General features: G+C 36.3%; 10 protein-coding genes and 2 long non-coding RNA genes across 21 annotated transcripts in view; 6 read left to right on the top strand and 6 right to left on the bottom strand.

The window, feature by feature from the left end:
• Positions 1–276, top strand: part of LOC123869949 (A-kinase anchor protein 200) — a 40,232-nt gene extending 39,956 nt beyond the window's left edge. Inside the window, exon 7 of the mRNA XM_045913065.1 lies at positions 1–276. This exon is cut by the window's left edge and continues 1,453 nt beyond it. The gene's annotated coding sequence lies outside the window, so the exon portion shown is untranslated.
• A 1,411-nt stretch (positions 277–1,687) lies between these two features.
• On the bottom strand, positions 1,688–3,235 carry LOC123869962 (COMM domain-containing protein 8-like). 2 transcript variants are annotated; one of them, XM_045913091.1, is made up of 3 exons: positions 3,063–3,235; positions 2,905–2,983; positions 1,688–2,807 (listed from the first exon to the last, which is right to left on the bottom strand). In XM_045913091.1, the coding sequence occupies exons 2-3, from the start codon at positions 2,947–2,949 to the stop codon at positions 2,349–2,351; spliced, it is 504 nt and encodes a 167-aa protein (XP_045769047.1). In that variant the 5' UTR covers positions 2,950–2,983; positions 3,063–3,235; the 3' UTR covers positions 1,688–2,348. The 2 variants fall into 2 exon arrangements, with proteins under 2 accessions (XP_045769047.1, XP_045769046.1); XM_045913090.1 differs by having other exon boundaries at positions 2,905–3,235.
• On the top strand, positions 2,420–22,189 carry LOC123869963. The gene is made up of 3 exons (XR_006796981.1): positions 2,420–2,430; positions 7,710–11,173; positions 22,177–22,189. It is a non-coding gene; the product is annotated as an uncharacterized LOC123869963 (long non-coding RNA).
• LOC123869961 (multidrug resistance-associated protein 1) lies at positions 9,736–52,190 on the bottom strand. Of its 5 annotated transcripts, XM_045913085.1 has the most exons (27): positions 51,734–52,190; positions 49,869–50,174; positions 41,359–41,625; positions 41,085–41,278; positions 38,763–38,948; positions 36,727–36,981; positions 35,875–36,115; positions 32,516–32,653; positions 28,629–28,778; positions 25,406–25,490; positions 24,913–25,107; positions 24,288–24,464; positions 23,395–23,528; positions 22,555–22,765; positions 21,887–22,003; positions 21,210–21,316; positions 20,866–21,009; positions 20,184–20,259; positions 17,079–17,302; positions 14,810–15,027; positions 13,927–14,125; positions 13,178–13,276; positions 12,646–12,848; positions 12,166–12,380; positions 11,539–11,705; positions 11,020–11,245; positions 9,736–10,888 (listed from the first exon to the last, which is right to left on the bottom strand). In XM_045913085.1, the coding sequence occupies exons 1-26, from the start codon at positions 51,779–51,781 to the stop codon at positions 11,051–11,053; spliced, it is 4,551 nt and encodes a 1,516-aa protein (XP_045769041.1). In that variant the 5' UTR covers positions 51,782–52,190; the 3' UTR covers positions 9,736–10,888; positions 11,020–11,050. The 5 variants fall into 5 exon arrangements, with proteins under 5 accessions (XP_045769041.1, XP_045769040.1, XP_045769043.1 ...); XM_045913084.1 differs by having other exon boundaries at positions 9,736–11,245; positions 51,734–52,189; XM_045913087.1 differs by lacking the exons at positions 17,079–17,302; positions 28,629–28,778 and adding exons at positions 15,804–16,024; positions 27,149–27,295 and having other exon boundaries at positions 9,736–11,245; positions 51,734–52,189.
• Positions 52,191–55,345: 3,155 nt separating this feature from the next.
• Positions 55,346–61,320, top strand: LOC123869644 (splicing factor U2af 38 kDa subunit). The gene is made up of 6 exons (XM_045912627.1): positions 55,346–55,604; positions 56,349–56,503; positions 56,806–56,963; positions 57,436–57,635; positions 58,553–59,793; positions 60,192–61,320. The coding sequence occupies exons 1-5, from the start codon at positions 55,561–55,563 to the stop codon at positions 58,680–58,682; spliced, it is 687 nt and encodes a 228-aa protein (XP_045768583.1). The 5' UTR covers positions 55,346–55,560; the 3' UTR covers positions 58,683–59,793; positions 60,192–61,320.
• Positions 61,321–62,497: 1,177 nt separating this feature from the next.
• On the bottom strand, positions 62,498–75,608 carry LOC123869637 (juvenile hormone esterase-like). 3 transcript variants are annotated; one of them, XM_045912621.1, is made up of 4 exons: positions 75,565–75,608; positions 65,135–65,273; positions 63,208–64,502; positions 62,498–62,786 (listed from the first exon to the last, which is right to left on the bottom strand). In XM_045912621.1, the coding sequence occupies exons 2-4, from the start codon at positions 65,258–65,260 to the stop codon at positions 62,639–62,641; spliced, it is 1,569 nt and encodes a 522-aa protein (XP_045768577.1). In that variant the 5' UTR covers positions 65,261–65,273; positions 75,565–75,608; the 3' UTR covers positions 62,498–62,638. The 3 variants fall into 3 exon arrangements, with proteins under 3 accessions (XP_045768577.1, XP_045768576.1, XP_045768575.1); XM_045912620.1 differs by lacking the exon at positions 75,565–75,608 and adding an exon at positions 66,173–66,418; XM_045912619.1 differs by lacking the exon at positions 75,565–75,608 and having other exon boundaries at positions 65,135–65,447.
• Positions 75,094–117,738, top strand: LOC123869628 (hemicentin-2-like). Of its 2 annotated transcripts, XR_006796932.1 has the most exons (13): positions 75,094–75,524; positions 89,526–89,712; positions 90,630–90,890; positions 91,283–91,479; positions 96,410–97,564; positions 97,694–98,259; positions 98,809–99,009; positions 99,902–100,082; positions 100,626–101,009; positions 101,548–101,704; positions 102,172–102,365; positions 103,120–108,713; positions 117,728–117,738. XR_006796932.1 is itself a non-coding variant. In XM_045912610.1 (12 exons), exons 1-12 carry the CDS (start codon positions 75,473–75,475, stop codon positions 103,287–103,289), a joined length of 3,705 nt encoding a protein of 1,234 aa, XP_045768566.1. In that variant the 5' UTR covers positions 75,094–75,472; the 3' UTR covers positions 103,290–110,090. The 2 variants fall into 2 exon arrangements, 1 of the variants encoding a protein (XP_045768566.1); XM_045912610.1 differs by lacking the exon at positions 117,728–117,738 and having other exon boundaries at positions 103,120–110,090.
• Positions 106,220–123,522, bottom strand: LOC123869647. The gene is made up of 3 exons (XR_006796933.1): positions 123,438–123,522; positions 112,079–112,081; positions 106,220–106,229 (listed from the first exon to the last, which is right to left on the bottom strand). It is a non-coding gene; the product is annotated as an uncharacterized LOC123869647 (long non-coding RNA).
• Positions 111,206–123,958, top strand: LOC123869627 (formin-2). 2 transcript variants are annotated; one of them, XM_045912608.1, is made up of 10 exons: positions 111,206–112,196; positions 114,060–114,224; positions 117,552–117,727; positions 118,287–120,267; positions 120,344–120,735; positions 120,965–121,174; positions 121,912–122,052; positions 122,338–122,521; positions 123,027–123,360; positions 123,747–123,958. In XM_045912608.1, the coding sequence occupies exons 1-10, from the start codon at positions 111,338–111,340 to the stop codon at positions 123,853–123,855; spliced, it is 4,551 nt and encodes a 1,516-aa protein (XP_045768564.1). In that variant the 5' UTR covers positions 111,206–111,337; the 3' UTR covers positions 123,856–123,958. The 2 variants fall into 2 exon arrangements, with proteins under 2 accessions (XP_045768564.1, XP_045768565.1); XM_045912609.1 differs by lacking the exons at positions 111,206–112,196; positions 114,060–114,224 and adding an exon at positions 115,692–116,242.
• Positions 123,959–124,577: 619 nt separating this feature from the next.
• On the bottom strand, positions 124,578–126,181 carry LOC123869639. Its single transcript, XM_045912623.1, has 2 exons — positions 125,979–126,181; positions 124,578–125,903 (listed from the first exon to the last, which is right to left on the bottom strand). Exons 1-2 carry the CDS (start codon positions 126,049–126,051, stop codon positions 124,771–124,773), a joined length of 1,206 nt encoding a protein of 401 aa, XP_045768579.1. The 5' UTR covers positions 126,052–126,181; the 3' UTR covers positions 124,578–124,770.
• Positions 126,182–126,585: 404 nt separating this feature from the next.
• Positions 126,586–128,643, bottom strand: LOC123869646 (thyrostimulin beta-5 subunit). Its single transcript, XM_045912628.1, has 3 exons — positions 128,358–128,643; positions 128,033–128,191; positions 126,586–126,836 (listed from the first exon to the last, which is right to left on the bottom strand). The coding sequence occupies exons 1-3, from the start codon at positions 128,562–128,564 to the stop codon at positions 126,741–126,743; spliced, it is 462 nt and encodes a 153-aa protein (XP_045768584.1). The 5' UTR covers positions 128,565–128,643; the 3' UTR covers positions 126,586–126,740.
• A 1,115-nt stretch (positions 128,644–129,758) lies between these two features.
• On the top strand, positions 129,759–139,350 carry LOC123869635 (leucine-rich repeat-containing protein 40-like). The gene is made up of 11 exons (XM_045912618.1): positions 129,759–130,145; positions 130,471–130,655; positions 131,160–131,363; positions 131,774–131,897; positions 132,638–132,807; positions 133,254–133,396; positions 133,893–134,075; positions 134,488–134,631; positions 135,217–135,405; positions 135,689–135,880; positions 136,383–139,350. Exons 1-11 carry the CDS (start codon positions 129,983–129,985, stop codon positions 136,486–136,488), a joined length of 1,803 nt encoding a protein of 600 aa, XP_045768574.1. The 5' UTR covers positions 129,759–129,982; the 3' UTR covers positions 136,489–139,350.
• The last annotated feature ends 4,829 nt before the right edge of the window (positions 139,351–144,179 follow it).

The raw sequence follows: 144,179 nt of genomic DNA, 5'->3' as shown, positions 1-144,179 counted from the left end.
TTAATGAAATTTGAAGTGACGCATCTGTATGGACGGCGAGAATATCTCCCCAGTATATCAGCGCTAAATACGAGTGAGACATTCCATATCAAATGCCTGCAAGTCTGATATAAGATATTCCAAATAGGTACCTCTAAAGTATTTTACTGGTGATAATATTTCCACAGTCTCGAATGTATTATAATTTGAATATAAAGACCTTTTAGGGTTTAGCATTAGTTTTAGCCACATAATTATCCAAAATGTACCTACTAATTAATAAAAATATTTCGTTGGCGACTTAGTTTACTCTTACACAGAACTTGAAATAGTATTGGGGCCATAACAACAAAGTTTGAAAGATCGCAATCACTTTCGATTGGACTTTGGTAGTAAGCCTACAATGTAGCTCATGGCGCTATGTCGTTTGGTTCCATATCTTATTCAACGTATTCTCCTCATTTATTAACCTCGGAATGTAATATGTTGCCAATGAAAGTACTGTAGAAAATCAAAGTACCTAACTAACACTCGAACCTAATTCCTAGTTTTAGGACTGACGTTGACGCTCAAAATTATTTAAATTATTTTTTAAGTACACAAATCTGCACAAATTTGATAAAACAACCATGAATAACACTATTTTTAAAATTTCTATAAAAATTGTGCAGAAGTGCCAATTCGAAATCCTTTTAAAATAAACCTATATTTGAATTATATTAATATGGATTTTGACTGCTCATGTAACTATTAATGTAATGTAATAATGAGAGTTGTTTAAATTATGTAATATGTGATTGAACATTTTTTATATATTTATTATGTTCAATTTACTGGAATTCGATGTTGATGTGTGAATGTCTCTTATCAATAAATTTTAAAGCAAAAAACTTTTTTATTTATTAAATTCTTCCTTTCTTCGCGGCTCAAAGAGAAAATAATGATACTAGCCCGGCGGCTTTACGTTTGCATAAATGCTTGAGTTTCTCTGTGATCAAATCAGAAATAAGATTGAGGACCAAAGTTGCCAACATAGCATAGCGGGTTGGGAAGCTGAAGTGGCAATGTGCAGGGCACAGTGCGGATCGACACACATTGACGTTGAGATCAAATGAGTTGCAGGGAGCCAGCTGCAAGACGTGGCTTTTAGTTTTTAGGGCTCCATATCTCCACAGGAAAAAGGAACCCTTATAGGTCACTTCAGACGTCTGTCTGTCAAGATGATCAAAACCTATAGGGTACTTCCCTTTGACCTATTTGGCAGAGCACAAATAACGGGAAAAATCCGAAAACCGATTCTCGAATTAACCTAGCTAGGAACTGAACCCAGTACCAACTAATAAGACCATTGCGCCAGTGAGGACAAAAAATTTTTTACAGGCATGAACTAAATTTCTCATTTCAGTGGATTTGGCCAACATCCTCCTATGATCTAGCTCTTAGGGCCGGCGCACATATGGCGGAGCGCCGCGCAGAGAATTTTTCAGTCAAAATATTATCGACGTTGTCTTCATTGAAATAATATTTAAAATCAATTGTGCGTCCGTGCGGATACTCGCGCAGTCCCGCGCATACTCGCGCATTCTCTGGTAGAAATTCGCGTAATGTCTCACGCGATTAGAAAACTTCGCGGGCATGCTCTGCGCTGCGCTCCGCCATATGTGCGCCGGACATATGTAATATATGATATAAAACTGCAGTTATGATGAACCATCATTTATTAAAGTGAATTGATACAGCAATTATAATATACCTACTTACAATTAATTGATTTGAACACTTACTAATAAAAAATTACTGTTTACTCAAGATTTTATACAACTGAATGACAAACGTTTTTAAAGTAGGCATTTAGCAAGCTTTAGTGCAGTTTTTATAGTAATATGGTAAAATAGTTTTTCCTTTTCTTTTCAGCAAGCACTTTCATACAGTACCAGTATGGTTGAATAATTGAACAGGTTATAGCCTAGCCAAGAATCATTTATTTATTGATTACTATCAGTAAGCACCTGTTAAATACCTCCTATTTGGGGAGTTCGATCCAGGGCATGCATTTTTAACTTTTCAGAGATGTGCAATTTCACTTTCTTTGACTGTGTAGGAAAAATTGTAAGAAAACTTGCATGCCTGAGTTTCCATAATGTTCTCAAAGGTGAAGTCTGTCAATCTGCACCTGTCCAGAGTGGTGGACTATGGCAAAACCCTTCCCATTCCAAGAAGAGACTCATGCTAAGTAGGGATCTGGTGATAGGTTGATAATGATGATCATGATTATCAGTATTAACACATATTTGCCAAGTCCCAGGTAGTAATTGATCATAAAATGTAAGCGGTTACATGGTATGGTCCCAAGTTACAAAACATTGACTTCAAGATTTTGTATCAATGCTTTCCAAAACACTAATCATATTATCCAGCATATCTTTATCAATATCATAAATTCGCTGTTGTGTATGCCCATTATTTAGTGTTGTTAATGCCAACTGCAACAAAGGGTACTTTAACTTCTTTAGTTCACTTGTGCCATAAACAAGCTTAACAGCCCAGTCAAACTTAGTTACTGTCTCTCCGTGTGCACTGTTATAGTTAAGTAAAGTTGCATACAACAATTCATTTCTCCTACTTTCTATGAGGGCTGAAAATGTTTTGCTTCTCTCCTTTTTAAAGCCTCTTGATAGTAATAATTCGTACACAGTTCCCGCAGCACAGTCTGTGTTAAAAATGATATCCTTTATTTCATCTTTAACTATTGGTATAGAACACTCATTAATTAATTTTATAGGTTTATTTTGTTCACGATATAAATTATTCAGAATTTCTTCTACTACCTGCAATAGAAGTTAAAGTGTACAAGACGTAGTAAAGATACATTGTAATTTTTTAGTAAGATAAAAGCAAGTATCATTATAACCTTTACATACTTACGTGTATAAAATCCTCTTCAGTTTCTATATTAAATACTACTTCCATGATTATATTGTTTCAGGCATCGATGGTTTCAGGGCTAAAGTATTTAAAAAGGTTACAAAATTGGTAGGTAAGTATAATAATAAATACTAGTATTCCGACTTAAAATGTACAACCATACAACTGTTGTAAGACAAACGAATAAGTCACAAATCAAACCGCCAAATTTTCGGTTTTATTTATTCTTATTTCATTGATTTTATTTGTCATCGAGAGCGGAGACAGGTTTTTGAGATTTTTCCAGATTTTTTGTTTTTTGACTTTTGTCTAGGACTTTTTTTAAACTTGTTTTACACAGACCAATAACATATAGGATATTGTTTTACGTGTCTACTGTCTAGGTACCTAGTCTTTGTTTTTGTCCACAGATCATCACATCACATCACATCACAGGTCACAGATTATAGCTAAACAAAGGCTGGCACGCGTGCGGTGCCTTTTTGGAGTGTTTTTTTTTTTGTTAAAAGTAGTTAACTGGTTTTTGTGTTTCACTGGTGTTTTTTTGGTGGTGGAACTGACTGGGAAGCGCTCTGAAGGGGTGCCGCGCGTGTGTTGTCGAGCGCCAGCACAGACGAAGTCCATACTTATAGTTTCCCTAACTTGTAAATAACTACAAACTTTACATTGGCTAATCTTTGTAAAGCCAGACGAGAGAAAAAAAATTATAGCTAACGCCAAAAAACGGAAACTTTTAAAAACTGATATTTAAAAAAAATAATGCTTGCGAGTTTAGTTAGGGCATGTCTGCCCGCGAAATTCAAATTTAATTTGGTTTTTCACAATTTGTAAACTAATACGACAACTTCGGCTTATGGTATTTTAATTGCGACAATGGCAGTATCATTCTCACAAGGTTTATATAAAAAACTTTATTTGAATGGGTCCAGCTTAAGAAATTAATTCTAGTATCGACTATTCTTACAAATTAGTCGATACTAGAATTAATTTTATATAAACCTGTGAGGATGATACTGCCATTGTCGCAATTAAAATACCATAAGCCTACGTTGTCGTATTAGTTTACAAATTGCGAAAAACCAAAATAAATTTGAATTTCGCGGGCAGGCCCGTCGCTTCAACTTTAAATGAACTATAACCGAAAATGAGTATTCAGAGTGAGTGCCTTGGTCCTATAATATGAACCTATTACCTATCATTTTTTAGAAAAGTCGAAAAGAAGAAATTTTTGAAAATCCCCGTTTTTGGCCACTCAAAAACGATTTCTTGCAGCTAACCATTTTTTACAAATAGGACGACAGTAATGTCTTTAAAGAAACGTTAGTAAATACAGCCCTATTAGGTATTTAGGTACGTCGAGGTTTGTAAAAAATAAAAAATATTTAATAAATACAAATAATTTTATTCCTGTATTGTGATCTTTTGCAATAACAAATAAGCTTATTTACTACGGATTGCATGTCACTCATTAAAATACTTACAGAATATTGATTGAAACCTAAGGCGTAACGCACACTGGTAGAGTGGAGTGAAGTCAAGAAACGGCACTTTCTTGGTATCATGTCATACTTACTAGAAATAAGATTTATTTACTCTGGCATAAAACACACGGCTGCCTTGTGCTGGTCTAGCACTACAAAAACCACCAAACGAAGAAAAGACGCGGCGTGCGGATAGCCTGCTGCTGCGTCATTTAAGTCTACTCCGTCATTCTTTTTTAGTACTTATACCGATTTCAACCGAATCTGCAAAAAGCTAAGTACTTAATTTCTAGTGGTTGTAAAAATGGTTTTAGGTTTTACTAATTGATATAGTTAGTTAGTATTGAATATAGTATAAGTACCTAGTTATTTATTTTCAATAAGAAGTTCCATCATTAAAAGTTGTTATCAAAAAGACTTGACTCTATTCCACTCTACTCTCTATTCCACTTATTCTTCTTGTGTGTATGCACTTGCCCTAAATAATACAACTTGAAAGGTGTACACCTACCTAGGTGTTTTTTGTCTTCAAAATTAATGTGGAAAACATCTTACAGTAAGATTTATCCCAAATAAGAACTTTTTATAGAAAATGTTTGAATTTCACAAATAATAATAATGATCTTCTTTAAGTTATGGTCTATTTAGGCGTTAATAGGCAGATAGATCCAAATAATAATCTATAAAAAACACAATGCCCTTTCAAAAAGTGTTTCTACTTTTTACTTTCGTAAAGTGTTTTTAATTAGTAGCTACTGTCCATTACTGATAAATTAACCTTTGAACAACACAGAACTACTAAATTATTAAATTATAAAATAATATAAGTAGGCACACGGAACGTAAAAATATATTGTGTAATATTAAACATCGACGGTAATAAACTATACAGGCAAGATTTTAAAATACCTTCATTAATTAATAATAAAAAGGCTCAACTTTTTTCATGCAAATGGCATGCTAATAATGAGTATTTTTTTAAATGGTAGGTAGTCGTAATAAATCATTGCCTGAAGTTTTATTGGAAATTATAAATACAATCTGAGCAATCTAATTAACGTTGTTTGCCAGTTTCATTGATTCATCATATTGGTGGCGGTAATAAAATATTTTAATTATCAGAAATAAAAATTAATAATTATGAGTAAATAATAATTATCATTATTACGTATGTACTCATTCTGATATATTATACAAATTAAATAAAGAGTTAAAATAAAGATTGGGTCATTTACAATGACATCAATGAAGTAGATGAAACGAATACCTAACTTTACGGCCGAAATTAATAATAATAATAATTAATTTATCTAAGTTACTAGCAACATTATTTGCCAAAAATTGTATGTTATTTTTGACAATTAGCAACATTGCTAAGTAACTTATCGACCGATTAGAGATAGTAGGTAGATTAATAATTTCAGCGTTAAACAACAACTTACACGCGAACTTAATCGAGTGTAAGTTATAATTATTGCTCAAATCAATCACTTCATATTATAAATTACTATCAAGCCCTGAATAAAGATCAAACCTAAATATAAATACAAGCATATCCTATATTTTACACTAGCAAAAATTAAATTCTTTAAGTTCAAAGATTTCACTGTGACAAAATTAAAAACAATAATTAAGTAGGTAGGTAGGTAGGTAAGTAGAGTAATTCGATAACGTAGAATAAACCACTATTCTGGTCTTAACAGTAAATAATAATAAATTGATCATCTATAACTCCTAACAATACATATGTATTTGTTCAATAAACTAATTCATATAATATAGTCAGTTGGCTAAGTTGACAAAATTCGATAAACGCTATAAAAAGTAAATCAATAAAATTAAATCCTAGTCTTGCATTTGTGGTTAATAATAATTAATTAATTAAAAATTAACAACTAAATTCGAGGTCGTAAAATGCTTATTCTTTTGTTTATTTTCGCTTTCATCAATTATGTTACTATAACAGCAAACCTTTATAGGTGTAATAAATAATAATTAGTACATATGTACGTGTACGAGTGACTTAAGTAGGTCATTAATGCAAGCGTGAGTTAGCCTGACTTAAGTCACGAGTACAGTTTTATAGCTCGTGTGACCTAAGCCACTTATCAAATGTGTAAAAATAGACTACTTAAATACTCCATTTTAACACTGCAAAAATGTTTTAGTGCATGATCAAAATGGAGTGCTTAAGTCATGGATAGCCGTTATGTAAATACGGGTTTAGGTCACGCAGTGCTATAAAATACCATATTATAATCTTATCTTACACAGCCTTTAAAAGATTAGCTAGTGCTACAGTAATAGTTTTATACTATAGTAAGTACTCAATGATTAAGTATGAAATAGATTTTAACGGACCGATTATTCTGCCTGTTGACCTAAAAGGGCAAGCTGTCAAAATCGTTAATAACTAGGCGGAGGGGTCCAGCAAAAAATCAGCCCTTAAATCTTATATGTATCTATCTATATGTAGCTACGGCCATGGTTTAGTTAGAAGTAATTTTAAGTTTGTGCTTTTGAGGAGTTTGTTATATGCTGAATTAGAAATCAGCCATACTACAAATTGGTATATGTGACATTAAACAAATTTCAAAACTAATCAAAATTATAACCCTGCATTTACATATTCTCTGCATTTACTTATAGATATGTGACAATCTCTGCATACACCCATATACCTATTGATTTGAACATGTGTCACAAGAAAATATTATATTTACTACTTAAAAAAGTAAACTTTCAAAGTTCTTTAAAATATTGCTCACAATTGCACCGGTAGACTTACAACTACAAAATATTACTAGGAATAAGTTATTGCAATCAAATGCACGACTTGGAATATTGAACACATATCGTCTATTCAGATGGACCTCACCAAGGTAGCAGAAATGTCGCCAGGTTTAGACGAAAAGTCACAAATTATTACGGATAATACGTTGGTAGTGATGTAGTTGTTCAGCAGAGTGCGGGCGATTGGTTATGTTTGAGACCGCAATGTCGTCGGCAATAATCGAACCACAAATTCGTGCTTAGCGACATTTTTGCCAGTGTGGTGTGGTTCTGGCACGTTTGAAAGGGAAGGCCCCGTATCACTTGTATGACATACAGTTTCGGCAAGTAGTTAATCTAAAGTAATTGATATACACATTGCCCGTTAGTTCACAAAATGTATTGACAATTATTGACAGGCCAATGCACGGCTCAACGTGAATCACGTCTTAATCTGTTGCCCTCATCAGACAAGTCCAGGTTATATTAAGTATCTTCTGTGTAAGGAACACATTAAAATATAATATTCTCACATATTTTTCGATTAATAAGCTGGTTCCACTGTTACGTCTTGGATTTTTTTATCCATTAAGTTATTGCCGAGTGTATAAAAAATAAATTCACAAATAAATTGTTAAAGCTACCGAAAACTTATTTTAAATCAATAAGTACGCAATTAGTTTTAAGCACACAACAATCATCTTAACAAATCAATAGTAATATTTATTATTTTTATTTCTACTTAATAATAAAATAAAGTCTTCCTTATAAAGGTTGACATTATTTCACTTTCTAAGAGATAAACAACGGTGCTAATTCGGTCGTACACAAATACTTTAACGGGTTTACAAAAAGTGCTAACCTTTATTGAATTGTGGCAACACTGTTGTACACAATCTCATAACTAGAATGGCATAACACTTCCATTGGAAAAGGATAGCAGAAGATTTAGACCTGTCAATTTAGTTTAGTTTAGAGATGTGTACAACAGAATTAACCACAATGTTCACTGTCAAAACGATGACACTACTTTGTCTATTAAGCATGTAGCTTCAGCTGCCGTTTTGTAACGATAGTCTGGTCACTATCTTCGTTGGAAGTGATGATTTTATTCCAAGATTGAATACTTTGCTTACAGTGTAACCTGCAAGTGTTTTTATATATTTTGTACAGATTCACTCTCACGCTATAGAAAATCTAGATTAAACATCCATTGCCATAAGAATCCCATTTTGATCCTATGCTAGACTTAACCATACTACAGTAGTACAAAAGTATCTGTACAGATATTTAGAACTTTTGTAAATGTTTGAATGTCAACATATATAAATCTTATGGCTAATAAATTTAGTAAAATATAAATAATTATGTATTCTAATTAAGTAAAACAATATCTATTATTATAGCTTAAACACAAAATAAGTAACGGGCGGTATGGATTGGTAACTACGTATGTACAATCATTGCCACAAAAAATAATTTTAGTTATAACAGTTATGTACTGGAGATTGATTTAAAATTCTGAAACTCTGAAAAATTTGTTTCTATGAATTTTGAATCAGTCTCCAGCATTAATTGAGGCCCTCTCAAACGGACAATGAATAATTTATCTTTAATTTGGAACATAAATGTATTGCAAGTTGTAAGGAGTGATGAGTTTTACACAAATAAATTATACATATTCCGTATGGTAATAATATTTAAGGTTATACTTGCTTACTGTCGAAATTAAAATAATCAACCTGTCTGTAATCTGTAGATAAGTGACTTAGCAACACAGTTAATTGTCAAAAAAGACCATACTATATTTGATAGATAACAATGTTACCAAGTAACCTATTGACAGATCACTGCTAGGATTGATTAGTATTATTAATATTAGTTTGCAATGTGTATTTCAGTCAGTCTGTGAGGGCTTAATTAAAGAATATAATTATAGTAAGTTACAGTAATTAACAAAGCATTTATCAGAAATTTATATTTACAATATTCGATTTGTTTACATCATAATTTATTAATAAAATAATAAATCGGCCAACACCTATATACATCGCTATTTTGTTTTTAAAACGCCTAAGCTCAGCATGTTTGAATGCAGAATGGTTTCCAATTCGGTTGTACATATTAACAAGGCAGTGCTATCTTTCTTATAAAAATGTAAGTATGCGCAAAAGGATAAACACTTATTATAGACCTTTCAATTTACTCTAGATATTTATGAATAATTGAATGGTTAATTCGGGTGTGCGAACGCCCGAAATTAATAAAGTCAATCTGTCTGTAATCTCGATAAGTTATCTTATAGTTACTTGTAAAAGAATACCACAATTTTTTTGACAAAATATAACAAAGTTGCTTATTTATCGCAAATTGCAGAGACTGATTACTAATTTTGGCCGTAAATCTCTGAGCTTAACTAAATTGACAGGTCAAATAAAGTTATGTCCTTTTAACAATGCTCTGTGTGGAGAAGAAAAAGGTAGCAGTTCTAGACCTTCAATTTAGTTTAAAAAATTCGTGTTCAACCAAATTAGCGTAATAATAATACAAGTATCTGATGTCCACATACTTTCTTTATACTTGCCCACATATCAGAATTTTTCTCATAACATTCAGCAAATATACTTATAAAAACATGTTTATGTTTACTTATTTTCGGTACAAGTACTTATTTAAAAAAGATCAGTAAACGATATAACAATGCATCTTTGTAAAAATTCTTTGTAAAAAATGTTTTAACTGACATCTTATTATGAAAATAATATCTTTCATAAACTTTTTAATGAAACAAGACTCATACTATTCCATATAATAAACTGAAAAATTACAAGCTGAAACTTTTTGCCCTGTCTACAATCTACATGTCTGTAAAAGATCCACATCTTTTAGATGTCAACAGATTACAATTTGATCACTGCTTAGCCAAAGTGTTTGATATAAAAATCACTCATTTTTATGGCTAGTTAGAGCTTTTGTTAAGAATATGTTGTTATAAAAGGCAATCAAAACTTTTAATGCAAAATATTTTATGATTTATTATTGTCTACTTATTTTAACTTGTACAACCTTTAAATGCTTGTCATCACATTTTAAACGACCAAATACTGAAAAAATATAAGAAACAATACAACACAACACTCTAAAGATGTTTTACATATTTTGTTGTATGGACAAAATGACAAAAATCAGACCATATCAATGATGTCCTTAAACTGGTTCAGTACTCGGCCGTATATAACTTAACTGGTCAGATTTCCTAATGGTCTAGTTTTATCATCAAGAGTTGAATGCTTTTATTACAGAACAAAATAATGTCAAATATAACATAATTCACTCATAACTGCTCTCAACGTCAATGTTGACAGATAGCGTGAGTGTTAGAAGTGTCAAATGATGAGACCAAATTCATTTATAGAATGGTTAAGAGGTAGGTACGTTTGTGAAAGTGATCATTTTGCATTAAAAGCGAAAACACGTTGAATGTAGACAGAGCACTTTATTCTTTTTGTTGGTAGTCTTAGGACTTAGAATGTCATAGTTATCATCATCACTGGCCTAGATCGCTACACAGATGCTACACGACACCACTCTACAAAAACTTACGACACAAGTTTAACGTGTTTACCGACTGCGCACGAATATTTTACCTGAAGAATGAATTGACGGTAACTGAACGCACTCATCATATGGCAAGTAAAACACCTTTTTCAGTATCGAGTCCACGCTCGTGGCTGCTAGTGCTGGTCGGTGCTGGCTAGTTGACGAGCACCGCCCTTGGCCATGCCGTAGAAGACAGATCCCTTGTCCTGCAGCAGCTGCTCAGGCGACGCGCACTGCATGAGCTGGTAGCGGTTGAGTCCACGTTTGTGGCGGCTAGTACTGGTCGGTGCTGGCTAGTTGACGAGGCCGGCGTCCTTGGCCATGCCGTAGAAGACGGAGTTCTTGTCCTGCAGCAGCTGGTCGGGCGGCGCGTACTCCACGAGTTGGCCGCGGTCGAGCACCATGACTCTGGTCGAGTCCATAATAGTGTTAAGTCTATGCGCGATTGTCAACACCGTGCACGATGCGAACTCCGATCTGATCGTTTTCTGTAATGAGACAATAAGCATCATGTTTATAATTTTTGAGGTTAGTAAAAGATTGAATGAGAATGTGCAATAAGTATATACTATTGTCCGTTCGTCGTAACTCGACGCGTTAGTAATATGTTGGCACCATTGTAAATCACACAATAATAATCCCCTTAGTTCTAAGGAATAAAGCAAGCAAAGTAATAGTGCCAACATATCACTCACGCGTCAAGTTACGCGTATATAGCTTTCAAGGGGAAGGGCAACGTTGGTTTTGACGAACAACCCAAAGACAGTGCAATCTTGTTTACCTGTATAAGCTCATCCGTCTCCAGGTCGACGGCCGCGGTGGCTTCATCCAGCACCAGCAGCGGCGTCTTCCGTAGCAGAGCGCGCGCCAAACAAACCAGCTGTCTCTGACCTACGGACAAATTCTCGCCTCCTTCCGATATCTCGTGCAGGAGGCCTGCTTGAAGACCTGTGACAACACAAAAATGATAACTATCAATTTACTGACAAATTCATCGGAAAGAGAGGATCACATAAAGCAGATGATTTTTGAACTGACTGTAAGTCTCTGATACTGTAAAGGTATATTAGATGGTTAGATTTAAGTTACCGGAAAAAAATGTTATGCCCACAGAGATATACCATTTGCAGCAAGAATCATTTTTGTTGCAATTAATATTAGAAGTGGTGAAAAATTTTACACAGCATGTTATTGTTCTTTCATTAGTAGCAGTAGTCCATTACTTCAATGATCAAATAAAAAGTAATAGTACGCGAACAGTCTAGTCTGAAGATGCGAAGCACTGCCTGCGCATTGTACACAAACAGATCCCAATATTGCTTGTGTATAATGCTTAGTCTATACCTGCGCAAACCGCCATATTGCAACTTCCGATTGGACTAATAATATCTTTTTGCGATAAGTGTACCTTTCACAAAAGACTTGAGATGCGCATGCTCCAAGGAGCGCCAGATTTCCTCGTCGGTGTAGACACCGAACGGGTCGAGGTTCATGCGCAGCGTGCCCGAGAACAGCACGGGGTCCTGCGGGATGATGGTGATGCGCGAGCGCAGCTGGTGTAGTCCGATCGTGGAGATGTCGATACCGTCGATCAGGATCTTGCCGCTCATCGCTTCTACTATCCTGTTCAATAAAATCACACGAATATTATAAAGACAAAAGTTTTTGTGTGTACGTGTGTTAAAAAAAATTAGATACTGTTTGTGATGAGTTTATACCCTAAAGGGACTGCCGTAGATTTAGAGACGACGATGTGACTACCGATTAGCAATGCAGCACTCGCCTTCGGCCATATTGTATGTGTTATATTGTCGCGTGTTATAGGTATATGTGCGTGAGCAACGATGTCGTAGGCGGTAGGACAGGTTTGTGTGGTCGTTGGGCGCACCTGAAGAGGCCGAGCGTGAGCGTGGACTTGCCGGCACCGGTGCGGCCCACGATGCCGAGCTTGTCGCGCGGCGCCACGGCGCACGTGAGGTCGCGCAGCGCGGGCTCGCCGGCGCGGTAGCCGAGCGACAGGCGCTCCAGCTGCAGCGCGCCCGTCTCCGGCCACGTGGAGCCGGGGCCTGAGCCCACCGTCCACGGGGCCTCCTGGGGAACGATTCAATTACATCTCACCACAACCTTAGAGCTGTAAAAAGCTGTGATAGCCGTGGTTCAAACGTCCGGCTCCAATCGGAAGTCGGGGGTTAGATCCCGGGCACACTCCTCAAACTTTTCAGTTATGTGCGTTTTAAGCATTTGCTTTAACAGTTAAGGAAAACATCGTAAGGAAATCTGCATGCCTGAGAGTTCTCCATGTACTCAATGGTGTGTGAAGTCTGCCAATCCGCATTGGGTTTTATAATTGCAATTTCTCAAAAGAAGAAAGGAACAATAAGCGTGAAGAATTTTTTACTCTTGCAAGATATTGAACAAACCTGTTTTGTTTCCGCATATTCTTTTATTCTTTCAACGGCAACTATATTGGTTTCGACTTCCGATGTCATTCGAACGAGCCAATTCAATGTTTGCGTAATCTGTAACAAAGGAAAAATATGATTTAAAAAATAAATGTTCGGGTGTGAAACTAGTCGAACAGCCATGTTTATTGACAAACATGATATTGGTACTGATTCTGTTGGCAACTAAATTTTAGAGCATTCGCATCCTCTTCTTACTAATGTAATATGAAAAGGATAGACACATCTTGACAGTTCTAAATTTAATTTAGAGCTGTCAAACGTCGTGACTTTAGCGGCCAGTCGCGAGCCTATTGTTTAAATTTATAGCGTGCACTAAAATTTAGAGTCTTTAAATGTAAAATTCATGTTCCGTCCCTTTTCAACAATATTAAAAGGAGGAGGACGCAGATACTCTAAATTTAGTTTAGAGAAAGACAACAGAATCGGTACCACTGTATATATAACCGACTTAAAAAAAAAGTTGAATCAAAAAATGTTTAATAACTTTTTCCCCCATTGATTTTAATTCAAATATATATTTATAGATACAAAAAGGTTATAATAATATCTTTGATTTAAAACTATTTTGGTTCATGTCCGCAACTTTTAGCAAAGCGGGTCCAAAATAGCCGATTACCTTTAGTTCTAAGTTTCGATAGTACTACTGAGGGCATATTGTTCTGCCGCGGAAAAACAAATACTAAAATTTCACGCTGTATGTGTACCTGTAGGGCGTAGCTGACAGAGAGGCCTACAACGCCCGCCTCGATGGTATCTCGGCCTAACACGCTGAACACCGCCGAGAAGAATATGATAAGATTTCCCATCATCTCGAGACGCACGGCCAGCCAGCGGTTGGCGATGCAGCTCGGATAGTAGCACGATTGGTTGTGGTCAACGCCGCGCTCTGACTCTTCTATGAATCTACAAGACAGTCGATGAGTTAGAAACAAGTAGTTTTTACAAAAACAATTATAATTAAATATCAGCGAAATATGTGCAAGCGAAAACAAAATAAACGATAGAATTGCATTAGTAAAACACTACATCGCAGTTCTATCGCCCATCTCTGAATCAATGAGAATGAATCCATTGTAAACTATTGAAAAAATAGAAATAGAAGAAGAAAATCAGTAGAAGATACAAGCGGGAAATGCTCGTAACTACATTTTAACCGCCTTGCAAGCGGGTTTCAAAGGCGCGATTGCATGAAAATGCTTAATATAGGAATTTGGCTACAAGTTGCAACCGCGGTACTTCCGCGCAACATAATTTGAATGCATCATTAAGTTTATCCATACTAATATTATAAATGCGAAAGTATGCCTGTATGTCAGTTGTGATAGCCCAAATAAATATAAGGAAAATTTTGTACAGAGATATCTTACATACCGGAGACGAACACAAACTATTTTATATTCCGGAAAATCAAACTTCCCACGAGATTCTTAAAAAAAATTTAGATTCACGTGGTTCATCCACGTAAATTAAAATTTTGTCACGGAGATCATAATATAGGTTTTATAAAAATTTACACAAAGACTTTATTAACACAATACTAACTCGATTGTTCAAAGAACTTCAAATAATTCAACGTTCTTCACTTACCTTTGCGTAACTCCATACGCTCGAATCGTGGTAGCCCCAGTTATACTCTCTCCGAAGTGCGAGTAAATAGGCGACCGCGAGACAGACTCGAGCCGTTTCAGTTGTCTCGATGTGGCCACATAAAACCGCTGGATTACGTAGTATACCACTCCGACGGGCAGGATCACCGCTACGAATATTGGTGTCGAGATACTGATCACGAATAGAGTCCCCAGGACCTATTAACAGAACCGATGATGTTTAAATTAAATCAGTTCTAAAACAAACTATTTAATTTTTCTCCCATTATGTTATTGTCCAATATTTACAAAATGGTTTTCATGTTGTCTAAGACAATTTGTTTTAACTTTTAAAAAATCAATGTAAATATACAGTAAACATACGCGTAAAAAGCGTTGTGGTTAACTGCGCTCTTTCGTTTTCGTTTTATAATTTTTATATTTAAGTATTTATAGTATTTGTGAATATTGTTATTTATGGTTAATTCTACGAACAAATAAATAATAAGTAAAACATTGGGATCAGTTTATTATTATTGTCACTACACTACCATGTTAAAACATAAAGTTTTCAAGTTATGAAATCATGTTAGTAGCGCCCACGTTCAACACATCGGAATCGCAAAGCGAACATGATAGTTAGGAAACAAATACAGAAGCAAAAACATTCTACCCAAAGTTAGAACAAGTTGCGCGCACACACACACACACATCCACGCACATACACAACTTCAGAAATATATTGCTTTAGCAAAGAATAAGTAATCTTACTGAATATTAGTTAAGCTTCACGTACTACACGAGTGAACTAAAATCCTAGTAAAATAAATAAATATGTGGCAGCCCAATAAAAATTATACCTAAAGTGTGCGGACTCAGATCTTGTAAGGCGTAGTGCAACCTCTATAATTAAAAATAAATAAATTAATGAAACAAAAGTTATCACCAAATCTACTCGCGTTAAAGATATACACTTATGACTATGGCCTTATTACCTCAAACGCGCAATATATGACATCGGCGAGCTCAGTAGGGAGCGACGTGTCGACAATGTCCACGTCTTTAGAAAATCTAGAGAGGATCCGGCCGAGGGGCGTCACATCGAAGAATTGTAAGGGCGTTTTTAACACATTGTCCAACAAAATTTCGTGCAGAATCCTCGCCGCCCGCCAACAAGCCAAGTATGGCATTAAATCCGCGAAAAACGACGCTATCGCTGCAAACAACGTCCACCAATTACATTAAACTATCCGACAGACTCTCACTCGTCGATTTTACATACGATATAATGAATACATTATTTACGACTGTCTTACGGTGTGCTGTTGAGTATCGGCTCTCATAACTACTGGTGATACGACGACAACAATTACTGTGCAAATTAGAACGAGATAAAGTGCGCTAAACTCGCTATAAGAAACTAACACATGCTCTACAAAATTAGAATTTTTCAAAAAAAAAGGCAAGCTGAGATCTTGTTAGTTATATTAAATGATCAAGAAAATAGTTACTAGTACAAACTCTAAACACGTTTGGTAGGGATAGTCAACTCAGGTGTAATCATAAACTGATCCCAAATACGTTATTATAAATAAAATCTATTCAAAGTTAATATATTGGACAAGGGATGCAGTACATGGGGGCGAATCGCTTTCGAATAATAACAATAAGAATAGGAACTACAAAACCGTATTTCTTTACATTCATAGCTAATGTTAGCACCTCTACAATGAACATGCTTGAATAATTTTGCTTTGTAATATTTTAGGATTTTTTTGATAAATTGCTGCGTTAATATGACTGTCATAAAATTAAATCCGTTATTTTGTTGCATTGGGATTTAAGAGACGAAAAGTACGGGGCAAGATGGCTCACTTTCAAATATTTTTGTAGGAAAATACAAAAAAATTGTGTTCTTGAGTAGGATACAACAAAAAAAAGGAATGTTTTGTATTCTTCTACATTCCCTTAATTTAGTTTTGGTAAAATACGACACTGTTCATATTTTTTAAATCTTGTCATATTTTTTCTAAAGATGTACTTTTGAGCCAGACATCTGCGGCTTCAGTGACGCCACAACAGAGTGGCTGGTAAGTGTACCATGCAAATGTAGAGAACGTCATTCGAGCTCAGCGACAGTGCGCCCGATAAAGTCCACCTTAAAGTTAATAAGCGTGCCATCTCACCCTTTTCTCTGCTTTTACATCAGAGAATGCGACAAGATAACGGGGTATATTCGTTCGCGAATCGATTGGGAGGGTACGGCGTACCGCAAAGAAGCAGGAGGTCCAGCCGCGCAGCGTCATGGGCAGCACGTTGTCGAGCACGTCCACGTCCTTGCTGAAGCGGTTGAGCACGCGGCCGACGGGCGTGCAGTCGAAGAAGCCGATGGAGGGCGCGCGCAGCACGCCCGCCAGCAGCGCCGCGTGCAGCACGCGCGCCGCCGTCAGCGTGCCCAGGTACAGCGCCAGCGACGACACCGACACCGACACCACTGACACACACACGCTCACACCATAAGCCGCCTCAACGCCAACCCACAATGTGTTGCAAGGCGGCATATATTATAACGCGTTCAAAATGAGAATAGGACTCAATGACCACCATCTGTCAACTGGTTACTTGAAAATTGGGGTTTACAAGGAAAATACTTTGCAAAAAATATCAGTATCAACATCATTATCATCTTATCTCTTGGCCAGTCTACTATACTCAAAAAAGATCTGACCAGGCCATAGTCCTCCACGCGCTCAACTGTGGATTGGCAGACTTTTTTTCCACACATCTTTGACAACAATCAGGCACGCTTTCCCCACCATGTTTTCTTTCATCGTTAAACCAAGTAATATTTTATAGCTTCCAACGCACATAGCTCCGAAAAGATATAGGTGCGTACCCGAGATCAAAACCGAGGCCGAAGTTTTAATCTATACACAAATAATAAATATCATCGCTTAAAAATGTATTGAACCAAAATATATTTCTATCTAAGTCCTAAGACGTCATTGAGAAAAGTCATTCCTATTCTTAGTTTGAACGCGTTATAAAACAGGTATGTTTTCGTCGCAAACAATCTTGGTGCAGTTCAAAGCACAATACAAATTTTTACTGGCGGGGACGCAGTACACTATTGTACTCTACACTCCAGCGATCATACACTACAGACACTGCAAAACGCCGGTCGCTCCGATATAGGGGTTAGGTAGATTGCTTTTTACCGAAAAACTATAACAGGATAGATGACGAAATTTATTGCAGTTATAGTGCGCAAAACAAGTAGTCCAATATGAACTTGAGGCGTATTGAACAAAAACAGATTTCAGTTGGACTTGCGTATTAAATCCATATATAACCGCCATGTTGCAACTTCAGATGAAACACTTGTTTTGCGCGCACTCTTTTCTGCTAGCTAAAGAGAATCTTTTTAGGCTATAGGTGTCGGCTATTTACACCATTTGTAACAGTAAACACTTGGTCTAAACATGAGCTTTTTGTTTATGACTTGGGACAGTCAAGTTGGTTATTAATAAATAATGAAGCAGAGGTCATGGCAATCGCTTCGCAAGTACAATGTATGATCGCTTTGTTGTGGGTACTTACACGATTCCCACAACCGTGCAGTCGTCTAAAACGCACTTTTTCAATAATTAATATATAATAGTTACGACGAAATCAAAATGGTTTAGTCGCATATACATTATTCGTATACGTATATCGCTGGTGTTCGTAGTTGCCTCAGTAATTTTACATTACAGAACCAATAAACTAAGCTCCTTTGAATTTGCATCCTATACATAATAATACCACATATTAAACAACATTATTTTGTGCTGTCTTAACTAAAATAAACTTTGTTGCACTATAAGATTACAAGAGTGGATCAAATAGAGGCACATGTTATTCCAGTTCATAGTAAAATATTTGTATAATAAAATAAAATAAATCTAATATTAAATATAAGAGATTTTGGAAATGTAATAGAACATGCAAATCGTTTCAATGATAAAATAATGATTAACTACCGATAACGAATAATAGAAAACCTTAAGATTAACATGCCAATATAAAGTATACCAAAATAAATAATTTGGTAAAAATTCATGCGAAAAAGGTTAGTTGCCGATCCCGTAATGAAACCATATAATAACTTAAATGGTTACAGAAAAGTAATTTAAAATTTTAATTATATACAACGTGAAATTTTAATGGTTGCTTTCCCGAAGTGAAACGACTTCGATTTCGTAGTACAATCGATTTATTAAAAAAATATTAGAATAAAAAAATATCAGATTTACATTATCGTGAAAAACAAAACTCGAAAGCAATCTCGAACTATGAATTCAGGCTAGTTTATGCCGTATACGCGCGAGACATTATCTTGCTCTAAACATTTTCACTTTGTCGGCAGCCCTTGCCATTCAAGTTGTACCTACTTATACGTGATGTCAAGTGAATAACTAAATAATAATAATAAATAATATTGCATGTCACTTTTTCGAGTTTATGGATATTTTTTTAATTATTTCACAAAAATATTTTTACTGTTTAAATTTGTTTCGATAGGTACTACTGAGGGCAAATCGTTCTGCCGCGGTAAAACAACCAATTAAATTTCACTCTGTATATAAAACGTGTAAAGAATGTATTCATTATGCTTTATATACCACATAGTAATATAAAAAATGATTTTCATCCTATTATACAGATAATATTTATTTAAAGCACGATACAAAAAGTTTAAAACCATCACAGGTCATATTTTGAAATGACATGAGCATGTAGGTAAGTCTTTAAATATAAATTAATTTTAGTATTTATATTTAGATTCCATATTATTTACTGAAGATATAGAATAAAATATAATAAACAGTAACACAGCAAACCATATGCATTACGTAATATTACCTATTATGCATGATGAAAATTTAAGTTTTTATAAGCAATTTAGACACTAATGTAAACATTCAGTAATTGGATATTCAATTAATGTAAATGTCATCCAAGTACATAATTAGACTGCTGCTGAATTAATTTAGCAGAATTAGGGTTCCATTAACCTTCAATTATTTAATCGTTATCACAATAGCTATTAACTAACCCATGTGGAAATACATATGTAATATAGGAAACCTTTATACCAGATGCTAGGATACAAATATAATGAAATACGAAAAAGCTTTAATCATATAGAGATTATTTACACTTCAGCTGACAAGAGTAGCTATTTATTTAAACGCCTTTGTGGAGTGAGCCTTCTGTACATAGAAGATACTATTAAGTATTCTACAATGTCACGTATAGATATAAGTTAGGTCCATTACATGACTGTGTTATATTATATGTGTGAGTAATGTAAGTGCTGCGCACCAACTTACCTTGTCCAATGCCGAGGCCTCCGTACACACCGAGGTAGAGATCTCGTACCCTTCGGTCGACAGTTCCATTCACTATCTACAAACAGATAATTGTGGAATTTAGACAAAAGTTGTTTATTATTTTTAAAATTTCACACGTTCACTTATCACACTAATATTATAAAGGCGAAAGTTTGTGTGTATGTGTGTGTGTGTGTGTGTTTGTTACTCCTTCACGCAAAAACTACTGGACAGATTTGGCTGAAATTTGGAATGGAGATAGATAATAGCCAGGATTAGCACATAGGCTACTTTTTATCCCGGAAAATCAGAGTTCCCACGGGATTTCGAAAAACCTAAATCCACGCGGACGAAGTCGCGGGCATCATCTAGTAATCTTATATTTCTATATAAATACTAGTTGATGCCCACGACTTCAGCTAAGTGGTTTTAAGTTTTATAAAAATCTTGTGGGGACTCTGATTTTGTGGGATAAAAAGTAGCCTATGTCTGTAAGAGAGAGAGGAGTTTACGCAATAGAATGAGTCGTTTGTTAAATATTAGACTGCAGTGCTGTGCGAGCTGAATTGCACTTTATTGCGTCGTAACAAGAGTCACGTGTTTTTAAACGTCTTTGGGGAGTGAGCCATTTGTAACTGCAAGATGCCATTAAGTATTAAGATAGTATTCACGTTATAATTACCATGGTATCTTCGACGGACCACTTGGCGAGCCAGAAGTTGGAGCCGACCTGGAAGAGCTGCAGCACGAGGTTCATCAGCACCGTCACCAACGACGCGGTCACGCCCACCGACGTCAGGTAGTGCTTGTACACGCTCCATTTCACCTGTCCGATCAAAAACATACATTATCGGGTCTAGAAACATTTTCTGCAAATGCTCACAACCGACAATCTATAGAAGCGACCTGATTTAATTACCTATTACTACTACTACCGGTGTACCAGTCTCTCCTCTCAGAGGATGAAATTTTTTCTATAGGTGCAAAAGTTGAATAAATATTCAAAAAAGGAAAATTTCAACTCACACTGCCTGTCTCCATTTTCTCAGCATCAATAAGTTTGTTTTTCTCTTTGAGCTCATTAGGAGTTGCGGCATCTGGTGTGCGTCTCTTTACGCTGCCGCTTCGATCACCTTAAAAAATAGACGTTTATGATATTTAATTTAATAAATTAGAAAATTTTATATTTTATTACCTTGATGATTATCATAATAGTTATTGACCTCATCCGCGACGCGCAGCGAGCTGAGTCCCTATGAAAAAGGGATGGATTCGAAAACTAGTCGAGCTTATATCGACTCAATACGTGAGTATTACTGTGTAACAATCTATAATTATAATTATTGATGTTGAAGTTTTTTGATGGACATTTGGGATGGCAAGAAAAAGTAGTCTATCGCCGTCTCCGAGATGCAAGCTGTCTCTGTACTTTTCGTGAAAATCGGTTGTACAGATGGCCGTGAAAGGTAGCGAAAGACAGATAGATTTTATAATATTAGCGCGGAATAGAGAGGAATGAGAGGAAGAGCATAAGGGAGGCAGGAAGAGAAGAGAGGGAAGCTTTATTAAATAAGCACAGCGCTGTGCGGCCAGAATTGCGCTTTATTATGTTGTGACAAGAGTCGCTATTTATTTAAACGTCTTGACAGACTGAGTCTTCTGTACCTGTAAGGTACTATTAGGTATCCTGTGGTTGCACTTACCGGCGGCTGGTTGCTCCGACTCCGACGCGCTTTCTGACAGCGAGCGCGCTCTCTGCAACTTGTTCTGGAACTCGGACCCCAGTTTGCTTTCCAGTTCTTGTTTTATTTCATCCAGTTCTACAAAAAATCGTATCGAGACATTTTTTCAATGTTTCAGAAAATCTTTTTTTTTTAAATAGATATTTAATTTTTTATTACAACTCTGTAATAGTAATTATTATTAAATTGACTTTTGAGAAGTGTTATATTAAATTATTATAAATTATGACCTTTTTTTCATTTTATATAAGCTAGTTGACTTAGCCCGTTTGTTTGGATGGGATTTCTAAAATTCCTTGAGTGCAAAATCTAAATTTTTAGAGCCAGTGGTTTGATCAGTACGTTGATATATCTGTCAGCCTATTTCTTCTTTTATACATATTGATCGAAAAACCAATAGATGTTGGGGTCCCAAGGTCCTAGAATGGCGGAATCACCGGCACCTAGTAGCCCTAGAGTAGCCCTATTTTTCTTTGATTTTACGTCATTATAGCTTATTATTTGACATATCGTTGATTCAGGATCCAACCGAGAGTTTCCTCACTCTAGTTCCCTCGAACGTCTATCAGTTAACAGTGATAATAATTTTTATGATGAGATACTATAGATTAGCCACAATTATTTCAAACCTTCTGGAGAAGTCCGCTCAACATCACTCAAATGGTGTATAAGGAATTCCGCGAAAGCGCCTTTCTTCTCCAAAAGCTGTTGGTAGGTGCCTGCCTCAGACACTTCTCCGTCTCGCAGCACTAATATGTGATCGGTTTGCGCCAAGTACGACACGTTGTGTGTCACCCACATGCGAGTTTTATCTTTCAATAGGCCATTTGGACCGATTACCTGTGAATAAATTCAAGTATTCAGTGATATCAGTCTTGGCGCCGCGACGAGCTGTTCAAAACTAGCCGGGCATACCCAGACTAACATGTGAAATCGGCCGTCAGATATTTATATTTATAACTAGCTGATGCCCGCGACTTCGTTCGCATGGATAAACATTAAACATTTTTTTTAAATCCCGTGGGAACTCATTGATCTTCCGGGATAAAAAGTAGCCTATGTGTATCTATCCAAGGTATCTCCATTCCCAGCCAAATCCGTCTAGTAGTTTTGCGTGAAAAAGTAACATACATACACACAAACTTTCACCGTGTTCTAAGCCGATTTTACCGATCTCCTGCTAGAAAAAAATATCCAAAGAGAATAGGCATCCATATGCATGCGTGCTCCACTTTGGATCACTCATCATTTAACTACAAGTTTTCTCAAAATAGTAGTTACTATTGTAGGTACACGCTTTGATTGTCAATTTCGTCTTTATTGTAAAAATTTAAAAAAATAATTGTTGTTATGGTGATAATAATTAACAGCAGAAACTTAAAAATAAGCTACTAGGGTTTATATAAATTACAAAAGCGGATCCTGGTTAACCAGGAAAGCACTAGGATACTAGTACTGTGTCGCTATACCTTATCGAATATGTGTTTGCCGACATGCGAGTCAACGGCGCTGAGCGGGTCGTCCAGGAAGTAATTTTCCGCGTCGAAGTACACCGCACGGGCCAGCGACACTCGCTGCTTTTGGCCACCCGACAAATTTATACCTGTAACGAGATACAATTTGAGCGATTTTGCATCAGCAAGTCACAACTTCAGAACTATAAAGAATTATCTAAAAAGCGTCGAAAAATGATTGATATGTTCATACAAAGAAGTGGGAGTTTGCCTCCATCTTACCAAAGTAAAGTCGAATAAGACGGTCACCCAAAGTTGTTTTGACCGAAAAGTCAAAACCTTAAAATTTCAAAATAGGTGTCTATAATAATAATTTATTGTATTGTATTGTTACGAAATCGGGTACTAAATAGGCTGTCCTGGTTATAGGTATTATTGTATTACACGCTGTGATGCTAAAGACAGACAAATTATCCCTCTGAGATTAAGAATCTAAATTATTTCCTATACGAGGAAACTAAAACTAGTTATGGTGCATTCCCAGTAAAGTGTAGATAATAAGGGCAGAAAGGATAAGACAAATTCGTCCCACCCTTAAAAATTTACGGCTCCCAAAGACTATTTGTCCCAGAAACCTTTAGTTCCAGGGCACAGGCTATGCCAGGACTCCGCTGAGACTCCGATGCATATTATCTGCTACTGTCCCGCTCTAACGCATAAACATAGCATCCATCTAGGAAAATAAAAATACACCCTGAAAAAGTTAGGAAAGTGCTGCTATACCTGGCGGCCACAAGTAACTACTATGGAGGAAATGTGAAATTGGCGGTGATCACAGCGGGTCGGAGACGGATTTTCACAGCCTCAAAAGTAGAAGAAATTGAAAAACGCAAATCCTCGTTCTGTACCTTTTTCTCCAATTTCAGTTTGATCTCCGCCGGGCAAAACCTCAAAGTCCGGCTTGAGCGCACACACGTTGATCACGTTGTTATACCGGCTCTGTTCCAACGGCTTGCCGAATATTATATTGTCTTGAAGTGTAGCGTTCTGGATCCACGCTTGCTGTGATACGTACGCTATACTACCTGTCAATTTCAGAAAACAAGTAAATTAACGCCTTTTTTCAAATTATTATTTATTACTCTCATCCTATTCTTTGCAGGAGGGTCGCGAGTAGGCGTGCCGTTCATGATCGTTTCCTGCTCCTTGAGGAGCTTAGAAAGGGATAGAAAAATGGTCTTCGGAAGGCGCACCATGATTGTGTTTCTGTTGAGCTTCAGAAAAAGTGTAGGGACATTGTGTTGGTTCCAGAGGCAGATCTACCTCGGCAGATGTCACTGACTTGGCTGCACGAACGAGTTCGGTCCCGTAGCCCAACCACCAGACGATGAGTAAGACAATGTGGAGTTTTAGTCAGGAAGAGTTCGACACAAGCTCTGTGCCTTCCCGAGCGCGTTGGTAATTGGTATCCATGACAGATTTTCCGACAAAAAGATCGTATGAAAGCAAAGTTAAAAATATTGAAGCTATTACCTGTTGTATTAACGCGTCCAGAGATTTTGTTCATTTCGCCTAGTAGTGCAGACAGTAGAGAACTCTTTCCAGAGCCTACCGCACCCACCACGGCCACGAGGCTTCCGCGCGGAATACGTATGTTGATGTTCTTTAGAGTGGGCTGCGACTCATCGTCCCACGTGAAGTGCCCGTTTTCAATCACCAGAGGATTCGCTAAAAACGAACAACATTACTACAATCATTGAACTAAATTTAAAATCTGTTAATGAATCGTTGACGTGTGAACAGATACTTGGGAATGCATTTGTTCTATTTAAACGCTTTTTTAACGGCCGTTAAAAAAGCTCTCGTGCGAATGAGGCCTAAATTTCGCCAAAAAAACACGTGGAATTCACAAAAACTGATGTTTAAAAAAGAATGTTACGTAGGACCAAGGTTTTTAGTTGTTCTATCGTTTAAAAACCAAAGAGCTTTCTCTAAAGCTAATAATATCCAGAAATAAAATACTTACGTTCTTTTGGATCGTGTTCTACTGATTCCACATTCAGTTCCTCACAGTTCATGAATTTGTTCAAGCGCTTTATACCCACTGCTGTCTAAAAAATAAATACTACTATATCACTGAGTTAACCTGTAAGATTGAATTAGTAAAGATAAAATACCACTGTTGTTATACGAATCGATTTACGATAATAAAACGAAAACTAAATTAATAAAGAAATAATAAATACAAATTATATTTATCTATTTTAATAACATTTTAAATAGTTTTAGTGGCATTTTATCCTATACTATTGAAACGCAATGTTTGCCATTCACCAGGCATGCATTAATTTGAATGAAGTATGGTAAATAATGAAACGAATGTATAAGTCGTGCAAAAGATCACAAGACCTGGACTTTTCAGCATAAATATTATCTAACACCCGTATTCACAAACGTTACTATGAGGTCTCATAGTGCCCTCGAACGCACAGTGTCCGTTCCACCAATCAGATGACTGTATCACGTCAATTTACAATGATCTGATTGGTGGAACCTACACTATGCGTTTCAGCGCACTGTGAGACCTCATAGTAACGTTTGTGAATACGGCCGTTATTGCCTTAATTTTAAGTAGTGCGATTGGCTGAATTTATGGTATTCTTTCTGCAACAGTGCATTTAGCCAGTGCAATAGTGTGTAGGTATAATTATTATTATTATATGTGTGTCGTATGTCTGAGTCGTAGTTTACTTATAATCTTTTTCATTCTTTTATATTTTTTACGTTCTGATCTTTGTAATTATGTATCGTATTAGATCTCCTTCACAATTGCACTAGACCTTATCACTATTAACGTATCATTTCTCTCTTCCACTTGTCTCAAAACTGCAGTTAGATTTTCTTTATCGTAAGCTGTGACTAGAAGTGGATTTTTAATTTTAGTACTGTATCTTAACAATAATTGTATCCTGTTAAAAATAGTGAGTGTCAGCTATTGCGATAGACCAAATGGCCTCCTAGCTGGCTGCAATTCACACCTCACCTTCCCGTGAGCAATGTATTGATTTATATACATTTATTGCATATTCTTATTTTCGCACTGTACAGTAAAGTCACCAGGGCAGGTCTCATGTTATCATGCACTACTTATACATGTAAATGTTATATTTAGTAGGGCTGTAACGAATGAGTGACAGGGTCATATTGCGAATTGAAATGCATTTTACCAAAACCTAAACTTCTCTTACTTAAAGTTATTTGTTGTAAAGTAATAAACTGTTAATATTAATCAATATAGTAGCTTGGAGCCATTGCGATTATTTTACTGCAACTTAAACATAGTGTGGCCGGTTCTGTCGTACACCATCTCTAATCTAAACTAAAATAAAAAGTCCAAAAGTATTGCTATCCTTTCATAAAGCTCCATACGGAAAAGGATAGCACTATATTTAGACTTGTCAATTTAATTAAGTGATTGTGTTAACAAAAGAATTGGCCGCAATGTGTGACTTACAACAGACATGGGGGATTCGCGGTTTGTCTAATTGTTTTTTTGTTAGCTTTCAGTAAAAACCGAGGACCATTAACTTTATCTATGTAACATAAATGCTTTAATAAAAATCCACGCACGAGATTTTTTTAACAAAGAAACAAAAAGGCGGAGGCATTGCGAAATTTAAAACACGTGAACATCGAAAATATGCGATTCATCCGATTTTTCGTTACAGCCCTACATTTAAAATGCAATGTTTTATCAACTGAAACTTACTTGTACTACATTCGATATAACGTTAGGCAGCATAGATAGTGGAAAACGTAGTATGTTGAAAAGAGACAACGCTACGAAGGCGCGTTTAGAGTCCAGCACTTCGTGATCATTCACCAATACAAAGCACCCAAATGACATCAGCGACACCTACGACCATTCCGAAATACAGTGTATTAAGAGAAGTTTCTCTAGCAGCGCTCTCCATCCCAAACTAGTATGGTTCTCATTTGAATACTAACCAGTTAAATTCAATGAAACTTTGTAGAAATGTTCAAGATACAAATATCTGTGCATATGGTTTGCCCGATTTCTGTAAAGTGTATTTCAAAATTACACAGGGTCAAAAAATTGCCTTGAATGTAACTTTAAATCTACACATTTTTACGGAAATCTGGTAAACCATAGACACATATATTTGTTTCTGAACATGTCTAGCAAATTTAATTGTGATTGATTGGTTAATATTCAAATGAGAGTCATATTATGTTTGTATGGAATACGCTATAAATAAACTCCTCTTAGCTGCTTATGTGAATTAATTTTAGTTGAATGAACTGCTACTATATTTTAAGATTCGTGAAACTAGTTCACATAAATACAGTGCACTACTTGGCCCCTTACATTTCTTTTCAATAAATAAATAATATTTTTTTTCAATGTTGAAGCCCCGAACTATTTTCTGCTTGATTCAGAGATTTTATTAGTATGTAAAGATCATGTTATGGTAAGTAAAAAACAACTATCCAGTGTCGGCTTTCGAAATTGTGTTAGACACAGTCACAGACAAAAATACTAGAGACCACACTACTTCAAAAAGTAACTATGAACATATTTACTACTATTACACGCTCATTACTTTTACGAGCCTTTCATTTAAAATTAAATAAACAATTGAATCGAATTTTATAAAATTTAGCAGCAGTTGTGAAATATTATATCATGAAAGTACCATTGTACAGGTGCCTCCATACAGGTTAGATATGATTTAAATTAATGTATTCTAGTGCAGACATGAGAAACAATAATGTTATATCATGTTTACGTTGTATCATCTTAAAATAAACTAGGAATCACACTATTTGGTAAACTTTTTATATTCGACATCACATACACTTATTTAGACTTATAACATGCTTAGATCACCTAAAATAAAAGTAGGTACCTATATTATTTTGGGTATAGTATACCTACCCTCCTGGTAGGTATATAAAACATTGAAACTTGTATCAAAGGACAATTTGATCGTGATACTAAAATACATGCAGAAAAAAGGACGTTTTGTCATCTGAAATAAAAGCAAGAACTCTTCTAGAGTTGTAAAAGCATAGAGTATAAAATTGTATTTTAATATTCTAAAATGAATTCGATACATCGCAAACCTCAACGGCTTATTAAATTATGATGTGTGTTAGTGTTCGCTCATACCCGAAGAAACCAAAGCCTCTTATCGATAAAGGTGTGTGCACATTGGAGGCTCTACCTCGATTATCGAGACGATGATGATGGGGAGCAGGCCTAAAGGCAAATGCATAACATAAAACAGGGACATCGATACAAATATAGTATCTGGTTTCAAGATATTGTTGTCAGGGTCGGAAATCACATAAGTGAAGAAAGTTAAGAAGGTCACCTTAAACAGAAAATACATTCAATTAGACATTTATTGCTATGTTAATATTAGACATATTAGATGTGATATTAGACATTTATTGCTATGTGAATACTTGACGACTTGAAACTTTACTAAAAGCACATATTGGCAAATATGTTACGCTAATGCTTATGTACTCGTATTTTGAAATCTTGTGTACATAAAAGGGCTTTTGATTTGAATTATTCCAATAATGCGACGAAATCAAATAACGTAAAAGCGGTCCATAGACCTCTAAATTCTAAAATACAACAAAATCATCAATGCTTACAAATGTACAAAATTATGTTCACCTTGATACAGAAACAAATAATAATTAGAAGGATTTTGATTTTTGCCTGACATATTATCAGCTTAATCAAAAAATACACTTACTTGTTGGTGATAGAAAGTTCTTGAGATCTTTGATTATCCAACTTTTACCAATATTTTTAACGTTTCATAACAATATTTACCTTATTTTTAGTAATCGTATAATAATGTGCGTTCCTATATACCTAATTACGGATAGTTCGTATAATAAGAGCTGTAAACTGATATTTAAACATACATACTTAGTATAGTGACAAGAGCTAAATCTAAAAATATATGTTACATAAGGTTTCCTAGGGGCATTCTTATGAGATAGTTGATCATAAAGTGTATTTTGCAAGTACGAATATTAATGGAACAAGAAAAATAATATGATTAAGACATAGAAAAAGTTTTTATTTGTAGAATATCTATCATAATAAAAAAAAAACTATTGTTATTTGTTCATCAATCATCTTCAATATTTATTCACAAATAACAACTATGTGTGTAAAGAAGCAATATCTATTATATTATATTATGTGTATTAAGTTAAGCATATAATTTAAACTCATTGAGAATGGCGTCCTTGATAAAGTCATTCAACAAGCCTTTACAATGAGATGTTTGAGGGATTGTTGGAAATTAAATTTGATCTTTTGTCGAACATTCTGCAATACTGAGTAAATGAAATGCTACTCTGTACAGCATTTGGTACCTTAATTTCAATATAAAAAAATAACGCATAGTGAAGAGTATAATATGAAGTAATCCCAACAAAATATACTGAGATGTATGAATCAGTATTAAATTTATAATTATTATAAGACAAAAATGTATTAGGTATATTCGAATCTCCAATCAAACAAACAATATTTGTTCTATGCACCATTCCTAATATTTATTTATTAGAAAAAACAATTAGTTTATTTCTTTTTTAATTGTCATATATTATCTTCTACAGAATCGAGAATAATTAATTTATTTGATGTAAATACTTATAAGTCATACTTTATTTAATTGGAACCATGAGGACAAAGCCGTGGGAAAATAAGTAAAAATTAAATGTAGTTTTACTTGTGTGACCTTAATTTAAAACTGAATATGAATGAAAATATTACTCATAATATCAGGCTATATTTTTAGTAAACATAAAAGTATATTTTATAGTATTTTTCAACCGTTCATGTCGAAATAAACTGACACTCTGTATTGAATTTAGTAATTTAATTTTTATAATGAGATAATTTATTCACACTTAAAATGAAAGATGGCTTTTAATTAGACTTAAAATGCTTGCTTGTTATCTACCTAAGAGTCTTTATATTTTCGGAAAATTTCTATCACGAAAAGTGATATTTCATAATAATCACTCGATCGATATGTTGTTTCAAAATTAATTGCTTATAAAATTGATATTATATAATACCATCGTAACACTTGTATATTGTTACAGCTTACAAGTCATTGTACCGTTATCGATATTATTTCTCAACTCGCTACAACGATTTATTGACATCATATTATGAAAGGATCTATTCGGATTATTTTTATCTTTATGTGTATACGACAAATACTTGAAAACAGCATTGATTTTAAAACGATAATCGTATTTAAAAATTTGATATCAGTAATAGATACTTTTTTTATTATGAACATACTTGTAGATTTTATCTAATTACTGGCTAATATTGATAATAATCTGATCCATAAAGCCGCGGCCACATCATGCGCTATCACTTATCATGCACGATAAAATTTGTATCGACATCAAAGCAGCGTCAGTGTGTACGTCTTTGTAGGCAAAGATTCTTTGGGGCATAAATATTAAAACCATATAATAACCAGCGTTCAACACACGGCATTAATTTTCATTTAGTTGTACCGATGTGATTTTATTATTATTTTCAGTCTATTGTGTCCCAACTCCCAATGTTGGGCAAAGGCTCCCCTTTCCTCCTTCCTGTCAGTCAGGAAGACCAAACCATGAGTATCGACGACGCTTTGGTCTGTCTCGATGTCTGTTTGCCTTTTGTGGCACCCAGTGTTTCGCGTTTCTTCGGCTCGCCTGTAGTTTATCGAATAAGCACATTGCACATCACATGTGAGAGTGGCTTTACATTAAAATATTACATTAGAATAAAACGTGTACCTACTCGCTTGAATTTTGAAATCCTTGACCTCAATAGCAATAAGTTTTTTCTTAGCAAGTCCCGTTGCAAGAATCAACGTGTTTGAATGACTTCTTGCATTCACTAATGGTTCAATCTATTCAATAAACACAATTCACATAGACTCGGCAAATTAAAATTTTTTAACGATTTATTAATTGTAGCCCTAGTGCTGTCAACTATAAGAACTATAACTTATTTGTACGAATATGCTGATTTAACTAGGTAAGATCTATTTGTTATAGCAGCAGATAAATTGTGTTTAATTTGCGACTAAGTATTGCTCGTATAGAACAAAGATATAGTGTTTAATTAATTTTATTTCAACGTTTACCAACTTTATCACTATGAACATAGCTTAGGTATCTACTTGTTGATTTTTATAATTATCTTTTACTAAATGATGACGCGATGAAATAAGCTATCGAAGGTTGTGAAACCTGTTTATAGAAAACTGCATCAAAATCTATTTGTAAAGTGACTTAAAAAAGTGAAGGTTTTCAATGCAATGCGTCGTACATTTTATTTAGAGTTTGTAATCAATTCTGAACAGTACCTGGAAATATTTCGACATTCATATTTGAACAATCTAGCTAAAAATATACTTATAGACTTTATTTGCAGGATATTATATACATGTGTAATTTGAGTTTAAAATTATCACATCTGAGCTAAATATTCGAACATTCTATTACAACACTAGATAAGAAATCATTCAAGCAAGATATGTAAAACATATTTTAGATATCTTACATGAAATTTTCCCCAAAGTTTTCATATCATGGCGATCTAGTAATCAGTTTTAAATGAAATACCGTTTTGTCACAGAATAACAGTAAGAAGCTGACATTTGACATCATTGTAGACATTGACTTGCAAGAAACGTTTTTTGTTTCAACGCAATGTTTCTGAAATTAACCGTTTAACAATGAAACGCCCTTCCGGCGTCTATGTTTCCTGCCACTTATAACTTCACCTTCAAGGCAAGATTAAATAGGTATCTTCTAGGCAGGCGTTCCAATCCAGATCGCAATATTGGTTTTTATCAGGCACGATTGTCATCAGGCGCACTTCCTGGATGATGGTTATGTCGCTGTAGTCGTCAACCATGTGATATCTACTGCTGGACATGGGTCTGGTATAGGCTCTTCCACACGCCATGGTCTTTAGCTGCCGGAGTCCAGCGACTTGATGCTACTCGTTTGATGTCGTCTGTCCACCTATTGGGCAATATACTTAGAAAATATAACTTACCAAGAATGGGGCGCAAGACCATATGAATGAGGTCGCAGAGTTCAGATAGGCTGTCTGTTTTAACACGTTCATCTCTTTGTTTCGTATTTTAAGTATTTGCTCCTCGAAACTCGGCTCCCAAGCATACATTTTCAAAACCTAAAACAGAAAACCATTTTAAATTATGCGCATAGACGACTTCTCTCTCTCTCTCTCTCTCTACGTCGTATGGCTCAATGCTGTGGGTCGTGATCATTTTCCATTAATCACTAACGGTAGTTTTCTTGGAATAATAATGTGATGGCTTCTCAGATCCTTTTGCGTACATGAACAGCGTAAATATCTCTAAATAGATTCAAACAGAGTTACTCTCTCCGTTTACTTGTAAATCAACCCCAAAGCGGACTTCAATGCGTTTTCAACCATTTAGACCCTGTTCCACAATCGCCAGATAAACTTTATCTAATGGATAAAGACATTTTGACAGATTCCCAATACAAAACTGTCATGACGTCAAATTTATTTGTTAGATAAAGTTTATCTGGAGATTGTAAAACAGGCTGTTAGAGTATTTCAAGAGTAAGGTTTATAAATATGTTTAAAAAATTAACATTCAACGCGGTCGAAGTCGTTGGCTCTGGTACGATGATAAAATGTATAATAATAGCCGATTTCTAGACTGCATCATAATTAATATAATATACTACTGAGTTTTATTGTTATAGATAAAAAAACTCAATAAGTTACAATAGGTTTTCTACATAATCATCTTTTTGTGTGCAGTGGTAACTACTGATTTAATTTCTAAAGAAATACCATTCTTCAGAAATTGATCATGATAGAAAAGTAAATATTGTTTGTGCCCACATTTCCTAAATGATGGGTCAAGGCTTCTATATCGATTTTTATTTGTTAGCCATGTCACAATTCCAAAACTGGGTTAAGCTGAATCGGTTCAGCGACATTATCTTATTAATTAGAAATTTTCGGTCCACAAACCGGTGTTTTATGTTAGACAGTGTTTAATTATGTTGTCACCTCATCTTATACAATATTGTAAAAGCCATAATATTATAATAGAGTGATGCAACAGATATAAACATTATCTAATATCGTGTGTAATGTATTTTATAGTAACACTAATACTGGCACTGGTAATTCCGTTATGACGTACCACAGAGGTCTAGACAGAAGCAGTTTTCATATTTGGGGAAAGACATATTAAACGGAAATGGCATTTCCTAGAGAGAAAGATCCACTTCTTCAGGTGCCTCTCAAATTAAGGTTGACCTTATCTTTCAGCTCTACAGTCGAATAGAAATCGTAATTCCTGTCTGATACTCCCTAATAAAGACTTCGTCTTGCGCCTCTTTTCTAATTTGACCATGAGTTACAAAACCGAAATCTATTGAGCCATGTAATAGGCCAAAATTAGCCACTTTTTCAAGCAAGAGAAGACATTTCATTATGACTGTAAATTCCAAAGCCCATACAGGGATAGTGGAGGTATCGGAATTCGAAATCCGCTTACGCCAAGTTTTTCAGGAAACGGATGTATAAAATCACAACACAGTTGCATTAGGCTATAGTCTATGTCCGGTGTGCCTAATTTCCTGTAGTTTGATGAGTGATTGACATTAACAATGCTGTGTCAAATCATCCTTAATATGTATCTAATTAAATTAGTCGGTAAATTTTAGATAATACGAATTAAAATCACAACCTGTTGTTTTAGTGTATTCAGCCAACCAGTTAGTGTTTTATTAAACATTAGCTTTTGGTCGCGATTTCATCCACGCGATATAATTCGTAGCCTAAGTATAGAACTCGGAGATAATGTGGCTATAGTGTAAGAACTTTGAGAATCGAATTAATTCTGGAGATTACCTCTACATCCAAACTTATAGAATTGTACCTCTTTATAATATATATAAATCATAGTAAATTTCAGTTCGCATACTTAGAAAATAATTGTAATAATTTGGGAAATAAATGGCTTATTATTATTATTATTTATTAAATTTCAGTTCGCAATTTCGGTTTTGCAAAATAATATTTAAGTCTTATAAATAAAGACACAATCTGGCTCCCGAGTACCAAATAGAACCAGATATTCAAGGTTCAGTGCGTTATCATTAGTAATCTTGTTCGTGTATTGATATCTTATCACTAAGGCATAGATAATTTAGAAGACGATCGAAATTGTACATTTATGCTAAAATACCGTTATAACGTGATCAAGTCTCCATAATAGGTAACCGAGTGGGTAGTCTAAATATGGATGGCTAGATAAACAGTGTTTTGAACCTGGTATTCTTGAATATCATCATCATCAACCCAAATCAAGTCGTAATTAAAAAAAAAATACGATTGCCCTGCCAAAAAACAAAAAAAAAAACATCATTTGAAAATGGTGTAATCATATCTATGGGTGTAATACAGCCGCCAAAAGTAGGCACTTTTTTTTTTTCAAAAAATTAAAACCAGTGTCACTGGAATGATGTAAAGATTCTAACGATTCACCATGCATCCAAATCTGTTCAGGCATTTAGAAGTTATGATGGAATAAAAAAGTCGCACACATACATACATACATAAACTCTGAAAACATTACCTATTGTTTTTTTAAGCCTTCGTGTAATAAATTCAATGACGCAAATATCGATGGTTGCTGGTATCAATGTTAGCTAAATGATTCTCCCTAATCATTCACCCATGACTAAATGTCGCGATTATGGTTCAATTGTTCTTATTGAAAATTGCACAAGGCAATTGGCAAGTCTTAAATTGAGGCCACTATGCTACAGTACTTTCGCTTTGTATCTTGAAACAGGTCCTGGTTAGTATAACTAATACATATTTTATAATACTTTTATTGTTTAATCATTAAAAAATATAATCAAACAAACTTCTTTAGCTTAAAGAGATAAAATCATCACGATTACCACCAGCCACTACAGAATTTCACGATTTATTTTCGGTTCTACCTAATTTGTTTTTATTATCTGGCGTCCTTGATAACGTAAAAATTGCTCTATTGATTAGATTAGATACTGAATCCCTGATTTATCATTCAAACAGTTACATAATCTATTAATTACATAACTGATAAAATATTATAACAAGAAAAAAATGCCTTTTCCATCTTTAAAAACCGATCAAGTGCGAGTCAGACTCACACGCGAAGGATGCCGTACTATCGTCCAAGATTCGAAATTTCGAATTTTTCCCTTTACCTCAACTCCACTCACCGCGCTCGGTCTGCACTAGCCCTTATCGTGGTAGTGACGCTAGGGGATCAGAAAAGTTGATAAATTGGAAACCAAGTAATCGATAAAAGTCATAATAAGCTTTAGGGATTAATTTATTTAAGTACTTGCCTTAATTCCATTAAGTACTTCATTCATCAGTTTGACTCGTTCATCTTTGTACTTCATCTGTCTAATTTGCAGTGTTTTCACTCTATTGGCAATAAGCCCGTTAACCGGTATAAGTACTATCATCACAGCTAAGCCCGCTAGCACGGAGGGGCCTAAAATGCCCCATAGGAAGTACAACGCCAAAGCGATTTGGAGTGGCGCTGACCATATCATGTTTAAGTACGCTGTCAACTCCACAAACCTAAAAGCAGTAAAAGTTTTAAATAACAAATGTTACATTTTACTGACAGTTTTTTCCTTCTTGGTGCAGTAGTTGAGACAAAAGTGGAAGGTCCGGGTGGGATTCCTAGTTGAGTTGATTTGGGAATTTATATGTATAATTTCTTATTTGGTTTTGGTCTGGTCTGGTGTGATGCTTGACTGCAGCAAGTTACCACCGTACCGGTACGTCAAGCGTTCCGGTACGATATGCGATATAAAAACTGATTTGGATTAAAGTAAGCCCGCTTATTACCTTAACTGCATCAGTATTATCAAGTCAAATAAAATAAAAGTCAGAAAATAGTCGTACTTTGCGTCTACGGAATATGTCATCAAATAAAATAAAAGTTTAAAAATATTCGTACCTTTGAGCATCTACGGAACATGTCATCAAATAAAATAAAAGTCAGAAAATAGTCGTACTTTGCGTCTACGGAATATGTCATCAAATAAAATAAAATTTTAAAAATATTCGTACCTTTGAGCATCTACGGAACATGTCATCAAATAAAATAAAAGTCAGAAAATAGACGTACTTTGCGTCTACGGAATATGTCATCAAATAAAATAAAAGTTTTAAAATATACGTACCTTTGAGCGTCTACAGACATCAAGTTGACAATTTCTCCCACCGTAGACTCCTTTCTCGCTGCATTCGATATACGCAGCGATTTTCTGTAGATGGCACTCGTGAGGGCGGTTCGTATCCTCATGCCCACGAGGTACATTCTCGTGAAGTAATGAGCCAGCAGCATGGTTTGAGCCGTAGCACACACTATGAGACCCACAGCGTATAGGTAGCCCTTCCATACTTCCTCCTTACTTTCGACAAATCCTATTAATAATCTAAAAAATAATAATAACAACCGTTAGATCAAATTTCGAAAATCTATTACTTATATTTTAAGTCGTCTAATAGCTCACTCAATGAAGACGAATCGAAACTTTTTGCTCTGAAAGCTCTGAAGTGGTAATGAGTAGCGCCGAATTAGCGTTAAACTGGTATCAGCAGGAGCGGGAATAGTACCCTCAGTATGAGATTTTACGTCTCACTAATTTTGATAGTATTCGAGAATCGAAACAAAATAATGTCAATGTAAAAAGGGTCTAAAATCCTTAATTTAAAGTCTAAAATTCAGTAGATAGCTTTGATTTTAATTTCGCAAAGCTTTAACGCTAGTGTTTCGATTCTCAAATACTATCAACGTTGGTGAGTTGGTGAGTAAGTATAAACCTGTGCACCGGCGAAAACAAGCACTTTAGAACATTCTAGAACTTTAGCTTTAGCTGTTCAATGTACATATCAGCAAAATATACTTGTTCTCGATATTACTGTGCAAGACGTGCATGACATGTGCATTTTCTTGCATTCTGCGACAAATTACTACAATACAGAAACCACGTCGGCTAAGCAGCAGGACTAACTTGAAAGTTGTTTATTTTCCCAAGTATAGTTTTTGCCCACAACTTTGTCATCGTGATATAATTTATAGCCTCTAGCACTTGGGAATAATGTGGCTATCTATTAGTGAAAAAAATTTCAGAATCGTATCAATAGTTCCGGAGATTACTCCCCAAATCTAAACTTACAAACTTTACCTTTTTAAAATATTTTATTACTTATTATATAATATAGAACATAAATTTTCAAAATTTTTGCCGTTTATTATCGTTTACGAATTCTTGTTTATAAGGAAAATCTGAATCGTAAAATTAGCATTTTAATAACTATAACGACGTTTTCCCTTAAATCGGTTTGATTGATGACGATTTGAATTTACTTACGGATTATAATAATAAATAATTTATAAACAAATTAACTTTATGGTCTTTTTTTTAACTCTATTGAACCAATTAAACGAATTAACAATAAATCTTTTAAACTAGTTTTCTCGTTTAGAAACTAGGGTAGGGACCTAGTGTTATTTAGATAGATAGCAGAATTCTGAAGAGTCTTAGTTTTCTCTGGACGAAGTGATGGCTAAAATTGAAGGTGACTACCGTCTCCCGGAGATACCATAAGAAAGAACCGCGACACTCTACCACATGGTGGTGTGGAAATGAGTTATTTGGTCAAAACGAGTGTTGGAGTGAGCTTTGTGGTGCTCGTACGCTAAAACTATTGAGTCCACAAAAAAATGTAGCTACATAAATTATAGGAAATTGTCTCTAGTTTAATTGTTACATAACCATTTTTATCATAAAATGATTCAGAAAAAAGTTATCGTCAAAAAACTGTTTTTAGACACAATTTTTCCAAGATAGCGGCGCGAGCGGCAAAGGCGAGGTGGTAAAATGAAAATTCGGAAAGAGCACATCGAAATCTATAAAGCCACCAATTTGCATAACTCCCGGAAAACTTTCCATCTCAAATTACCAAATGACTGGGCTATAGGTCGATTTTTTACTTCACTCATAATCGCCTATACACGATTTTTATAAATGAATTCGTTAGCGTCCTAGCATTTGACGTGTATAATGTGCTATTATGGCGTAACTCGTAACAATAAATCCAATATGACGAATAAAATATGTATATTTTTTTAAATACTTATAGTTTTTAGGTATCAAGACATTATGAAAATAATTAAAAGTACAAATTAGTAATTACTTGAGTAGGTACTTACTTAAGTAGCTGTGGCGACACAAACATAAGTACATCGTTGATAAGTTTGAGGAGGGCGCCAAAAAAAAACTGCCCACCAAAGGCAAGACACAAAGCGGGCAGGATAGATGCTGGCTTCCTTTCCTTTTCGGGTTTGAAGTTGACGCTCGCAGCGTTTTTACTGTAAGTCGCTTTAGTACCGCTGGCGCTGAAAGCATTTCTTTATTAGAATCCTTAAACTAACATTATGGATCCGAGTCATGGTCGCCCAAATCATAGCAATAAGTGTTATAGCACTATAAGCTTCATAAGAATGCTCAGCGGGCGAGCGATGGTGGGAGCTATGCTTGGAGTTTTTCTACGTGATCAAATGAGGAGATCCGTAGGAGAATCAGAGTAACCCACGTAGTTCAACGGGTTGCTAAACTGGAGTGGCTTTGGGCGCCTCACAACAGAAAGTGCAGCGATAACAGACCATCCACTAGGTGACTACGCGAACAGATGATATCAAACGAGTCACACGGGGTCGCTTACTTCAGGCTGCTCTACACCGTGGCATCTGAATGTCCCTACAAGAGTCTATCGGTTAACGACCACGACTACAACGCTAAACCCTTAAAAGCTTGGGTGTTGATAAAACGCATTAAACAACTCATACTGTAGAGCGCAAATGCCGTAGCACGACGCGTAGCTTACGTGCGTTCGTCACTCTTCATACAATACGTCTTATATTACAGCGTTGGATACTTAGCCGTGGCTTTGCGTGCCGAAAACCTTTAAGTTCTTATATTGGTCAAGTTAATTTAGGTTGTGTTATGCTCACTCTATACTCGTGGAACAAAAACCAGCGAACGCCGTGAAAAAATGGATCGTTTCGCGTCTTCGTGAGTGTTTCGCGGCATTCCCCGTCCGATGTTAATTTCATTTTCAGCCCGCGTATTAAAGCGCATTAAATCCGCCATTTTGATTATTTACATTTACGACGAATCTATAATGACGTGTCATTTATCAAAATCGGTTGAGCCGTTGAATAGTTACGAGCGGACAAAGGAACAACGTACATACATACAGATCACAAACATAACCCTCCTTTTGGGCTTCGCTGCCGTCGGGTTAATCACACTATCACACTATCACACTAATATTATAAAGGAGAAAGTTTGTATGTGTGTGTGTATGTTTGTTACTCCTTCACGCAAAAACTACTGGACAGATTGGGCTGAGAATAGAGATAGATTATACCCTGGATTAGCACATAGGCTACTTTTTATCCCGGAAAATCAAAGAGTTCCCACGGGAATTTTAAAAACCTACATCCACGCGAACGAAGTCGCGGGTATCAGCTAGTAACTTATAACACCGAAAATTACGGGTCCCATGACTTGCGTTGCGCCAAGACTTGTACATCGATTTACGACAATTATTTATTAACTTCTAAAGATTTGACCTTGACCTTTACATTGAATTCAATAATAACAAAAAATATATTTAATTATGAAGTAGAAGGTCGTTTAAGTACCTAAAAAAATTGCCTTTACTATGTTACATCATTTTATGTTGAAGATGGAATGAAATCAAAGGTATTTATTTTAGAGTCGACGCGATAGTGCGATCATTTAAATTGACTCGGCGCGGTGGCGGCTCGATTGCGGTAGAATGACAGCTGCAATGTCCCGATCGCAATCACCTCTGATTGGTTGACGCTCGCTCACTATTGGATACAATGTATTGTTGCAACAAGAATAGCCTACATTTAGCCAATAACAACAATTGCGATTGTAACAATGATTAATGCATGTTTTACGGGATCGAGGTACAGGACTAGTTTTGCTGTTTGGTGGTTGTCGGTCTGGTCTCTCTAGAGACGTTAATTTCCTCCCAGTACACCCGCACGGCTAATTAATTTAGTTCACCTATTCTATATACCGGAGTAATACAAGACAAGTGTAAATTAAGAATTTAAATCGCCCCCGACAGGTCAAGGTTATTATAATACTGCATTGTAGTACGGACTGAGTCCATAAGACAAATGCAAGTAATATAAATATCAACTAGATAATTAAAACCGCTACACCGCCTGAGAAAAAAGCTGATAACCTTCAAATGGTTGACCAAATTTTTATCAAATATAGCTAAGGAACAGCACATTTAAAAAGGCTTTCAAATAAAAATCTTGAGCGCTACGATGCCACAGACAGATATACAGGTAAACACGTTTTTATAATAGATTCTGTTTGCGTCGGGGGGTCAATAAAATAGGTGAACTAAGAAGGGCATGAATTATTGACACACAAATCGAAAACAGAATCAGATATGGTCCTTAGAGAATATAATTCTAATATACCTCTCTCTTTTCTTGAGCGTTCTCTCCCAAAACTTGTCGAACTTTGGCACAACTTCTTTCGAGGAATCTTGCGGATTGAGAGCCCAGAGATCGTTCTCCGTCAAACTTCTACGGAACCCTGTGAGAGCCAACGGATCGAACCAGCTGAATGTTAGGCGACTCGGAAACCCTGACGCACTTTCCGGGCATTGGTTCTGTTAAAATAAATTGGTGTGTGAGAATTAGGAAATCGATACGTAAAACAAAGGTCGACGTGAACATGAGCATTTGTTACCTTCTCAAATTTATACGGCGTATCTCTCGGCGGCAAGTCAGCGAAGCAATTTAATATGAACATCAATATTATCAGAGAGTAGTATATCATATAACTAACGAAGTTGTACTGCACATTCTCGTCTTCTTTCAGTGTATAATGTGCTATCACTTCAGATCTAAGTTGCGGCAGCCCCGCGAATATTAAGAGTAACCAAAAGAAAAATAGCACACCCGACGCTCTCATACCATATTTTCTATTGTAGTATAATAGAGTGGCTGATAAAATCTGAAATAAATAATTAATTTATAGGTACAATTAGGCAAAAGGTCATAATGCAAATGCACTGTGACAAATCACACGGATTGATGAATTTGATCGGTGCCACTAGGCTATCATCACTCAAATTCATAAATCCGTGTGAACCATTAGATTAAAATGGCGGCCTTTTATTGGAGGAATCGGAGGTTCGATCCCGTACACGGACCTCTAACTTTTCGAAATTATGTGCGCTTTAAGCAATTAGTTATTAAATATCACTTGCTTATACGGTAAAGGAAAACAGCGCTAGGAAACCTGCCCCCGATTGTAGAAGAAACCGTATTCATCGTTATGGTCAAGAAATTCTGCCCTTTGATTGGTTCAGTCGCTGTTTACCTTTTTTCACAGCCAATCAAAGGGCAGAATTTCTTGACGATAACGATGAACACGTTTTTCTTACACAATCGGGGGGCTGATGCCCGAGAGCTCTCCATAAAGGTGTATGAGGTTTGCCAAGCCGCACAGGGCCAGCGTGGCAGATTAAGGCCTGAACCGTTCTCATTTAGAGAGTACACCCCTGCTCAATATTGCGCCGGCGATGAGTTAATCATGGTGATGATGAATGGATTTGATAGAATACTGGATATTGTTATTGATTGGATCCCAGAAGTTTTATTTCTCAACACCTACCTGCCGGCCTTCATACGAATACCTACGTAATAAGCTTTGGTACGCCCGTCGATTACGGTATCTACGTAAACAGAATCTTTTTTACCTCAGAACAATAATTATGCGAGCGATTAAGTTTATCTACAAATCGAAAACACAATTGCAGAATAATTCAGATTCCTCGCTTTTGAGATGATCGGAAGACAAGAATGACATAAATGTTTTTACCTACAATACTCGTTTCAATTTCAAGCATTGGGTTTCCAACATCTAAGTTGGTATTAGTAGAAATCCTAAGTTACATCCGCATTAGCTAATTAGATATTGAGGACATGATAATATGCTGTATGTGAATTGTCCTCAAAATACATACATATGTAGTCAGTGTCAGTAAAATATATGTACTTAGAATAATGCTAAGTGTCCATTAGCAATAAAATTTGTAGAAGTTAGCCCTCCTGGCCGCCACTTACCCCATATATGAACATTACACGAACATTTGGACAAAAAAATTGCGGACAAAAAGTTACTTTTGTTGCAGAAATTGATACTAATTAAATGACAATGACTGCTAACTGTATTTATAATGACAGCTAACTCCTACAAGTTTTATTGCTAGTGAACACTTAGGCTTAAGGCTATCCTTGCCAACGATCCCCCGTCGATTTCCTACGTATGAGATTATTGTTCTTATCTCTATCTGCCCTGGTTCGTGCATTCTCGGTTCCTAGATCGGTACATTTGTGATAACCAAATTTCAAATTGCTGTGATTGGCTGAATTTACCATGTTCTTGCTGCGACAGTGAGTTTGAGCCACTAGCGGAACAATGTTAGCCGGTCAGAAATGATTGCAATTAGTCAACCTGTTTGACGTCCGTGTTCTGTTTTCGATTACAAAAAAGAAAAAATTGTTGTTGCAATCATCAATTTTAGCAAATAGTGAAAGAGAGTCGGCCAATCAGAGGTCACAACTACCGTCACACTTTCTGTCACACTATGGCAGTAGGCATGCCGAGTAATGAAAACAATTTTTCATTCTGTCTAGGTCGAAGTAGGGTTGCCACCTGGCTCTTTTTGATTTACAGGCTACCACCATCAAAAATACGGGGTTTAGATTTGAAGAAATTTGAAGTATTTGAAGAAATAGGCGGTGGTTCTCTCTGAAATGCATGGAAAGCCTATTTAGATATTTCAGTTTATTTGTAAGTTTTGTATTTTTTCTCTGTATGTTGCCGTGTCTTGATTGGTGAACTGTGTTTGCAATGTGGTTTTAAATAAAAGATTTATTTATTTAAATAGCTTTTAAAAACTCTTAGTGTTGTAAAGCAAAATGTTATACATTTCATGCATACAATCTTCTCATTTCAACTTAAAATTACATTTAATTTGTAATTCCACCTTCACAGTATCAATACTATGGCCGTAGCCAGGAATCGATTGCGGGAGAGGTTTTATTAGGGCCGGAACTGAATCCTGTCATGAGGAAAAAAACATTCGCTCAACTTTATGGGCTAATTACCTGGTTAGTGGAATTTCGCCTTTCAATTTGACAGTGAGATAAAATACAACAATAAAAAAGCGCGAGCGCAGTGAGCGTAAGTGTTTTTGGTTCAATACAGAAAAAATTAAAGTGAAAGGGAAACGAGTTTAGCCATAGCAAGATTTTATTTTTAAAGCTTCCTATCCATACTAATATTACGAATACGACAGTATATCTATTTGCCTATCTATTTGTTACCCTTTCACGGCCCATCTTCTTTACCAAAATTTTGGTACTTACTATTCAGAGGTAACTTGCATCCCAGACATTTTTTTAGGCGGCTTTTTAGCCCGGAAAATCCCCCACGGAATTTTTAAAAATCTAAATTCATGCAAACGAAATTGCGGGGCTTACACCAAGTAACACAAATTCAAAGCGCGAGTGAAGTGAGCGCGAAATGTTTGATATATTTCCAAAAAAAAATTGGTAAGCAAATGCAAGAAATAGTGTAAGTATTATTTTAGGCTTAGGTTTTTGACGGCTTCCCAGGCGCAGTCGCCATTTCTAAATTTCTGGTCTGGTGGGAGGCTTCGGTCATGGTTATCATGGTTATATGGTTAGTATGGCCCTAACGGCCAAGAAATTAGACTGCATCATCACTTACCACTAGAAAAGATTAAAGTCACGGGCTAGCTTGTATAAAAAAAGGCTTACATCCTCAAACCAAGCCCCGCCGCCTTGGCTACGACCATGATCAATATCGAGTGGGTTTCGGCTACGCATTGCCGCAAAAGGAAAATATTCTTTCTACTGGAAATAACGTCAGTGTTTGATTTCGCCAGCCAGCTTCTGCTGAATTTGTAAAAAACCAAGTGCGAGTCAGACCCACGCACCGAGGGTTCCGTATTCGGGTATTTTTTCCGACATTTTACTCGAGAAATCAAAAACTGTTATGCATTAAAAAAATATGCATAAAAATAAATAAAAATCTGTTTTAGAATGAACAGGTAAAGCCCTTTCATATGATAACCCACTTACTTTGAAAATTGAAAATACTAATATTTGTTCATGAACACATGACAGACGGATAGAAGGACAAATGGACAGACGGACAGACGGAAAGACTGACAGACTGACAGACAACGAAGTGATCCTATAAGAGTTCTTTTTTGCTTTTGAGTTACGGAACCCTAAAAATATTTAGTTTTATTTGCCCCGTATTTTATTTTCATAATTACAGGTTTCTGTATCCTGAAATACGGGGTAACCAGTAAAATACGGGGCCTCTGGCAACCCTATTCGGAAAACACTGTCACATTCAAGTTAATGTCAAATATTTTGTTTTCAATTACAGAAAGCTGCATCAATCATTATTACAATATTTTCTTTGTTGTGATTGGCTGAATTTTTGAGTTTCAGCCAATAAACAGACTGTTTGCCAATTAAACGTCATAACAATATAAATGCCAGAAAGTTTAACCAAATAAAACAAACTTAATGAGAACCTAGTGAGAATGCAAACGGCACACAATTTATAATACATATTATGTTAGTCGTATATAATAGATATTATAGTAGTCGTTCACTTTGGTAATAGTCAGATTGTCATCAGTAAAATTGATATTGGTCGATGTATCGTAAATTATTGTTTCGGTGACAAATATTTTTATTATCTATTTATCTTTGAACAGAATGGAATAGAATGAAATGGAATGGAATACAATGATAAATTTTTATTCCTGTAAACTTTTAGGTAAACTTCAAAGTGTTTTTGGATGGTCAGAAAAATTTACCACTGGTTCGGAATGCCGTTCCTACGTTTTCTAGGGTTTCGTACCTCAAAATGAAAAACGGAACTCTTATAAGATCACTTTGTTGTCTATCTCTCTGTCTGTCGTGTGTGTCAAGAAAACCTCTAGGGTATTTCCCGTTGACTCAAAACCATGAAATTTGGCAGGTAACCTAACTGCGTAATTTTGGGTAGTTTTTTTAATCGATAAAGAAAGTTTGCGACATTGTTCAATAAAAAATTTGGATTCCAACTCCTCAACCCTGATGTTGCAGGGGACCTGACTACTAAAGCTAATGGGATTTAAAAAGTGTCGATTATTAATTGATATTGAAGGTATCTATACCAAGTAAACACTTTGTCGTTGATCTCAACCCTGATGCTGTAAGAAATTGCATTCCTAAATCCTGGTGATCCCTCGGGATTTGAAAAGGATCATCCGTTTAAATATTCTTACGTGATACAGAAACAAGTTGCATCCCGGGGACGGGCTATTACGGAGAGGCAACTTTTGTTCTGGGAAATGAAAGGATCGGGATTTTTAAAAACCTAAATCCACGCGAGCGAAACTGCGGGCATTAGCTAGTTGTAAATATATTTAGAAGCTACTATAAGATAATAGATAAGGTACTTATTTCCTTATATTTTTATTGTATGGCAGCGCGCGGTTTTAAATTATAAATTGCACGTCCTGTCCTTTTCTGTAATACATTTTTTTCTCAATATCTACCGCTTTATCTCCTAGCAAGAGTCCGTAAGACATAATACAGTGAAAATAGGCAAAATATACAATTTTTTCAGTTTCCACGTCAGTACCTGTCGAATTTTTCTAACAGTGTAAGCAGCAGAGCTGAGTTTACCATCAAGTGTTGATATGTGGGTGTTCCATAGAAGCTTTGCATCTAACATTATACCGAGAAACACGGGGTTCTCCTTTATTTTCAACATATGATTATTTATCAATGAATTTATGTCATTTAAGGTCCTGGTATTGGGCAGTGTGAATTCAACACACTTAGATTTCTTTGCATTTGGAAGTAAATTGTTAGCAATAAATCAGAGAGTGACCTGTGATATGGCATTACATATAGTATACATTGTCAAAAATTATAATATTAAAGCTGTGCGTATTGCGTGAGGAATAGGTTGCAAGAGAGTTGCAACTTGCAGGGTTTGATGCATGCGCTATTGCCAGCAAACATGAGACATATTTTTATCTACAGGCAACGTCTGAGTAGGTAACGCATACGTCTAACGCAAGTTGAAATGTACCAGTGTATTTAGTTAGACCTATCGACAAGTTTGGAGTTGGGTGCAGTCTAAATGTGGCCCGTGTGTTTAGACTGTCAGTTTCTGTCAGTTTCACGTGTCGTCCCCCGCACTTCACCACCCCGCTTGCACAAATCGAGACAGCACGAAATTTTCAAGATTTCTGGGTGTAATTTCTGGTTTTCGTAGTTCCCACATAATTATAACAATATAAAATATATAACGATAATTTTTTTACTACATAATATTCATTAAATTTTCTAGGTCTGTGGTTTTTCCAAATTTCATTAAATTGCTTCGTTGTCTAGAAAAACGAGCACAAAGTTGGGCCTTTTTTTAAAGAAAAATACAAATCTTTGAGCCCCTGTAATTTTAAAACTACATATTTTTAGAAAAATCTAAAACACCACAGACATAGATATTAGTTTCTAGACTATGTCTGCAAAATTTCATGGACTTTGGTTGCTTAATATTCAAATGAAATGGGAACTACGATTGTATGGAGTAAGTGACGGAGACAGCCCTGTTAACTCACACCGCCGCGGAATGGAAGCGAATTTCTAAAATATTACATAGCATATTGACTTCTATCTCCACAATATAAAGCATCAATTTCTACTGAGAAAGAAAATTCCCGCGAAGTCGCGTGAATTCCCGCGCATTCCGGCGAATTTTACATTTGGGCGAGAAATTTGTGTTTTACGTGGTGGACATAGAAGCCAATATTGCTTTATAATATTTTAGAAATTCGCTTCCATTCCGCGGCGGTGTGAGTTGAGCCTTAGCTTTACTTGTCCTACCTCAACACTATCAAAGCGGTAACGAGCAATGTCTGATTAGCTACAACTGCACGTTAAAAGTGTCAAGATAATGTGAATGATCAAATTGATTACAACTTTAGACACTGGTCCTAAAGACTGTAACTTACTGTGATTGGTTCAATAAAACTAGGAATCTTAAACTTTTGACGGCCTCATAATCACATCCGTGTATCAACAAGTTTTTGAAAACAAAAAATACCGGTCAACTGCGACTCGAACTTACGCACCGAGGGCTCCGTACCTTGGAAGGATACATGTAGTTATTTTGTTGCTTAAATTTATCTTCTCTAATATAAGTTTGTGATCGCAATTTTTTATAACTACAAATTAACAATTTTTGGGATTTTTTCCTTTACTTGTGCAGTGAGACCTTGGTTTTTGCCGCATGATTCTAAGTCAAAGGTTTTGATTTGTTTGCGAGAGTCAAAATGGTATTTTTTTACAGGACCGTAGACCAAATTATTTATATAAATTTTAACTTGATACCTCCACGCGTTAATGAGAAAAAGACTATCTTGACAGACAGACAACATAGAGACCAATATTTTTCCTTTAAAGGAACTGAACCCAAAAAAGTAGCCTATGCCTGTCTCCAAATGCAAGTTATCTCTGAACCAAACGTCCAAATCCAGACATAGTTTGGCATTTATAATATTAAGTCAAACAACAAGGTCATTCCACGTTTGCTAGATGATTAATAAAAATAATAAGATCCATAATTTAGATTCACAATAATTCTATATTGAGGAAAACCTACAGTTTTATCTACCTGTCTCAGACTTCCTTGGTTATATTATAAATATAAGTAGATACTTATTAGTATAAGGTGCAGTATATTTTTTCAGAAAATATCAGGAAAACTTATTTTTATATTTCGCACGACGCGACGCGCGACACAGCAAAAATATGTATACTATTGAGTATTCTTCTTAGAAAGTACTTGGACGATTTCCTTGTCACTTCTTGATTTGCCTTTAAGTATTGAATTGTGTGATAAGTTCAAGTTAGTTTTTAGAGTTCCGTACCTCAAAAGAAAAAACGGAACAGATTGCTTTGTTGTCTGTCTGTCTGTCTATCCGTCTATTGTGTCTGTCAAGAAAACCTATACTTCCCGTTGACCTAGAATAATGAAATTTGGCGGGTAGGTAGGTCTTATATCACAAGTAAAGGAAAAAATCCGGAAACCGTGAATTTGTGGTTACATCAACAACAAAGAATTAGTATTCTCAATTTTCAAAGATAACTATACCAAATAGGGTATCATCAAGGTATCATATGAAAGGGCTTTACCTACACTACCTGATTTTATATATATGTAAAGATTTTTTTATTTTTTTTTGATTTATGGTGAAAAATTTCAGGAAAATACCCGCATACGGAACCCTAGATGCGCAAGTCGCATTTGGCCGATTTTTGTTACTTTTTTTAAATACTTAAAATAAAGATAAAAATAGAATTGTTTGTATTATATATAAACAAATAGGTAAGGCGTATAAAAGTGGCGATTTGGTAGAGACGGCGCGGTCACTATAAATTAGTGGTCTTCTCGATGACGTAAGTTACGCCGTCACTGGTGGCTACTTCCGTATAAACCACGTCTATAGCTGGAGGTAAGAACTCGAGCAAATGCGATTATTATATCTCCATCTTACATATTATAGCTTTTTGAGGATTAGATTGGGTTATGTGTACCTAAAGGTTTTGGTTTTGCTCTATTAGATCGTGGTCATACGCAAACCTGTTATGTTTAAAGAAAAACTTGAAATAAACCGGATTTTGAATTTTGTTTTCTGCTTTGGCAAGGCTTAGAGTATTGTCGTTTTGAATGAATTAACTGTTATAGGACAGTCTACTGTGTATGTATTAAGAGTTTTGTGTACAACCGTGGGATTTGTTTTACCATTTTTAGCTTGTTACATCATCATTTTTCTAACCATGTTACATGATATTTCACAATTATTATTAACTATACTAACCATAGTCATTATCTGGTAGGTATGTACCACCCAGTAGGGATGTACTTAATAACAGGATGACGTAGGCGTTTTCAGAAAGTTCAATGTTAAGATAACAAACTGTACTTACCTAACAACAGGTGAGTATGATTAAATATTACATACTTTGCAGGTTATTGTATTGGACTTAAGTATCTTCTTCACAAATTACAGATAGATTTATTTATTATTTTGCCTGTGAGACTAGCTAAGGATTGGAAAATAAGTAAGTGTTAGAGCTACTTACAAATGTAAGGATCTTCACTGTAGGGGCATAATAATCTGCATTAAAGACATCCTCTTCTTCTTTCGATGATTTGTGAACAGCTACACCCAGATCCACAAACTTCAAAAGTATCAGAAGGCATGTGACCAGTAGTTTGCTGATATTTAAAATATTCCATGGTATATTTCTCTCCTTGCTGTTTATAATGTAATAGGCATCGAGGAAGGCGGCCACCCAAAGGTACAAGCAAGGTATCCATACTAATACGGTTTTTTCTAGACAAGGTGTGAATTTAGGATTATCTGTATACCATGTTAAATTGCTGTCCTAAAAATAAAATAAAATATTAGTATATTTAGTAATAGGTACATCCCAACATTGAAGAATAACAAGAAACTTAAAAAGTAATAACACACAGACATTAATAATGTTAGAAAAAGAATGTGATCTAGCTAATATAGTTGATATACATAATATTGAAAATGATATAATTATTATAATATAATTGATGTACAATTTTAAACTCATTTTAAGTTTAATTATTTCATTATTATTTTAATTGCTGGATCAGGTAAATATATATCCTAACTAATGCCCACATCCATGTGAATTTAGGGTTTTAAAAATCCTGTGGGAACTCTTTGGTTTTCTAATGCCCAGGACTACATCTGTGTAGCTTAGGGGTTTAAAAATCCTATGGGAACCCTTTGGTTTTCCAGATGAAAAAGTAGCCTTTAACAGCTCTAAGGTGCAAGCTGTCGCTATACCAAATACATGATGTCCACAGCTGAATTAGATTTTTAAGAATTCTGTGGAAATTCTTTGATTTTCTAGTACATAAAGAAGCCATCTTTTCCTAGGATGTAAGCTGTACTGAAATTTGTCAAAAACAATTAAACCAATAAGCTAGCAGACAGACAAACTGACAGACACACTATCACATTTACATATTAGTAAGGATTGTGATAAATAGTATTATTATTCTACATAAAATATCATTTTGGAACTATGATCCTACCTGCAACTATATATGCTATGATTCTAGAAGGACTACCTTGAAGGTAGTCCTTCTAGAATCATTTATTTAATCATTATCAAAAAAATTGTTACAACTGTTGATTGTTGTAGGATACTTATTACTTAACTATTTATTATTTTAAGTAATAAAAAAAATAACGATATAAAAATTTAAGTTACCTGATCAGTGATTAGTATTAGCATTTAAGTATAAAAAGAAGATCCATGCTTCAAGTTAATAAAAATATAAAAGAATAAAATGATACCTATTATGAAATAAAAAACTGGTTTCTTCATGGTCACAATGCTTTAGAAAATGTCTACGGTCAGGGTCATTTAAGATTAAGATTGCGATTAAGTATCATTCAAATTATTATGTTATGGTTATAACTACCTTTCTGACTTTTAACTTGAAACTTTTACACTATCAATTCAGTATATGATTCTGGTATTCAAAGAACATTCAGATACAATTTAGTTATCAATATTGCAATGGATTTTGATAAATGTGGACCAAGTGATTATCTTGTCAGTGTAATAGGTACCATTGATGAGATGCAATAATTATTGTTTACAGCTTTTTTTGATTATGTAAAAAAAGATCATCTTTGGATATTAATTAGACCAGGGATAAAACGTGGGAAACATGCATGTCTGTAAAAGGTTACACTACAAATTATACAAAAATAATATATTTAAGTATTAATAGGTATTTATATAACAAAATAACCTTTAAAAACCAATAAGTCTTCATTTTATTCTACATACATGATGAATAAATTATAATTTACTACACGAGTACATTTCTTATTTAACCTTGGAGTTACTGTAATTTGTAGCTGTTAACACAGGGTCAAAGACCTACTTACCCAAAATTCAGATCCACAGAAATCGTCGAGTGAGGAATTGTAAGACATTGTCACTTTAAGAAAATTATTGTTTTTGCCATGCAACTGTCGATGAGATCACTATTTTTATATTACAGTAAACTATGCAATAAGGGTTTTTGATCGCCTCTTCCAAGAACTTATGGCATCCATTCACTGTTTGGATAATTGCAAAATTGCCGTCGACTTTTTTTATACGCTTTTATAGAGAACACTGCAGTACATTAGTCGGTTGAACGAATTGCAAATCTGTTACTTAAATACATATAGCTATGCAGTCTAGACTCCAGAGGCAACGTTGCAATTATTTTACAACGCAAACGCCTCACCCTAAACACGTTGATTCTTCACGCTGTCACCCGCGCCACCATATTTCGCCAAATGCCCAAATGGCTAAAATGTCAAAAACAAAATCAAATTGAGCCGTAATTGAGCCCTTTGACGCATGACGCCAGTTTGAGTTTGACGCACAATGCCACAAAATGACAGCCATATTTTTTTTCTCTCGTCTGGCTTTACACTGATTAGCCAATGTCAAGTTTGTAGTTATTTACAAATTAGGGAAACTATATAACTATACTATATGTATAAGTATGGACTTCGTCTGTGCTGGCGCCCGCCGACATACACGCGGCACCCCTTTAGAGCGCTTCCCAGTCAGTTCCACCAGCAATAAACACCAGCAGAACACAAAAACCGGCCAATTCTAACAAAAAAACACTCCAAAAAGTCACAACACGCGCGCCAGCAAACGCCACCACAGACGAAGTCCCGTCAGAGCCATATATGACAGTAAATTCTACACACAGATTCTACATGAATCATTATCATGACTTTGTCTATGTTTTTGTTTTTGTGTTTTGATGGTGGCGCCCCATGCTTTGCGACGCGACGGTAAAAAGACAGCCAGAGGTCCCCAATAAAATAAACTTTATAACCATTTATGATCTAATCAATGCATTTAGGTATTTAATAATTAAAATTATATTAAAACTATTTTACACTGACTAACTAACTACTATTTGTCTAATGCTACGATAGAATGAAATTGTTGATTACAATTTTTGAGGAAAACTCTTAGGTACAGTTAAAATCGCTGACTCTGCTACTTGCTGTAGACCCTAGAGTATAAATGTTCCTTGCTGTAGACCATCATAGAGAGAGAGCTATGGAATAAAATTCGATGCCTGCCGAGACGCTTGCGACAAATAGCAAACAGCAAGCGAGTGGACGGTTGTTTGCATATGCTTGCCAACGCTTTGGAAAATTCCGATTGGTAAAGCGTGCGTGTGGCAAACATGCTGTTTATTGTTTGCCACAAGTGTGAAGCGCCAGCTGATAAAAACATAAAACATGCATCGGCAAACACCGTACAGTACTTTTTATAATTTTATACACAGTGTTTTGCTTGGCTATTCTCACAAATTACTTTCTACAAATTCTTTTCAAGTAAAGATTTTTATATAAACCTGTGAAGATGATACTGCCATTGTCGCAATTGAAATGCCATAAGCCTACGTTGTCGTATTAGTTTACAAATTGCGAAAAACCAAATTAAATTTGAATTTCGCGGGCAGGCCCGTCGCTTGCCCTACGGCGTAGCTCCGATTTTGGCATAGGATTTTGGCCACGAGTTATTAGATCCTTGTCGCATTGTATCTCTATGGTAACCATAGAGATACAGTGGTTGGTTGGCAGTTGGCACAATGGCATCAGTTGTCATCTTTTTTTTGTCGGTGTTTGGCATTGGTATTGTTTGCAGCGTTGCCAGAATGTTACTTTTGTAACATTTTACGTTACTTTTGACCCCCTCATGTTTCCTCCATGTTACACGACTCAAAATGTTACTTTACGTTACTTTTAGGACTTCATAAAAATATTCAAATTTTTCCCAGCAAACCAAAAATAATCGTGAAACGGAACGCATCCAAAACAGTTTTTGTTTGTTAGTTTATTTCACTTTCTCTAAGTTATTGGTCTAAGTTCACTTTGTTTTGTAATTACTCTGTGATTAAAAAAGTGTTTTGTTTGATTTTCTCTGTGACTGAACTTTGTTTTGGATAATAAAGTTATTCGCAAAGACTACAATATTATACGTTATTCGTTGCGGAGTAGTGATATTGTAGTTATGTATCTAAGTAGGTACAAAAAAAAATTGTATCTTTATTTCGTCAAAATTCAAAAGTGATTGGTTTGTTCGTTATCCTTATCGACTGTGTAGGTATATGTGTTGCTAACACTACTTGCTTGGTAAGTAAATGTTGTATACAATGTAGTTTTAAGTAAATAAGTAAGTAGTTAACTAATTAGGGAATCAGTAATGCAAAAACAAAGTCATAGTATTTGCAACTGAAAGCAGTTCGTTTTTGTATTGACTGTCATCTTATTATTAAGTCACATTCGTTTCCAGAAGTTCATTTAGCTATTTACTACTTAGTTATTGTTGTAGGTAACTTCGGTTTTCTTTACAGGAATGAGAGCGAGCTGAGAAGATACCGGCCGGCGTAACTTAAAATTTGAGTTTTGCTATCGAATCTATCGATCTATTTGCTGAGACCAAGGTAAGTAGTTAGGTACCTACCTAGTATTGTTCAGTTAACAAAACAAATTTGAAATTCCCGCGTAATTTTCTTCACTGCGTACCTACCTAGTGCGTTTTTTTTTATTCTCTCGTCTGGCTTTACAAAGATTAGCCAATGTCAAGTTTGTAGATATTTTCAAGTTAGGGAAACTATATAGTTAAGTAAGGACTTCGTCTGTGCCGGCACTCGCCGACATACGCACGGCGCCCCTTTGGAGCGCTTCCCAGTTAGTTCCAGCTAGGTTCTAGTACCAAAAACGCCAGTGAAACACAAAAACCAGCCACTTTAAACAAAAAAAAAAACGCTCCAAAAAGGCACCACACGCGCGCCATGAAACGCTACACAGACAAAGTCCACCTAGCGCGTAGCCCTCAAACTCAAACAATCCTGTGTTGCCAGATCGCCCGATATGACGATTTTAATCTTTTTAACCCCCGATCCAAAAAGAGGGGTGTTATAAGTTTGACGTGTGTATCTGTCTATGGCATCGTAGCTGTCAAACTAATTAACCGATTTTAATTTAGTTTTTTTGTTTGAAAGGTGGCTTGATGGAGAGTGTTCTTAGCTATAATCAAAGAAAATCGGTTCAGCCGTTTGAAAGTTATCAGCTCTTTTCTAGTTAATGTAACCTTCACTTGTTGGGGTGATATAAATTTTTAATTTACACTTGTAATAAAAATTGATTACCTAACAAAATAAGTTATAGCTATTGAAAGACATTTTTAGATCCGTTGGTATATTATTATTTTACATATTGATTTGTTTTTCTTTTTCAGGATCAGCAGTCAATTTATTCAATCAACAATTATTATTACGATTCTTTTTAAGCTTAACTAATGGGACAAGAAAACTGTTTAAATTTTTGTATAATAAAGTGCCATATTAACCTGTGTACCTTATTACTTTTATTTTCCACGAAAAATAAGGAAATGTTACTTTTCTCGTGAAAATGTTACATTTTGAGATGTCTCGTGTTACAATTGACTATCTGCCACTGGCAACACTGATTGTTTGGCATGTTTGCTGTTTGGCATTTCAGAGTAGAGTAGACCAGAGTAATTCTAACATTTAACATTTTGGCAACCGTGTAAAGTAAAAGCAATTTACTTTTTAATACTTTAATGTATGGAAATGTTTATTAATTAAATGTAGGATTTTCTTCAGAGTTGAGTTTTAATTGGGTTTGTATTACCACCATCTAAATAATTGTCACGTAGATAAGCTATTATGGCCGAGTATTTGGCGGCTATATTTGGTACCGAAAAGGACAAGTGAGTATTTACATTTTGTTAACAATTTGTAAGATATATTTGATTTACCATTGATTAAAAATAATATGTAAAGTTTTATCAAGCTTTAATGAAGTTTTCTGTCTTCATTTTGAGGTTATGTTTTATTGAGACAGAGGAACTAACGTTCTATGCTCAACAATAAGATGATTCTAAATGTACGTTTCAGTAACATACTATTATGCATTTGAAAAACACTTTTTACCCGACTGTGGCAAAGCCAAAAAGAAGGGTTATGATTTTAGCAGTCTATGTATGTATGTATGTGTGTGTTTGTATCCAGATTCTGTGTGTTCCACCGTAGCGCCTAAACTACTGGGCCGATTTTGATGAATGAGGTATCAATCGATTCGTCGTAAAGGTCCGGGTGACATAGGCTACATTTTATACGAAAAAAAATTGACTTAATGGATGTTACATGAAAAAAAGTGGGGGTCTCCAAAATTTTTTTTTCTATTGTATCAAGTGGAGTGTCAAGATGGGAAAATTCTGAGTTCATAAATATAAATGTACGATAACATTAAAATATATGTACCAAGCGACAGAAAAACTATTTTACTATAATATTTCAGCGTTTATTAAGACAATCACAGTCGGTTTTTAGTTTTCAACTTTATGAAATTAATTTTTTCACCTAAGTTTTAAATATCCTATTCAAAACGTTCATATGAGGGTGCTAAAATCAGAGTGTTAAAAAATTTGCTTATAATTTATCTCTTGTTACAGAGTAAACTGCTCCTTTTATTTTAAAATTGGAGCATGTCGACATGGGGACAGATGTTCTCGTATACACAACAAACCTACCTTTTCTCAAACTGTGTTATTGCAAAATTTATATGTGAACCCACAAAACTCTGCTAAATCTGCAGATGGCAGCCACTGTAAGTATAATATCATAATTTTTTCATTAAAATCTTATGTAGTAAAGGTTACAAATTTATCATGCACATTTAGCTTGTTGATTGTGAAAAAACTGCATCAATCATTACAACTATCACAATTGTTGTGATAGGCTGAATTTGTGGTATTCTTTTGCAACATTGTAGCCAATAGTGAGTGAGCGACTTTTTATCAAAGAAAATCAAAGAGTTCCTGTAAGATTTTCGAAAACCTTAATCCACACAGACAAAGTTGGGGGCATCATCTAGTGTGATGATATTAAATAATCATTTTCATTTCACAGTGGTGGTAGCAAATGTATCAGATGAAGAGATGCAGGAGCACTATGACAACTTCTTTGAAGATGTGTTTGTTGAGTGTGAAGACAAGTACGGGGAGATTGAGGAAATGAATGTATGTGACAACCTTGGGGATCACCTTGTGGGCAATGTTTATATTAAGGTACATATTAATTTTGTAATAGTGATGGTAAGTACTAATCAATACAAAACAGTGACTTTTTATCAATTGTCAAAACGCTCGCTTAGTATGGGAGCTTCTATGACATACATAGATGTGATATCATAAAGATTTGACGTGTGAGGCACAGCTAGACGCGACTTCACTAACAAATGTAATAAGTGGAAACAATGAAGTTATTTAGCAGGAGGCACAAAACTGCCTGTTTGCATTAGAAAAAGGTAACAACTAATAAGTCCTTATCGTCATCACCTCAACCTATTGCTGGTGCTATTTTGAGAGAAAACCCATGCTTGTTTCCTCTCAGAATGAGAAGGACTTGGGCCATAGTCCACCATACTGACCAAGTGCAAGATCACAATCCACTATTTTATATAAATTCCCATGCTGAACATGCGTTTTGTTATTTGATAAATAAATCGCTAATTTTAATCTTCCATTTTATGTATTCCAGTTTCGGCGCGAAGAAGACGCGGAGAAAGCCGTCAACGACCTCAACAACCGCTGGTTCGGGGGGCGGCCGGTGTATGCAGAGCTGTCGCCCGTCACCGACTTCCGCGAGGCGTGCTGCCGTCAATACGAGATGGGCGAATGCACGCGCAGCGGCTTCTGCAACTTCATGCACCTCAAGCCCATCTCCAGAGAACTGAGGAGGTATGACCTTGCTTGTTTTTTTGTGTTTTCTGTCCTCACTTTCTCATCCAGTTGGTGGTAGATACTTTTCTGATATCGGCGCTCTGCATAGACAGGGAGTGCCGTGCGTTTACTGAGACACCAATTCAGTCTCCAATCGAGATACTATTGACCAACATCCATCAATTTGCAGACAGAGTTAACCAGCCCATTGCTATTTCAAGCTACTAGCTTTGTAAGAGTACTTAAATACTGACTTTCTTGCTAACAGATCTTAGTAGAATTTAGATTACAGAATGCAGATGCCTATGATATATGATAGGTATCTGTTAAGTAATCATCTGACAGTATGCTGATTTTTGCTGACAGGTTTTAGTAGAAATTGCTCCAAACTGGTAGTAAGTTTTTAGAAAGTAAATTCTGAAGTAAACTTACTGATATAAACAATTTTAATTTTAAAGTTATGTTCCAACACATTCAGGGGCCACCGCTGGCCAGTCTGCTTCTAGGGCTAGGGACAAATTAGTGAAATTCCGTGGGAGTAATTTAGATAAATTTGTACTTACATAACCTGTGTTAGGAAAGTGCCATATCTGTGTGGATAATATACTAAAGATGTTGAGTTTTTAAAGTTACGAATTTACCTTACCCTATTAACTAAGTATGATACTATGATCTGTCAATTTTGAAGTGCCACCTGTGACATTGATCTTATATTCTGGCTGTCTGTGGTTCTGTTTTTTCTTTTCCATATTGTAACTTTGTGCTAATAGTATTCAATAACAATCAGAGTAATATTGTATTTTAATAAAGATTCCAAATCAAAATCAGGTTATGGGCCCAGCACTTCTACTCCTTGCGCTTTTTTTCACTTGAATCCGCTAGATTTATTTTTAGCCCAAAACTTTAGTGATTCAATAATAATAACTTTATTTCAGGTACCTATACGCACGTCGTAAGGGCGGCCGCAAGTCGCGCAGCCGGTCGCGCGAGCGCCGCCGTCGCTCGCGCTCGCGGGAACGTCGCGGCCGCGAGCCACCGCGCAACTCGCGTTCTGGACGATACTAATCTTACACTAAACTTCCACTTACACTTGCGTGGCCGTTTTACTAAGTGTTTTTTTTCTACTCATTTCATTTGTTGCCGATTACAAATTACGTGCGGAACGCAATCATTTTTCAGTACTTAAAATGATGATACGCTGCAACGATGCAACGCTTTGTCTGGTGGGAGGCTTCGGCCGTGGCTAGTTACCACCCTACAGGCAAAGCGATTTAGTGTTCTAGTGCAATGCCGCGTAGAATCATACTATATGGGCTTAATGAAACTACCATACCCCTTCTAAGTTAGCCCGCTTCCATCTAAGACTGCATCATCACTTACCGCCATACCACCAGGTAAGATCGCAGACAAGGGCTAACTTGTATCGGAATATATAAAAAAACGCATATGCGGTCGATTTGTGCTACTGTTTCAGCATATGTTAAGTACTGAAAGGTTTTGGTCGCGCCCTTGATTAGTTAAGTTTTATGTCAAGACTATGTGAAATCAATACAATGCCTCTGTTTACTTTAGCAAACTCCTGACTTTGCTACGGCTTGTTACCACTGTCCCATCGCATTGCCCTTGGCATTGCGTCACAAATCATGTTAAGGCGTTAACAAACTGACGTTAGTTACGTGAGTTGTCGTGATGCAACACTAGCCGATTGGCGAAGTCACATAGATAAGAGAACGTGACATTAGTCTGACGCTCCGATTGGTCGATCGTCGCGCCAGAGTGCGTTGCGACACCACGACATTAATTTGTTTGCACTTTTATTTTTTCCCTCTGTGAAGATCTAAGGTTGCGCAAGAGTATATGAAGTGTTAATATTTAAAATAATTTTAGAAATAAAAAGATTTTTGTTTAAGTTCACTTTTACAAGTGATTCACTTTTGATTTGTCAAATATATTTACCACTAGTTCGGAATGCCTTTTCTACCGATAAAAACCGGCAAAGAAACTCGGTGGTTACACTTTTCAAACATTTGATTTACAATATTTTCTATCCACTTGTGCGTTTTTCTATTCATCTTACCACTTGGTTAATTGACGTAAAAAAATATTTTACTTTAAAGTTTAATCGTCTTTATCTTCCTTCGATCTTACAAGTTTACGATTATGATTAAAAACACCTGTAATCTATACATATAATAAAATTGTAGAAAAGTGGTGTCTGTACAATGGAAATACATAAAAAAAGTAGCAGGGGTTGTTATTATATTGATGCTGAACCCGAAATTGTGATTAATTTTTTTTTTGTCTGTTTGTCTGTGTGTTTGTGCACGCTTATATCAGAAACGGCTTATTCGATTTAGATACGGTTTTCACTAATATATTGTAGTAAGCTTCACTTAACATTTAGTGTTTATTTCATGTCAATCGGTTCATAAATAAAAAAGTTATGTCAATTTAAAGAATCACGGCGAACATTTTTAACGTACAGAGTACGTACTGCACGCCTCGCGCCTGAGCGTCCGTGGCTATATAAAGCGCGCTGAGAGCTATTCCACGCGAACGAAGTCGCGGGCACAGCTAGTGTTACAAATAAAAACCCAACAAAGAAGCACCAAGTTACAAGTTCTTTATAATATTATAAAAGAGCTATCCAGGTTTGTAACATAACATCAAAAATTTAGTTCTAATATTGAAAAACATAAATATCAACAGTTTATCTGAGGTTAGAAGGTTGAAGAAAAAAGCGCACAAGTATAGTTAAACGTAGTATTTTTATGATATGCTTTTCGTTGGCAAACGGAATAAGGAAGAATTCGGTACTATTTTTGTAATGTTTTAGAGTCCCATACCCGAAGGGTGCCAACGAGACCCTATTACTAAGACTGCGCTGTCCGTCCGTCTGTGTATGTCTGTCAGCGGGCTGTATCTCTGGAACCGTAATAGAGAGTTGAAATTTACACAGAATGTGTGTTTATATTGTCACTATAACAACAAATAATAAAAGTTTCGAAATGGCTGCCATGAAAATTAAATAAATTAAAAAAGTGTTATTATTTGTATGTTACGGAACCCTTAATGTACTACTCCGACTCGCACTTGACCGATTTTTTAACTGTCGCGAAAAATACGCAATGCGTTATTGGAACAACTATAGTGGGATAAAAATAGAACGTAACGTTTTATTTAAAAAGATCTTCCAATAGTGCAGTAAAAAAAAATAAAGCAACTGTCGAGAAATATTTTGTGGTTTATGTAGGTTAAGAGGTAACGCAGACGACCGATTGTTGACTTAGAAGGTGAGAAGCGATGTCAGTTTTTACGCCGCCGATTCATTTCACTCGTTATTTTCTATCCTTCTCTCCATCAAAAATTAATCTTAGTTGACAATACAATATAATAATTCCATTTTCATAAAACCGTTTTCTGTGTTATATACTATTTGCTTTAAAATGGTAAGTGCTTTGTGTTAAATTTTACTATTTTGTCGGTTGTCTGCGCTAGACATGTATTCTCTGCAGTTGTTCCAGTTTCATTTGTATGTAAATGATGTGAATTTACTTTGTTCACGGTTTTATTAACACAAATTAAGAAATGATAAGTTCACATCACCTTTTACAGTATTGCTGTATTTTTAATAATTTTGATAGTGTAATAAAGAATAAGAAAATGTAATGTAATGCAGTAATAATAAGAATTCATTCCTATACATGGTCTGTTTATTTGTTTGGCTCTGAATTTTGAATTTTAAATCTTTAGAATAAATCCCTTAAATTCGGTGCGCGCCCCATACAAACGAAGTTTGATTCTTATTTTATTATTAATCAATCAAACTAAATTAAATTTTGTAGACACGTTTTCATAAAAATAATATGTAGTTTCAAAATTACACGGGATTTATATTTAATAGGTACTTATGTAAATCTTTGAGTCCATATAACTTTGAAACTATATTGGTAAACCACAGATACATTCGTTTTAAAAACATGTAGTACAACATCATTGAGTTTGATTTGGTTATACTTAAAAAGTTTCAATTAAATATAAATGATAATATTATCAGAATGAAAATCAAACTTTGTTTGTATGAAGCGCGTTGCGAATACTTCTTGAATAAGGAATTAATGACAACGTACGTGGGGCCAGTCAGATGTCCTATTCGCAATAGGAAATCTGATTAAGCCCATTGTACGCATCGTATGTACATTACTTCCACTCTTATAAGTGGCACCGGCAAATTTCGTTTACACATAAAAGCACAACCTAACCCTGAATAAAACCGATTATACAACAAGGAAATATGACCTTATTACTTGGCATTAAGATTTAAAACACAGAAACAACATACACTCGTGCTATCTCGGTCATAATTCCTGCATACAAAACATAGCGCGTATGCAACAATCATATCGGATGGACGCGTCCTATGATTGGCTGAGATATTTTTGTGCCATTCAAATATAATATTTCTGCACAGGTACATTATAAAAGTGGTAGTGCTGTAACATCTGAATTCTGAACACTTGATTTTTTATACGTATTAAAACCATTGTAAGCCTGACCAGAAGTATTAAAAAAAAATTGCTCGGGGGCGCCACTATGGTCTATGGTTATGGTCACTAAGTATGTATATGGTCTTGTTTAATGTAGTTGCACGGGTTTTCCGCAATATGGCGAGGTATTTTATTTTTCTGGTCATGCTTTACAAAACCGTTGCATACAAAGTCAACGTAGATGTGTTGCATCGCAGAATTCGCATACATATTGCGTAGGAGCAGTCTATCTTTGCTTTATTCCTTAAAAATCAGTCCTTAATTAACTCGTTTTTCTCTGGCATCGTTTGAAAATAATTTGAGAGGAGGGAAATGTAATAAAAAATCAAAAAATATGTTTATACATATAATATTAAAATCTCATCAATACCACCAAAGTGCTAAAAAAAACTCTTTTAAGTGGCAATTTGGATAAAATGCATCGTGAAGATCGCTTATAGATGATTGTTCTGTTCACCGTTAACCATAATTGTATCATTTATCAGCATATATCTCATCCCAAAAATCGATATTTACAGCATCGATATCTAAATCACACTTAAGATCTCTATCAATTACAAGACAGTATCGTTCATTATTTGTAAAGGGTTTCCACTCTAGTGTACTTTGTGACGTAGGATTCCTGGAAAATAAATTTAGATACTTAAATACATTTAGATAGGTCATCATCACCATCATCAGCCTGTGGATGTCCACTGTTGGACATAGGTGTTCCCTATGTCCAACAGGTGGAGGTTCGCGGGACTATAGTTTATCAGATAGCTGGTTGTTTGTCAGGTTTCTTCATCATCATCATCATCATCATGATCAACCCATCGATGGCCCACTACTGAGGAGTAGTCTCCTCTCAGAATGAGAAGGATTAGGCCATAATCTACCACGCGGGCCAAATGCGAATTGGCAGACTCTACCTACCTTTGACATAATATGGAGAACTCACAGGTTTCCTCACAATGTTTTCCTCCACCGTTAAATCAAATGAACTTTAGTTTTAGCTTTTAATTAACAACTCAAAATTTTAAAGAATAGCTTATAGTACCTACCCAGTGGCAGCGAATTGAAACCACAGCTGCACTAATTGTTCTATAATAGACTTCGAGTCTTCAGTCAACGGAATATCCAAACATGTTATGTTGAAGAAGTAAGGCAAATCGTCCGCGTGACAAACTCCGGGCACTGTATCCATCTTATAAAACTTCTTCGTATAGTTTCTTTCTGTTTCTGCAGTAAACTTGTAAATATAAACAGGCATACCTGTATAATGACTGTGGTAGCGCCCAAATCTAAATATATTGTATGCAAACAATCTATCCGTTTCGAGATTTATCACTTCTTGAAGCATATTTTCATTTAAATCGATCCCCCTAAAGTAGAAATTCCGAATTTTTTTATCTACTTCTTCCTGTTTCTCTTTATTAAATTTAAATTTCAGTTCCCTCGGTACAACGACGCCTGTTTTCAATAGAAAGTTTAAAGTTGCAGGAAAATTCCTTCCTAACTCTATTCCTTCGCCCGATGTATACCCTAAAATAATGGGTACTTTGAAAATTCGTCCTTTTTTAACCAATTCCGGTGGTTCTTCGGTTATAAAATTTTCGACTTCTAGATTTGATTTTTCAATCACAGGAGCAAATACAATACCGTCTACCAAATCTTTATTACCAAGCTCTAGTGAAGGTAATTTTACATTAACCAGAGATTGTACCGGAACATTTCTTAAAAAATGTACCAATTCATTTTGGTCCTTCGTATCTTTACCCAAGAATTTTCCTAATTGAAATGCCCGATCGAGACCGTTTAGACTGTATGCCCATTCATTAAGGCAAACACCGCTTTGGCAAATGGCTTTGTTAAATAAACCGTGGCTCATTTTTGATAAAAGATGATAAGACGTAGACGCAGCGCCAGCACTGCAGCCGAAAATTGTAATATTATTAGGGTCACCTCCGAATGCGGCTATGTTATTTTTTATCCATTTTAAAGCAGCAACTTGATCTTTTAAACCAGCATTACCAGGTACGTCTTTATTATCGAGGCAAAGGAAACCGAGGACTTCTAATCTGTAATTAAATGTTACGAGAATCATTTCATGTTTCATGAAAAATTCAGGTCCATAATAATCCGAATTTCCGGAGCCAGTGTAGAAAGCGCCGCCATGAATCCATGCCATGACTGGCAACGGTCGAGATGGTGTGAGTGTTGTGGTATAAACATTGAGGTACAGACAGTCTTCGCTACCGGATTCTAGACGCTGTAGACGTTCGTTATATTGGGGGCATACCGGCCCATGCTTCGTGGCGTCCCGCACGCCTTGCCAAGGTTCTGGGGGTTCAGGAGCCTAGAATAAAAGAGGTCTCAAATTATTCGTCGAAGTAACAAAAGTGTAGGTAAATACGTCTTGCTACGCTTGCTTGTGGGCTGAAATGGTGGTCGGTATATACACTTTTGCTAAAAGTAGTTATATATTATGTATCTCTACTCAGCATTATCACTTCATTTGGCTATATTTTTAGGGCTTTTGGAAAAAATCTCTCCAATAGAGATAAGTTGTTCTTTGTACACGTTTTTTCATAATATAGGTACATATTATGTTTTGGTTTTAATTTATTTATTGGTAGGTAGTAGCTTCATGAATAAATAAATAGAAAATAATATATTTATATTCAAGTAAACTTTTACAAGTGCAGCTTTTGAATCGTCAAAATAATTTACCATATGATACACCAATTCGCCAAATACCTAAGGATAATAATATGATTGCGTTAAAGTTTCGTAACACTGGCAAAATACAGCAAAACGGAAAGATCAAAATATGCGAACTTTACCCAACGCGACAGTCTGAAAATACTTTGTCCTGAAATGAGTTTTTAAATCCATATTACCTGCAGAAAATGGACAGATATTTTAGAACATCGCTGCTTTTAGCATAGCTACTTTTATAATCGTAGATAGCATTATAGCCTCACTCACCTTAAATCTTAATAAACCAAGCGGGGGCTTTGCGTACGGTATTCCTTTAAAAGCAACGTATGTCACATCGTTATTCTTTACAACAACACCTCTTAAAGTGCCTTGTTTACATTCTGCTATAGTCATATTTCATTCGGTTCTGTAACAATTTTAAAGTATTAAGTCCAGTTGATTGGATAGGTAGTTACCAGTTACTGACGAGAAAGTTAGGAAATTGCTAAGGGAAATTGGTGATTTGCCAATCAGACTAAATAGGTATAGTAATAAATTTTATTTATAGTTCATTATGTAAGTGTACTTAATATAGATAATACAATCCTATCTCTATGATACAAGATATAATATGACAGTAGACTGTTATAATATCTAGATTTGTCAAGATGCATAATAATATACTTATTATGTAAATATTAGTATCTATTGTATCTACTTATCTAGGTAGGTAGTCTTAGAATAATAAAAGATTGAACGTCATTTGTACACTACCATCACTAAGAACATAATCATGGTAATACCATTACCGTGACATAATGGAGAACACGCAGGCATGCAGGGCTCCTCACCACGCTGGAAAATTAGAGGTGCATTCCCGGGATCGAACCCTGGACACCCCGGCTAGGACGTCGACATCTTAACAAATAGGCTTTCTTAATCTTCGCTTTTTTAACCCCCGACCCAAAAAGAGGGGTGTTATATGTTTGACGTGTGTATCTGTCTGTGGCATCGTAGCTCGTAAACTAGTGAACCGATTTTAATTTAGTTTTTTTTTGTTTGAAAGGTGGCTTGATCGGGAGTGTTCTTAGCCATCCAAGAAAATCGGTTCAGCCGTTTGAAAGTTATCAGCTTTATTCTAGTTACTGTAACCTTCACTAGTCGGGGGTGTTATAAATTTTTAATTTACACTTGTATTAATCTAATTAATCTAAAGGGGTGGTTTCAACATCAATGAATCTGAACAGTCATCAATTTTTTTTTACGTCATCTTGGTACAAATAATAATATATGATGTCAGGCAAATAGAACTAGCTAGGTACTTACACTTTTTATTGATTTAACGGTAGCCTTTGATTGCGATCTCACGTGGTGGTTGGTTTTTGGTACCTAAGTGATGATGCAGTCTAAGATAGAAGCGGGGTAACTTAGATTTGGAAGGGGTCTAAACCGTCTAATCTACTCTACAATAAAACTATATTAAAAAATATTCTATGTAAATTAATGCTCGGTTTAAAATGATTAGTGCACTAATGAGAATGCTGACTGGTATAGAACGTGAAGTTGAGAAGTTTTATCATAAAAGATAACTTTTGTTATCAGCTACCTATGTACTTACGAGTGTACCACCATGCCTAGACGGGATTAATTATTTCATTTTGTCATGTAGTTTGGAGCGTTTGTTACGTTTGTACGTTTATCTAATTACTTTACCTTTTGTCAACATACGGAATACATCATAATCCTTTAATTCACAAGTATGATTTATTTACATTACAAGTCTGTTAATTCCCCCTTGCAATGTCCCTCACTCCCTTCGTAATTCTCACTTCTGAAATACTTAAAATACTTATTAAGTATCTAGTACTGAATATGTTATAGCACGGTTGACACAAATTTATTTAAGAAATGCGATTATCATGAATTACTTATCTAACTAGCGAGCTTCAATACTTATTTATCGAGATATACGTACTAACCTACCTACTTATGTACGCGACGGGTCAAGATGACGATCGGGGTATGAGGCGGGGGGAAATCCCGCATACCCGTTAATCCTGCACCGGGTTAGCGGGAGTTGTGCAGAGCGTCCCGACTCCCGACTCCGATTGCCATCTCGACCTGTCGCGTAGGAGTTTTTTATAATATATGTACCAACTACTGACCCTCAAAAGCTAATTACTTAATAAATTATTATCATTCATTAAGTAATTTCCTACCTATTCCGATTTTAATAACGTACCTATAACATGGCTAATTTTCCTTAAAAAATCGACTTTATTTCTCCACAGAGCACGATCGATTTGTCCATACTTCCTTGCCAATTCTTTGCGAAATAGAATAAACTTTCTCCTTTTTACTACTTGTAACGCGTATTATCTACCTATTGTATTTACTGGATTTCTAATTACCTCTCTATTTATTATTTCACACTTTTCGATTTAGCGTTTCGTCACTAGGTAGTTAGGTAAGTAGGTACCTGCAAGTAAAATAGGATTTGAATTGTATTGCGCAGTTAAGTAATTATAACCCTGCGCTTTTTTTGGGGTCCGTACCTCAGAAGAAAACAATATGAAACGAAGGAAAACAAAGTGATCCAATGAGGGTTCCGTTTTTCCTTTTAAGGTACGGAATCCTGAAATTAAAATGTGTTCACGGAAAGATTAATTTACCAAATCACATATAGATGGCGCAGTCCGACATTAACTTGCAGTGTTGTACATCTTGTACGGAATCGTTCGTATGCGAGTCCGACTCGCACTTGACTTGTTAGCCGACTTCAAAAAAAGGAGGAGGTTCTCAATTCGTCGGAATCTTTTTTTTAAATATTATGATCAATCCATCGCAGGTTCACTACTAAACACGGGTTTCTTCTCAGAATGAGAAGAATTCGGCCACAGTCTACCACGTTGGCCAAGTGCTAATTAGCAGGCTTCACACACACACACACACACACGCACCTTTGAGAATATTATTGGACAACTCAGGCAAGCAGCTTTCCGCACGATATTTTCCTTCACCGTTAAATTGATACGATTCCTGGCACGTATTTCTAACTTTTCGGAGTTACGAGTAATTATGTGCATAAATAGCGCTTGCTTTATTAAGCATGCCTGAGAGTTCTTCAATCTTCATAGTAGGTACTCTCAAAGGTTTGTAAACTCTGCCAGCGTGGTGGACTACGGCAAAGACCCTTCTCATTGTTAGAGGAGACCCATAGGTACTTAGCAGTGAGTTCATTCTGGTAGTGGGCTGGCAGTGGGTTGATAACAGCGATACCTACGGCCTACCTAAATGTCGTTAATAATGATGATGAAGCCTTCCCTCATATTAATCAGTGAGAGGCAATTGCCAGTTGTGTAGATCACCTGCGTTGTCCTTTGAGATCGATAAATGATTGCCTTTTTACATTGTAATAAAATGTAAAACAAAACCGGAATGAGAGACAAAAAACAAGCCACTCCAGGTGCTATACGTGTCGAAAGCGGACCTTGAAAATGCAATGCCCACTTATTTATGTTTTAACTTAAAATTAAAGCATCTGTCTAAAGACTAAACTGCCCTTATTTATGCGGTATGATCTAGATTCTAGAATGTGAAAAAACAACATTGAAAAATTCTTTCCAAAAATGCACTCGTAGTTATAAACGTTTCGCTCAGCAGTTATAGGTATTTCATTCCCCCGCAATAAGCTTAAGTGTTTTTCTTTGGAATGTTTTACCATATTTTATTACAGTTTAAATTTCCGCTGTAGCTCTAGTTAAATCTCAGACTACAGAAAAAAGTTGGACGCGAACGGAACGGATTTATTGGATTAAATGAAATAGATCTGGGAAAAGTATAAGTAGGTAGGTATAATGCATACCTACATTTTGAGAACTCGCCCGCCATAATCGCTCTATGTGTGCAATTGTAACGTCAAAAGTACGATTTTATTTCTTAACTAGCTGATGTCCGCAATTTCGATCCCGTGGATATAGGCTTTTAAAAATCCCGTGAGAACTCATTAATTGTCCGGGATAAAAAGTAGCCTATGTTTTAATCCAGGGAATGATCTATTGCCATTTCAAACAGCCAAATACGTCCAGTAGTTTTTGCGTGAAAGAGTAACAAACATCTATACATCCATACATACAAACTTTCGCGTTTATAATATTAGTAGGATATAAGAGTGAACCGTACTTTTGACGTGACAGTTGAAGCGTAGAACAAATATGGCGAGTGAGTTCTCAAAATTTATGCATTAGTTATATCTATGGATTCAATGAGATTTTTTAAATAGAGGTGGTAGGAGTTAATATAAATGAACGCTAGCGCGATGCAAAGCACGCTGTTTTTCTTTAGTTAGGTATATTGTATTGTGTTTATCAGGCATGATTTAAATTTGTCCGACAGCATGGTTGTCAAGTTTGAAAGTGCGGTGCCCGTGCCCTGCCAAATGTAATTCACGATACCATATCTAATGCTAGCACGATTTTTCACTTTTATAAACATGTTTTTTCGTGAGGTCTCCGTCTATCAGTTGACTTTAGTCTGTGGCAATGGTATATCTATTCTATAGGCGTTTTGCTAAAAAAAACAATTTTGATTGAAGGGGAAAGAGCAGAGGGTCCGTCTTCCCCGCGGCACTATTAGGGTCTTGCAAACTACAGATACTGTTTGGAATTCCTCGGGGAACAAAGGGTGGCATGTGAAATGAAAACTGCTCATGTGAAAATGCTTTCATTGCTTTTTCCGCGCGGCCACAGGCAATTCATAAATGTTGTTGTGCTCCACAGATAGTGTTCCTTTGAGGGACGGAAAATGTCATCGTCTACGCTCTGTGGGAGATGTTGGAAATGTACTTTGCCTCATTGATTTCCTGTTTATGTTTCCCTTACCTATCAACTCCAATTTTTTATTGATTGAGCAGTTTTTGCACCATCTAAAAATGTCTTTTATTACCTTTCATGAGTATAATGGAGGAGAGGAGATCAAAGAGGATGGAGTGGTCTGTTTACTCTACTAGGTAAACTACTTATATGTCTAAATAATATACAGATTCGTCTTTTTGTCAGCACCTAAAGCCAAAAAGCTGTGTTAGCTTAGTGGTCAGAACGTCCGCCTCCTACCTAATCGGAGGTCAGGGGTTCGATCCAACTCTAACTTGTCAGAGTTTTAAATATCTCTTGCTTTAACGGTGAAGGAAAATATCGTGAGGAAACCTGAATGTTTGAGAGTTCTCCATTATGTTCTCAAAGATGTGTGAAGTTGCCAATCCGCACTTGGCCAGTGGGTTGACTATAGCCAAAACTCTTCTCACCCTGAGAGTAGACCCGTGCTCTGTAGTGAGCCGGCGATGGGTTGAAATCATCAACGGTGATCACGAAAACCAAAAAACACAAGGTATTTGGTAGGTAAGGATACACTAAGCGCGGGCGTACGCGTATACGATTTATATTACCTATCAAGAAACTAAAGCACATCACAATGCAGCGCGCGGATACTAACATAACGGCCGCGGGCGCGATGGCGACAACTTCAAAATCGTGGCTTCTACGTGAGCTTCGCTGTGTGAACTGATTCATAGGGACAAGATAGAAACTTCTTTTACGACCACTAGGAAGTAGGAACTGGGTTGCACCGTTCCGTCGCGCGTTGTGTTTAAACTTGAGTGAAACTACACGAGCAAAGCTACAAGTCTATGCTTGTTATATTGTTAATGCAAGGTTACTGAAGTAGGTACCAATCCATCCGAGGAACATCCGCATATCAGGTAATCAAGAAGAAATCGTAAGCCAGTAGGTACCTACGTAGATATTAAGATTTACAATTTAACTTTCACTAAATAGCATTGATACTGGAACTTGAACAACAGTAGGTAGAAACGGCTACTAAGGTCTCTATCTACTCATATGACTAAGCTAGGTACCTACTGTACCATGTATTTTTATTTAAAGAATATTAGTCATGACTAATACATCCCTTTCCCCTCCAATTAAGCGTAAAGCTTGTGCCAGGAGTGGGTACGACAATAGTTAGAAAAGAAACGGGTGGGGTTTGAACCGCCGACCTTTCGGAATTCTGTCCGCTCCTCAACCGTTGAGCTATCGAGGTATGTATTATACACATACTTGATACATCCTTCATTGTAAGTATTTATCGAATTCGTATGGAGATAGTCTATGGAAGGTACGTTTAATATTATGCACGTATTTTTAATTAAGAAGGAAGTAATTTGTGCTCATTGCTCATTCGAAATATGGAACACGTTGACCTGGATTATATTCTTTTAATCGAACGGGTTTTCAATCCTACTGGGTATGCAAAAACTTCCATTAGTAGTTACCTACTTACGTAGATTTTTTACGTAAAAAGTATTATATGTATAGGTACTACCCACTCTTACTCTTTGTACTCACAAAGAGGAAAATAAGTAGTAAGTAGGTACATTATTAAAAAAGATGTTTTTTTTTTTTTAATAAAACGTAACGTTTAGCGTGATTTTTTTTTCCAAACCTCAATTCTCATTTATTATGATGGATTACTATTTGTTTTAACGAGCTTTTTCAAAAGGAATTATTTTAAATTGACAATTTCCTAAATCAATGGTTTTAGTCCGCGGAAGTGGACCCTATTTTAGTGGAAGCGCCTGCTTCAAATAAGAAAGCAATGTGAACTGTTCGTTTTCTATGTACCTACCCACCTAACTCGAAGAGAAAAACTTTGGATAGCTCGATTCTAGAATCATAATATTGACATTTTCTCGTTTGAATATTTAAAATCAATATAGCCGCGACGTCTGTATAATTATGCAAATACAAGCACCCCTAAAATGATGACATTTGATGTGTTATGTTGTGGGGGTACGAAATATAAGAGCAGTTGCATAAATTTGGCCAATTTGACACGGAGCACCCCGGGGGAGACAAGTTCCCGACAGGGATGCTGTGCCCCGGGCGATGCGCGCAACGATCCATCCCCCGCAATCATCTGTAATTGCGCACCAGCCCTCGTACAAAAGATAACTATTATGCTTTTATTAAAATCACTAGCCAGCTTAAAGGGATACTCATAATTAAATTACGGACCAAATTTATTGCGATCCTTGGGATGACGCTGGTTACTAGATCTGTAATGATCTGTTTGGTATGGGGTGTATTATTTCCACATAATCACATAAGTCATAAGTTATGTAGTTACTAGCTTATCTACCTAGCTACCTAAGAGGATATTTTGGATACCTACAGTATTCATTCATGATTCACTTGAGATGTGTCGTAAGGATTAAGATGGTGATACGTACATACATTACGTGACCGTGGTGTGTGGAAATCCCTGGAAGAGGCCTATAATTGTAGAAGCTTATCGGTTGATGAAAATGTTGATGATGAATAAAAAAATCTACTATGGTAAAAACTACGTGCAAACTGCTAAGCAAAAGCTCCTTGAAAGATTAAAGTTGTCAGCTCTCATAGCACGATGTTTCACGGCTGTACTATCACCGCACAATGCAAGATAATGAATAATTTACTACGTGTCTGCAGTTGGCGCGACATCCGTTGTAACTACCTAGGTTGCAGGAGCCTCGTAAAGCTCACAACTTCATACCTACGCGCGCTATGTATGTATATTACCTAGACATTACATATAAGAAAATACCTCGTCAAACTCAAACTCAAAGGTTTTATCCAAAATGGGTACGTTTTTATACACTTCTTGATTGTCAATTGTTGAATTTGTAAGATAATGATGTGTGATGATAAATTACGTAAACATAAAAAGCTAAAACTTAAGCTACGAGGGTTCCAAACGCACCCTGGTCTAAGGAGCTCGCTAGTACTTGCTTATTACGCATGAATTTCTCTACGTAACTACGTATTTTTCAAATATTTCCTTTTTCCAATGGGACCATTCACTTTTCCATTCCATTCCATCAGCCTGTAAGCATCCACTGCTGGATGTAGGCCATTCCAAGAGCGCGCCACCAAACACGGTCCTCCGCCTTCCTCATCCACCCGCTCCCCGCCACCTTCTTCAGGTCATCGGTCCAGCAGGCTGGAGGTCGTCCCACACTGCGCTTACCGGTACGCGGTCTCCACTTCATAACAAGTCTGCCTCATCGGCCGTCAGTTCTACGACAGACATGACCTGCCCATTGCCACTTCACTTGCTAATCTTTTCAGCTATGTCGGTCGCTTTTGTTCTTCTACGAATTTCGTCGTTACGGATTTTATCTCTGAGAGTAATACCCAACATAAGCCGCTCCGCGCGCTGAGCGACTTTCAATTTGTGGACGAGGCCAACTGTCGGTATCCACGCATCACAGGTTGGACACACTCATTGAAGACCTTAGTCTTATGACTGCGGTATCGACGATTCGAAGACCTGACCTAGTTATGAAGCACAAGCTTAGTGGTGATAAATTGTGTTGGCTCTTTGTGCACAATTCGTTATAATCTGTTACATAGGCCCCATAGGCTACACAAATCGAAGCTCATATAGGGGCTTGGCTTTCAACTAGAGATCTCATAACTTTGAAACAGTGAAAGCATTATTAACTTGTTAGTTTGGCAACCAAAACATAAAATGTTTTGTATGTTTTATTAGCATTAGGTACACAAAATTACGTATTTATTTAGGGGTATATTATTTTGTAACCAAGTTTAAAAATAAAACTCCTGAATTACCGTAACCTAGCTAGGCATGTAGATTGTAGCTACTTTCACGAAATTATGTATATTATACTATTTACTAATGTCACAGCCTTCACAAGAGTAGGTATTATACCTACATAGTTACATAGTAGTGGTATTATATACAGCCAATACCTACGCGGTGTTGTCAATTAGGCACTACGTGGGCGAGGAATGTGATTGTATTGTATTACTAAAGAGCTATAGTTCAAAATATCTTTGGATTGTAGCAATCTACCTATTAGGTATTCGCTACGCGATTTACAGAGCTTCTTGGCGAACAATGACATTCATGGATTTTTAAATTAAGTATTACTTTTCCCAGAAGATGCGTGGGTATCGTGGGTATATTCACAATTGAATTAGAGCATTTGAATTAGAGTGGCTAGAAGATAGGTATATTAATCATTTACTGAATATGCATCTTGGAATCAGAATAATATTAGGTAGGTAAGCAGGTATAAGTCGAAAATATTGCACATGACAAGCATAATAAGACGTAACTATAGGAAAAACCGGCCAAGTGCGCGTCAGACTCGCGCACCGAGGGTTCCGTACTTGGGTGTTTTTTCCGACATTTTGCATGATAAATCAAAAACTATTATGCGTAAAAATAAATAAAAATCTGTTTTGGAATGTACAGGTAAAGCTCTTTCATATTCCCCGCTTAGTACAGTTATCTTACTTTGAAAATTGAAAGATATTTAAATTTTTTTTTGTGATGTCACCACGAAATTCACGGTTTTCGGATATTTTTTTTACATGTGCTATAAGCCCTATTGCCAAACTACCTGCCAAATTTCATGATTCTAGGTCAACGGGAAACTTACCCTATAGGTTTTCTTGACAGACGGACAGACAGACAGACAGACGGACAGACCGACAACAAAGTGATCCTATAAGGGTTCCGTTTGCCTTTTGAGGTACGGAACCCTAAAAAGTTTGAAACTTTTTATAAAATTTTCCATTTCTGCATTATTATAATTTTAGAAAAAGTTTAGATAGGTACAATCAGCAAGAAAATGGTTAAGTTTTTCTATTTTAAATAAATGAATTTAACAGACTCGATAAAATATAGAAGAAATAGGTATCTACTATCACTTAAAAACCTACTAGGTACAATGTCATGTCAGAAGTTAATTTATTTTCTTTTATTTTAACATATTTAGTTAAATTCTAGCATTTTTAAATTGTAATAAGAAACGTTTTTTGAGTTCATTCTGGCATTTAAACTTGAACACATATTATATAGGTACCTACTTAATAGTACCTAGGTACCTTTTAGCTTTCAAGTTACTTCAGTTGGGTTTCACAGAGGCTTATAAGATCCTTTACTTATAGAAAACGAAATCGATTGGCATTAAGTAATGTCTTATAATAAAACGTGACACTTTAGATATCCAGGAGAAATTTAAACTTTCCAGTTTTACGTTCAGGTTGGCAAAGTAAGTTAAAAATGAGGTGTAGGATAGGCTGTAGCTGCTGTATGTTTTGGTTTTGCTACCACTTTTCCAGACAAGACAACGGAAACTTACATTCTATCCCACTCTATTGTTGTAGTCTCTCTCCCACACAGGGTAAGCGCGCGGCGTGCGGCGTGGCTTGACTGCATTCAATTCAGTTGTTGACCAGCCTTGAGCTAACCGTCGCTCCGCTCTGTAGTTGGTACGGGTTGTGTACTCGATATTCGCGTCAAAGTTTTGTTTTTGCTTTGAAAATGAAACAGACACGTTTGCCAAAGTTCGTAACAAACTGAGGTGATGGTGATAGTGATGAATGCTGAGCAGTTTTGTTTGTGTTAAGAGTTAAAACCAACACATTCCTTATGTGATTGAAGTGAAGTGAGATTGTTAAATCGGAGTGAAATATTTGTTAAGTTGTGTTGCAAGATGTCTTGGAGGATTTGTTGAACCATATTAAAAATTGATTAGAAAGTTACAACAGCGCCAACATGGGGACCCACTGGTTGCTTTCACCAGTTACTTGGCTGCTGATTTGTACAGGTAAGCGAAGTGACTGCTTAGTGAACCAAGTCCTACTTACTTTCTGACTCACGGCGCTCCGCACGCCGCACCGCAGCCGCCCGACTCAACAACTGGTTGTGGAAACGTGTTTGTGTTGTATTTTTTGTAGGTGTGTATGCGTGAGCCTAGTTGTTGTATGCAGGTTAAGTTTTTTAAGGATCCCTAATTGCAGATCCCTATGCTTAATTAAATAGAATCTGCTGCTTAAAATAAGTTATCTGGCTTTATTAGATAATGAATTATATGAACAGACTTGATAGGTAGTTAAGGATTGAGATGATGAAACTAACGTATTCTATCATAAGGATCCTTCTCAAATTATCACCCTGCATGTAAAGAGAAAACGCTGTCTTTTATCCCTGTGATTTCTTTTGTATTTTATTCAGCTAACCTACTCTTAAAAATTAAAACCGTTACCTATATTAAAAGTGGATGCTGTAAAACTTCACTCAAATTCATTGCTAAAGAGTAGAAGCACACGGTGGAGGTATCTTAGCCGGGGACATACAGCAGTAAAAACACATGCCCCACCGGCGACAATGTAGACACTTTTGAATACTTGACAGAAAAAATATTTTTATTTCAAGGGTTTTTCATCTTTGGATTTTTTCGTAAATCATTAGGTTCCTATACGTGTTAAATATTATATGAAAGGAAAAGGTGACTGACTGACTGATCTATCAACGCACAGCTCAAACCACTACTGGGTAGGTAGCTACATACCTACCAGGAAATTTGCCTTAAGGTGCATGAGACGAGTATGCCCGCGAAATTCAAATTTAATTTAATTTTTCGCAATTTCTAAACTAATACGACAAAATAGGCTTATAACATTCTAATTCCGACAATGGCAGTATCACCTTCACAAGATTACATAAAAATCTTTACTTGAAAGTGTTCAGTTTAAGAAATTAGTCAAAAGAATGAGTTTGATATGAGTTAGGTACTCACAAATTAGTCGATACTTTTCTTAAATTGGACCCTTTCAAGTAAGGATTTTGTATATACCTGCGAGGATTAGGATGATACTGCTATTGGCCAATTAAAGTACCATAAGCCTACTTTGTCGTATTAGTTTACAAATTGCGAAAAACCAAATTAAATTTGAATTTCGCGCGCAGACCCGTCGCATCCGCCTAAAGATAAATTTTTTGAAAATTCAACCCCTATGAGGGTAAAATAGGGGTTTGAAAATTGAAATAAGTATGATAGTCTTTCAGTTTTGAAATAGGTAGACTACCTAAACCTATGTATACCTATATATCGATGAAAATTGGTATTGACTATTGAGACTTTAGATTAAAAAAAAAAAGGAAATTTTACGTTTTCCGGAAACATGACATTTAAATGCATAATAGACTAGTTCCCGAATTTACCAATCTTTTACCTGAAACTACACCTGCATGGATTTACGTTATTGAAAATCCCCTGGGAACTCTTTGTTTTCCCGGGGTTAAAAACTTCTCGCTAAAATGCGCGCACTACACGCGGCCCATACGGTCTTGTTACCGCGGACTGGCAGTAAAATCATCATACGACTGAAAAATTCCAGAAGGTCTAAAGCTTAGTTTAAAATCCATTCTACGATCAGCTGTAATTACTATAATCAATCCAATATAACACACAAAAGGTGAATTGCACTTTTCACGCTGATTGTACCAGAGATCAATAAATGCCGATAGAAATAGTTCCAAAAAAGTGCCGGCCTTTTTCCTCTGTACAGCTGCATTTTCCAGCTTTTTACAGGAAATTCAGGAATTCCTTTAAATACCTAGACTTACAATAGTTAAGATTGCAACTTGCAAAGCACCAACCCAGTTTATTATAGGTACCTACCTAACCCCGCGGTACCTAGACCTACCCCGTTTCAACGAACGAAATTCAAATGCGTGTGTTGTGCTTGCAGCGCTAGCTGGCTAACTTGCCTTTGTAAGCAAGGTTTACCGTTGGGCTAAGTAGATTTTAGAATTCTGTACCTCATAATGAAAATAAACGGAATTCATATAAGTAGGTAGGTAGGTACCTAAATAGGATCAATTTATAATCCATCCTTCCGTCCGTCTCTGTGTAAATGCCCTTTATTTCGGAAACGGCAAGTTAAAAGTTATATCTAGGTATTACTTAAGTTAAAAGCTGGTTTCTAGTAAAAAGATGTAGGATTTGCAAATTGTACACCTATTTACCTATTAAATTGTAAAACTCATTCCCTGCAATGATGATTATTATCATACTCGTTATTCATAACCTATTAGGTACTTCCCGATGACCTACAATCTTGAAATGATCGCGAAGGGATAGGTCCTAGGTCATCCTGTGCTGCAGAACCTGTGGCATAAGGTGAAGGGATAAATTTGAAAATTGCATAATCTGTTTTAGTGAAAGATAATATTACAAGTAGGTAGTAAGTACTAAGTGGATATGTTCTTAGTAACATCAATTACAATGAAACTGATATCATAAGTAATGAGTAGGTATCTAAATGACCTATTAATTATAAACTTATTAAGTAATAAGAATTATTATATTTTTAATTATATTTAGTAGTAATAACTTAATAATAATTAAGTATTACAATGTATAAGAGACTTTCCTTGTAATGGGTTTCCTTACAATTATCAGCTCTTCCTAGTTATAACGATCAAACCTTCGTATGCGAGTCGGAGTTCCGTACCATAGTACAACAAATAACACTTATAAAACGCACTTACTTAATTTTTTATTTTCATGGCGGCCATTTTTCTGTGAAAATTTCAAGTCTCCATCTATTACGGTTCACTAGATACAGCCGGACGGACGGACGGACTGACAGCGGAGGCTTAGTAATAGGGTTCCGTTGGCACGCTTCGGGTACGGATCCCACAGAGTACTTTGTAATACTGCTGCCTAACTAGCTAAAATCATCTTACATCCAGTTTCTATTTAAAACGACTTAGTATGACTTTTATTTAAAAAAAGAGTAGGTTCTGGAGTCGGTACTGAGCTGCACCAGAAACTGCCATTAGAACCTCTCTAGCGTTATTCGGGTCTTGTGAGGGCTTGCAGGCCTTGCATGTTTCGTCCATTCTGCAGCGATACTAGTGCCAATAAATAATTATTATTAGATATCTATTCGGTGCCTGAGCTTTTAATAGGTAATTTTCCTATTGTACGATCCAAGTAATACTTTAACCGTTATATGCTCAATCCAGGTCCCAGGATGTCGATTTGTTAGTCTCTCAAGGGATTTACCAATATCGATTTCTTATAAATTGATAGAACTAATATTTGTATATAAAATAAAACTTAACCTACGATTTAGATTCTACTTTATATTTAGGCAAATCAAGGTGTGGAAATCGACTCAATAGATACTCATTTAGGTAGGTATAGCAAACGGGAAAATATCATTGACGTATACAAAAAAGTTGTCGATTGTGTTTGGAGAGTGAAATCATAAAACGAAACTGGTTTAGATGCAGGTGCGCGGCGCGGGCGCAATGCTACTGCTATCTCCGCGGTGGAACGCGGTTTTAATAAAAATAATGAGATGCGTACACGCAGAGTTGCGGCGCACGAGTAGATAATATCTACTCGTGTGGTTGCGGGCTGCCTCCGCGTTGACGATTATAGCTACTCCACACAACATCAGTTCTATAGGTAGGTAATATTATTGCCCGCTACTTCATCCGCGTTTGCAAAATATGGATTTGAATATTTTTAACCCCCGACCCAAAAAGAGGGGTGTTATAAGTTTGACGTGTGTATCTGTGTATCTGTGTGTCTGTGTATCTGTGTATCTGTGTATCTGTGTATCTGTCTGTGGCATCGTAGCGCCTAAACGAATGAACCGATTTTAATTTAGTTTTTTTTGTTTGAAAGGTGGCTTGATCGAGAGTGTTCTTAGCTATAATCTAAAAAAATTGGTTCAGCCGTTTAAGAGTTATCAGCTCTTTTCTAGTTTTCTTGTAGAAAAGAAGGTTAGATAACCGTTAGGTTCATAATATTATGTCAATAGACAAATGTCAAGCTGTCAAGATGGACGTTGCCTAAATACATAATTATTTATTTGAAAATGATGTTTTGGAAAACTCAAATACTTTGGATCGTCGGGGGTGTTATAAATTTTTAATTTACACTTGTATATCCGTGTGATGGTTAAAAACCTGTAACTACCGGTACCTAACTAGTTACTTACGAATTACGATAGCAAAAAAATTAAAGTAGGTACCTACCCGTTATTTCGAAATACGAGTCCATATCTAAAAGAAGCTCATTATATAATTATTACATACGTACGTTGCATAGGTACGTTATTATTAATTTTTGTCTGGGCTTTCGGATCGGCGAACTGATTTTGACGGGACTTTCAAAAGCAGGTAGAGGATTATACAAGGAGAAGTAATCTAGGCTATTTTTATCCCAGAAATCCCAGAAATAATTTAGTTTTCCTGCGTAAAATATGAAAACTTTTTATACTTATTAGAGACAGTGTTCAAATTTCTAACTCTACCAAATAATATGTCCTAATTCCTAATAGGTAAGTACTTACGGAATGTCAATCCAATGACCCTGTGCTTCAGTGTACAGTGGGTTGATGCTAATGTTGGTATGAATCATTACTAGGGGATTAGGTACCTACTTTAACTAATTTGCTTTACAAAAATTAACTTATGAAGAGAACTTACTCGGTGTTGCGAGAGACGTTTCAGTTTTGGAATAGGTTCCTAAGTAATACCAAAAGCATCGATCGCGTCGTAAATATGCGTGAGCAAAGATCAACTCAGTACCGATTGCACGGCTAAGTTGCTAAAGTCATCAGATTTTCTTCTATGGGGCCGCTTGTCTTGTTGCTGGTACACACGCACATTTTCAGTTATTGAAAAATGCTTTGCGTGCGCCTTTTACAGTTGTTGGCTCATGCGGGTCGTTTCGTCGTATTCGATTAAAAGCTTTATCGATATACAACTTCAAATGCGGAAGCTTCGATTTTTATTTTATCAAGTGGTATATTAAGTGGTTAGTGATTCATCCATGCGTCCACCTGCTGGACCTAGGCCTTATGAAGAGCGCGCCACCACACATGTTCCTCAGACTTCTTCATATACCCATTGCTCGCCACCTATTTAAGGTCGTTGGTTCAGCGTGCTGGAGGCCTTCTCAGTCCCAAACTGCGCTTACTGTTGCTTGGTCCCCACTCCAGGACGCGTCTGCCCCAGTTATCAGTTCTGCCATAGACATGGCCTGCCCACTGCCACTTCAGCTTGTTAATTCTCTTGGTTTATGTCATTTACTTTGATTCTCAAACCCATATTCTCATTGAATCCTTCAGAGAAACGCCCAAGATAGCCCGCTCTATATTCCGATGAGGGCATGAAATGTGTGGACAGCCTTTTATCCACCACTTTTTTACTCTATCAGATCCGGATGGTCACCTCTGTAAGGCAATTTATCTACTTATCAACCAAATCTATGAGTCCAAACACACATAAATACCTGTGATTTAGCTACCTACTCGTATGTTGTTGGGTAGACCGCCGATTAGTCCTGGTTGCTGCATCAGGACTCAATATTACCATATTATTATTTAAAACTAGCTGATTCCCACTTATTCGTCCGTGTGGATTTAAGTTTTCCGAAATCCCGTGGGAACTCTTTGATTTTTCGGGATAAAAAGTAGCCTATGTGCTAATCCAGGATAATATCTACCTCAATTTCCATCCAAATCCGTACGGCCGTTTTTGCGTGATTGAGTAACAAACATCCAAACATCCACACTTTGACATTTATAATATTAGTAGGATTATTTATTAGGTACAGACTAATTCCTAATCGAGTTTAATCTAGAGAGATTAAACTCGATTAGAAATATTGAAAGAAAAATTTACCTCTAGGTATGTTTGCGATCCCTATACCGGCTGAGAAAAGAACTGATAAGTAATTTATAATCCTCAAACGGCCTTTTGATTTTCAAGCTATCTATCAGCATACACACTCGAAGCATTCCAACGACTGGATAGATTTTAATCAATGAGGTCAGAGCATCATGGGTCAGAGGTGTCTATCGATTCGTCTAAACTCTAAACTCTAAACCGTTCGATGGGTAAAGAGTAGTTTTTGTTTTTATACAACCAAAATCATCATCATCACCAACCGATAGACGTCTACTAACTGCTGAGCATACGTCTCTTAAATAGGGTCTTATAGGTAGGTATGTAGGTACGTAGGTAAGCCTACTGCTTATTTTTTTCACTAATCACCAGTTGTTTTCTGTTATCCATTGTGAACTTCCGTCCTCAGCTCCAAAGATCTTTCTCAATCAGATCTTTACCACTAACAAACGAACTTTTCATTAGCTTTTCATATACTGTAGCTAACTACTCGTACCTACAGTATTAGATAACTGATCACGAGTGATTTACCATTGTGGAGTTATCTCCCGGATTTCTTTTTATCGGTTCTTATTTGACTGATTAGGGATACCGCCTAAAAAGGACCTAGGTACTATATGAACTAGATATTTAAAAAAATAAGCTGTTGGATAGATAGTTTTTAAGTCTGCAATCACAGTAGTTATGCTAGCTTAAGGTAGTTTTCTAAATGGCTCATTGTAAATACTAGCCTGTTACTACCTACCTAAAATCAAGTATTATGTCTAAAATAGGTAGGAACTTTCATTTATCACTCATCAGTATGGAACCCTCAGCGTGCGAGTTGAACTATTTAGCACTTGGTTTTTTATTTAATTTTTTTGGGTGCTCAGTCTCCCAAAAGCGCCATATGCGTGGAAAGGGCTTTGGACTCGACTCGTGACATGTGGCGTCCGCGTTGCTTCTACGGTGTTCGTGTCACACATCCGCCATCCGGACTTTAAACTTAGATTTCTAAAAATTCCTCCAGTTCTAAAATTGTATACACTTTCCTACGATAAAAAGGGAAGTAGCGACCTTGAAGATCTAAAAAAAGAGTAGAATTAAACCCTGAGACTGAAAATACTTGACTAAATCAGCTCATAAGTATAATATTATGTAGTATAGCTCGATTAGTTTTAAGATACATTGTAGTGTTACAGTGACCTAATAAAAAAAGTTTTCTTTCTTTCTTTCAAATACTTAGTAGAGCTCTACCTACTTATTATATTCTGTGGTTTAACGCCTATAATATTATATACCTGTCTGTTAGTGTGTCTGTCTGTAGCATTTTAGCGCTTAAAGAGATGAACCAATCTGAAAGTGGTATTTTTTTTTTAACTTTATTACGATGGAAATTTATTTTACTGCTATTTACTTATAACTCAGTTTCTTCTTTTAAATACTTGTAATTTAAACTTTAACTACTTGTAATTTAAATGCGAAAGTAACTGTTTGTCTCTTTGTTACCTTTTCACGGCTCAGCTTGAACCGATCTTGACGCACAAAGGTAGTTCCTGGAGCCGGAGCCAACCAAACTACCAACCTATTTTATTCCAAAAAACCAATAAGTTTCGCCGTGATCTTTGTAAACGTGAGTCCTTGCGAAGACCAATCCGTGAATCCATGCGGACAAAGTGGCGATGCGGGCGTCAGCTGGCAAAAACATTATTGTAGATGTAGAACCACTGAGGTAGATAGATATACGTAGTATTATTAGTTCAATGTGTAGAACAGGTAAATTTTTGAGAGTCTATTGAATATAGAATAACAATTAAAATGGAGTAAGTATTGGGTATGAGAACTGCAGCGGCCGGTTGCAGGTAAAACTATCCCGTTTCATGTTACCTTAAGAATAAGATGAATGCAAACAGCAATGCATCGAGTAGGTGAGTGCGAAAGAGATGAATATTCTAGGTAGGCAAGTAGGCCATGGATGTGAAAGAGATAAGAGATTAATTAGATTATAAGGGTGAGAAGGATGGTGAACCGGGCACCGGCTGAGCAGGTAAACGAGTGCGCTTGCTTTGGATAGATGCAACGGCATGAATCTTTAATATCCTTATCCGAGCGAGATGCTTATTGCTGTTTTGGTGTTGAAATAGGTGGTATTATTAGCTAATAGCACAGCTAATAGATTTTGATAAGGTCAACGCCTAAGTCATGAACATCAAGTTCTTGTTTATTAGGGTTCCGTACCTCAAAATGAAAAATGGACCCCTTATAGGATCACTTTGAAGTCTGTCGATCTGCCTGTCAGTCTGTCTATCTGTCTGTCTGTCCGTCTGTCGTGTCTGTCAAGAAAATCTATAGGGTTCTTCCCGTTGAATCATGAAATTTGGCTGGTTGGTAGGTCTTATAACACAAGTAAAGGAAAAATTTTGATTAAATGAATTTGCGGTTACATCACAAAACAAAAAAATGTATTCATGAACAAAATAATCAGTATTTGCAAGTTAGATAACTATACCAAGTGGGGTATTATAATTATGAAAGGGCTTTACCTTTACATTCTAAAACAAATTGTTATTTATTTTTATGCACAATAGTTTTTAATTAATCGTGCAAAATGTGGAAAAAATACCCGAGTACGGAACCCTCGGAACCCCAAGTGCGAGTTGGTCGAGTCGCACTTGGTCGATTTTTTTAAATGACATTTACACCTCGGTCGGTACCCAGGTTGGTATTTTATTTAAATCTTCTATTTATTTGGTGTCTTTGAGTAGCCTAATGAACGATTAATAAAATAAATAACCATAAACTCACTTCTATTCTACCCACGTAAATACCTACTTAATAGGCTTATTAGTCTACCTAGGTACTGAACATGTACTTACTTAATAATTGTTGTTACACAAGTGTAAATTAAAAATTTATAACACCCCCGACAAGTGAAGGTTACAGTAACTAGAAAAGAGCTGATAACTTTCAAACGGCTGAACCAATTTTCTTGGATTATAGCTAAGAACACTCTCGACCAAGCCACCTTTCAAACAAAAAAACTAAATTAAAATCGGTTCATTAGTTTAGGAGCTACGATGCCATAGACAGATACACAGATACACACGTCAAACTTATAACACCCCTCTTTTTGGGTCGGGGGTTAAAAAGAGAATAGATGATTTTATTCCCAATCTAATCGTATTACGTTGCCTATCAGAAAAGCAAAACAAAAAAATTTCACAATTTTTAAATTGTAAACTACAGAATCCCGGCGTGTGAATCGGACTCGCGCTTGGATAGTTGTTTTTAAAGTTATTTATTGATATTCTTGTGGTTGTTTAAAATCACTTTCATTTTTTTCATTAAAACATAATTAAGTAAGTACATAATATTATACGTAATTTAAATCGTTAATTTGTGAAGATAATACACTCTAGAAAGAGCAATGAGAAAAACCGGCCAAGTGCGAGTCAGACTCGCGCAGACGACGGGTTCCATTAAGGGGACAGCAGAAATACATACTTTGCAACTCTCTATTATTGCAGTTTATGAGATATAGCCCGCTGACAGACAGATGGACAGACGGACGGACGGACGGAAAATCACATTCAATGTAGTTTTGTGATCACATTTCTGAACTGGCCGTTCTGAGAACCAATGACTGTATTTTGCTCATTGTCCTTTAATGTTTATGTATTTTGGTTTGATATTTATTTTGAACAAGTGTACCTAAATTAAAAATTTATAACAGCCCCGACAAGTGAAGGTTACAAGTAGAAAAGAGCTGATAACTTTCAATTGGCTGAACCGATTTTCTTGGACTATAGGTAAGAACATTCTCGATCAAGCCACCTTTAAAAAAAAACTAAATTAAAATCGGTTCTTTAGTTTAGGAGCTACGATGCCACAGACATACTCAGATACACACGTCAAACTTATAACACCCCTCTTTTGGGTGGGGGGTTAATAAAGAATAGATATAGTCTCGGCGGTGTCGACATGATAGCGTTTTGCTCGAGGACGCAGCCTAAGCTGCAATCCGAGACATTGTGAGGGCTCCCGCATGCTCCCACGCTCTCGCTCGGAGCCACTTGTAACGGTCGCTGGCTCCCTCATTGTCACCCGGAGCACGTGTGAGCCGGTGTTAACTAAGAACAAAGCCACATTACTGTGTGACGGAAACTCGAAGCTTTACATTTTGATACATAGGACGGTTTATATGTACCTACTCAACTACATGGATTATTACATGGTCTCCGCTGCGTAGTGCGTGCCGACACGCAGTGGAGACCAATCCATATTCAAGTTCATTAATATTCTACGGACTGAATTCTGTAGAAATAATAGTCAAAATCCGAACAGGTCTTGTCTGGAAAGATATCTAAAAAAAAACGAGTACATAAGGCGAATCGATTTTAGAATTTAATATGTACTTAAATGCAGAACCCTAGAGGTTGCAAGAACACCAGGACCACGATTTTCAGAAATGAAAGAACGACTAGAGAAAGAGACACAAACCTAAAAATTACCATTAAGTGCCTACTAAAGTAGTTTGTAGAGAAAGATGTCACCTATGGCGCCGACTATGGTGTTCCGAGACATCGCATCGGGCAAGTCTGTGTCGCCACGGCAGGCTGCGCACGCGACCTCGTGTCATTGACCGCCACGACGCGCATCTAACGTTCCGTTGCGTTGCCTCCAATTCTACTTAATATGTTATCATGGGCCCTAAGTATATGCCGTGATTTGTTCATCATATCGATAAACTGATGCCCTTTCTGTTTGAACTTTGAAAGAGCCTCGGCCGAATAGATACCTATATCTACTGATTTCACAAGCATCTCAAAGGCCTACACTGAAGTGTAAAATAAAATATATCAGCTATGTACCTACGTCTTATTATTATAATCTGGCTTCTACTGTTTTTTTTTTCATTAAGTAAACCTCAAAAACGAAATTAACTAAATGTGAATTCGATAGCTGTTAGAGCCTGAGGCCAAGATTGAAGATAACATTCTAAGATACCTGAGGCTCTTAGGAGCTTAGGTAGGGTGTTTGGTCTAGTTGCAACAACGTTGATGATATTATGTGCATATGAGTCATTGTTGCTGGTTAGCAACGTTAACCCAAATCGGTAACTGGATGGGTATCGTGTAATACCTTCACCGTTCCGCAGTGACTCCGAGAGCTCCATAACTTCTATAAGCCTTTGGTCACGCGTGTACTTGTTTATCCGGTTGTGGATGGCAATCGCTTCATATTACTTAAGTTACTACCTACCTACCTCCAGCCTGTCAATTCGGTTTACAATAAGGAAAAAAAATATGAAAATCTGGGAACAGATTAAGAAAATGTAGAGCCGGCACCAGACTAACCAAAAATTCAAAAGTAGATGGTATACCACCTGTTGTCGGTTCACAGAGGGTTTTTATTTTCATATCCGAAAGAAGGATAGACACGAGAAACGTGAATGAATCCACGTTAAGAAGTCTTTAGTGTCTAGGATCTTCTCAGCATGAGTCTGAAGCGGCATTACTTAGGGTTTTTAATCTTCATATTATTAGTTAATTAATACTCTCGTTTGCGAAGAAGAGATGAATGAGGTTTAGTAGAAAAATATTATGGAACGTGTGAATCTAAAACTCAAACGCGAAAGGGTTATGCAAGCTACCAAAGTAGGTAACGATGTGAGAAAAGCTAGGTTCCACATCAGTTCATCGAAAGGTGATCGCATAATAAAATACGAACCGCAAGGCCCGGGGAAGAGGCATAAAAACACATCGTCCGCCGCTGCGAATGAAAACCACGCTATGTGGAAAATCAGAAGTTTTCCAGAAGACTATAGGTAAACTTAATTTTTTGAAAAATTGCTCTACTCTTGAGATCAAAATAAAATAGATAAAAAGGTTATAGTCTCTTGGACAAACACTAAAGATGGCTTTCTGCATGCCAACTTACCTTTTAAAACTAAACAAAATGACATCATAACCGAAAATTCTAAAAAAATACAGAGTGGTTTTTGCATGCCCATATACAATGCATATTTGCAACAGTCAAATCGATCGATTTGACTGTTAGCTGAGTATTGAATTACCTGAGTATTGAAGAATTGCTGATGTCAACAGAGTTTTTGTTCATGTCAATTGCCAACATCTCTGCGTGCGGCTTTTTCAGTCCTTGTGATTAATCGGTACTTATGCGATCACCGTTTCAAAATTGTAAACGCCATCAGCGCAGCTTAATTGAAATGTCAAACTTATAACTGAGATCTGAGATTGCTGTAATGTTCTACTTATTTTTTACGAACTTTGTTATTACGTTTTTGTACGTTTTCTTTAAAAATAAAATCTGTAAGTACCTAAATGAAATAGTAACTACAAACCAAATGAAAAAAAAACCAGCCAAGTGCGAGTCAGACTCGCGCACTGAGGGTTCCGTACTCGGGTATTTTTTCCAACATTTTGCACGATAAATCAAAAACTATTATGTACATAAAAATAATTAAAAATTTGTTTTAGGATGTACAGGTAAAGCCCTTTCATATGATACCCCACTTGGTATAGTTATCTTATTTTGAAAATTGAAACGTATTTTTTTTTTTTTTTTAAATGATGTAACCACAAATTCGCGGTTTTCAGATTTATTCCTGTACTTGTGCTATAAGACCTACCTACGTACCTACCAAATTTCATGATTCTAGTTCAACGAGAAGTTCCCTATAGGTTTCTTGACAGACAGACAGACAGACAACAAAGTGATCCTATAAGGGTTCCGTTTTTCCTTTTGAGGTACGGAACCCTAAAAATTAGGTAGGTACCTTAAAACTTTGATACGTATTATCAGTTTTATGGTGTGTATTATACAACCTGCAAGAATTACGAAGTAGATATCTTGCCGATGGAGATGGAAAAATCAACGTGCATGAAAACTATCTTACGTAGATTTGAATAATATTATCATAAGATCTGCATTTGTGCTAGCAATTAAAACGAAAACATTTACCAGATGGTAAATTGTTTACGTTTTAAAAGTTAAAACATAATATTTGATAGTATTTGAATACTTACCAAAAGACAACCCGCCGAAATCGCACGCAGCTATACATCGATTCACGCAGCTTTTCAGTAACTCCGGAAAATGATTGTAACTTGTAACACTCTAGGATTGTGATTTTGTGCTTGTGACATAAATATAAGTCTATGGACATAATAATATATTTGGTCGCATACGGCGGATCGTAGAAAAAGCTGAGGCTCTAACGTCTCTATCTACTGACTCGTTTTTACGGTGCGTCCGATGCGCATGACATCTTCGGTTATTGCATTTTAGTACATTTTCGGTACCGAGAAAATGGTTCTCTTGAGGGTTTTGCGAAGAGAACTCACCGATAGGAAAACTATTGTAAAAATACATACATACATAGACTGCCAAAATCGTAATCCTTCCTTTTGGCTTTGCCGCAGTCGGGTAAAAAGACATCACTGCCATAAGTAATATAAGCAGATCAAGGATTACAGTAAAACCTCGTGCCTATAACAGCTGATCTGTATAGCTATTCGCAGTGACACATAAATAAAATAACTACGAAGCCGTACATTGCAAAGGTACTGTAGGTACGTGGTAAATAGTAGGACATGCATGAAAAAATATTTTACTACGCAAAGAGATTAGGTAGGTACTAAACTAGTTGTGTGGAGCCATATAAATTAACATTTACATTTACATTTTACAAACTATTTTTAAAATTGGATGATAAGTTCCGGACATTAGGGTCCGGAGTCATTAGGAGATCTACATCCACAAACTTTACCTCTTTAGGTCGAGCTTCAAAAACATATATCCAGCTTTTAAGGCAGAATGGTCTCTGAATGAGCCTAACGTCCTTTTGTATCAGCCTTGCTTCGTCCCAATATGGTCCCAATGCCATCGTACTTCCGTTGCAAACTTTAGTCTTGCGGTAGTAAGTGCTTACTATTATTGTAATAGTATTATAACATATTCAATATCAATTCTTATTTCTGATACATTCGGTGTTGAGTTTGCGAACGCAACATGAAAAGCATGAGTCGGCTAAAGGTTCTCCGAAACCTACGTCTGAGTTACTAAGTCGCGCCTTAAGAAGTTTTATTTTAATTTCTTTTAATTGTTTCAGTAATTGGTCATGTCTGGAGCGAGGATGAGCAACACGACGCGCGAGAAGGCGACGACGTGACGATGCAGTGCCGGTTCGCGCTGGATCCTCTCCCTGGAGAGTCGCTCACCTACTACTGGGTGAGGAGCACTGCTTCGGGCCACGACAACGTCGCTATTGGCAACCTCCCCTTGGAAACCAATTACCAGTGAGTATTTTAGCGTTTAAACTATCGATATCGTGAGTGGTATCCATTATAAGTATAATATAATACGAGTATATCTCCGACGGCTGAACTCACGTAATTAGTTGAGCAAGCTCGACTAGTTTCGAATCCGTCCGGGTTCTTTTTCAATGGCTGCGACACGCAAGGCACGCTGCGTTGTGAGGGGATCATCTCCCGATACATCGATGTGTTCCTCGTTTAATCTCGTATAGGTATCGTTATTATTAAAGTAACGAATATGAGCTCAGATAGACGAATTCAGAACACTTATATAAAACTAGCTGATGCCCGCAGCTTCGCCCGCGCGGATTGGTCAGATCCCCTGCAGCATCAGGATTGAGGAGTTGGACTCCAAATTTTTTATGAAACAATGTCGCAAAGTTCCTCTATTGATTAAAAAAGAAATGACGCAAATCGGTTCAGAAATCTCGGAGATTTCGGTGTACATAGGTAGAAAAACACAACTCTCTTTTTGAAATTCGGTTAAAAAAGTAGCCTATGTTACGCCCTGGTCAATCCTCTACTTGCCTGTGAAAGTCCCGTCAAAATCGGTTCAGCCGTTCCAAAGATTAGCCTTTTCAAACAGACAGACAGACAGAGACAAAAATTTTAAAAACGTGTGATTCAGTTATGGTATCGTTCAAATAACCATATGAGCTTAATATGAGGTAGTTATTTCGAAATTACAGACAGACACTCCAATTTTATTTATTAGTAAGTATAGATGGCGTCACGAACTGTATATAAATCACCTGATTCTACGTCAGACTTACTTGCGAGCATGATGTAAGAAAATGATTGTTGATGTTTTTATGGTATTTTAAAGCCGTGTCCTACTGCAGTATATTTGAATAAACTGCAGAACTTACGATAGAATTTCCATTTTGCACATTTCGCAGGATCCTGTACGCACCATCGGAAGGTCGTTTCGACTTAATGGTGTCGAATGTCACATACGAGCGGGACAACGGTCGGTTCGAGTGCCGGGTGAAAGCGGGAGGGTCGGGCCGCACTCTGCACTCGCAGGGACACAACCTTGTGGTGCTGACGCAGCCGCAGCCTCCAGTGTTGAACACAGGGACGCAGACGCAAGCACAGGAAGGCAGACAACTCAATTTGACTTGCTCAAGTACGGGCGGGTCACCTAGTCCTACGATACAGTAAGTCCCGTCACGTCAATCAAGTCTTGTAGTATGTAGATCACTAGGTAAAGCAACCAGAAAATACCTATTTAAGCTGGCTACTGATATGTCGCAGGACAAACATAATAGACAGCATACATATACATACCTACTTAATAATGCTCGACATTGCGCCCACATTTTCGAATTCGCTGAAAATCCTTCTTAGAGACTTAGAAAAGCCACCCTGTCTTGCTATGTCTCCAAGTTGTATGTATACAAACAAAGACTTTCATTTAGGAATAAGGGTCTTTGTAAATAAAATTAATCAAAACCTCACTGGTAGGTATTTACTACATGTCGACTCTTATAATCCTACTAAAACGTAGGTAAAAGTAAAAAGTCTTCATGAGTGCCGTTTTTTGCATCAGGTGGTTTCGCGATGGATCCATACATCCTATGGAGGCGGCGATGGTGGTTGGGAAGACGCGTGTGGAACCTACAGTAGCAATACTGACTCTAGAACCGAATCGGGACGACGACGGAGCCACATTTCGTTGCGTTGTGCGAAACCGCGCGATGCGTGAAGGACAGCAGCTGGAAGCAACCGTGGGGCTAAGCGTTAACTGTAAGTATATTTTCGCTTTGAAAAATCAGGTTTTTCGTTTTAGTCAGGTTAGGTCCAGTATTCTGTGACAGTACAACTAGGTAATTATGTTCTTTAGGTTAGATATAAGTTGTGGTTGAAGCAATGCAGACGCGTATTGGTCATAATATTTTGGACGAAAGCTATAGTTGGTAGTCGTTGTTATCCATCTCACAGCCTAATTAGGTTAGAACTGAGAAGACTGTCGTAATTTATATAACTCAACAAAAACTTAATCGTGGCTTACATTTTGTCTTGTTTATAAAATAAATAAATAGAGGGGCGTCCGAACAAAAACTGATAAATTACATTCATCCTTTTGAACTATGGTTTTTTTCGAACCTATTTAGTAATATCTTTAACCATCATAAGTTGAACTTGTCGAAAAATCCAGTCCACCAATTAAATTAGTAAGTGGAAATTTCGTAAGTGATTGGTCGGTTTTTTTTCTGAATCATTTATGAGTAATTCTTGGTTCTTATTAACAGAAAGTTGCGCCTACGCAATTAGGTAATAAGTTGTGTTTGTAATAAAACAGTTCTGCATTAAAGCATTTCACACGGGACGAAGGCGCGCGAATGCATAACCACGGCGCGGTTATGCATTCGCGCATTCATACAGTTCCTTGTATTTATGAAGTACAACTTGTAGTAGCCACTAGCCACGTTGGACACTTTCGATCGCGAGTTGTGGTGTTTCAAGTTTATGGTTCCACTAATTAAGCTCGTCTATAAATCGATAGCTGTTTGGAACCACTTTCTAATAACATTCTCTTTAACGCCTATTTTTAATGTGTGGTTTGCGTTAGATAGGCACAATTATAGACACAATTTATCACGCAGTCTTACCAAACAATCTACATAAGTACCTACCTTCTGAGTGCGTAATTTCAGCTCACCAATCAAGAGTATTCAATTCGCTGACATAAATTTCCATCACAATTAGTTATGAAGAAACTTTATAAATACTATGAGCGCTAATGCTATTTTCATGTAAGCAGAAAGTCTCAAGTCTGGTGCTATCAAAATTATTGTTGACCTAAATTTATATATTGGCTTTCGTTTCGCATCCATGCTAACTTCATTTTATTTTTACCACTTGTTTAGCAAAAATTCAAGTTTTAATTTAGGATTCCACTGTCCGCGGTCACTGAATAACCCAGGAGAGGGTGATAAGAAAATCTGTAGAATCACCCACTACATATTTGATCAATAGACCGAAACAATGTTTAGGACTCAGGTAATCTGTAGATTAAACAGATAAAATCCGCTAGCGCACATTAGCGGTAATATTTATTATTTAGTACACACTACACTTTCTATAAAAAACAGTTCATTATATTGATATTCAAAGGATAATAATTGTTACCATCTTTTGTTGGTTGATTTTTGCAATGTTGTAAAATGTGTATTGTGTGCACGTGTTGGACCTCCTCAGCTGGACATATAAAACACAATAGATGAGCGGCCTCTAGGTCTATTAAAATTATAAAACACTACCTAATATTCGGCATGCGGTACAGTGAGACTCGCGCGCTACCTATTGAACGTTGAAGATACTGTCAGAAACCTTCACTCATGTAGGTATATGTATAAGTAATAAATAGTAACGAGCAGACAGACAAGATAATATTATTTCCGAGGATTTTAAACGGCACATCATCAAAGCGAATGAGTGAACCGCACATGCCCACATAGCTATAAAGATATATAAAAGGCGTGCATTTCTTTAACCGTGGCTTTTCTGAAGGAGTCTTTGTGAGGTATTTGCTTTCCTCGCCGCAAATGGAGCGCGGACAAAACTTCTCATTTCACTTCACGGCCTGTACCACGCTATCCTAATTTGCTATTCTAAACTTTAAACTCAAAAAAATAGTTTACTTTATTTTAGGTAGGTAGACAGTTTTTGTTGAAAATCCATACTTCTATATTCATATCTATACTAATATTATAAAGAGGAAAGATTCGTTTGTTTGTTTGTAATCGATAAACTCTGAAACCAATGAACCGATTTTACTAATTCTTTCACAGTAGAAAGCTACTTTATTCGGAAGTAACCTATGCTATAAATTACATGTATGTACCGCGGACGAAGTCGTGGATAAAAGCTAGCTACTGTTACTCCATACTAATATAAATTATGTGTGTCTGTCTGTCTGTCTGCTAGCTTTTCACGGCCCAACAGTTTAACGAATTTTGATGTAATTTAGTACACAGTTAGCTTACACCCCGGGGAAGGACAAAAGCTTATAGGCTTAAAGGCTTTTTATCCCGGAAAATCAAAGTTTCCACGGGATTCTTAAAAGCCTATCAGTTCAACCGATTTGGAAAATCAAAGAGTTTCCACGGGATTCTTAAAGTCCTATCAGTTCAACCGATTTACATGAAAGGCACAGAGTAGCTTGCACCCCAGAAACTAGCACATAAACATTTATCCCGTTAAATCAAAGAGTTCAATCAAAGAAATCCAAGCGGACAACGTCGCAGGCATCGTCCAGTATTTCATAAATGTAAAAGCGTGTACTATCTGTCTGTCTTCTTTAAAACAAAAATTTACTTATGTAGACAACTAGGTATTAACTAAGTAAATTGATTTCTTCATGCTCCGTGCGCTTGACGGTTGAACACTGCATTCTTTAAATAACTTTCGTACAGAGCGGATTCAGACAAATCACTTGGTACAAAATATCTTAGGATGAAAGTTGTTCTGCTTTAAATAAATTGGCTCAAATATAGCTTGTATACGCGTTTACTGTATAAATAGGGTAGTTTATTTATCAAACATCAATAAAACGGCGCCCGCAGACTATCCGTGTTTTAATCTGAATAAGTTATAGGTAGGTAGGTACATACAACTTTTCATTTCCTTCCATCAGCCTGTATGCTTCTACTGCTGGGCATAGGCCTTTCCAAGAGCACGCCACCAAACACATACAACTTACGAGTACAAGTAGATAAATATAAGTTGGCAGTTACTTGCCTGGTGAAATGTTGCAAATGATAGTAAAAACCTAAAAACATTTAATATTAAAGTAGGTACTGTACTAAAAACTGCATTGAAATAAACTACGAAGCTCAGAGTTAAAAGCGCGCTGAAGACATATAGTACGCGGAATGCGACTTTGTTTTATGGTTATTTGAAGAAGAAAAGAGATTTTCTTACATAAACTAGTGCATGTTACTAAAACCGCTTCCTGTTATTTGTACACGTGATCAGGGAGATGGGTTTCATAATATAACTGACCTAATATTGCAATAAATATTTATCTCTTGCATTTCTGACTTCCTGTCGGATCACCGGTGAACAACCGCCAGATGCCTGTAATATTTTGTAATTGGGTGACCTGAATGAAATGATGAACCAAGAAGAGTGCTGCTGATTCTAAATCGGACACGTATTGTAAACAGTGTTTTGAGCGAAGCATGTATGGAGAACTCCTGCATTTCCTGTTTAAGACTCGTGTAATTTCGTTTATCGATATAACCTAAAGTTTTCTTCCTGATTGTAATTAGGTTCTATTCACTCATTCTGGGAAAACATACGCCTTGCTAGATATGTCATCACCGAATTCAGAGAAACGAAGCACTCTGCTATGGAAAAACTCCCGAAAAACTGGATTTTGCTATGAACCATGATATTTTCCGTATAGTTTTTGCACGGTGTAACTTTAGCCTAGCGTACAAAAAGCGATATAGCTTTAGATATCAGTTTAGAAATATCCAAACATATTTTGTTTATTTAGAACAACAATATCTAGTTTTAAAACAAAAATCCTGCTTTCCAGGTTTTAAGAGATTGTGAAGAGAGAACTTTTTTTATAACATCCTACTAGGTTTTTCCCAGCATGAGTTGCAATGCCTTTTTGCGCATACTTTACCTACCTACTTGCACTTGCTACTTACGCGATATACTGAATGGCGCCTATAGGAATGCTAAATGGGATAAACAAACAAACATACTCGTAGTAGGATTAATTTTATATAAATGTATAAAGGATTTTTTTTCTTTACTTCGCGGACAGTTCGTTTTCTTCAAATAAGGTTAAATGCCATCGTGCAAGCGATGGTTCGGAGTGAAACAGCGTGGAGTGCCGCTGCCTCCTTTTGCGAGGAGGTGATGTCTGCAAAAGAGGCGGCGGAACGTGAGAGGGAAATTTTGATGGTGGATCCCTCTCACAGGAGACGCAGCGGGCGCCGAAGGGCGAATGATGACCTCCGGCCTCCATGAGTTGCCGACCTGCGGTTGACGGGCGTAAGGGGCGTTCGTCAGCCGATACATAACCAGGTCAGGAGGTAGCGCGCCGTGTTCCGGGTGCGCTTCTGAGACGGAGCTGGTAGCAGCCAGCCTAGCGAAGGGACCCGTCCGCTTGGCGGCGGGTCAAGTCCTGGCGGGAGTGCGGTGAATACTACATTAGTGATACCCGCGCAACCGCCAGTCCGTTGAGGAACAAACACAGGTTTTAGTGGGTGCAAGCCCCACATAACCCCTCCGTTTCCCCTGACGGAAGGGTATGCGTTAGGCATTTCCTGTGTATAAAAAAAAAAAAAAAAAAAAAAAAAAAAAAAAAAAAAAAAAAAAAAAAAAAAAAAAAAAAGGATGAAAAATATGCCGTTGCTTCACTTCGTAACATACAGTATTTATTTTGTAATAGAAGCATAATTTGTTTGTTAGCTCGAATTGAAATGTAAGCTACTGGAAGATATGTTTATTTAAAAGAATTTAACATCCAAAGATTCTAATGTTTAAAAATAAAACGATTAGAATAAACAAATATAAGTACTCCTGAATAGCTTCTTCCTTGAACAGTAAGATTAGAGACGAGCTTTTTAGACAAAGCTTTTCGTCGACGCAGAATGAAAGAATTACCTACTAAGTATAAGTACCTCCTTACTAAGCATATTTTTGTCCTCAGATTTTCCACGCGTTGAAGTTGGTCCAGAGAATCCCCTACGAGTAGAAATCGATTTAACTGCAGAAATGGTGTGTAAAGTAGACGCTAAGCCTAAAGTTAGCACTGTTAGATGGACACGAGATGGAAAATACATTTCCAATTCATTTAATCATATCATCCAAGGAGTAACCGTGCAGGATGCGGGCAAGTACATATGCAGCGCTGACAATGGGCTCGGTCATCCGGGTGAAAACGAGATATTCTTAGATGTCCTCTATCCGCCTAGTGTTACTGTAGACTCTAAAACCTACGAAGCGGAGGAAGGGGGCACTGTAGAAATTCGATGTGATGTTTCATCTAACCCTGATCCTATATCTGTCGAGTGGACAAGAGAAGGAAGAACCGATTTCCGTCAGAAAGGAAACACTTTATTACTGACAAGAGTAAACGCTGATATGGCAGGGACTTACGTCTGCCGAGCTATAAATATTATATCACCCAGCAGCGGTAACAAAGCAGAACGGACTGGCTCTGCCTCCGTAGCTGTACTCGTGCGACATAAACCTGGCCGAGCTTACATTAGCCCCGATCATCCGATAGCTCAGGAAGGCGCAGGAGTAGTGTTAACGTGCAGTGCCAAACCGCCTGGCTGGCCTGTCCCTCAGTACCGCTGGTTCCGCGAGATCGAAACTGGCGATATAAAGTCTTCCGTCCTCGCTACAGGCAATAAATATACCATACCCAGTGCACATCTAGGTAGCGAAGGAGTGTATCACTGTCAGGCCACGAATGAACTAGGTCACAGCGAACTTGCTACAGTAAATCTGGAAGTATACCAACCCCCTCGTTTCCAATCTAAATTACAACCCCACGTTATTAAGAATTCTGGCGAGAGAAATTATTCGCTGACTTGTGTCGCACTCGGCAAACCCCTACCCAATGTAAAATGGTACAAGAATAATGCCGAAATTCACCCTGATGCTAATTTATACGAAGTTAAAACAGAAATAAATGAAAGTAGAAATGCAGTGTATAATATACAAAGTGTACTCAGATTTCATGGAAAAGCTCGACCGAACGGCGATGACTTGTTGCCTGCAGACAGAGGTGTATACTCTTGCTCATTTGAAAATGAAGTTAAAAAAGTAGAGTCGTCCATGCAGTTACGAATCGAACGTAAGTTTAAAATTACTTTCATTAAATAACAATTTTTTTATATATCATTAATAACTATAGCAGTCTGTATAGAACAATAGGAATGGATAGTACGAATTTTTGTGTATAATAATTTTTGTTAACTTACAGATGAACCCATATCAATCGGTCAGCAAAAGAAAGTGGCGTATGACCTAATGGAAAACGCAGAAATATCATGCAGGGTTCAGGCCTACCCTAAACCGGAATTCCAATGGTTCTACAGCTCCAACCCGGCACCACTGCACATGTCCTCAGATGGACATTACGAAATTATAACGACGACTGATGAGAACGATTCATATTTGAGCGTTTTAGTGATTAGGAACGTTAAAGCGCAAGATTACGGAGATTATTATTGTAAAGTGAAGAATTCACTGGGAAACATTCGTCCACAAATAAGGTTACAACCAAAAGGTGCTCCAGAACCGCCAAAGAATTTAGCTACGCAGAAAGTTGATGCAACTTACGTCACTTTAAAATGGGAAGAAGGTTTTAATGGTGGGTTATCGAACACAAAATATTTTGTGCTGTTTCGCCGAGTTAGAAACCCAGTGGGAGGGGAACATTGTACAGCGGATCGAGCTGATGAATTTGACTGGAAAGAATACGATTGCGGACGTTCCAATCCTTGCAATGTCACCCGTCTTGAGCAGCACAACTCTTACTATTTCAAGGTATTTATATAAAACTTCTATTACAGTTTTTTTTACACTAGTATTTGCCAGTTATTGTTACTTATGCTTCCGCTTTTATTTGGTCATACCATTCATGTCAAATGATGTTAAATCATGTTCATGTTATTCATGTTAAATGACCTTTTTTTAATTTGCTCTCCATTTCATCAATGCTTTAGAGATCACAAAAATTATTTGAAATCTTTTTCCTTAATGCTACCAGTTCGTGACATATATCTTCAAGGTAATTCTGAGTATTTATATTATTGCTTCTCGTAGCATTGCTTTCAGTGCTGCTAGTTCATCTTTAGTTTCTGACTAAAATCTTTTATCAAAAGTCAAAATCACTTGTAGTATTATATGGATCTTGCTGTAAATAACCACCAGATCTATTGGTTTTGTGTAGTGTTTCTGTCTTAGTAGTTATTTAGATGAATGAATTTCCTTGGAGCATTTGGTTATCTGTATCAAAATCATCAATCAAAAATCTGTGTATAACCAGATTTTGAATATACCTACGATTTATTGTATAATCATCCGCAATTTTAGGTGAAAGCAGTAAATACAAAGGGGCAAAGCAATTATTCAAACGAGTTATCGGTGACGACTAAAGTGGATAAGATCTTGCCGCCGGAACATGTGACGTATAACCCGAGCTCGACTTTGATAAGCTTCAGCGTTGGAGCTACTTGTCTTCCACTTGTTGCAGTGGTCGAGGGAGTCGGCCAGGGAGGGCCTGATGGATGGCAGGTAGGCTGAAATCATTACATTATGGTTAAAGAACTTTATTCTCACTAAGAATTTTACAAATTCACTTACATGAGAAAGAAACAAATTGAAAAGTAACTTATTCATTTAACGTTGCGATTATATAAAACAAAGTGGGTAGAAATGTATTATAAAGTAAACAAGTCGGTCGAGTGCGCCGATTGCGTGGACAAAACATGGATCATTAGAGACTAGATACGGCTTGGCACTTCAGGGTAAGTACAGTTAGTATGTTATGTACCTATGTGTATGGCATGTAAAAGGTAAGTATAGGGGTTATAGTATGTAAATGTACACATATATGTATGTTTATATATGTTAATTTGTATCTATTTCATTTTCATTTTTATAGTCGTGCATGTGAATTTAGTATTAATAGTAATAATAATATTATATGTATAGATTATATTTATTTATTTATAAATTATAAATATATAATGGTGTCAAAGACTCATTACGCAGTTGACTAGTCGCCCAGCAACTCTGTTGACGGTGACCGTTAGAATCCGTAATTTATGTATATGGAAGTCGTCGTGTCTATACGCACGGAGTCGCCGCAACTCCGTGCGTAATGACTCGGCAACTTCCATACAAATCACAGAATCTAACAGTTGCAGTCGACCGAGCTGCTGGGCAACTAGTCAACCGTGCGTAAAGGCTCTAAGGTTGATATCTATAGAGTGCACTTTGAAGTTGCTCAGACTTAAGACACCGCTAAAACCAGACAGCGTTATATTATCTATCTCGTTTTAACTGATACTTAAGTCTTAGCAACTTAAAGTGCGCTCTATAGATTTAAACCTAAGAGTTTGTAAGGTTCTCTTAAACTAGGTTGCCTGATTACAGCTGATTATCATATATAACTTGTTTATAGGTGGTGGAAACAATACCTTTGCGTTTGTCCGGCGTGGGATCCGTGATGCAAGAAGCGACTTTAGACCCGCCCAACCGCGGACAGGATTCGATGGATTACGTCCGCCAATATCCTCGGATGAGAGTCAAACTTTGCTTGAAGACTAACCACAACGTTTGCAGCGAAGACGTTGTAGCTGATAGTAAGTGTAACTTATTCAAAAGAGTTACATACCAATCAGTGGGCAGTTTTACAAAATGCACTAGTAAAGTCATTTTGAAACGGGGGTTTGCACTTGAATCATGACATGCTCAGCATCTCCAAGTTCGAAAACTTGAATTTTTGACCAGAATTGCAAAATATTAATAGCAGTCAATACTTTGATACTACTACCCCACCTTTGGCAGGGCAACGAGCTTTTTCAATTGAACTTATTGTATAAAGTGCTTTAGTAACGGTGATAACCTGTGGTTAAAACGTCGGCTTCCTTTCCGAGGAGTCCGGGGTTCGATTTCGGCTACGCACTTCTAACTTTTCAGAGTTATGTGCGTTTTAAGCAATTAAATACTTACTTTAACAGTGAAGGAAAACAACGTGGCGGACTATTGCTAAACCCCTTTTCATTCTGAGGAAATCCATGCTCAAAAGTGGGTCGGTAATAGGTCAATAATGACAAAGTACTTTTAATAAATCATAATAATTTACTTATTTCTACACCATATTTAATAGTTTTTTTTATTCACAGTTGGCACATCATATACAAAGGAAGCCGTAGCTCTAACGACTGCTACCGTCGTAGCTATAATAGTCTCATGCCTCGTCTTTCTCTTGTTCCTGAGTCTCCTATTTATATTCTGTCGCTGCAAGCGCAACGAGAACAAGAAGGAAACCACCAAAGATTATGAAATGGATTCAATGAGATCGCCTATGGGATCGCCTCAGAATCAGGCACCTCCGCCTTATTATCCTAGTACGGGGATGGAAAATAAAGCACTTGAAAACTCTATGGATATACCTTTGTCTATGGACGATTCCAAGAACGCTGTGTATGCAACCCAAGGCGGGTATGGATACCATATGGCACCGCATACGCAAACACATCCTGGCCAGAACCTGTCTAATACTGATTGTAAGTACAGTGGATATTTTGTCATATACTTTCTAACCATTTGCATTGGTCCAAGTTGCATTTCAAAAATTGGTGTTACTATGACAGTATGCAATCTTTAAATTAAATTGAGAGGTGTAAACGTAATGCTAACGTCTCCGGCTCATCTCCGTCTATCGTTCAAAAAACCTTTACAGTAGTACAGAGTAGACTTTACATACAATCAAATGATCCAAAGCGTTTATAAAAACTTTACGTGTAATAATAGCTAGTTTAAAGTTTAAATAGATAGTAATTTTTTATTTACTTCACATAATTTGGGTAAGTATATAGTTGATTTACTAGAATTGCATGAAATAAATTCAATTTCAAATTATTTAGATTGAACGAAAAAAGATGTAAGTATTAACAATTATAACTTTCTTCTCATGCACGCACAAAGGACTAACCAGTAGTGACAGCGTAGACGGTAACCCTATATCAACAATAACTGTCCTTATGCATACCGAATTAGAGAATTCCACCCGTAAACAAATTCCTAAAGTGCCATTTCCTATAGGGGTGAACATGGGATACATAGAGAACAGTTACGCGAACAGCAACAACGGCGGCAGCGTCAACTCGCAAGACTCCCTGTGGCAGATGAAGATGACGGCTGCCGGCAACCCGCCCGGGATACCTTCCCACCAAATGATTGACCGACAGAGCAATTATGGGTAAGATGAATTTTTCACGTCAATCGCAGCTTATTAAACACTGTTTACTTAGGTAAAATTTGCGATAGAATGTACTGCTTTATACCTTTGTTATATTATGTGCCATACTTTCTGACGATAACTTACCATCGCACCTACTCATTCAATTAAAAAAAACGGGCATGTGCTAAAAATGTGCTTAAATTGTTTCGCTGCCCGCGAAATTCTAATTTAATTTGGTTTTTTGCAATTTGTAAATTAATACCCCCTGTCATTTTAATTTAGATAGATAGATAGATAGATAGAACACTTTATTGCACACAAAAACACATGTAAAGGAACACAACACAGAAAGAAGAAAACAGAAAAAACAATGTGTACAAAGGTTATTGCCTTAGTTTAGTTAAGAGATTGTACACATCAGAGACCAGAGTTGCCACAGTGGCTATCAAGGGGTTCGGCATGCGATGACGCGGTGTTTCGTTTAGGTACGATCCGATCACGCACGGAGGGTACGGGACCATCGACGACTACGCGCCGTACCCGCCGCTGCCGCACGGCGCGCACGTGCCCGCGCCGGACTACGGCATGCGCACGTCGCAGAACCCCTCGCGGCAGGACTACTGCTCCGACCCCTACGCGTCCGTGCACAAACCGAAGAAACGCATGGATCAGCATATCGGTAAGATTATTTCTTTTTCGTCCTAGCGTATTCCCGATTCATAACTGGGGTCTGATATTTTCCATCGGGTATTGCCATCTGCCCACTACCTCGATCCCTCTGTCTAAACCGTAACGACAAACAAGAAGAGTGCATTCTGAGACTGCAATCGATTAAGGATCAACAAATAGGCCGGTTAGAATTGGATTCCCATTATAGTGTTATAATCATCATTGCATATTGAATTGTGGAAGCTACCCCCTTCAACGGTGATCCCACTAGATTTTAACATGAGGTTATCAACCTAAAGAGCCGGCGACGCATTGGCGGTTCCTATGGTAAGTACTGCAAGCGGTAATCACATAACATCTGGTAACCCACCTGTTCTTAAGCTTGCTATTTATGAGCACGGGTCTTCCTTCACAATAAGAAGGGCTTAGGCCATAGGTACTCGACTCACTAGATTGACAGATTTCATACATCTTTGGGATTTGCTCTTTTTAATTCCCCTGTGCCTCGGAGAGCACATTAAGGCGTCGGTCCCGGTTATTATCAAGTATCACCAACATCTGATAACAATAAAACTCTAAGAGTCGAAACCTATTTTCGAATAAGTATGTGGAACGATCTGGGAACCCACCACATTACTATTCCACGACAACTCTTACTATTATGTGATTAATAGAAAAGGGTCGTCTCCTCAGAAATGAGAAATACGAAGCAGAGGGAGAGGAGAAACATCAGAAAGTTAACAAGTTTTGTTTGTAATTCACAGAGTCTCCGTACCACGAAGTGAGCGGTCTACCGGAGAGCTACGGCGGCGAGGACGGCGGCGCGGAGGAGAAGCCGCCGCACCTGTCGCTCAGCTACGACGAGTCGCTCGAGTCCGGCTACTCCACGCCCAACTCCCGCGCGCGCAGAGTCATCCGCGAAATCATAGTCTAAATACCCTCCACTCGCTTAAGTTGCTACCAAGATATCGACCACCAGACCATAAGACCACAGGGGGATCGATTCGGTAAACTGGCAGCTACGAGTTGCAGTGTGACGTTCCCAATCAGCTCTATTGGCTGACGCTCTTTCACTGCTATAATCTTATAGGTATCTACAATGCATTGTTGCATCAAGAATAGGTACTCTAAATTCAGCCAATCAACAATTGAGACTGTAGCAATGTGATGCAGTGCATTGTCCATATCCCCATCTGCTACACATGATGGCAGTTTTGATTTTTGAGGCAGCTCGGAAAAACACATCTTGTGTTCATTCCATTTCTGGATTCCATTCCACTGCTGGAGATTATTCCGATTGTAGTACGTCGCGTCGGTGCAATGCCTTCAGCTTCCTTGAATTTTTCAGGGAGGATTTAGAGTTACAACAGTCCGTATTACGCTTTGTAAAGTCCTGGATATATGATGGCAGAACGTTACACTGAACGCGTGTACAATTTGTAAAGATGCAGATAAAGTACTGTATTGTGGAGACTGGAGTGGTGTGATGTGACAGAAGGCGATCAGCGTTGAAAACATTTTATATGAAGACATGTTTTACATAACGACACTATTCCGTCCTGGCATAGCGCACTTACGCTCAAATTGCTCCGGTTATTAATCGTCACGCCAGACAGACACCATAACACAGTAGTCTGTCTGCACCTGCATACTGTATGAAGCATGTTACACTACAGAGGGCGTTGGCAGCAACGCACCTTCCTTGCGCAATCTGCAGTGTAAAATCCCTCAAACAATTCTTAGGCTAAGGTCTATAAACCGTACTTTGACTTTGCTCCATCTTTGCTCAGACTTAAGACGGAGTTAAAACGAGACAGATTTACATATGTATTTCTAAATCTGTCGCGTTTTAACTGCCAAGTCCTACGATGAAGAATTAGTACTTAAGTCTGAGCAAAATGAAAGTGCGCTATATAAATCTCAGCTTTAGCTCTCGAGGTTTGTTGTGGGTGATTCGGACTTCAGGTTTTTAGTTCGATCACTCTAATAACTTCATCATACGACTTAACACATTACATTCACTATGTGCATATTCATGTCATGTTAAGGTGGAAACATACTATTAACACACTATACCCATCTTGACGCCACGCAACGCGTTTTAATCCAAATGACCTACTTAAAATACATAGGTACTAATAGAAATAGATAAAAGCGTCTACAAATGAACCGCAGCAGCATGAGACTGCTGTGGTTAGTTTGGATACGCGTTGCTTTTCCTTGTAGCGCAACCAGTGTATATGTCGCAGGTATATTGGTTGAAAAAGAATTGTCCAATCAGAACGCTTGACGTCTACCACTGCCAACTTCACTCATAATATACCTATATTTATTATGTCACTAAAACCAGGCCGATTGTAAGAAATGAAGTCAATTGACAATCTACCGTTTAATTATAGTATCACTAGTGAGATTGTAATACTACGGTTTTGACAATATACCTTCGACATATGTATATATGCGTAGCCACCTGGGTATCAGCGGCGGACTAAGTTCCTCGGAGGCTCGGGGTGGCATCGCTTAATGAGGTCCCGTTCTCTGTTAATAATAAAATGTAACGGCAGGCGTAGCGAACGCGAAAAAAATTCTTTTACTTTATAGAAACGATCTTATTTGTATCTTTTCACTCTTTAGTTTTTTATGAGGCTTTCCAACTCCAAACCTATTCTATTTCACTGAACATTTCGGTATTTTTCTAAACTTCTCAAGGTTGGAGGCCCCCTTGGCCTCTCTCTTAGTCCGCCACTGCTAGGGATGCCTATTTGTTTCGACTGGGGTACAACCCCGCCGGCTGCATTTGCACGCCAAGTTGAGCCTCATGAGGAGGCCGCGTTTGAACTCGGCTATTTTCATACGACTACGCATTGCGTGACGTTGAATCGGGTGACATGTTGTATGTGTTTCTGACTTAAATGTTGCGTCCAGTTCCATCCCACGCGTATAAGATTATATTTTATGATGAATTAAAACTAAGGTTTTAATTTCTGCCTGATTTAATTATATGTATTTAAATTAGGAATTCATATAAAGACTTATTGTTGGAATTAGTTTAAGTTTTAGTTAATATTTTTATACTGCCAAAATTCCAAGTCACTATACTTACCTACTGTGTAATATCTACTCTGCCAATTCGGTATCACTATCGTAATATGTATGTATTATATCATTCATTGAGAAGTATGTTAAGAATTAAGAGAGTACTTAATAGAAAATATATTATACTTACCTATTAATTATTATTTTCTAATATGATTGAATATATGATCTCTTTAAAATAATGAATAATTACATACACAAACTTAATGTATCACCGTCAATTTTCTCCTAAGCATACTAAGGGCAGACACTAGATTCTTCTTCAAGATGATCTATGGGATGCCGAGTTCGCACACGGTCGCACGTGTGATATCAGCAGTATCGGGCGCATTATAATCAAATAAGTCACATTAAGAGATGAATTCTGCATTTTTTTTACATCGATGCACCATATTTTGTTACCACCCGCGTCAGCAATCACTCGACACCTGTATTTTCAGTACCTAAGTACTGAAAAATGCATTTTTTGAGACGGTAGTTGAGCCACCTGCTGGTCTTGCGGCCTTATGCAATCCACGTAGTGCATCGTACCTACGCATAAAGTCTAGGATATATACACTGATTGATAGTGTACTAATTTAAAATGACTCATTTTATGTAGGTACTTACTTAATTGATTTTAATTTTACTTATAAGACCTTTAACTGAGAAATTTTTATTTGGCATATCATCAAATCATTAGCTATCTTAAGAGACCTACATATCTACTTAATTGGTAGGTAAAGTTTTAAAAATATTCAAGGAACACGACCTGTTTCTGACTGGATAATTTTCACCGCTATAGAAAATTCAAAATTACATACCTACTCGTAAGTACCGTATTTATAGTATGGCAACGGGGTGGGGACGCCCCGTACACGCAGCCCGCGCGCTAACCCGGTGCGGGATAGCATGGGTGACGTGGTGGTGTACGGGGCGTCACGCTCCCCCGCCTCATTCCCCGATTGCCATCTCGACCTGTCGTTACTATAGGTACAACGTAGTATGCTAGGTAGTTATTATCAAATTATCCATTCCTTGACTTTAGTGCCATTATTGATTGGAACACATCAAACAAAAATTTTATTTAGAAAAAATTCAATCAATTTTTAAATTAGGTAAGTACTTAAGTAAGTATATTATATTTTTAGACTTTTTTACACCTCTTTAGGTTTTACAAATGTATAGACGAACTACAAAATGTTAACATCGAAATAATCACAAATTAACATCATACCTAATTAAAGTCATATTTCAAGCTTTAGACGCGCGAGATGAATGCCATCGGAGCCTGGTTTTTAAAATTATGTACATTTATTTTCAGCCACGAGGTACCTAAATAAATATAAAGGTACTTACTCGTATAATAGACATTAAGTTGAAGTGCGTACTAAGTACTGACCAGGAATATTCGCTTGTAATATAACAGCGAGGATTCGAACGTTATATCGTACGATAAGCCGAGCATTACATTTGTGCACTTTAAATTTGTAATGAATGATGATACAACTTTGAACATTGCTGTAATGAGCAGCTTATAATTGCCGAATGTTCCTGTGATCAGTACTGCACTGTAATATAAAGGTCAGAATACACCAGAGCATTTTATAGAAAACTTCCATGTAATATAACATTACCGCGTACACTGTACACCGTGACTATTACTACGAACGGTGAATACAACGTCTCGCGTGTACGTTTCAATGTTGGATTTGAAAGTCGCGAATTACATTGAAAATAAATAATTTATTAGGTAATACATTTATTTATTTATTAAAATTACTTGCCCGCGCTTGTCTTTGTTTGACGAAATGTAGCACAAATTCGCTCGTTGGTTTGTAAAATCAAGTTGTAACAAATACGTCGATCGTCCTGCTCAATTTTTGGTTCGTGAAAGGGTGACACATTCGATGAAATGATGGTTCTTTTACAAGTAAACGCTGGAATGTATACTCACCCTAAATCAAAATGAAATTTCAAACTGTTATATTACATCAATACTCCTAGTTGAGTCAGTACTCACCTGTAAATACTTATGTTATCTCATTGTGGATTCTTACTTTAGCTACAGTTGGCATACTTAGACAATTATATAGTTCGCGCAATCCTCAAGATGTCATTTATCTCGCATTCTACCTGTACCTAGGTAGGTAGCTTTTCAAAAACTTGTTTTCAAGTTTAGTTAGTTAATATTAGTTATATTTCGTTTAATCGTAGAGGTATTTTTAAATACTATCAAATTGACAGCTTTTACGCAATAATCACAAATTAATGATTTATGTATTATTAACTTTACTGTTTTATGTACCCTTAGAATTAGGTACATACTAGTTATTTGTTGTATTTACTATTTGTAAGCATAGAAATACTTAGTTCTTAAAAAAAAAAATTTATTACTAGAACATATTATATGTTTGTTGAATAGCTTCCAGGTTTGGATACATTTGACATGAACTCGATACTTAAATCTCATTTCATTAAGCTAGGTGTAAGTATTCTTTGTCATAAATTAACGAAATAGGCCCACCTTTTTCAAGTAGATTTAATTCCTTTTTTATATAAAACAGGTGCTATTTTATTGGACTGACTCATCAAGAATATAATATTATGTTAGATGCACTAAAAGCAATATAATTTCCTTCCGTGTCTTTGTTAATTTTAAGTTACTCATACTCAAATTACGCTGACTTTATAATTTAATGTAATAGATATTTTATAGTCTATTATAAATTAGGCCTCTCCGTTGTTGAAATTTTTGATTTAATTTTTCCTGTGAGCAATATATCTAAGTATATCTTCTAAATTACTTAACCTCCAGATATAATAATAAAATATACAATGTACATAACATAAGATTTGTATTAACCTCCTACAATTTCATTGTTATGTATGAACTTGCCTTCTCTTAAATGACGTAGGTTTATTTTTGCTGGTGCTTGAATATACACTGTAAGCATATAGGTACCTACCTTTATCAGATAACGGTAAAAGTTGCATTTTATACATTAGACATTATACTTTGGGTCCTTACATTAGGTATTTACGAGGTTCTAAAGCACTATCAAAGCCCCCTATAAAGGTGCGTCTAGATGACTATGATAAATCTTTAGTCTAGTCTAAACTATATAACATAAGATGGTTATATAACATGTTTCAAAACGTTTTTAATAAAGAAAATAATTTACCCACTGTACTTACTACTGTCGAAAATGTACTTATTACATGCAAAATATATGACATCAACCGTCTGTGCCTACTGTAATAATAGTAAGTAGGTACAAAGGTAGAAGATTGTTTCAAATAGGTATCAATGTTATATTAATCTGTGTTTACTTTTTAAGATACCTATGGATCCATTGTGGAAAAATATTTACGATGTAAAAAAAATTCATGCTAGTACATAAAATTAACTGCATACTTACTACAATTTTTGCCTCATTATATTTTTTGAAAGTACAGTCAATATCAAAACTCACAGAAAATGTTCCTCGCTTTTTTCTTTCCTAGTTTAAAAGAAGGTATTTAGGAAACTCTGAACGTACTTAAGAACACGGATCAAAAATTCTAATTTAAATGTTAGGTACTTTTTAAATTATGTATATTTAGTAGCATTCTCTTCACAAGGTAATTCACACTCTCAGAATTATAGAAACCTGTCTAATAAAAGTAAGTGTTTAGCTTTCTATGCCACAGTTCTCTGTTTTAATACGAGGAGCAGATGAAGATGGTCATCCGAGGTCGCAAATGCAAATCGAAGTTCCGAAATAAATTTTCATAAAAGTAATCTTCGAAATAGGTCCGTAGTTTTTGATAACCTTCCAAAACTTTTTTATGTTGTTTTACTTTACCTAGTAAAAAAATATAAAAAAATCACATATATGACTTCTGTTCTTGACTGTACAGTAATACTTAGTATTTAATTCAAACAGAAATAAGCTGATTTACTGCTTTGTGCATTAAATTGATACTCAATACTCCTGCGCATAACATCCACACATTATTTTAATACTCATTATTCAATTTTTCAAAACTGCGCAAATCTCTAGTCTTAAACTACGTAATAACAATTGGAAAAAGCAATTTTGATTTTATGCTAAGCAGACTTGATATCCTAGCATCAGACGTACAAGACTTAACAATACGTCCTGTATATTCTAAAGGTGCGTCCTGAAACATGTTTTCAAATACATATTTCATTATTGTATAACATTAACAGTTATCTTGACCACATGTTATATAACAATGTTAAATTGTGGATGTTTTATGTTATAAAAGTTTTTAACATATTACTCGATCTGGAGTCCCGTAAGTATATTTAAGCATTATCTAATAAACCGTGACTCATTTAGTAGCGCCAAAACAACTATAAATTCTGATGTTTGATTAATAAGATATTACAATTATTCAGGTAATTAGATAGGTATGCTTTTTGTAAATTATAGATGTAAGAACATGCATATTTTTTAAGGATTACTGTACTTAGGACGCCAAACGTTAATCGAAAGAAAATACGCCATATTTTAGATATAAGTTCATAATATTCATTATACTTATCTGTTGCAACAATAAAATGAATTTGTGGAACCACTTTGTAAATATTATATTGATTTAGTTTATTTCCTACTACTGTAACGTTCGGAAAATAAATGTTTCTCACTGACTTTTTGTATTTATTTTAAAAAGGATTTCTTTTCCCGGATAGCGGAAAAACTAGATAATATTATTAGGTAGATTCTTAGGGCCGGCGCACATATGGCAGAGCGCAACGCAGAGCATTTTTCACAATCAAAATATTATCGACATTGTCCTCATTGAAATAATATCTAAAATCAATTGTGCGGATATTCGCGCATCCGCGCGCAGTCCCGCGCGTGCTCGCGCTTTCTCTGGTAGAAATTCGCGTAATGTCTTTAGAAAACTTCGCGGGCATGCTCTGCGCTGCGCTACGCCATATGTGCGCCGGCCCTTAGGCATAATCTATAGAGGTGAATAATATTATTATTATCGTACAACTAACGTTTTAAGTCAAATCTCCGCTTATACTTTTGTTCGATCATACTCGAGCGCTTGCGCTCTTTATGTATGCTCTTACCTTTAATACAGCTTAAGCTACATGTTATTATCAAACTTATAATTTGTGCCAATGAGTACCTAAGTACGTCCTAGGTTCTGAAACTTAGGATATGTTAGTAGGTAGGTTTCAGATGTTTTTCATTGCATATGTATCAAATATCTATATTTTTATGACTAGGTAGGTATAAATTGTCGTTAGACAGTACTATCTTTATAGGTACCTAGACAAATACATGGGGAAATACTGGAAATATATAGGTAAATACATAGGTAATTCAGGGTTGTCTAGTCCTAAGCCGAATTCGTAAAATTAAGTTCCTTCTTTGGACTAAGCATTTAAGAGAGCTCTTCATGGTCTCTCCAAGTCGAGCGTGAGCGAGCGAGCGAGTGCTCCAATCGCTCCATGTCACCGAACTTCTTACAGAGTAGGTATATTTTATTCATAGATGCTAGATGTCGAAACATAATGTTTACCTATCTAATCTTGATACCTTTAATTGCAAAAAGAATAATGACACCATAAAATATATGGGGCGTAATTTTTTTTTAAATTGATATTAATACGAATAAATTGTTAGATTTAAAAGTTTATTTATCTAGTAGAAAAGTCACTTATAAGAGTCCTATAAAAATACCCCAAATTATTGATTTTCGACTGGTCCCAACTGCGCAACTGCGGTGTTTCATTCAAAGGCAAGTTGACAGAATGAAAGGCTAGAATAGAAGTCCTTTTTAATTTATCGTGTGAATTAGTAGGCTACTGTACGCACAAGTATTACTTAATTTTGGAAAAGTGGAAGGTTTTTGTTATAAGTTTTCAAGTTTTATACAAAAATGGGCAATACGCAGACTGGTGAAAAACCCTACAAAACCGGAAAGTCGCCCGCGAAGGGGAAACATTTCATAAGAAATCTAAACAGAAAAAGTTCTGGGAAGGAAGGCAAGAAACATGGGCGTAAAAAGAGCACCGGCAAGCGAGAGATCGCCGATAGAGAACTCGATAAAACATCAGAATCTGATAACAATGAAGCTATTGAGGCATCGGGTAACGATACGGTCGAGTGCGTGTTCAAAACATCGGGCCGGTACGAGCGGGGCGCGGAACGAGGCGTGCAGTCAGAGGTAACGGTGACCAGGTGCGAGCCGCAGCGCCCGGAGCGCCGGTCACCGACCCGCGACCAGTTGCCCGCCGCCGCCGCCGCCGCCGCCTCGCCCGCCGACCCATCCTCGTCCGACTCAGTGTTCACGGACCCCTTGACGCCGCTCGCCGTCGAGCTCAACCAGTGCTACTACTCCGCGGAGAGCGACAGCGCGCACGACGAACCGACGCGCGCGCACAACGATGCGCTCGCGCACAGCGCGCCTCTGACGGCCGACGGCACCTGTCGTGCGCCAGTTGCCGAAATGCCACACGATGACACCTTTTCGCCGATCTCCGGTGATAATTTGGAAAAAGAAGTAAAAAGTGACGTATTTGATGACACTAGTGGCAGAGAGGAAAATATTATGGGAGCGATAATATCGAGCGCAAGAGACGATTCCTTAGATCGTAAGGACCATGAGTGCAACCACGACTTTCTGGATAACCGGCTAAAGCCGAGTCCGGGGCAGACTTCCTTCACTATTTCCAGACATCGAAAAGTTGAACTGCCACCTGTTGCCGCTGAGAGCTCTCTCAATATTCTAGACAACGGTAAGTATCTACTTTAAAATTCCCTCTTAGAAATTATTAATTCCCTATAAAAATTATTATCTTTATATATTTACTACTTTTGAAGTTCTATTTTAAAGCGTTACCTATTTAAGTAGTCTAAAATATAGTAGTACCTATGTCAATCAAAAGGTTTATCATATTTTCATCTTATGTGATAATGATTATTTATCTATGTGAACACTTATCATTCTAAAATAACATAGGTATTTTACAGTTTTCTAGTAAACTGTATTAACTAAGCTATCATTATAAACATTAACCAACTACTTCACTTACAGATACATATTATGACATAATATATATATCTGTTACTGCTAAAGTACGTAAACCAGTTAGAGATGAGAGTAACTATTTAATCCGCAGACTACCTACCTACCTGGTAGAGTCGCTATTATTTCATTATTCAGATTAACTAGTTAAGCAGATAATGCTGAGATTCCCTAGGTAAGCTGCAGTCTAATGACCAAGCATTCGTTAGATTCAAAATAAATAGGGGCTTTAGGGGTTTTGAGGAGGCGTGGTAGACTATGACCAAAACCCTTCTCATTCTGGGAGGAGACCCGTCCACTGTAGTGAGCCGGCGATGGGTTGATCATGATGATGATGAATAAGGCTTTATGTTGGATTACCTAAACCATCTATATGTTCATGAATAATGGATAAAATTAGATCGAATGTGGTCCTAAATGAAATCTAAGTACTCTGACTCACACTGGCTTGTCCGTCCGTCCGTCCGTTCGTCGTGTCTTTCAAGAAAACCTATAGGGTACTTCCCGTTGACCTAGAATCATGAAATTTGGCAGGTAGGTAGCTCTTATAGCACAAGTAAAGGCATAAATCCGAAAACCGTGAATTTGACGTTACATCATTAACATTTTTTTTGAAATGTGTTTCAATTTTCAAAGTAAGATAACTTATACCAAGGGGCATCATATGCAAGGGCTTTACCCGTATATTCTTAAACAGATTTTTATTTATTTTTATACATAATAGATTTTGATTTATCGTGCAAAATGTCAGAAAAATTACCCGAATACGGAACCCTCGGTGCGCGAGTCTGACTCGCACTTGGCCGGTTTTTTGTAAAGAGCGAAGCCACAACCACAAGCTTACGAAAGGGGTCAAAAGCCGAGTGGACCGAAGGTGGTATGCGTAACGAAACGAAGGTCGAGCAGATGAAGCTAAATGAAGGGACAAGCGAGTCTTCTGGCGTAACCCATTTACAAAACTTGACACTCTGGAGCCTCTCATTAATTAATGAGTCGGATTTACTTAGTATTATTTTCTTTTTACGTAGCTATAAATATACCCAAAATAACGGTATAATAACATGTGTTGTCTGAACCTCACTGTATTTAAGCAAGTAGGTACCTACGGAATCATCTGTGATAGATGCTAGGTACTTCACATTAATAATTATAATTCCGCACTCGTATTGAACCCCGTTATGTCCAGATTATCTAGTTAATATTAACGACTTTCGTACTCTAGAGGTAACATCATAAAGTACCTAGAAAGTAGTAAGATACATACTTATTATTTATATACCTATGTTAGGCCGAACAACAACCTGTCCGAGTAGAAGAATAATTTCAAGAAGTAGAAACTGCTGTTGATGTATTAATTATTGATTACGATAGGAATCGTTAGACCAAACCTTAGAAAAATAATAATTTATGCCGTAAAATTAAAACCTGTAACCTGTCTGCCTGTAAGAGCTTGATAGAGCAATAAAGCCGCCTTTGCAACATCTAGTATAGTTTCCCCTAATGTTTTTTGTTGTATGTAATGTTTGTGTGTGCATTAAAGTTTTCCAAATAAATAAATAAAACCATATTCCAGAGAACGACCGTCGTCACTCCAGTGTTAGCGACGTGCCCATGTCTGACTCGAACGTACTCCGCAAAGTTGCGTCGCTCACTCTCGATAAGCACACGGAGTCGCGAGTGGTGCGCCCAAAGTTTGTACCCGAGAAGTTGGATTTTCAACTGTATGAAAAATTCGAAGGTTTGTAAATTAACTTTGTTCTTACTAGTCCGAGAGCCCATAGCAAAATTGAAGGAGGTGCTTGAAAAAGATTTAACGTAGGTACGATAAAACTTGTTCGTTATCCGAGTTCCTGTATTAAGGTAAAATAGACTTCCAAGTAGCCAGGTTGTCCGTAATGACTAATGAGTAAGTATAAGGGGAGGGGGGGTTGTTGTTGTCTCAGCAATTGCCCGTAAAAATGTAAAATGTACATATACCTAGGTATAGTGTAATATAGTTTAAGTACCTACTTAAAAAGTTTCAATCCAATCGAATGAACGACGTGCGAGCTGCTAATGCAAAATGCAAGGGAGACATACGAGAAACGGATAAACAGACATTCATTAATTTTTATATCTATACCTACTGACAATGACTATGAAGAGGAAAAATTAGTTTGTTTGTTTGTTATCGATACACTCTGAAACTACTGAACCGATTTTTATAATTTTTAAAATTTCTTTCGGCATAATAAAGCTACTTTATCCAGAAGTTACATACGCTATATAAACTGCATACGAGTACGTACCGCGGATAAAGCCGAGAGAAAAACTAGCATTAGATATTTCTTTATTAGCCATAATTTATGCTTCTAAAGTGAAACAAGAAAGTAGAAATTGTCCGTACTCCGTAACCGTAATCCGTATTGGTATAATGACTTGATGAATAATAATTCTACGGTTTTATTATGTTAATATGGATACAATATACGTTACTACTATTGTATGCATACATGATAAAAAGTGTAAACATTAAATCTGTTGTTTTTTGCTTATTAAGATAGCCAGTAAAGCGATGGGTTGATGATGATGATCCATCACCGGCCACTATTGACCACAGATCTCCTCACAAAATAAGCATGATTTTGCCATAGTTTACCATACTTGCCAAGAACGGATTGGCAGACTTCTCCCATCTTTGAGAACATTATGGAGACCTCTCAGGGATGCAGATTTCCTCTCAATGTTTTCCTTTACCATTAAGGGCGAAGCGACCGGCCTGCCCGCGAAATTCAAATTTAATTTGGTTTTTCGCAATTTATAAACTAATACGATAACGTAGGCTTATGGCATTCTGATTCCGACAGTGGCAGTATCATCCTCACAGGTTTATATAAAAATCTTTACTTGAAAAGGTCCAGTTTAAGAAATTAATTAAAGTATCGACTATTCTCACAAATTAGTCGATCCTGGCACCTGAAGGTTCATAAATAATAACCAAATCAAATCATACATGCTCTTATTTAAATGGCGTTTGCAGAATACACTACATACCAACTTTATCTATATAAAGAGGTAGAAGTTAATTTTTGAGTTTTGTATGTAGCTTTCTTTTATTGCACGAAAATGCAAAGTTCCTTTGTAGGACACGCGGACGAAGTTGCACGCAAATGCTAATGATGAATACAAAGATAAAACGCTTATCTACTTATCTTTAATTGCCTAATCTAGGCAGGTAGCGTTAATGGGTAGTCTTTATCAAAAGCAAATCATTTCGCATCGTAGTGAATACGTGACCAAATAAGTTCTTTGATTCTCCGATCGCGGTGTTGTACAATAAAAATATAATGCAGCTCTCAAGCAACAGAGTCAACTTTGCTACCTCTTTCTCACAGTATAACTACGTTCAGTTATTGTGTAACAATCGGCCTACGAAAAAGCGTATTATAGATATCGTGACCATCCTAGGCCTCCATACTGATGATAAAGCGCGGTTTGGCGCTGAAACAATTTATACATCCAAAGATAAACCAAAACAATTGCCAATAAATAGAAGTGCATATGTGTTATGTGCCCTCAAAAAGTTGAATTTCAAAACTAACAAAACAAAGTGTTGGTCAAAATTGTTTTTATCTGTATACGGCGAATACTTAAATATGGAGGTTGTGTGGGATTTAAGAACACGAACTACGATAATGGTAATTAGTGAAGAAACAAGTAAAACTGTGTGGAGAATAAATTTATCAAAAATTAATGTACTTGGGATACCTAGCCATCGTAAGTTATAATTTATTTATTGCCTATAATAATATGCGGGTGCGTGATACCCACTGATTATTATTATTTATTAGGGATAATAATCTATTACTATTGTAAGTTGATGGTAGCTATTATAATTTATACTATGTCAGAAGTCAGGAACCTTCCCGTCAGAGCGGGAGGTTCCTGCAAATGCCCATAACAATATCATAAAATCAACTCAATCGAATGAACGATGCGTAAACAAGGCGCAAACGCATTTATTGCAAAGGCCGGGAATTAACTGCAGGTCGAGTATGAGTTTGAAGGCCGAGCCGTAGGCGAGGACTTCACTAAACAGACAGACAACAAAGTGATCCTATATGGGTTCCGTTTTTCTTTTTGAGGTACGGAACCCTAAAAATGACAAAAAAATTACCTTTTCTTTTTTTATCTCCTTAAAATGCGTTAAAGAAAAGTCCACAGATGTTTTACAGGAAAAATATTTTCGAAATCGAAAAATATTGAAATAAGAAAAAAATAAGAAATAAATTGCGAAGTTTTACGGTCTAAATAAAGAGATTTGTTTTTGAGGTAGATTAATAACCAAATATCGGTAAATAGGTGCCTATGTATAACAAGGTTCTATCCGAGCTACGGTCTACGGAACCCCCAGTCAGTTTGTTCATGGCATTCATGGTCTTAATACGTCCATGGTCTTCATAATGATGGTCTTTCTTACTTAGCTGGCAACTTTTCAGTTTCAACATCAAACGTCAAAATGACTTCGTCTGTGGTGGCGTTTGCTGGCGCGCGTGTTGTGCCTTTTTGGAGTGTTTTTTTTTTTTTTGTTGAAACTGACTGGATCAAGCGCTTTAAGGGGGTGCCGTGCGTATGTCGGCGAGCGCCGGCACAGACGGGATCCATACTTGTATAGTTTAACTAACTCGTTACAAATAACTACAAACTTGACATTGGCTAATCTTTGTAAAGCCAGACGAGAGGGGGAAAAAAAAAGAGTGACTTTGACATTTAAATTTAAATTCGATAAAAATAAACTTCACTGGAGAATGGGGTACCTACGGTACCTATTTTTTCATTTTTATTTTTTGGTAATAAAACCTACTAATTTACGAATTGTGCGACAGGTATAGAAGGTCTATTATTTTCATATTATGGATTAAAACAGTACTTAAAATAATTTAATTTATTTACAATGGAAAGTTCTGTACTTACTTAATATTTTCTTAGCTCGTATCTTTCTTGCTATCGTTTTTAATTATTATTACAAGGAACTCGTCAGACTTTTCATGTTAAGTTCTGATGTTTTAATTGTTTTGAATTTCAGGGCAGATGCTTCTCAACTGGTTTCTTTCATCAATATCGGAAGATAGTCATTTAAAACATTCCCTAAGTTGTCAAGATTTGAAAACACTTGGAGTTCAATATTGCACTCACCTCCTGGCAGCTGGCGTGCTACAGCAGATTTCTGATAAAGATGCACCCACAGAGAACATTTTTAAGGTAGGTACCTACAGTAAAACTTCATTATAACCCTGAGCAAAGTGAAACAAAAACATGTTATAAGCAAGATAAGGCTATAGTGGTTAGAAAATAGGGCATTTTTTTCAAAAATATAGTTGGCTTAATCATGTATTAATAAATTATTAGTACTGTATTATAGCTGTTAGTGAACATAGGAAGAATATTCTTCCAATAAAGGCCTTGTTTTTATTACAAAGTAGATAAGTATTATGAGTTATTGTAAGTTGGTATAGAAATAGCAACTTTAAACAAAAAGAGGATCCAAAAATTAAACTGGCTTTATTTGCTTGAATACTAAACTCACTCAATTGTAAGTGGAGATAGGATTTTAAAGCAGTAGGTACAAATCCTCGGCAGCATGCGTGGATAGATTCACTATGAAATATTGGTGACTTCTAATAGAAAAATTATTACAGCATATCTTTACATTATCTAATAATAGTTTCAGTAAAGCTATATAAAATATGTTCAATATATAGCCATATTGAACATATTTTTTACTATTTGAATATATATATTAATAATTGTTTTATTTCAGCCTAACCTAATGTATTATTGGTCTCACATGGAGTTGCCAGCCTCCCAACCTGTTACCCCGGGAAAAATTGATAGATCTACATGGCCTCCTGAAAGAGATACTTTACTAACAAAGCAAAACCAAGATGTTGATGTTAGTAATAAAGAGTATGAATTCACTGAGGAAATAAGTGATCTAGTTAAAGCTAAAATTGTAATATCAGACCTCAAAAGAAAACTATTAGAATTAGAAACTCAATTAGAAAATATCAAGACCAGCGCTCAATTTAGTTTAAAGAATAAAAATTTTCAAAATTCTTTAATAACTTCTCAAGAAAGTTTATCATATAGTAACAAAAATGATTTAGTTAGCAAAGAGGTACAAACATGCAATGGTGATGAAATAAGTAGGCTGGCTACTACACCTGTGATACATACATCTAAGGATGATTCCCATGTAAGAACAAATGTAAATATGGATACAACAATAGGAATAAGTAGATTAGATTACCAACATGATTTACTTGGTAAAGACATTGAAGGGAAACCTGAATACAGATCTGAAAAAATAGAAAATTATTGTAAATTAAACAAAAGTCGAGATTATAATAAGTCATATTGGAAAGATGAGATAGAGGATAACATTCCCAATGATAATAAAATGAAAAGTGACAGAGGAACAGAAATCTTATGTATGAATCTTAAAAATTATGATCAACATATGAAATCAGATGAATCAAATATTGAATGTGAAAGCTCATCTGAGTCTTTTTTAAGCACAACAACCGAGCTATTGAGTGACAAAAGTAACAAATCTATGGATATATTTGGACAAGATAAAGATGTGAAAAATATTACAAACTCAATCATTTCTTCAACTTCTGCTCAAGTTCTTTTCAAGAAAAATGATATGAAAACTATGAAAACAATTGCTGCTGCAAGTCAATCTTCATCAGAATTACCAACTTCTCAATTGGTTTCAGAAGTGGATCCTTCTTTGAAATTATCAGAAGTAGAATCAAGTTTATCTAGATTGAGTAGTAATCAACTCTCAGAAAGCGATGCAGGTCAGCTCCCACCGCCACTGCCTGGTATGTCCCCATCGCCACCTCCTATGCCTGGAACAAATAAAACTCCAAGTCCTATATCAACAATCAAAAAAGAAATATCAATACAAGATTTTGAATCATCAACATTGAAAAATTCTACCACATCTAAAATGGAATCCTCCCCATCTACAAATAAACAATCACAAATCAATAAGGGAGATATTGTTGAATCAATACAAAAATCTTCTGTGGGGCCATCAGCAGATAACAAACATGCTCAACCTTCAACACCCTCACCTCTATCACTATCCATGCCAGACATGGACACTCCAACACCCTCAATACCAGAAATGGGCCGTCAACAAACCCCAATGCTGAGTATGGCACCCCCACCACCTCCAATGCCGGGTATGGCCCCTCCACCTCCTCCAATGCCAGGTATGGCCCCTTCACCTCCTCCAGTGCCAGGAACGGGTCCCCCACCACCCCCACCAATGCCTGCTATGGGCCCTCCACCTCCTCCAATGCCAGGAATGGCTCCTCCACCTCCCTCAATGCCAGGAATGGCTCCTCCACCTCCCCCAGTGCCAGGAATGGGCCCTCCACCTCCTCCTATGCCCGGAATGGGCCCTCCACCTCCTCCAATGCCAGGAATGGGTCCTCCACCTCCTCCAATGCCAGGAATGGGTCCTCCACCTCCTCCAATGCCAGGAATGGGTCCACCACCACCTCCGATGCCTGGAATGGGTCCTCCACCTCCACCAATGCCAGGAATAGGTCCTCCCCCACCCCCGATGTCTGGCATAGGACCACCTCCACCGCCTATGGCGGGACTAGGACCGCCTCCTCCTCCGATACCTGGCGTCCCTGCCCCACCACCGATAGCCGCTAGCCATACTGGACCTGCACCTTTTCCAGCACCTCCCGTTGGAGGGTGGAATATGCAAAGAGCTAGTAAGTAGAAGATGCTGAAGTTGATATTCCATCATGTTAAAATGTTATTTTTAAAGACAAATTTATTTAATTTTAGCTCTGCGGAAACCTCCGATAAAACCAACGGCGCCTATGAGACCTCTGTATTGGACTCGAATTTTAGCAGCACCATCACCACCAACCTGTCAGGGTGAGGCAGAATCGTCAAGTTTTAAACCATTGTGGTTAGAAATTGAAGAAGCCAGGATAGACAACATCGATGAATTCACAGATCTGTTCTCGCGACAAGTCGTCAAAGCCCCAGTTAAGAAAAAAGTCGAAGTGAAGACTAAAATCCAGCCAATAAAAATTTTAGATAGCAAAAGATCTCAAAATGTTGGTATACTCGCCCAAAGTTTACATGTGGAGTTTTCAGAAATCGAAAATGCAATATACAATTTCGATACATCAGTTGTCAGTTTAGAAGCCTTGCAACAAATTTATGAATTGGTACGAAATTATTTAATTATATATAGCTTTGATTATATTCCTGCCTAGATAAGACAGTGAAATACATAGTAGGTTTGGAAAAATGCACTATATTGGTTATTAACATTATGCTTGTTGCATAGCGATTGCTCTGCGAATACTACCTGTGATCAAAGGATTTAAAAAGTTTAAACCCAACCTAACAAGTAAACTGCATATAATCATAACATTAAATAAATACCTCTTACAGAGAGCTACTCCTGAAGAATTAATGCTCATAAAGGAACATTTAGTTAACAAACCTGATACTCCGTTGGATAAGCCAGAAGCCTTTTTACATGATCTCTCTGGAATACATCATTTTGCTGAGAGAATATCCTGCTTTACATTCCAGGCGGAATTCGATGACGCTGTAAATACAATCATGCACAAATTGGATAACTTGAAACATACTTGCGAGGTAAATTTATATTTTATTTATTGTAGTGATAAAGGATCTTTTTCAAGGATTGCTAGTTAAACTACTTATTGACAAAATTAATAGATTTTCAATAGCGAATGGAGCCTAAACATCTCTCTAGAGTCTAGACCTACTCAGGCATTGTAGTCTCGTTATTTTTCCCTACTTAAAATGGCTTCCATAGATTGGTAGTCTGGTCTAGTAAGGAAATAAACACAATATAAAAATTAAGAAGCACTGTTTCACCTTGCCACTCGCCTTAAAACTTTAGATCTTAAAAAAAAATACAATATGATGAATTATTAACCTTTTATGTTAAAGTAGGTATCAATTCAAATCACTATTCTCAAAATAGTGTTGAACAGATTTTTTTTTTATTTTCACCAATAGTACAGTTCACGACAGTTAGGGAACTTCAAACGAAACGTCGAGGCTTCGACGTCACTGGCAGGCGTCAGATCTTAGTACATACATTTGATGCAGGTAGCCCTAAAGTAGCCCTATTTTTCTTTAATTTTACGTCACCATAGCCTAATATTTGACATATCGTCGCTTCAGGATCAAATCGAAAGTTCCCATACTCTTGTTCACTCTGCCAATAGTTACGAATATGTTGTGAAGAATGTCTGTCCCAGATAAGATTTCTATAAAAATCTTTAACAACTCTAAGTTGTTGAAGATTTTTATAGAAATCTTCGACATCAATCAATCTGCACCATCTGTTGTATTTGTTTTAGTTCCTCATGACCAATGAATCTCTGAAGCATTTATTTTCTATTATCTTGGCGATCGGCAACTATATGAATGGCGGCAATGGACAAAGAGGACAAGCAGACGGTTTTGGACTGGAGATACTTTCGAAACTAAAAGATGTAAAGGTAAATAAAGTGAAAGTTTCTGAAATTATTATTAGAGAATAAGATTTTGTATACAACTAGGTGATACTCGCGACTTAGCCCGCGTGGATTTAGGTTTTAAAATCACTGCCAACTTTTTGTTTTTAAGAACACAAGAAAGATTCCTGGTTTTCTTTTCCGCACTTAAACATTGTCTACCGTCCATACTGCACAACTGATGGAAACGTTTAAGGTCGGAAACTTCCCCAGGGAGAATAAAGATTACCGTCCGTTGTACGCAAGTGACAATGTCGTTTCCAATTGCAGTCGAAGCAGTCGAACGTGACGCTGCTGCACTTCATCGTGCGCGCGTACATGCGCGCGTGCGGCGGCGCGCTGAGCGGCGCGTGCGCGCTGCCCGTGCCCGAGCCAGGCGACGTGCTGCGCGCCGCCGCGCTTGACTTCGCGGATGTCGCCGCCAGCCTCGCCACGCTCAGGACTAATCTTGATGGTGACTTACTTGATAACTGTTTATCTCTGTGCGTCGTATCCCTCGTTACCGAGGGATGACACCGCTTTCCATTAACCAGATAATTGTAGGAAGTTCTTTTGTGATAATATTAATAATGCGGTGGGTTACCAGATCCTTCAGCATACAACTCTAATAGAGAACAACATTTCAACTCTTCGCTATCATCACTTGTTAATGATAATAACCGACACCGACGGGTGACTTCTTAACGTGCTCTCCGAGACACTATTCGGGGAAACTATTCAGGTCAATATTGCTTTTCAATCGCAATCAATTGGTATGTATTGTCTAGGCCATACATCCCTCGACAACCATATTTTTTTACAATATTCAAATATTAGTATTCATTTATACAATTTCTAAAAACGCAACAGTTATAAGAGTGGCTGTTTGACGAAAATGTTTGAACTACAAATCATTATTGTAATTGAAAGGTTTAGTCATTTAATAGGTATCTTATATATTTAATTTGTTTCTATTACAGAGTGCCGAAAAAAAATGGAGAAAGTACTTGAGACTGATGCCTCACAAAAAGGAGATGAGAATGCAAGCGGCGAATGCACGAAGAGACTCGATGTATTCAAAGATAAGATGACAACCTTCCTAAATGCAGCTGAAGAAAAACTAAAGACTGAAAATGAGAATATGTGTGAATGTCGAAATAAATTCATTGCAACTGTGAAGTTCTACCAGTATTCCCCAAAGAATGGCAAAATTGATGACTGCGAGCCAAAAGAATTCTTTTCATTGTGGACATCATTTTGTACCGATTTTAAAGATATTTTTAAAAAGGAGGAACAGATTGCTATTAAAGAAAAGTGAGTTACTACTTCATCCAAACTCCGCCATTTATTCTATGTAGGCTTATTTACAGGCATTTATGATAGGTCAAAACAGTTTACATGCACAATGCCAAAAACCAAATGCCAAAATCAAAATTGTGGCGTTTTGCGATAATGAAAGATCACATACGCAAAGCACCAAACACGTAAATAAAGCAAAATCGAAATGATTAGAAATATCAAACCCAGAAGCAAGCAGTTTAAGCAAGGTGTTCTGAAATATTACGACTTCTTAAATTTAAAGGGTCTACTACTTGAAACTTAAGCATAAGACAAACCCCCCAAAGAGCTGAGGCACGGCCTCTTGAAAACAACTAAACTTAAACAAAAGCTTTATTTACTTAAGCATTTTTTTGTTTCAGACTTAAAGAAACCAAAAAGCTTCAATGTGAACGGAAAGCGAATACTCAACCCAAGAAAGAAGGTGGACTGAAAGCTCGTCTACAAAAGTTATCCAGTGCTAGAAAATGAATTTTGTAATGCATTAACTAGATTAAAATATTGTTTGAAGTGGTTGCAAATTTAACTTATGGATGCTTTTAAATATACATTAAAAATAGATTTTGTAAATGAATATTGTTACATGCATTTTTATACAAAACTAAACTTGCAGAAGATCTCATCTCAATGTGATTTTTAACTAATCATATCTGCCCAGTAAAAGCTTGATGCATCACTATTTTTTATTGTAACTATATTTGTTTGTATTCAGCTTTAAATTACACACACTTTGATCCAGTAACTATTAAAGTAAAAATTGATCTGGTGTCAATAAATAGCAAACTTTTGGTAGCAAATCTACTTAAATAGGTTTCTGTTATGTTTAGGGTAAGATGGCTGTCAGATTATATTTATGATGTTCAGCACAAAAACAAATGCTAATAAAATTAATTAGACAAATTCATAAAAGATAACAATGTATAACAATTTGCTCAGCCTTCATTTTTACTTGAAATACCTATAAGAGATATTTGCTAAAAAATATAACTACATCCATACTGTTATAAAAGGCATTAAGCTACACATTACTATGTAAATGGTAAAACTCGTAATATTTTATTATTAATTGTAATACAAAGTACCTATTTATATGTTTGTTTACAAAATACAGTCTACATCGAAATTGAACTCATTCCATGACACACTTGGGTGTTTATTAGATTTAAGTTGTGTTAAAAAATATATTAATATCATTCTTTAAAAATACACATTGTGTAGTCTTTAATAATGTACCTGATCTATTGTTTAAATAAAACAGTTAATTTAAAATACATTATATTATGTTTTCAATTATAACTACAGAATGGTGCTTAAATTTAATTGTTTTTTGTAATATAAAATAGATAGTAAAATAAAACATTTTTTAACAGTATCAATTTCTTTTTTTTATAAATACTCTAAGCATTTTTCTTGCCAAATCTTTTTTAACTTCCGTTCTAGTTTTCTAGTAGTCATCAAGGGACTATCTAATTTCAAAAGAGCAATTTTTAGTGCTTGCCATTGCATAAAACTTAAGTGACTAGTGAGGGATGTACCATGAGATTTGTTTCTAAATGCTTCTTCATTTTCTATGAAATATATTAATGAATCTCTGTCTCTTACATATTCAATTGCATGGTTCTGTTCTATTTTTGCAACTGGAGGATGGGTCTCTGCACTCTCAGCTGGCAATAAGCTCACCATCTTTTTGAAACTCTCCCTAGATATTGCCACACCTTCATCTTGATCTTTGTTTAATGCATTTTCAAAGTGAACCTCATGTTTTGGCAATAGTATTTGTACTTCTGGCTCATCATCATCACTGTTTTCAGATTTCTTATTGACATCATTGACATACTTCAATATATTTTCATTTAAATCTCCTTCCTCATCTTCAACCATAATAGTATCAATATTAATATTGTTTTTTTGAGTCCATTCCAATCTTCCAGTTTGACCTAGATTTTTAAGATCAATCCATTCCTCTAAATCTACAGGCAACTCATATTCTTTTGGTAGAAAATCTAATCCTTTACAGGGCAGGTGTTTTAGGAAAGGGTACAATTGGTTATACCAGTTACATGAATGTTGTAACAGAACTAACACCATTGACCATATTCTACAGAGTAATGCATAAGGCATTAGACACATCCAGTGACTCTCACCTAGTTTGATTCTATTTAGGTAAAAAATAGCTGCCTGCTTAGAACAAACTGCAATTCTATACATTAACTTAGAAAATGTCATCAGTCTTACCAAAATAAACTGCAACATATGGCTCGTAGGCATGTATGGTTCTATTTCATTATTTTCGGGTAACATGTCAATGAAATTTTGTACATCCTTTGTCAATGGTAAAGACAAATATTTACGAAGAGCGGTATTAACTTTTTTAAAGTTCCTGTAGCCAATATCATTGCGAAATTTTTTATCAAATTTATATAAAAATCGTGAAAATATCGCGCTTTCCTTGTGAAGTGGTGACTGCTGAGACAATACGCGCATTATTGTGTTACAACAACTTTTAAGTTCTTTTATACCTGTAAATAGAAGGATTTAAGTATCTTAAAGTTTCTGAGATCAAAAGACGATTAAAATTTGATTATAATACTCACTAAATTTAATTTGGCACGGAGAAGTATTTATTGGAGGCGGTAGAACAGATTTGTCGTTCCAAGGCTCTAACATTTTTTACAAATAGTTGCAATGTTATTGAGTAAAAAATAATAGTTAAAAACTTTCCAAGAAAGTCTGCGTATTTTTATAACCTCGAAAAACAAATGGAAAACAATAAACATCAATAAAAAGTTGACAGTTGACATGATGTAGGACGTCAGATTGAGTTTTCTGTTGGCTAACCTTAACATCTGTCAACATTTTTTTTAACTGGCTTTACGGCTCTGGGCCCTTGATGAAAGCATCAACAAATTCATTCATCAGCACAGACAACTCAGTGCCTACGTCTATTTAAAAATTACTAAGATTGTGTGTATGTTTGTTACTCTTTCACGCAATAACTACTGAATGGATTTGGCTGAAATTTGGAATGGAGATAGATAATAACTATCCTGGATTAGCACATAGGCTACTTTTTATCCCGGAAAATCAAAGAGTTCCTACAGGATTTTAAAAAACCAAAATCCACGCGGGCAAAGCCGCGGGCATCTTCTAGTAGTAAATACAGGCTACAGAGTAACATACTTAGGTACAAAAAACAATTCGTTATCGCATTATTTTTTAATACATTATTGACAAAAAATGTAACTTGCATTTACATTATTAATATCCATATTGCATTTACAATATTAATTCCAAACTTGATGAAATCATGTTAGGTAAGTGATCAAGGAAGCGGTTGGTATACCTAGTAGGTATGTTTATTCAATTTCATCCAATTCTTCTTTAATTAAGCTGCCGAGAAGAGAAGAATCTGGTGGTAACCATTCACAGCTTGTGTCCTCCGACGAACATACCTGAAATAAAAAAGGCTATTATTTTCTTTTAAATAACGTACCTACTTATGTATACTCCATTGTTAAGATTTAGTTTGAGAAAAACTACGTAAACAGCGATCAGAAGCAATAATGAAACAAAAATTAGAGCGTGTAACTTTTACACACAACGGCCCACCTCAATAACCTCAACTAAAATAAATAAACACCTCGAAAAAATGGTGGCCTCAAAATAACATCTGTTTTGCCGCCATTATCGGCGCATGTGACGTATGAATGTTACAGTGCGACAAGGATCTTTTGGTGCTTTCTTAAAATCAGCACTCAGATTTTAAGAAAGGTGAATCACGTATTTACCATCGAACTTTCTAAAGGTAGGTATTTACATACCTACCTTTAGAAAGTGACCACTTTCTTTCTTTCTTTTATTCATAGACAAGTTAGCCCTTGACTGCAATCTCGCCTGGTGGTAAGTGCTATATGCTGATGATGCAGTCTATGGAAGCGGGCTAGCGTATAAAGGTTATATCAGTTTTTATTAAACCCGCGCCCCTTTGGTTTCTACACGGCATCGTACCGGAATCGAACCGGTGGTAACTAGCCTCGGTCGAAGCCTCCCACTAGACAGACATCTTAAAATTGGCCACCGAATTACTTTGGTTTTGCAATTTCTGATAAGAAACACCTAGGTACTCCTAGTATGGCAAGTAAAATAGGTATCACTACATAGTATACAAGTGTAAATTAAAAATTTATAACACCCCCGATAAGTGAAGGTTATAGTAGTTAAGTTAGTATAGCTAAGAACACTCTCGATCAAGCTACCTTTCAAACAAAAAAAACTAATTTAAAATCGGTTCGTTAGTTTAGGCGATACGGTGCCACAGACAGATACACAGATACACACGTCAAACTTATAACACCCCTCTTTTTGGGTCGGGGGTTAAAAATAAAATCGCTCGCCGCGCTGAGTACGTGGTTGTTCGGGCTAATCTCAGAAACTACTGCATGGATTTTCATACGGTTTTCACTAATAGAAAGATGGATTACCTTTTAAGTCTATACTTTACGAACATTTTGCGAAAATAAGCTACCGGTAGTAATAAGCTACCGGTAAGATAATAGTGGATTAAATCGTAAAAAATAGGGTAAGTGCTATCCGTAGAAAACCGCGGCAGGTCACTAGTTATAGAATATATTAAAGACATTTAACATACTTGGCATTTGCAGTTAGCCGCTTCAACGAAGTGATAAATTTCTGTGCCAGGCTCAACACCAGGGTCGCAGTTCCGTAGTTGAACTGATGCATGCTTTCTTTCGCCGTGCACACATACTGGATGAGTCGACACTTTGTAGGGGAATTGCCAATGAGAAATCTGTAAAATGAATTTCATTTAATAGAAATATTAAGTCCTTAGTGATTATAACTCGATGGTTTATAAAATGTCTGGTTATGTCTTTTTACACAATTGATTCTAGTTCAACTTGGAAAAGACTTCGTGGATCCAGTCAGATAACATGAGGAGTTCATTGGATAGGTACCTCGTAAGAAAAACAGTATCCCCAGCACGATAATATTTTAACATCATCCCAGCAGCGTAATCCATTAAAGTCAGTTTGGACGGCCTTATGAATGTATCGTTTTAGTTTGCATCTTGAATTAGATGGAGAACCTGAACAGTAAATGAACCAACACGAAACTACTAATACGCTCAGAACAACACTAAAGCTGCTCCTGTTATTGACCATGTTCTAAAATAAAAAGAATTTTAAGTTCTAATTGTATTCTACCAGCTAACACCAGCTTAAAAGGTCAGCTAAGATATCTTTGACTGTCACCTTGAGTATGGTTTTATAAGAGCTGAGAAGAGACGTCAGAGCATTAATTTTGTGTCAGTTCACATCACAATTTTTTAACAAACCATTAGATTTGCGACTTCACTGACTAAAAGTAGATGGATGAATATATTTGAATACCAAATGCTGAGGAAGACGTCAGTAATAATAATTAATTGCTAAAAAGTACTAGTGTAAGTAACTATATTTTTATCGATCTACATGAGTATTTATTTGGTGGTGCGAACTGCGAAGTGAGATGGTCTGTCCCAATTTCCATCGTCACCAGTCGGTCCTAGCTCCTAAATAACATGTATAACATCTAGTGATTATATAGGTACTCTTTGTAACATACTTTGCAAGGTGTCCATGCCACCCACACTTTAGGTACCTAGTTACCTACATTTTAGTACCTAACTACGTAATGAATTAATTTAAAATACCGATATAAATGTAAATCCATCTCTGTGATAGACCGATTGTATTATTTGTTTTGCAACAGCCCCGCAAAATGTTGTTATTACAAGTGGTCGAAAAGTAATCCTGTGACCTAGTAATTTTTATCAGAGCAATGTAGAGGCAAGGAGCACGATCTCAGGGGAAAAGTTAAAAAAGTGTCCAGGATTAAACATCATTCATACATTCATCCATACTTTATGTGGTATTTATATATCCATGTAGTATGGATGTAGCAGTAAAGTAAATAATCGGCACAGAGTTATTACATTATGTTATCGAATTGAAGTAAAGATTTTTATATAAACCTCTGGAAATAATACTGCCATTGGCGCTATTAGAATGCCATAAGTCTATTTTGTCGTATTAGTTTACAAATTGCGAATAACCAAATTAAATTTGAATTTCGCGGGCAATTTCGTGCCTTACACCTTACCCTATTAGTTAAATAAAGTTCTGTGCAGTTCTGTGTTACATACTCTTTGGTTTGCTTTGCTTTGACTCCTTTGACTGAACACATTTTAGGTATTAATATTATACTCTTTGACTGGACATGATAAATCCAGACCAATTTATGTAGGTCCAGGGCCGTAAGTAAATTTAAAAAAAAATCCAGACCAAAGAGTATGTAATCACACGACAAATCGACAAATCAACCAATCAACCTGTCAAATTCGACAGATGTAAACATTGCGTATTTTTAAAATAAAAATAATATTAATAAAAACGTATTAGTTATCCAGGGATTACCAAGTAAATTATTCGCTATGCCGGAATATTTATAAGTCCATGGCTATGACATAAGTTGCCTTTTTAACGGAGTGGAGTAGTGTACAAGTGGTTACCAATTATTGTGGTAGCAATTAAAATTTAAAATGTCTCGTCGAACACCTACAAAATCAAGGGTAAAAGTTTGCAATAAATCTGTTTTTCATCTTCAAGATAAGAAAGCTGATGAAAACGAACTATCCATTGGTTTAATTAAGTCTGCGAAACGCACGGGACAGCTGACTTTATGTAACAGAGGCCTTGGAACAGGTAAGGTTTCTTTAAAATATTACATAAAATATAAATACCTCTACGGAAGTTACGGTTGACAAAACAATACGATATACGGAACTCAACAAACAGTTCCTTCTATGTAATACCAATTTTAGCTGTAGTCTTGTTATAACTAGGTAGGTACTTTAAAAATCCTGAATCCAAAATCTTTAGTCTCTACAAATCTTCACATGCGAAATCTCATGTAACTAGATTTCGATCTTATTTATTTTGCACAAATTGGTATAGGTGCATGCATATATCAATATAATGATTTGCATTTTTTTTTAAAGTTCAAAACTGAATTATAAAACTATTTTAGTACCTGAAAATGTATGGAAAATTAATGAGTTGGTATTGGAGGAAACCAAAGAGGTAGACTTTGCGAGATCTGATCAAAACAACTGGTGGAATTCTGAACCCCTCAAGATGCTAGACCTCAGTTCCAATGTCATTAAAGCTCTGTCACCAAACATCCAGTTACTGCAAGAACTAGTAACACTGAAGGTATGCAAAATATGATAACAGTAAAGTCAAAGGTGTTTATTCAAAATAGGTACTATTATACACTTTTTGATTGTTAACTATTGAATTTGTAAGTTAATTATTGATATAGTGATAATTAATTACATAATCATAAAACTAAAGCTATGAGGGTTCCAAATGCACCCTGGTCCAAGAAGAATCCCACAATAAACTCAGACGGGTATTCTTTTTAGTATCATCTTAAAACTTATTAGAATTATCAAAGCTGTTACAGCATCTCATTCACAAGCTTTCCTATCATTTAAATACCTATGTAAAAATTGCAGATAGATAGATTTGGAACTCCCTTCTGGCGTCCATGTTTCATGCCACATATAACTTAAGTACCTTCAAGGCAAGAGTGCATAGGCATCTCCTAGGCAAGCATGCTCCAACTTAGACCTCATCATTACTTTCGTTAAGTCATTGTTGCCGCCAAGCACAAGCCAATACTGTAATGAAAAAAAGCTTTTATTTTGCTTTTAGCTTCATGACAATGCTTTGACTAACCTCCCAGATGAGATTGGAGAACTGAGTAGTTTATCAAACCTAAGCTTAGACCACAACAAACTGGAGACGCTGCCAAAAGAGTTCTACAAATTGACTGAGTTAAGATGGTTGAGTATTTCACACAATACTCTCACAAAAATTGAGCCAGATTTTGGAGATTTAGTAATGTTAACCTTTTTGGTAAGTCAAGTTTTAGTAGAAAATGCAGTGATAGCCTATTAATTTTTTTTTAAATTACCTAATAGTTAAGATGTCAACCTCTTATTGGCTGATTTGATCCTAGGCCTCTAACTTTTCGTAGTTGTATAAGTATGTGCTTTTTAAGCAATTAAATATCACTTGCTTGAACAGTGAAGGAAAGCGTTCTGAGGGAACCTGCATGCCTGAGAGTTCTACATAATGTTCTCAAAATTGTGTGAAGTCTGTCACTTGGCCAGCATTCTGATAGGAGACTTAATAGATTAGATAGATTAATCGGCTTTTTCTTTGGCCAGAAATCAATCTTCAGTTGGACACTAATAATAATAATTAATTAATCATTCCTTGTTAATAATAATTTGTTATTTACTTATATATATTTAATGATGCAGGATTTATCTCATAACAAACTGACAGTTTTACCGCCTGGGATGGGATATCTAGTTCGCTTGGTGGAGCTCAATTTGTCTCACAATGAATTGACGGAATTGCCACCGGATATTGTTAACCTAAGAGGTAGATCACTGTGTCTATTATTACTAAACTGGATGATGCCTGTGACAATTCAGATTTTTGAAAAACCTATGGGAACTCTTTGATTTTCCAGGACAAAAAGTATGCTATTTCTGTCCCTACCTTAATTGTTTATAGTATTTTTGTGTACTATTATGGTTCTTCTAAATTATGTGGTACACTGAACCGGAATATAAGACAATAATATCACTACGATGTACAGATACAGAGAGGCAGATAGACGACAAAACTTTAAGACACTGTTAAAATGAGACAGCGTTATACGGCTGGCTTAAATCTGTCTCTTTTTAACTGAAACTTAAGTCTAAGCAAAGCCAAAGTGCGCTCTATAGATTTCAAACTAAGAGAGGGAACTCTCAAAACATATAACAATAGACATTGGTCAAATTAACTATTATAAATTTATTTCTAATATAATTGCCCATGCTAGATTTTTAACAATAGCTATTTAATAGTAATTAATTATTATTATTTTTTGGAATTTATTCACGTTATTTTTTTCTAGTGCTTTGTATTATTTTTTAACTAATATTATACTTTTATCATACGTTTTACAGTAATATTTAAGCATTGAGTATCATTTTTTTGTGAAAATAATTTAAGTTAATAAAACCAATGTCCTTAATAAGAAGTGAAAATTATTTGATGAAGATCTGTAAAAAAGTCATTTGAAAGAAGTTGTTTAATGTGTTTTGTAAATTATATTTATATTTATATTTTAGATTTAAGGAAGTTCAACATAAATAATAATAATTTGAAGAGGCTGCCTCCCCTTGGCGAACTGAGGAAAATGGAAATTTTAGACGCAAACCACAACAACATTGAACAACTGCCGGACTTCTATGGGTGCACAGCTTTAAAAGAAATATACTTGGCCAATAATTATATTAAGGTAATTAAATTTATTTTCTTTAGACAACTAAAACAGTGGGATTGACACCTGATAGTATTACAGATAGGTTACGTGACGCGAAAAATTATACCTTCGGCTGGCCTTTTCACGGACGTATATATCTTACGACCGGAGAGCTGTGCGAGCTAAATTGCACTTTATTGTATAGTAACAAGAGTCGCTATTTATTCAAACATCATTAAGTATTCTGTGATTATTGGCGCGGTCTGACAAATGTTGGCTAGCAAAAAAAATTCCTTCTGCGTTTTATCCGCGTAGATATTATGGTACTCCCCAAACATTTATTCAGCGGATATATTTTATCCTGTCTTACGCACAGGTAACATAAATGTCGTCAGTCGATGCAGTCGACGTTGTGTTTGATGAATTGATGTCGTCAACGAATGGATAACCTTTTTCGATTTCTAAACTGTAATACCTTTTAGGAAATTACAGAAGAGTTCTGCGATCAGATGCAACAGTTGAATGTGTTGAATATCAGAGACAACCAAGTGGAATTGCTACCTGAAAACATATCACTCCTAAAGACACTCAAGAGATTTGACCTCTCCAATAACAATTTGAACAAGTGAGTCATCTGGTTTTATATTTAGACGTTTACGGTTTATCTACCTTTATAGATAACGGTTTGGATTTATAGGCGCTGCCAACTGTGTAAACATTTCTTTTCAATTTTATTTAGCCTCTTTTGAATACTTGATGAAAAACAATGACCCATCTCTATTACATTTTAATGGTCTTGGTTTTGCCATCAGATTCTGCTCTCTGGTAATTACTTAACCAGACCAGACTGTTCGCTTGCTTGTTATTTACATACATTAAAAAAAAATTGCCGCACCGCCATTGCGTTATCGCATCGCACCTCAGCCATGTTAGTGCCGCACCAATTTATGTAGCTTTCCCACGATCAACCCATCGCCGGCTCACTACGGTGCACGGGGTATCCTCAGAATGAGAATGGATTGGCCAAGTGCAGATTGGCAGACTTCACAGATCACCAAGAAGATTATAGAGAAGTCTTTGGCATGCCGATTTCGTCAGAAGTTTTCCTTTATTTTGTTTAGGTTACCGCGGAACCTAGGGCTCATGTCGCAGCTGCAGAGCATCAGCATGGAAGGCAACAAGCTATCGTTCGTGCGGCAGGACATCCTCAAGGGCGGCACGGACCGCATGATGCGATACCTGCGCGACCGCATCACTGAGGACGTCGTCAGCGAGACCAGGCTCGAGAACAACTGGCCGGATAAGTATGGAATCTATCTATAGATTGCTTAAGTTACCATAGAACCTAGCGTTTATGTCGGAACAGTAAAGCGTCAGCATGGAGGACATCATATTGTTGTTCCAACATAACCAACAGATTCCAGATGCCAGATAGAATAGATAGAACCAGCTATCCAGAAAGAACGCAAATTATTTTCTGCATGTTTAGATGCAATAGGAATTCAACATTTTGGGCCTGAAGGATTTTTACGAACAATAAAAGTGATTTGGTCGCATTATTTCAAATCTAAATGTCTAGTAAATCATATAATGTATTTAGTCAAAATCTATTTCTATGCTCCCACTGCGAGCTAGAGTGGGATTATAATGGAATAAGCTATTTCTTTTTACATTTAAAGTCGTTTTTGATAGGATTTATTGTTTTATTCGTAACAGATTTACTATGAAGAAAAGTCAAGCGCTCATGGTCCCTTCAAAAGAGCTTACATCAGTGCCGGAAGACATTTTCCATACGGCGGCAGAAGCCGAGGTACACATCGTCGATATTTCCAAGAATAAGTTAACCGCAGTGCCTCAAGGGTGAGTTGTACTCATAGTTCGTTAGAAAAAAACGGGATCGGCAGACTTCACCCATCGCAGAGAACATTATGCAGAATTCTCAGGCACGCAGGTTTCCCCACAATGTTTTCCTTCACCGTCAAAGCGAAGAGATATTAAATTGTGCAGGTCTTGAATTTGGGGCCCGGAAATATATAGAATAATGAAACTGTCATACTCCTTCGAAGTTAGCCTGCTTCCATCTTAGACTGCATCATCACTTACCACCAGCGGAGTGGTTCGCTAACTCAGTGTCTGCTGAATGATAGCCACCAAGCTCATGACATTTATTTTTAATCCATCGAAAATTTTCTATGAAAAATTATTTTAAATTCACTCGTTGAAGCAGCAATGTAGAACCAACCGATGTCAAATGAGCTATCATGTTAGACACTGAGTTAGCGAATCGCCCCCAAGTGAGATCTCAGTCAAGGGATAACTTGTATCAGAATAAAAAAAACATAGTAGGCCTCTTGGTTCCTCGGAGGCTATGTTGCTCCATCTTTTTCAGTTTAATCAGTTATAGTTCAGAATATAGAAATTTATTTCTTTATATTGCTCATTCAGGGTACAACACTTGCGTGAAACGTTAACGCAGTTATTGCTATCATCAAACAGCATTGATAGTGTGCCACCGGAGATAGCCCTTTGCAAGCATTTGCAGTATGTAGATCTGGGGAAAAATAATCTCGCAGACCTGCCTATAGAGATGGGAGATCTGAAGAATCTCAGGGAACTAGCCATATCGAACAATAAGTGAGTATAGGTGCATTACTTAGCATAAAATGGTAGTGTCCGACCGAACCTTCGATTTCGGACACCTTCAGCAAAAAAAAAAAAAAAACACTTTTGGCCAAACCTTCGGCTTCGGCCAAAATGTGCCGAAAGATTGGCCAAAGCCGAAGGTTTCTAGCATGGAATGAACGGTTACGAATGCATCATCGTCATGATCAATCCATTGCTGGGCCACTATTGAGCACTATTGAGCTGGCTATTGAGCATGGATCTTGTCAGGGAGAAAAACTCTTACAAAACGCAGGTTTACGAAAATCCCGCGATGCGTCTACGAGCTGGATAACCTGGAAATACTGCTCGCGGCCGAGAACCAAATATCGGAAATCAACGTCTCATCCGACGCTCTGGCGAAGTTGAAGAAGCTGGCCGTGCTCGACCTCACCAACAACAGCATCGTCACTGTGCCGCCCGAACTCGGCAACTTCACACATTTGCGGTAAGTTATCCTATGATATCCTATATACTAGAACTAGATAATACCTTCGACCTCGTTCAAGTGGTATAGGTTTTTTAAAACTCCCGTAGGAACTCTTTAACTTTTCGGGATAAAAATCATCTTTCTCCATTCTAAATTTCAGCCAAATCCGTCCAGTGGTTTTGCGTGAAAGAGTAACAACACACATCACACAAACTTTCGCCTTTATAATATTAGTGGGAAGTGTGATATTATAAATGCGAAAGTGTGTCTGTCTGTCTGCTAGCTTTTCTCGGCCAACAGTTTAACCGATTTTGATGAAATTCGGTACTTAACGTAGTTTACATCCCGGAGACGGATATAGACTACCGTTTATCCCGGAAAATCAAAGAGTTTCTATGAGATTTTTAAAAACCTAAATCCACACGGACGAAGTTGAGGGCACCTCCTAGTTTAAGATAAACTAATGTCAAAATGCTTTGGTATAGTATCTAAGTTAAATAAGAGCAAGGTCTCCTTTCAGATCTCTGGAACTAATGGGGAACTGCTTCCGACAACCTCGACACGCCGTACTGGCGAAGGGCACAGCCTCCATTCTGTCGTATCTGAGAGACCGTATACCCACCTAGGACAAGTAGAACATATCTAAAGCTGGCAACTGATCTGTATCATTTGAATGTAATGTAACATACCACAAACTGCTGTCCTATATCTAAAAATCTACTAACTGAAAAAATATATTTGAAGCCATTATAAAATAGGACGTTAGAAAAACTTATATTTCTATGTTTTTGGCGATGACTCGATAACTATTTTTAGATTACTGCCAAAAAAAGGAGTGTAATGTTTAACCGACTTTCAAAAAAAGAGGAAGGAGCCTATAATTTTCAGGACAGTCATTTGTTTTTTTTTTAATTATTAATATTACTTGTTATTGTTAGAAATAACCTTGTCTGCCAATCCGCACATGGCCAGCGTGGTAGACCTATTCTTTAAATATCTTTAAGATCGGTGAAGAATGATGTTCGCAATGAAAAGAATTTCTTTAGTTCGCAGTCATCAATTTCGCCATTCTTTGGAGGATACAGTAAGCCGGCGATAAGTTGATAATGATGTGGAATGTTAGATATAGGACGGCAGTAATGTGAGCCAATGGGGATCCACACTTCCAATTTATCCCGAAAGGTGGCGCATAAGCGAACCGGCCTAACCGCTATTCCGGTAGGATATCACCTGTGGAACCTGTGAGCCGTCATACGCTATTAATTTAATAGGGATATTTCCTATGTCAAAAATAAATTATTTCTCAGTGATTATTAAATATTCCAAAATACGTAAAATCCACGTCCTTTGTTAGTTTTAAGTGTAATAACTAACTTAAATTATCGATTACACGAAATAAGCACACCAAATCATTGTGATGACACAATCCAGTATTTTATAGAAGCGCGCAAACTAAGCGCGTGTTTTGACTTTGGTAAAAAGTTACTGATTCGAATAGTTGGATTATGGATACATCCATAGGAGATTTCAAGTATACATCTTTAAATAATTCACCAAACAATCGTATATTGTATCGATAGCATAATTCTTAGCAAAGATGGCAAACCAACAAGAGTCAAGACAAATAAGACAAGAAAAATGTTGATTTGACATTGGTATTGGCCAGACCTCTTGTGGCGCCCTCTGGGATTAGTTTTGCCTGTGGATCCCTATTGCAAACAGAGCCGCCCACCGCAAGCTTCGCGTTGCTTTTTGCAGACCCTATAGCTTAAAACGCTCTTTGCAAATGTCACATTACGAGACAATTTTAGGTCAGTTGCCACCTTTACTTTCATACGTTTGACAATACATATCCGACATACATCCATTGTGTCAAATTATTATGTAACATATTTCTGCGCTACTCAGATTCCTGAGATTATTGAGTTATGGCTGAAATTAACAATCCGTCTATCTGTAATTTTCCGATTTACTTAGCAACATTGGTATTTATCATAAAAACATACAATTATTGACAAATATGACAAATCACTTTATAAATCGTTTATAACATAAATAGATTACAGATGGATTGATTATTATTAATTTCAGCCGTTGAATACATTTTCTATCAATATGTAATTCTGATTTTAATTTCGGACGTGAGACGCTCAAAAATTTTTTATTTTATTAATCAGTCAATCCACAGATTACACTATCAAATTCCTTAGCTTTTTTAATATCTTTTCTATTACCTAGCTTTCCTGTTCAATGACCGCTCATGCTCCAGATTTACTAAGTATAAAAAAAAGTGACATAATGGCTTGATTTTTAGATAATAATCTAAGCAAAATACTTTTTAAATTCTATGTTCAATTAATTATTTTTTGGTACTCCTTCACATTCCCTCTATAACAGAAAAAAAAGAGTTACCAAATTTTTTGTTATTAAGTGTTGCCAGTTAGTTTTATATATTATAAAATATTATTTATATGTATGCCATTCTCAGTAATTGGGATTCGGCGAAGAAAAGTATTGCCATGTCGGAAATTTTCTTTTAATTTCTATTCTTACTAAGCCAAAGTTAAATATATAAAGCCAAATCTTTCGTTTCATGTACCTGATTACCACCGCTGATTCGTTATTCATTGCTTGTTATATTTGTGTTTTTTTCTTTAATTGTTGATATTTTGTTACCTGTTTATTTATTGTTAAATTCGAATTTTCGAATATGTATATTAATTTATTTTGAACTTATACGTGAAAATATATTTAGATTAGATATTTTAAGTGAGTAGGTATTTAAAACAAAACGCATTATAGTATGCGTTTTTGTACCTATTATATTCATTTAAGGTAGCAGTTGCAAGAATATTCCACTATTTTTTGAAATCTTATAATGGATAAGTGATAAGTTTTTTATTCTATTCTAAAATAAAATTGTTAATTTTAGGCATTGCAGCTTTTTCCATTGGTATAAAAAATACAGGATTGAAAAAATTAGGTTTTTCATCATATAAGCCAAAAATTAACCCCATTTTAAAATTTCAGTCCCTTTTGCAATTGTTACGATTATAATAATATTTTTTTAATTCATTCATTTACAATAAGATTGGGCAAGCATTATATAAAACTATTCCTTTCAAGGCCATGGTATTACAAATATAACCATGGTATTACTATATTAATTAGTCACTGAAATAGTCAGGTGTGACAGGCGAATGCTCAGTCGCACCATGAGGGTCCCATTGTTGCAATTTTGATACGGAACCCTAAAACGTGTATTCAATGTACTCGTACCTATACTTTTCGTCAAGACATATTCAAATCACCATTGAAATCTTGTAATATTTATACCATTGATGTTTTGCATAATAACGTTTGATTGTGACATAAAACATTAAATTGACATTAATAGATATGTACTAATAATTTAAGTATGATTGTTTTATAGATGAGTGTTTACTGCAAATCTTCAAGAGTGGTTTTTTAACTTGTGAATTTCTAAACAGAAACAATTGCTCAAGATGCAGTATTTTGTAGCAATTATAGTTGCAAAGAAAGGAAAATCATTTTAAGTGCAATATATAATTTAAAATCCTTTATGCTGATAATAATGCTATATCAAATATTACGCTTGATGCGAACTTTTTGAATTCCCGAGTTTAATTTTAATACACATGTCAGGTTTTTTTCTTAAAATAATTGTTAAAAAATTGTCCAAATTCAGTTGTTTCAATTTGTTAAAAAAAACTCTCCAAAAAATCAAAAATAAATTGAACATGAAAATCTAATCGGTAATATTATGCTGTTGGAAAAACGACTTGCCATATTGTTGTGTGTAATAAATGTTTCTCAAAACTCTAATACATTCAGTATTGATAGATAGATGGAATATTTATTTTTCCTATATGAAAAATAAATTGAAATCATATTATAAATAATTTATTGTTAAAAGCTTACATAATATAATTCTTCCTAAATTATTCATTTGAAAGAATTAATGTTTTGTGTATAAGTAAGCTGTGATATTATTAGTATTGGATTTTTTGAGTCCGGTTTAGTAAATAGCTACTATGAGAAATTGGTTTCGATTGGCTATAGGTATTATAAGTGAGTATAACAGATCAATACTTAATCTATTTTGACAGTTTGTGTAACTTATCTTATTTAAATTAACTGGTACTGTCCCACCACTGGTCCCAAAGACCGTTCTCCAATTTTTCCACAACTCCTCCGTGCCTCTTCGGGCCACCTAACTGTAAAATCCAATTCACGCTGCACCGTTCGTGGCCGTGGCCTGCCACGGTGGCGTTGGTGATTTTGAGGGGTCCAGAAAGAAGCAGGTTTTGCTTACAAGGCCATTTGGTATACAGCACACATGACCTGCTCTGTCCCATTCAAATAAACCTCGAAAATAAATAATTAGATGGTACCTACTCATACATAAAAATTCTGACTCAGATGTCTGAAGTACTATGTGACTTATATTTTATTAATATAAGTAATTATAGTAGGTACTTATTGCAATTATCTATTCGAGACTGAATTATTTCGTAGTTTATCTAACGAACTGCAATTTTACCTCATTGGTTATGGGTATTTCAATAAGTTTTACGAACTCAAAAATAGATTGTATTACAAAACACGATGCATCAAAATGGATCCAAGCGTTCCTTCTGTTTGTTTCTTTGACACACCGAATGACAATCGTGCATAATTTAGAACACCGCTCCTATTTTTTGTTTGGGTAATGGCTTGCGCATCGAATTTGGACGTACCAGTCTGTAGTTTAAAGGAATAGGTACAGATACGTTGTACAGTGCAACTTCTGTGAAATGGCGAAAAAGGAACTAGAAGTTTAAATGTTTCATGGGCTTAAAAAATTACATACCTACCAACTTAATCAATCACATACCTAGTAAATAAATAATTTGTAGAGCGTGTCTAATTTCATTGAGTAGGTACCTAGGTACCTATGGATCGCGCTCCGAATACGTTTAAAAAATTGGGAATTTTCCAGGACGAAGAATCCTGCGTTCTAATTAGCATCTGTTTGCCCTGCCCATATACATCTAGGAATTGAATAAAAGCGTACATTCTGTAACCAACAATAATGTCACAGCTTACTTTATTTTAAAATACTATGTTCGCATATATTAAATTCAATCCTTGCTTTGGTTGGGAAAATGCACTAGCATTACCAGAGATTTAAATCGTTAGATACGCCTAAATATTTTATGTGCCTAGTTTGCAGAATAGAAAGAGACGACAGAAAACAGTGCTATATTTTTGGGTCAGGATAGATCTAACAATTTAAATCTCAGAATATTACCAATGTTGCTTTAATTTGGTACCTGAATCTACCGCACAGCTTAGCCATTTTAGCCTTAATTAACATGTACCTAAAGTACGTACAGGTGTCACTTTTGCCATTGATAATAATTTTCAGTGAGGTTTTTGTGTGATAAATATTTATTATAAAAGTTATAAGCGCACAATAAATAAAAATCATTAAATTTGCGTTTCCTTTTACAAACCATCCATTAAATAAAAGAAAATACTTTTTAATACAGTTGCTCAAAAAGTGGCGTATTGCAGGGACGTATAGCGTTCGGGATGTGGGCTATTGCATACTCGTGCTTTTTCTTTACCTTTCCCGCACTCGTGCTTTTTCTTTCCCAACTGTCAAAATATGAAAAAGAAAAACCAACCATGAAGTTTTTACTAAAAAAATTCATTGAAGTTTTTATGATTCATGCAAATACGTATTTCTAATAAGAAGCTACTAATTTGTTTCAATATCAGATTTAATGATTTGCTTGAATGAGTTTGGTTAGGTTTCATTTCATTTCATCTCATTAAATTTCATTTTCATTTTATATCAATAAAAAACTTCTACTGAAGACTTGGCTATATGGGTATAGTTCCCTTTGCCTACCAGAATGGGTGAAGAAAAAAAAACTCTGCTTATATTCTACGGTTGGCGCCATTTTTCAGAAATTTTCTTTGCGAGTTTAGTTGTTGGTTGCCTAAAATGAGTAATTTCGACCCTAGTTTTTTATATCTATCAACAATAAAGTGGTTTTAAATTAAATTAAATTAAGTTAGTTGAGTTTATTGTGTTTTTATTATTTTATTAAATTGCTTCATTTTTTCGCAACTGTATTAAAAATAGTCGTTCAGTACACGTGCGGAACCGTCATTGCAACTCGTTCCGACTGTCAACCCTCGCCTTCAGCTACGCCTCGGCTCGGGTAGACATTTGTCGGAACTCTTTGCAATGACAGCCTTTCCGCACTTGTAATGAAATATACTATAACTACTCTAATTTTATAAGTACAGCAAAAAGAAAAGTGTGCCAAATAAAAAAAAAAATTTTCTTCCTATACTAAAAAAATCTTCCTATACTGAGCTAAAATGTATTTAAGAGCTTGTAAGCCCAGTCACCGATTTTTTTTAGCAACTATTGAAGTTCAAAGTGCTTCAGATATAACAAAAAAAATAAAATATTTTTCAAACCTACTAATTCCTGCACATAGTAAAAAGTTAGTTTTGCTATGCTGCACCGGACATCCAAATAAGTGATGAGTATTATATTGTATTCAAACTACTGTCCAAAATGGTGTAAGGAATTTTAATTCAAAACTGACGTGAATCATTTTCATCATAAGGTTCAATTCTCTTTCTTCTGTTCTTTACTCAACTACGGGAGGATTGCTTAAAGCAAGTTGTATGTTTGTTGGTTGTTCTATTCCCTTGTAATTGCCAAATACATTGGAACTGTTCGTCCGTGGTCGTATATTTAAGAGGAGTAGTGTGGTTTTAGTTTTGTTTTGGAAATCTTGTTTTAAATTCTTATCTTTTATCTATAAAAGAAGTATGTGCCCCTGTGCTATCTAATATTTATAGATTTCACATTTTCTTTTTACAGAACTAGATTTTAGATGAATAGATGCAGCACATCGCATTTCTTATTACGAGTATTGTTTAAGAAATAATTTCATTACGATGTTCCATTGTTAAAAGTTTAGTTTTTTGTAAGAATATTAAATTGCAATCTTGTTTTTGTAGGTATTATCTGTTGCAGTTAGCACGCGATTCCTGACGTAGGTAAGTAGGGACCTATTTACAATTACTAACTCCTGGGTAAGGTAAATACAGTACTACAACTTTTGTAATTTTTGCCGATGTACCTGCGCAGAAACGTAGTTTTTATTGGCGCGCAAATATCTCGGCCAATTATAGCGCGCGTCCGTCTGCTATTGGTTGCTACATAGGCGCGAATTATGAACGAGATAGCATGAGTCTCGGTTGTTCTTGTTTTTACAATTTTATCTAACGTCAGGCAAACAAGTCTCTATGAATTTCAGGTGTAAATTCGATTTAGTCTGTTAGGTTACGCTTATCTGCGCAAACGAATTTTGCCGATGCGACTTATAAAACTGGCAGTATTTACCTAGGTAGGTAGGTAGGTACTTACAATTTGATCTGCTCACGTTAATCTATAGAACTCTTTTTACCAGTCTGACAATACTCAATGTTATCGAATTAACATAACAGATTGCCTTTGTAGGCCATAGCATAATGAGCAGAGCTGGCATGTACCTGGTGTATCATAATAAACCACAAAGTAGGCAGGTATAGCATCGTGTTTACTACAAACTCAACTACTTCGTTTCCGTTGGTCTAATGGCTTACTCAGCTGTTGATCCTGCGGTCTCGGGTTCGAGTCCTGGGAAAGTTATTGGGTTCTTCATTAGTAGCTCGGAGTTGGAAAATTGACAGTGTTACGCCCTCGTGTCATGTCAAAGCACATTTAAATCCATCGGACTAAGAGAGTGAGGGAATAGAGTGTAGGTTCACTCTCTATCTTAAGTATATTCTTGCGCACACACTTGTGTACCTACTATAGCCAATATTTCCTGCGTTGTTGGCTAGTCTGCTCTGTGTTGAGACTGGAAGTCGACGTCGTGGCCAAAATCCGTTGCACTCGGATGGACAATATTATTAGTTTCCTAATTAAAAAATTAAAGAACAGCTGTATTAATAGATACCTGCAAAAAGGCTTTGGACTCATCAAAACATAATTTTTCGATATCTTTGAATGAGGTTAAAATGACCGCAAACTATTAGGACACGCCGAAAACGTAATACTTATTGATGATTATAAAGTAATTAATTATTATCGTTTTGTAATAGATATTCACTAAACTATCTTTAAGTACACACATAATAAATATATAGGTTCTGTATGATAAAATAACCTACCTAGGTAGATAATAATATGATGAAGCAAACGGACACTCAAATCCTTTTCAATCCCAGAAAATTACCC

Source organism: Maniola jurtina, chromosome 11 (genome assembly GCF_905333055.1).
Source record: "Maniola jurtina chromosome 11, ilManJurt1.1, whole genome shotgun sequence".
Taxonomy (NCBI): Eukaryota; Metazoa; Arthropoda; class Insecta; order Lepidoptera; family Nymphalidae; genus Maniola; species Maniola jurtina.
This window is presented reverse-complemented; position numbering and strand designations above follow the sequence as displayed.

Coding starts and splice junctions, on each gene's coding strand:
- LOC123869635 (XM_045912618.1), top strand. CDS start 129,983: ATGTCTCGTCGAACACCTACAAAATCAAGGGTAAAAGTTTGCAATAAA. Junction 132,808..133,253: donor TGGCCAATAATTATATTAAG/GTAATTAAATTT, acceptor AATACCTTTTAG/GAAATTACAGAAGAGTTCTG. Junction 134,632..135,216: donor TTAACCGCAGTGCCTCAAGG/GTGAGTTGTACT, acceptor TTGCTCATTCAG/GGTACAACACTTGCGTGAAA.
- LOC123869644 (XM_045912627.1), top strand. CDS start 55,561: ATGGCCGAGTATTTGGCGGCTATATTTGGTACCGAAAAGGACAA. Junction 55,605..56,348: donor TTTGGTACCGAAAAGGACAA/GTGAGTATTTAC, acceptor CTCTTGTTACAG/AGTAAACTGCTCCTTTTATT. Junction 56,504..56,805: donor ATCTGCAGATGGCAGCCACT/GTAAGTATAATA, acceptor TTCATTTCACAG/TGGTGGTAGCAAATGTATCA.
- LOC123869627 (XM_045912608.1), top strand. CDS start 111,338: ATGGGCAATACGCAGACTGGTGAAAAACCCTACAAAACCGGAAAGTCG. Junction 112,197..114,059: donor TCTCAATATTCTAGACAACG/GTAAGTATCTAC, acceptor ACCATATTCCAG/AGAACGACCGTCGTCACTCC. Junction 123,361..123,746: donor CAGATTGCTATTAAAGAAAA/GTGAGTTACTAC, acceptor TTTTTGTTTCAG/ACTTAAAGAAACCAAAAAGC.
- LOC123869628 (XM_045912610.1), top strand. CDS start 75,473: ATGGGGACCCACTGGTTGCTTTCACCAGTTACTTGGCTGCTGATTTGT. Junction 99,010..99,901: donor GAGGGCCTGATGGATGGCAG/GTAGGCTGAAAT, acceptor ACTTGTTTATAG/GTGGTGGAAACAATACCTTT. Junction 101,010..101,547: donor GAACCTGTCTAATACTGATT/GTAAGTACAGTG, acceptor CATTTCCTATAG/GGGTGAACATGGGATACATA.
- LOC123869637 (XM_045912621.1), bottom strand. CDS start 65,260: ATGACTATAGCAGAATGTAAACAAGGCACTTTAAGAGGTGTTGTTGTA. Junction 64,503..65,134: donor TTGGTTTATTAAGATTTAAG/GTGAGTGAGGCT, acceptor CTTTTATTCTAG/GCTCCTGAACCCCCAGAACC. Junction 62,787..63,207: donor TTTCAATTCGCTGCCACTGG/GTAGGTACTATA, acceptor TTTATTTTCCAG/GAATCCTACGTCACAAAGTA.
- LOC123869646 (XM_045912628.1), bottom strand. CDS start 128,564: ATGGTCAATAACAGGAGCAGCTTTAGTGTTGTTCTGAGCGTATTAGTA. Junction 128,192..128,357: donor GATACTGTTTTTCTTACGAG/GTACCTATCCAA, acceptor TTCATTTTACAG/ATTTCTCATTGGCAATTCCC. Junction 126,837..128,032: donor CGGCTAACTGCAAATGCCAA/GTATGTTAAATG, acceptor TTTTTATTTCAG/GTATGTTCGTCGGAGGACAC.
- LOC123869961 (XM_045913085.1), bottom strand. CDS start 51,781: ATGTCTTACAATTCCTCACTCGACGATTTCTGTGGATCTGAATTTTGG. Junction 24,465..24,912: donor TGGACGCGTTAATACAACAG/GTAATAGCTTCA, acceptor TGAAATTGACAG/GTAGTATAGCGTACGTATCA. Junction 22,766..23,394: donor GCAAACACATATTCGATAAG/GTATAGCGACAC, acceptor ATTTATTCACAG/GTAATCGGTCCAAATGGCCT.
- LOC123869962 (XM_045913090.1), bottom strand. CDS start 2,949: ATGGAAGTAGTATTTAATATAGAAACTGAAGAGGATTTTATACAC. Junction 2,808..2,904: donor CTGAAGAGGATTTTATACAC/GTAAGTATGTAA, acceptor CTTCTATTGCAG/GTAGTAGAAGAAATTCTGAA.
- LOC123869639 (XM_045912623.1), bottom strand. CDS start 126,051: ATGTTAGAGCCTTGGAACGACAAATCTGTTCTACCGCCTCCAATAAAT. Junction 125,904..125,978: donor TCCGTGCCAAATTAAATTTA/GTGAGTATTATA, acceptor TTCTATTTACAG/GTATAAAAGAACTTAAAAGT.